Consider the following 135,743-nt stretch of genomic DNA (forward strand, 5'->3'; position numbering starts at 1 on the left):
CTCCTTCCCACTTTTTAAGACTTGCGAATAATGCCACGACCATCTGTGTACAAGCGTTTTATAGGGACATACATTCTCCTTTCTCTTGGGTATATACCTAGAGGAGGAATCGCTGGGTCCTGGGGTCAGGATCCTATGTTTAACTATTTGAGGGATGGCCAGGCTATTTTTCAAAATGGCTTCACCCTTTTATATTCCCACCAGCAATGGATGAAGGCTCCAGTTTCTCCACACCCTCGCCGACCCTCATTATTATTAGTCCTTTTTATTACAGGCATCCTAGAGGGTACAAAGTGGAGGAACATTGTGATACGTTTGTATTTCACCTGGCGACTAATGGTGTCGAGCATTTTTTTATATCTTCTTCAGAGAAACTATCTATCCAGACCCCTTGTCCATTTTTGAACTGAGCTAACTGTCTTTTCATTGTGAACCAGAGTCCATTTTCACGGATCAAGGAATGGCGGCCCACATAAGCCAGAACCGGCTCAGGGCCAAGGGCGTAGGCCAACACCACAATGCCGAGAACTTCAACAACCAGAATTATGAGGACCTGCAAGCAGCCTGTCTGAGGAGGGGAGAACTGTTCGAGGACTCCTTTTTCCCCGCCGAACCCAGTTCCCTGGGCTTCAACGATCTGGGCCCCAGCTCCAAAAGTGTGCAGAACATTTCCTGGCAGCGGCCTTGTGTGGGTACTGGGAGGAGAGGCAGGGAATGCTCGGCAGAGTGGGAAGACTGTTTGTCACGACCCCCCCATCACTTTGATATTTCCGGTCCCCCGACCTTCTATCCCGACCCTGGATCAGGCCTAGGGACGTTCTGGCTATGCTTAAGCGAAACCTCTTAGAGAACCCCTGGGAAAGTCAGTCACTAACCTTTGCTATCACGTCCTACAACTCTGCCAAGCTGGTCCTGTGGCCTTCCCCATCAGGTGCCATGTTTTCCCCTAGAACTTGGAGGTGAATGTCGTTCCCCAGGAATGGTGAGAGGGAGGTTGGGAGGGGTTGTCTTGGACCCCCTAAAATCTTTATTCCTTCACCACAGCAAATCACAAGCACCCCTCACTTCATCGTGAATGGGCTGAGTCCAACAGATATATGCCAAGGCGTACTTGGTGAGTGGGGAGCAAGAAAACCAGTGTGGAAGGAGGGGGTGAAATGAGGAAGATGGCTGAGGTAGGAGGTGTGCCAGGGTGTCTTTTGAAGAGCTGGGACCCCTAGATTCAGATGATCTCTCTTCCCCTTCCACTCTGGAGAGGATAGCAAGACTGTCAGGAATATTTTTCCTATTCCGCCTGGTGCGATTCCAGTCCCTCCTGTTGCTGTCTAGGTCTGGGAGTAAGCTGGGTGGTCTGTTAGTTACCCATTGCTAAACAATCAGTTGCCCCCAGACTTAGTGATTTAAAGCAATGACAAACATCTATCACCTCATAATTTGTGAGGAACATACCAGGTAGGGTCTGGCTCAGAGTTTCTCATGAGGCTACAGTCAAGATATCAGGCTTCCCCTAGGACCATCTGAGTGTCTGCACAACTTGTTAGCTGTTGCCCCAGACAGAGTGATCTGAGAGAGAACAGAGAGGAAACCATCATGCCTTTTGCAGCCTCCTTTCAGGAGAACACTCAGGTCACCTCCGCTATATCCCATTTGTTCGAAGCAAGCTGGAAATCTGACCCTCACTCCTCACCTGAGGGGAAGGAATTAGGCTCCACTTCCTGAGGGGAGGATTGACAAAGAGCTTGTGGACATACCTCTAAGCCACTGCAGGTGCCAGGAGTTCCTCAGTCTGATGTATCAAATAAAGGAGCACTGGCTTCCTCAGCCCACTCTCCCACGGGTTCCTATGACAGCCCCAAGGGATAGCTTCCTCCCTCAGGAAGGGTTCCTCCAAATCCTGCTTGTTTCTCCAGGGATAAGACTAGAGCCTGAGTTCTGTGGAATCTGTGGCAGAGAAAAGGGCAGGTTGTGGGCAGGGAGGAAGCCAAGGAAACCCTGGGCCCCATGTCTGCCTCTGTGGCTCACTGGGCTGTGGGAGGAGAACCGGCTTCTTCCTGGTTATGTGTCCTTTTGGCAATGGAGGATTGGAATATCCATAACTTTCCCTCCCCACCTTCTGCCTCCCCTCAGCAAGGGTACCCCAAGGCATCCAGGAGGGCATTGGTAATCACAGATGCTTTCCCAGTACCCGCGGCATCAGCCTGGCCTGGAATACTCACTCAGGGTACCACCGCACCCGCAGCCCCACCCAGCAAAGTCTGAGGTACCCAGGAGAGAGAGTTCAATAGATGACCTTGGCCTAGGGATACTGCCGTTAGCCCCCATCAACACCTAGGCCCAGGGACCCAGCTGGGGTACAGACTAAGCTGCTTGGGTCTCCAGTATTAAGTGGGTGACATCAGGGAGTGCTTTCTTGATTATTACACCAATGTAATCATAGAGTAGAAGTAGAAGGCAGGCAGTATGGGGAAGATGACTGGATTTGTTCAAGGGATGGGAGAATACTGGCTGTCTCCACAAAGCAGATATCCACAGCAGTTCTCAGGGTAAGGAGCAAGATGAAGGCCAAATATCTCCTCCTCAAATCCAAAAACCAAAGTATGTGGCTCTAATTTGTGAATCTGTTACCTAATAGGAAAGGAAAAGAGGCTCACAGCCAACACCCTCCACCCTGCCCCCAGAGCCTTTCGCTTCAGCCCAGTTTCTCCCTACAGATTCCTTCCTGAACATTCCTCAGGGGGAGGGTCAAAGGAGGCGCTTCTCTGTGGGGGAGGGGCCACAGAGGCTGTTCCTGCTCCTTTAGGGCTTGGATTCTGGGACCCACACTCACCTATGGGAGGGCTTGAGAGGCAACCCCCTTCCTGTCTTTCCAGGGGACTGCTGGCTGCTGGCTGCCATTGGCTCCCTTACCACATGCCCCAAACTGCTGTATCGTGTGGTACCCAGGGGGCAGAGCTTCAGGAAAAACTATGCTGGCATTTTCCATTTTCAGGTGAAGGATGATTTGAAAGCCAGAGTTGTTTTATGCTGTGTGTATGAGAGAGACAGACAGATAAAAAAAAGGGGAGGGAGGAAGAAGAAGAATGACATGTGCTTGGAATTTACCTTTCTTTTCTTTTTGAAAAATAACATTTATTAGGGTGGGCTTTTATCTAATTATCAGAGAAATGTCTGCTCACTAAAGAAATCAGGTAGGCTGATTTTTTAAAGCCCAGAGAGAAAATAATTGTTATCAGTTTGTGGCTCTCCTTCTGCTTCTCTCTCTCTCTCTCTTTCTCTCCCTCTCTGTCTCTCTGTCTCTTCCTCTTGGTAGAAGTGTGTGTGCATGTGCGTGTGTGTGTTTATGTGTTTTGTGTATATGACACTGGGAGTCAACAGTCAGTCAGGGTCACATTATTTTTGTAATCTGCTCCTTCAGTTTAGTGACATGTGGACAAATTCCTCACATCACAAAAATGTTTCTGAGAATCACAAGAGTTTTTTTAAAACCTCAGAAATCCTGAAGCCCAAGGTCAAAATGCGGCTGGTGTCTCTCTGGAGGCCCGGCAGAAACTGGAGCTGAGGCTGGAGGCAAGCTTCAAGCTTTTCATTGCCTTTCCCACACCCCTCAGCCATTCAGGGGAGGGGCCTGTCCGCCTCAGGCGTGTCCCTGATCCTGGCCACCAGGAGGTGCTCGAGTAACACAGTTTTTATACAAGGCTTGTGCGTGTGTGTGTGTGTGTGTGTGTGTGCGCGCGCGCACACGCGCCCAGGGGAAAAGTGGGGGATGTGGGGTGGGGGCGTGCGTGGGGGGAGTAGGAGTGGGGGTGTGGAGGTGTGTGGGAGGGGGTGCACGCCTGTGCTTGGAGGAAGGCCTGGGCAGACAGATACCCTAAGCCCCACTGAGGTCCACCTTGCTGCCCACAGATTTGGCAGTTTGGGCAGTGGGTGGATGTGGTGGTGGACGACCGGCTGCCCACAAAGAATGGCAAGTTGGTGTTCGTGCATTCCGCCGAGCGCACTGAGTTCTGGAGCGCCCTGCTGGAGAAGGCATATGCCAAGTGAGTGTCCCAAGCTGGGCATGCCTCCAAGCCTTCCCTGAGAGCTGGCAGCTAGGGGGGCAACTGGAATCAGGGGAAAAAGCAAACGGAGGTCAGGGCATCCCTTCCTTCCCTCCCCTCACCCTCCCATGCCCAAGCTGACCTCTCTATCCTGGAGCACAAAAGTGCCCTCTCTTTGCCCACAGGCTGAACGGGTCTTATGAAGCGCTGTCAGGGGGCAACACCGTGGAGGGCTTTGAGGACTTCACGGGGGGTGTGACCTATAGCCTCCAACTCCAGAAGCCCCCTCGGAACCTGCTGAGGATGCTTAGGAAGGCCATCGAGCGATCCTCCCTCATGGGCTGCTCCATCGAAGTAAGCCATTCCTGGTCCTGCCTCAGGGCCTTTGCACCTGCTGTGGCTTTCACCTAGAAGGGTCTTTCCCCCAGAGAGCTGCATGACTAGCTCCTTCTCATTTACATTTCAGTTCAAATGCCCCTACTTTGGCTTCTCTTCTCCACCTCCAAATTTAAATCAGTTGCTCCTAACCTCATATGCTCTCTACTTTGTTTTTATTTTCATCTTAACATTTATGGTGCTCTGTCATGGTCTTACTTATCAATGTCATTATTCACAGTCTATCTTCTCCTGGCTGTTTCAGTCAGTGAGGGCAGTGACTTGTCTCATTCACTGCTGTATGCCGGGACTCAGGGTGCTGCTTGGCATACTATACACACCCAGCAAATATTTATTCAAATAAATAAATGAGCCCAGACTGCAGCCATATGACTCCACAGTTGGCATTTTTGGGCTTTTATCCCAGAGAAGTGAAGACTTATGTCCACACAAAATCCCGCACACAAATGCTCACAGTGACTTTATTCATCGTGGTCAGAAACTGGGAACAGTCTAGATGTCCTTCGATGAATGAATCATTAAACTGTGGTGCACATATGCCATAGGCCATGACTCAGCAATAAAAGGAAATGAAATATTGATACACGCAACTACGTGGATGAATCCCAAGGGAAATATGCTGAATGAAAAAAGCCAAGAGAGTTCCATGCTGTATGATTCCATTTCCCTAATGGTCTTGAAATGACAAAATTTTTTAAAGATTTTATTTTATTTATTATTATTATTATTAATTATTTAGAGACACAGAGAGAGAGAGAGAGAGAATCCCAAGTGGGCTCCACACTCATCACAGAGCCCGACTTGGGCTCGATCTCACCACCCTGAGATCATGATCTGAACCTGAAGTCAAGAGTTAAACATTTAACCTTTTAACCAACTGAACCACCCAGGCACCCCTTTTAAGATTTTTTTTTAGGGTGCCTGGGTGGCTCAGTCATTAAGCCTTCAGCTTGGGTCATGATCCCAGTGTCCTGGGATCGAGCCCGATGTCAGGCTCCCTGCTCAGGGGGAAGCCTGCTTCTCCCTCTCTCACTCTCCCTGCCTGTGTTCCCTTTCTCACTGTGTCTCACTCTGTCAAATAAATAAATAAAATTTTTTTAAAAAGATATTATTTTTAAGTAATCTCTGCACCCAACATGGAGTTCAATCTCACAACCCAGAGGCCAAGAGTGGCATACTCCACCAACTGAGCCCACCAGGTGCCCCAAAATGACAAAATGTTTTTAAAATGGAGAACAGAGGCGCCTGCGTGGCTCCATCATTTAAGTGTCTGACTCTGGATTTTGGCTCAGGTCAAGATCTCAGATCCTAGGATCTGCCAGGCTCAGGTTCATGCTCAGCAGGGGTCGGGGAATCTACTTGAAGATTCTCTCCCTCTGCTCCTCTCCCCACTGCCCCCGCACTTACATGCTCTCTATCTCCTAACTGAATAAATAAATAAATATAAAATAAAATAAAAATAAATTGGAAGTGGAGAACAGATGAGCCATTGTGAGAGGGCAGGGAGGAGCGTAGCCAGAAGAGGCTGGCATGGTCATAAGAGGGCAGCACAGAGGATATGTCCGGTGCTGGGATGGTCCTGCTGTGGGACCCTGCTTGTGGGGCAGGGTACTACCCACGTGGTACAATGACACAGAACATACACAAAGGACTACTGGTGAGAGTGGGGACATTTGTAGAAGACTGACACATTACATCAACCTCAGCGTCCCGGTATTGATATTGTACTATAGGTTTGCCAGATGTTACCATGGGGGTTTGGAGAGCGCAGGCTCTCTCTGGATTGTTTCTTTTTTAAGGTAGGCTTCCTGCCCAGTGCGGGGCTTGAACTCATGACCCCAAGACCAAGAGTCGCCTGCTGTACTGGCTGAGCCAGCCAGGTCCCCTCCCTGGATTATTTCTTACAACTGCCTGGGAATCTACAATTCTTTGCAAATACCAGGTTTAATTAAAAAACAACAACAACAACAACAACAACAACTGAATCCCAGGGCACCTGGATGGCTCAGTCAGTTAAGCATCTGCCTTCGGCTCAGGTCATCATCCTGGGGTCCTAGGATCAAGTTCTGCATCAGGCTCCTTGCTCAGTGGTGAGTCTGCTTCTCCCTCTCCCTCTGCTCCTCCTTCTGCTCGTGCTCTCTCTCTCAAATAAATAAAATCTTTTAAAAAACTGAACCCCAAGAATGCTCACATCTCTTTGCGGGCCCCAGTGCCTCTGACTGGATCCTGACTTCCTCTCCTTCTCTGTTCCGCAGGTTACCAGCAATAGTGAGTTGGAGACCTTGACCCAGAAGATGCTGGTGAGAGGGCATGCTTATTCCGTGACCGGCATCCAGGATGTGAGTCTGCCAACCACACCCTCCCCGGAGACCCAGGAGAAGGCAGAGAATCTCTCCTGCCTGAGGTCCTTGACCTTGGGCCACATCCTCCCACCAGGTCTGGTACCAAGGTCGGGCAGAAACCCTGATTCGGGTCCGGAATCCCTGGGGCCGGATCGAGTGGAATGGAGCCTGGAGTGACAAGTAAGTGTCCCTGACCAGCACTGTCAGGGGTGAGGGGCAGAGCGAGACAGTGCCACTGACAAACTGGCCAAGCCCTCCCCAGGAGATTCTCCATTCAACTCAGGAGCCCCACAAGGCAGGCATTCAGGGGTGGGGGAATCCCTTGGGGAGGATCAAATGCCTCCTTAGCCCTGCCCCTGTCCCTCCATTGCCTGTCTCTGCTCCAGCGCCAGGGAGTGGGAAAGTGTGTCTCCGGACCTCCAGAACCAGCTCCTGCTCCGGAAGGAGGACGGGGAGTTCTGGTCAGTACAGCTTGGGGTGGGCTTCCTTCCTTTCCTCTGCCACCCTCCCACCTGTGCCTTTGATGGAGAGGCTCCTTAGGCGGGGGGCAGGGGGGAAGCGCTATGGGTATGGGGATGCCGCAGGCTCCAGCCGTTGCCCTCTGTCCCCCCACCCCACAGGATGTCCTACAAAGACTTCCTGGACAACTTCACGCTGCTGGAGATCTGTCACCTGACGCCCGATGCCCTCTCCGGGGACTACAAGACCTGTTGGCACACCACCTTCTATGAGGGCAGCTGGCGGCGCGGCAGCAACGCGGGAGGCTGTAGGAACCACCCAGGTGTGTGAGGGGACACAGGGGCCCCACGGATCCCACCCAGCCCTGTCGAGGAGGCAGGCCCGGGATTGGGCAGCCCGTCCACCCCAGGGAAGGGCAGAGCCATGCTGACCTGCTTCATTCACAGACACATTCTGGAGCAACCCCCAGTTTAGGATCTCTCTCCCTGAGGAGGATGATGAGGACAACCCAGAGGACAACCAAGCCGTGTGCACCTGCCTGGTGGCCCTTATGCAGAAGAACTGGCGACAGGCGCGGCCCCGGGGAGCCCAGCTGCAGACCATTGGCTTTGTCATCTACGAGGTGGGCACTCCGGCGGTTCTCCCAGCCAGTCTTGCTCCTTCTCCTGGCCTCACCCCTGCAACACCCTTCCAAAGCCCTTACGAATAGGAAAGAGGAAGGAGATGGAACGTCAGGGATGAGGCTACTTGCCCAAGTTTGCACCCCCAAGGCTGTGTTCTGACACCCCAGAGCCTGTGTCCTAATTCCCAGACCCTCTGAGCCTTTTCTGCACCATCCTCGAGTCTCCCCACAGATACCCCACACCGAGCACTGACTCCAGCAGCCAAGATAAATCCCTCACAATGTTTCCAAAATCATACTTTGCAAAATCCTATAAATGACCATTTGTTCAAAAAGTTATGGAGCTCCCGCTATGTACCAGGCCCCAGTCCAGTCTCCACTGGGGCAGTAGTGAACAAACGTAGACACAAGTCTTGCCCTCCTTCTAGTCTGTGAACCCACCAGGTTAACAGACATCAGACATTCCTCCAGATATTTCCAAGGTTAGATGTGGTCCTTCGGGAAAAGCTATATTCTCTGCTTTCCACCCAGAGATCTATAGAGCATCAGCGTGTTAAAGGCTCTGGTCATCCCTATAGGAGAACAACCCATTTATCTTCGTCTAAGCCACCTTTTCAGAAGTATGTTCAGTGCTCAATTTCAGTAATCACCTATGAACTTCCTGCAGGGTAGGAGTGTTCCGTGGAAAATGCTTGCGTTCAGGAAAATGCTCTCCTTTTTCCTTTGTATAAACTGTACCTTGCTCTTCCAAACTTAGGGACTATCAGTATTAACACTAGGACTCTGAGCTATTCAAGCCCATGCCCCACCCCATCACCAGTGTCCCAGTGCTCTTAACTTCCCCTAACACACACACACGCACACACACGCACACCTCCTGGCTTCTAACGGCCTGAGCCCCTTCACCTTCACCATCCTGGGGTTCTCACCTCTCTCTCTTTCTGACCTCTCCTAGGTCCCAAAGGAGGTACAGAAGACATGGGGCTTGATTCTGGGCAGGCGCTGCCCCACCTCTGGCAAAGGGTGGATTTCAGCAAAGGGTTCTCAGGGCCGCTGGAGGCCTCTGGGTTAGGATTCCAGTGCCCTGGGGCCCCAGGTGGGAGTTGGGGCAGGAGATCTTCCTGGGATTGCTTGCCAGTTGGGTGGTGTCCAGGACTGGTCAGTTTGTGGTGACGCCTCCCACAAACTGTGCCCAGTGTAGCTTCACTTTTGGGGTCCGCCTCTCCTTACCCTCCCATGCCAGCCCTGTACCCACCTCCAAGGCTCATATAGTTTCAGAACATCCAGGATTTTCGCTTGAAGAAGGACTTCTTCATCAAGTATCAGGACCACGGCTTCTCAGAGATCTTCACTAACTCACGGGAGGTGACCAGCCATCTCCGGCTGCCTCCAGGGGAATATGTCATCATTCCCTCCACCTTTGAGCCCCACAAGGATGCTGACTTCCTGCTTCGGGTCTTCACAGAGAAGCACAGCGAGTCCTGGTGAGGAGCCCTACCTTGGTCCTCCAAGACCACCTGCCCAAGAGCTCCAGGATGTCACCCTTAGCGAGCAACCATCAGGTCCTCCCCAACTCCACCCCCATTTTAAGTCAGGGAAACTGAGGCACAACGATGGGGGAGTCCCAGCTGGGAGCAAACCAGAATCAGGACCTGGATCCCATGCAGCCTGTTCCACATTGCTTCAGATACATGACATGACCTCTCCTCATGACCACCCCCACTAAAATCCCTGTCTCCCTGATCCCGGATAATTTCCAAGGCTTCCTTCACTTTTGCTCAGGGAACTGGATGAAACCAACTATGCTGAGGTACTCCAGGAGGTGAGGGGATGCTGTGGGGTGGAGGGAGGAGAGGAAGCACCTGGGGAGTGTGAAGGAACTTTCTGGAACGGGTTCCTTTCCCACTCCTTTCCCTGCAGGAGAAATTCTCTGAGAAGGACATAGATCCGGACTTCATACGTTTGTTTGAGATAGTGGCAGGAGGAGAGGTGAGAGGCTGAGCGCTGGGTGCCCAAAGGAGGTGGCCAGGGTGAAGGTGTCAGAGTAGAGGTTTACTGTCCCCCTCCCTAGGACAAGGAGATAGGCATGTATGAGCTACAGAAGCTCCTCAACAAGGTGGTCACCAAACGTGAGTCTTCCAACCGCCAGACCCCACTCACAACTTTTCCCTGCAGCTTCCTCCTCACCTCGACCCTCCCTCCCTGCATCCCCCTGCAATGCCCCGCTCACTCCTTCTGTCTTCCTGCCCCTTTCCTCCCTCACAGTCAAAAACTTCAGGACCCAGGGCTTCGGCCTAGACGTGTGCCGCTGTATGGTCAACCTCATGGATGTATCTTCTTATCCAGGGGTCTCCCACCGCTGACCCCCTGACCCCCCCCAAGCTTGACCCCCCAGAGGTGGCCCCTCTCTGGCCATCCATGCCCTCCTTCCTGCTGGGGATTCGGCTCTGAGGTAGCAAAAGAAGCCCATTCTGGCTAGTGCTTGCACAGGAACCCCTGGCCTCACGGCCCCCCACTCAGAGAGCCCCTCTGCTTCCCCAGCCCCAAGTTTCCCTCTTTTCTCCCTCCGCTGGCATCCTTGACCACCTCTCAGAAAGATGGCTCTGGCAAGCTGGGGCTTCCCGAATTCCAGATCCTGTGGAAAAAAATCAAGAAATGGACGGTAAAAAAAAAAAAAAAAATTACAAGGGCAGTTTATGGTGGGCAGGAAGGGAGGTCCTCAAGAGCGATGGGATTAGTAAGGATGATGCTAGAACAGGAGCCCCCAACTAGACACACGCATACACAGGACAGGACAGGATCTTTTTTCTTTTTTAAGATTTTATTTATTTATTTGAACAGTGAGGGAGAGAGCACAAGCAGGGGGAGTGGCAGGCAGGCAGGCAGAGGGAGAGGCTCCCCATCGAGCAAGGAGCTGATGTGGGGCAACAGGACAAGGTCTGTTGAAGTGTTGGTGTCCTGGCCAGTCAGAATATTTAACAACCAGTATAACCCAGGAATCAGCTAGCTCAAAGGTACATGCACAGGGCCCAGTTGGGAATGGGTCTTTCAGAACACTGACTTGGTTTCCAAGCCCCTCTCCTTGCCAGACGTCCCCTACAGTCACGAGAGTGGGCACTCAGGGAGTGGGCCCAGGCATGCAGCCTTGGGTCTTGGGCAATCCTTGTAGGTTACCTGTTCTAAAGCAATTCATTACTTCCACCGCCCCTCCATGCACACGGCCCGACCGACCTCACCTGTCCGTCCCTTCAGGACATCTTCCGAGAGTGTGACGAGGACAACTCGGGCACCTTGAACTCCTATGAGATGCGCTTGGCACTCGAGAGGGCAGGTTAGCAGGGGGTCAGGAGAGGGTTTGGGGGCAAGGAGGGAGGAAGCAGTGTCCAGAGGGCTGGACTCCCCCTCCGCACTCCCCTCCCTCCCAGGCATCAAGCTGAATAACAAGGTGACGCAGGTGCTGGTGGCCAGGTACGCAAACGACGACATGATCGTGGATTTTGACAGCTTCATCAGCTGTTTCCTGAGGCTGAAGGCCATGTTCAGTGAGTCAGTCCTCTGCCTGCTCCCCACCCTGGGCTAAGGACCAGGGGCCGCCTCCTACACACCCACACGAGTAGCAGGGCTCCCAGACCACGCCATCTTAAGAGCATGGGTGATACGGGTTCAAATCCCAGCTCTGCCTCTTGGTGGCTCTGTGCCTTGAGCAAATCATTTATGTCTCTGTGCTTCTGTCCTCTGTTCTCATCTATAAAATGTGGGCAACAATAGTATTGCCCTCCTAGGGTGGAGGTCCTGAATATAAGGGTTTGCATATGGCTCATGGCAAGGCCATGAGATGTTCTCCTTAATCCCTTTCCTGGCAAAGGGTTTCCTGGGAAGCAGCAAGGAACAACTTCTTCCTCCCTTTCATCCTTCCTCTTGGGAAATGGGTCTTACCAACCACAGACTCAGCTCCCAAACCCCTCCCCTTGCCTCCTTTCCTAAACAGCATACTTTCTATCCATGGACCCCGAGAATACTGGCTATATTCGCTTGAATCTGAACCAGGTACGTGGAAGGGATCTTCTGGCACCCACCCCCACTCACGGCTCCCCCAGCCATCCTGCCCATGCCCCCTCCCATCCTTGGATCTGTTTTTCTCCCCACAGTGGCTGCAGACCACCATGTGGGGATAGAGGATCCTCAAGGAGCCTGGCTCCCACCACCCCCAGCACCCCACCACTGTGGGGCTTCTGGCCCCAGAGCAGGGGCCTCCTTGTTGCTCTGGGCTCTGCGGTCTCTGCTGATGGAATGGGCTCCAGCTAGTGGCCCCGGATGCCGAGCTTTTCTCCAGCTCCAAGCCCTCCAGCATCCACCTTCCCAGCCCATTGTGTTTCCTTTCCTCCCCAGCCTGCTTCTGGTGGCTGGATTCCCCCATCTCCCCCTCCCCCCAGTATATTTTACCGAGATTGTCACTTCTCTAGTGGCTGTGGAGGCTCTCCACACTTTCCTGCTCACACCTACCCGCTCACTACCCCTCCTGGCACAGCTCCCCTCTTCTCTGCTTCACGTGGAAGGCGTTATTATAATAAACAGTCCATGCCACTGGCTTCCATGTCTTCGTGTATCTATGCCAAGAGAATTCCTGGCAGGGGTGGAAAACACTTACATAGCCCCAAAGAGGGGCCCCAGGAGCTCTCAGGGTGTCACCCTACTTCCAGGGAAGAAGGCAGGACTGTCACAAAACTAGAGGGCGCTGTTGACGGCTTTATGTGCGGTCCCAGGGTTGCTAAAAGCACAGCAGGCCCTCCCAGCTGACTCTATGGAGCAAGGTACCAAGGGGCAGCATCAGGGGAGATAGCACTGGGCAAAGTTAGGGACCTACAGGGCCCTAACCTCTTCTCTTCTCTTGGGGCCTGCAAAGATGTTAGTGTGGGCATCTCAAAGGTCAAAAATCCAACACCCACACCAGCTAGCTGATGGTAGAAATGAACCAACACTCCTGGGTGTGAGGCCTATAGCTTCGAGAACTATGGCAACAAGTGAGTTCGATCCTGCCTGAAAGGTGTTCTGTTTCAAATAATTTTTATGCTTAGAGACTTGCTGCCTGCCAAACTACTGCCCTCGCAGGAAGGATCAAGGACCTTGGAGTCTCTACCCCAGATCCCCCCTTCCCCAGCCTCCAGCCACTCCCTGCAGTGAGAAGCCCAGACCACCTACAACACCCCCTCAACTACACATCACCCACCTATCCTTCCAGATCTTTCCATGGTTTCCCCTCTGGTATCTCTGGCCTGGGCACCCGGTCCTGTGTTTGCAAGCTTTTTAGTCTCTTGGACAGAGACTGCCCCCAGATCCCTTAGCTTGGGGACCTGTTGACCTTAAATGCATCTAGATCCTTCCTGTGTCTGTGTGCACTTTTGTCCTGGACAGGGGGAGGGTGCGGGGCTGGCTTCAAATCCCTCCTGCAGCCCTGCACTGAAGCTTCTTACCATTTGCATGGACATCCACCCCTCTTATGCTTAGCTGGGGGCTGGGATTCCAACACCCACCCCCAACCCTTGGCCCCAGCCATCCAGTGACTGATTTCTCTGCACCAGCCCTGCCCACTGCCTCCTTTGTGGCCTCAAAGATGAAACCGAGTCAGCCACCCTCTCCCTCCCCTGCTGCTCCCACCACTTCCCAAAAATCATCTCCACAGGCCACCCCCGTCTTCCTTCCTCTGCTCCCTACAAATATTGTCTGAGAGGTCATGCTCTCTTAAGGAGCCTCTTAAAGTTGGGTTTCTGCGCCCCACCTTCTGCCACCCTTTCTCCCCAGAGTTGCTCTCTAAGGAGCCAAGAAAGGGGGCAGGGCAGGGATCATTTGGGGTGGCCTGGAAACTAGCAGGTCCTTTGAGGTTTGGAGAGGTTCTGGAGAGTCCCAGCGGGTTCTGGGAAGCCTGGCAAGATGCTGACCCCACCTCTTGTTCCTTGCCCTAGCACGAGATGCTGCCAACTTTGGGCTGGGTGATTTTCGGCAACTTATTTTATTTCTCTGACAGTTTCCTTTTCCTCAACTGTGGACTGGCGAAGTTAATAAAAATTTCACTGAGTAATTTTAAAAATCAAATTGGCTTTATGAACAGTTCATGAATCCAACAGCATCCCACCTAGCAAACAGAAAAAAGCTCTGTGCAGCTGTAGAGAAGAAAGGTTTGTTAAGGCAGAGAGGAGGGGAAGAGGAGGGGATTATACCAGCAAAGAGGGTATTGTTTTAGGTAAGGTCTCCCTTCTAAGGGGCACAGGAGGCGCCTATCTGTAAATTTCCTAGTGCTCCCCCGGGACTTCCAGGGGACTTCCAGGTTGGCTGGTTAGACGTCACTCCTGGGGGGATTGAAATGACAAAGAGTTTAGGTATTAAGTCTTGGTTTGCTGATGTGGGGACTTAACATAAGTGACTCCATGCAGGGCCTGTGATTTTCTTTTTAGCAACATCTCCTTTTGATTAGATTCTAAGCTTAACTGAGACAGGTGATCAAAATGTAAGGCATTCTATGACTACGGTTAGTCATAGGTTACAACTTCAGGTTCACAATTGTTGTTTGTTTGTTTGTTTTTTTAAAGATTTTATTTATTTATTTGACAGAGAGAGATCACAAGTAGGCAGAGAGGCAGGCAGAGAGAGAGAGGAGGAAGCAGGTTCCCTGCTGAGCAGAGAGCCCAATGCGGGACTCCATCCCAGGACCCTGAGATCATGACCTGAGCCAAAGGCAGAGGCTTTAGCCCACTGAGCCACCCAGGCTCTCTTCACAGTTGTTTTTAAGTAATCTCTACACCCAACATGGGGCTTGAACTCAGAACCCAGACATCAAGAATCTCATGCTTTTTTTTCTTTTTTTTTTGAAAGATTTTGTTTATTTATTTGACAGACAGAGATCAAGTAGGCAGAGAGGCAGGCAGAGAGAGAGAGGAGGAAGCAGGTTCCCTGCTGAGCAGAGAGCCCAATGCGGGACTCCATCCCAGGACCCTGAGATCATGACCTGAGCCAAAGGCAGAGGCTTTAGCCCACTGAGCCACCCAGGCTCTCTTCACAGTTGTTTTTAAGTAATCTCTACACCCAACATGGGGCTTGAACTCAGAACCCAGACATCAAGAATCTCATGCTTTTTTTTCTTTTTTTTTTGAAAGATTTTGTTTATTTATTTGACAGACAGAGATCAAGTAGGCAGAGAGGCAGGCAAAGAGAGAGGATGAAGAAGGCTCCCCACGGAGCAGAGAGCCCGATGTGGGGCTCGATCCCAAGACCCTGGGATCATGACCTGAGCTGAAGGCAGAGGCTTTAACCCACTGAGCCACCCAGGCGCCCCAAGAATCTCATGCTTTTAAAAAAAAAAAAAAAAAAGTTGCATACTCCACCGAGTCAACAGGTGTCCCAAAGTTCATAATTTTTAAGCTCATTGTCCTCTTCATTGTTTTTCTGACAGTCCAGTCTTCAGGAGATCACATGCTGGGTGGTCAGCAGCTGGGAACACCATTTAAAGCTTTAGAGAGAGCACAATGCACCGGGGAAGTTATTGTGATTATTATAAACAGGATAATCCCTAACGTCTGGAGTGCACTTCAGACCCAAACCAATGAAAATCAAATAAGTCAAAGGGACACCCTGCGATCTTGTGCCATTGAGTTTCAACTTCCCCAGAAGAGTTAATCCCGGTGCAGCAAGTGGGGTTGGCCACAGCTCAGACACCTCTTTGCTTGGAGGCTATCCTATTGTAAAGAATAGTTTCATCTGGAGAGCTGGAAGGATTTGTCAGGCCGCTATTGTCTTAGTGAGTAAGAGTTGAGGAGTTAAGAGTTAACTCTTTTAAGAGTTAAGGAGAGGTTTCTGATCATATTCTTTTTTCTTTCTTTTTTTTTTTTTTTTTTTTCAGATTTTGTTGATTTATTTGAAAGGGAGAGAGAGCACAATCAAGGGGAGCAGCAGAGGGAGCTGGAGAAACAGGCTCTCCACTGAGCCAGGAGCCCAATGGGGAGCTCAATCCCAAGACCCCGAGATCATGACCAAGGCGAAGACAGATGCCTGACCAACTGAGCCCCCCAAACACCCTGATCATATTCTTATTTATGTTTCCTCCTAACCAGGAAAGTATGGCTCTGTCAAAGCGAGCAAGTCCTGCCTCCTAGTAGGTCTTTTCTAACTGGAAGATGTAAATCCAGAGGAGTCAACCAATGAGATGTCTAATTCCACTTGTAAAAAGCTGGGGGCCCAGTGAGTTGAGAAACCCTGAGAGGCATTGCCTGGCTATGTCCCAGCCATCTAAACATTCATAGGCCCACGGACAGTGATAACTACCAAAGACAAAGGACAAACCCGACAGGGCCCAAACCACTTTCACCAAAGTGGCAGGGTGAATGGACAGATAGGAGTTTTGGATGTCAAATCCAGCAGTCTGAAAGGCCAAGGTTACCTCCCTCAGCAATGGTCGGAGAGACACTGATGATGTTATCTTTCCAGGCCAGTGCTGGAATGAAAAAAAAGAAAGGTTTCCTATTCAGTTAAAGCATGAGGTCTCGATCAGGCCACTTGGAGGAAGCAGTCTACCGCGATGTGGCTACTTCTCTTCCTTGTCGCGTGGATGGGCGGTCTCCTGGGCTGTGTAGGACCCAGGTCAGGTGGAGCCTTCTCCAGCTCCAAGATGCACATCCAAGATTTAAGCCCTTGAAGTTTGGCTGTCATCTGGCTAGTGAGGAGGACCTGCCCTTAGTCCCTTCCAAAGACATTCAAGGGCAGTCTTTGTTCTTACCAGTTCAGTTGTATGATTGGAACATTTTCAGAAATCTGTATTTGAGAGAGCTTGTCAGATTCCCTTCCACGAATTCCTATGAAGATAAAGCACAGTTGCAGGAAATTTTGTAGAAGTCTCTGAATACAGCAATAACTGCTGATAAATGATAAAAGACTTAAAAATGACCTGGGTTGGGGCGCCTGGGTGGCTCAGTGGGTTGGGCCGCTGCCTTCGGCTCAGGTCATGATCTCGGGATCCTGGGATCGAGTCCCGCATCGGGCTCTCTGCTCGGCAGGGAGCCTGCTTCCTCCTCTCTCTCTCTCTGCCTGCCTCCCCATCTACTTGTGATTTCTCTCTGTCAAATAAATAAATAAAATCTTAAAAAAAAAAAAAAAAAATGACCTGGGTAAAGAACTGATGAGAGTTCATTATAATGCAATTGACAAAGACATGTGGTTATTTTTGGAACATACATTTTAAGATAGTAATTAGAATTACAAACTCTGACATTATACTGGGTCACATCAGATTTCCAGGAATATTACATAATTTCTGGAACATGTATACAGACATAATATAAAGAAGGCTTAGTATTACTTATTTGACAATGCTCCCCATGTAATTTAATATATCAAATAAACCTAATTAGTTTGCTATCTCCCTTTTTAAAAGGAGAGGGAACAAATTCTTTGAGGTGTTCTGGAAAATTTCTGAAATAACCCGAAGCTAGGTCAAGGCCAAAAGAACTATTTAGGATTTGATTTGGGGAAGGTTCATCGAAAAATATCAAAAGTTTAAAGCACTTGATCAAATAGAATCATAGGTCACTTTCATAATACTTAGTTATCTAGTTATCAAAGTGACAAGACTCTGCAGGCAAATACAGAAAGTTAAAGAGTTATTTAAAAAAAAAAAAAAAACTTTGGCTCTTTAACATTAAAAAGATTCAGGTTTTTTTCTCTTTTTGTAATCAAAGATCCAATAAAGGCAAACAGAACCTTTGTGCTTCTAGACAGATTACATTAAAGGTAAAGAAAAAAACTCTATTTACAATGTCTTATCAAGAGCAGATCAGTAATCTAAAAAGAAAGAGTGAGCAGATCAATAATCTAGAAAACTATCCTTTTTTTTTTAAAGATTTTATTTATTTACTTGACAGACAGAGATCACAAGTAGGCAGAGAGGCAGGCAGAGAGAGGAAGGGAAGCAGGCTCCCTGCTGAGCAGAGAGCCCGATGCGGGGCTCAATCCCAGGACCCTGAGCCCCTATCCTTTTTTTTTTTTTTTTTTTAAGATTTTGTTTATGGGGGCACCTAGGAGCCCCTATCCTTTTTTTTAGATTTTGTTTATGTGGGCACCTGGGTGGCTCAGTGGGTTAAAGCCTCTGCCTTCAGCTCAGGTCATTGTCCCAGGGTCCTGGGATTGAGCCCCTGCATGGGACTCTCTGCTCAGCAGGGAGCCTGCTTCCTCCTCTCTCTCTGCCTGCCTCTCTGACTACTTGTGCTCTCTATCAAATAAATAAATAATCTAAAAAAAAAAAAGATTTTGTTTATGTCTTTGACAGAGAGAGACACAGCAAGAGAGGGAACACAAGCAGAGGGAGTGGGAGAGGGAGAAGCAGGCTTCCCGCTGAGCAGAGAGCCTGATGTGGGGTCTGCATCCCAGGACCCAGGGATCATGACCTGAGCTGAAGGCAGATGCTTAATGACTGAGCCAGCCAGGGGCCATGCACCCTGAAAACTATCCTTTATTTTTTTTTTTTAAGATTTTTTTTATTTATTTGACAGAGAGAAATCACAAGTAGTCGGAGAGGCAGGCAGAGAGAGAGAGGGAAGCAGGCTCCCTGCTGAGACTCGACCCCAGGACCCTGAGATCATGACCTGAGCTGAAGGCAGCGGCTTAACCCACTGAGCCACCCAGGCGCCCTGAAAACTATCCTTTTCTTTTACTTTTTTTTTGTTTTGTTTGTTTGTTTTAGTAATCTCTAAACCCAATGTGGGGCTCAAGCCCATGACCCTGTGATCTTGAACTCACAACCCTGAGATCAAGGATCACATGCTCTTTCCACTGAACCTGCCCCGTGCCCTGAGAAAACTTTCAACTGAGAGAAAAGCTAACTGCTAATTTTGCAGCAGTGTACTTTTGATATTAAAACTCATTTTAATTTTTTTACATGTGCACAGAGTATCCAAATAGAAATTCGTATAATTTTTTTAAGATTTTATTTACTTATTTGACAGAGATCACAAGTAGGCAGAGAGGGAGGAAGAGAAAGAGAGGAAGGGAAGCAGGCTCCCTGCTGAGCAGAGAGCCCGATGTGGGGCTCGATCCCATAACCCTGGGATCATGACCTGAGCCAAAGCCAGAGGCTTTAACCCACTGAGCCACCCAGGTGCCCCTATCTTTTTTTTAAGAGAAAGAGAGAGAGCGTGTGCAGGGGTGGGGTGGGGGACAGAGGGAGAGGGAGAGAGAATCTTAAGAAGGCTCCATGCTCAATGTGGAGCTAGAGGTGGGTTTTGATCTCACAACCCTGAGATCATGACCTGAGCCAAAATCAAGATTCAGACGCTCAACTGACTGAGCCACCCAGTCCTAAACTTATCTTTAAATAAGTTCATTTTCATCTTAGCCAGCTTGATCACACATTAAAATTCCTTTTCAAAAATTCCTTTTCCACAGATCTACAACTTTCTTTTTCTTTCTGTTTTACATTCAGATTTTGTCCTATATTTTCCCTCTTTAAATACCCTCATTTTGGGACAAAATTACTATAATTTCCATCTACAAAAATGCATTTCCATTCCTCATAACTTCTTTTATTGAAAGCACACATCCTGTTTCTTGCTTTTCTTGCATACAGAGATGCTCCTTATTATTTCTTGTAGCTATAATCACATGTATTGGTTAGAATTCTTAACCCTTAGGAAGCTTAACTAAGAAGTAAATGATTGTGAACTGTTGTTTACATTAACATATACTCTGAAATGTCTGGAGCTTTGGTGGCTCCATCGGTTAAGCATCTGCCTTTGGCTCAGGTCATGGTCCAGGCGATCGAGCCCCACTTTGGGCTCCTTGCCCAGCAGGAAGTCTGCTTCTCCTTCTGCCTGCTGCTCCTCCTGCTTGTGCACTCTCTCTGACAAATAAATAAATAAAATATTTTTAAAAATGCTGTGAGTGCGCCTGGGAGGCTCAGTGGGTTAAGGCCTCTGCCTTCGGCTCAGGTCATGATCCCAGAGTCCTGGGATGGAGCCCCATATCGGGCTCTCTGCTCAGCAGGGAGGCTGCTTCATCCTCTCTCTCAGCCTGCTTCTCTGCCTACCTGTGATCTCCACCTGTCAAATAGGTAAATAAAATCTTTTTTAAAAATGCTGTGAATGGGACGCCTGGGTGGCTCAGTTGGTTAAGCAGCTGCCTTCAGCTCAGGTCATGATCCCAGCATCCTGGGATCCAGTCCCATATCGGGCTCCTTGCTAGGCAGGGAGCCTGCTTCTCCCTCTGTCTCTGCCTGCCATTCTGTCTGCCTGTGCTTGCTCGCTCTCCCTCTCTCTCTCTGACAAATAAAAATAAAATCTTTAAAAAAAAATGCTGTGAATTTTCAGATTTATAAATACTTATTATGACTTCTAGAAACATGCTTTAAAAAAAATTTTTTAAGATGTATTCATTTGGGGCGCCTGGGTGGCTCAGTGGGTTGGGCCGCTGCCTTCGGCTCATGTCATGATCTCAGAGTCCTGGGATCAAGTCCTGCATCGGGCTCTCTGCTCAGCAGGGAGCCTGCTTCCTCCTCTCTCTCTCTCTGCCTGCCTCTCTGCCTGCTTGTGATTTCTCTCTGTCAAATAAATAAATAAAATCTTAAAAAAAAAAAAAAAGATGTATTCATTTATTTTAGAGAGAGATGGAGCAGGGGGAAGGGCAGAGAAAGTCCCAAGCGGACTCTGGGCTGAGCGTGGAGCCCATGGTGGGGCTTGATCCCACAGCCCCAAGATCATGACCTGAGCCAAAACCAAGGGTCAGATGCCTGACCAACTGGGCCACCTAGGCACCCCTAGAAACATGGTTTTTTAAAATAGAAAATTTCTCAACATGGCATAAAAAATGTTTACTAATAGATGCAGTTATCTTTTTTTTAAATTAACATATAATGTATTATTTGGGGTAATGTATTATCAGGGGTACAGGTACAGGTCTATACAGGTCTGTACAGGTACAGGTACAGGTCTGTGATGCATCAGTCTTACCCAATTCGCAGTGCTCACCATAGCACATACCCTCCCCAATGTCCATCACCCAGCCGCCCCATCCCTCTTAGCCTCTCCCCTCCAGCAACCCTCAGTTTGTTTCCTGAGATTAAGAGTTTTTTATGGTTTGCTTCCCTCTCTGATTTCATCTTGTTTCATTTTTCCCTCGCTTCCCCTAAGATGCTCTGTTTTGTTTCTCAAATTCCTCAAATCTAGATGCAATTATCTTTAGTTCCTCTGTAAAAGGAGCATTTTGCTCCTTTTACAGAGGATAAGCCTGCATTCAATAATTAACGTTTCAGTGTTTTGTCTTGTTTGGAAATGATCTAGATATTCTGTGAATTTAACTTAACTCATCACTTCACAGAGCAAAACTTGAAGATAGCAGGTTACCAAGAAGACCTGAGGAAGGGGCACCTGGCTGGCTCAGTCAGTGGAGCATGTGGCTCTTGTTCTCAGGGTCGTGAGTTCCAGGCCCATGTTGGGTGTGAGTCTACTTAAAAACAAGACAAAGAAGATGTTCAAAAGATTTGAGGAAACTGGGGATGCCTGGGTGGCTCAGTTGGTTAAGCAGCTGCCTTCGGCTCAGGTCATGATCCCAGCGTCCTGGGATCGAGTCCCACATCGGGCTCCTGTTTCTCCCTCTGACTCTGCCTTCCACTCTGTCTGCCTGTGCTCGCTCTCGCTTGCTCTCTCTCGCTTGCTCTCTCTCTGACAAATAAATAAAAAATCTTAAAAATAAAAAAAAAAGATTTGAGGAAACTGTTTTTTAAATTCAGTAATCTCTCCTCCCAGTGTGAGGCTTGAACTCACAACCCTGAGATCAAGGGTCACATGCTCTTCCGACCAAGCCAACCTGGCGCCCCATGAGGAAACTATTTTAAAAGTTTATCTAAAAAATTTTTATCTTATTTACATCTATCCAATTTATTTTTTCTTAACAATTATGTTTAGATTATCCGCAGAAACTTCAGGAAACATCAGATAAAATCAACCATTGTCCCAAGCTATTCTTCTTGTTGACAAATTTTGGAACAGAGATAGCATGATCTTACTTGATTAGTAAACCCGGGTAGGATAAAAGTATTATATTTAATGCTAATAACTTTAAAGATATGTCTATTTTAATTAAGCCAACTTAACTTTAATACCAAATATCTTCCCAGATTGCATGAACCTGAAAAACATTTGGAATAATTTCTATTATATTTCTGAGATTTAGAAATACTTAATTTATAAGTGTTTATTTTTAAGCCAGTTAAATAGAAGTCTTTACAAATCAATTCCAGTAATACCATCCAGAGGCAGAAAATGTCACCCATCTACAATAGACGTATAAACAGACGTTATCGTTGTTGTTTTAAATTGTTTAGCCATGATACGGGTATAAAAATGCAAAGCCTTCCTTTATGAAAGAACAGTTGGATCCAAACTGTTTTTCTGGCAGATGGACTGTTAAGGTCATCTGCTCAGATGGCTAAAGAAGCTTCTACTAACATTTGTGGAGAAAACACATGACTCTTCATTCATCAAAATTTCAAAGGGCCTTTCTCCCTTTTGTTCTACTTCTGATAAGAACTTCTGATAAGGGGAGTTAAGACTACAGACTTCCAGCTATAAATTTAAAAAGGGGGGGGCGGAGAAAAAGAATGACATCCCTGAGGTTTCTATGCTTTATATTTTTATCCCCAAGTCCCAGGGAGAGCGTTCAAATCCCTCCAAGAAGGACTTTTGGTTTTTTTTTTTTTTTTTCTTTTTTTTTTCCTTTTTTTTTTTTTTTTTCTTTTTCTTCCTTATCGGTTTTTTTCTAAATCAATAATTTACAAGACTCCAGGGCGCCTGGGTGGCTCAGTGGGTTCGGCCGCTGCCTTCGGCTCTGGTCGTGATCTCAGGGTCCTGGGATGGAGTCCCGCATCGGGCTCTCTGCTCGGCGGGGAGCCTGCTTCCTCCTCTCTCTCTCTGCCTACTTGTGATCTCTCTCTGTCAGGTAAATAAATCAAATAAATAATAAAGTAAAATCTTAAAAAAGAAAAGAAATAGATGAACTTTGAATTGTCCATAGAACTCCATGTTCAGTTTAGTAAAGATTTGTAAGATTAGGGACAGTCGTCTTTACTCCCTCTTCTAAAGAATTGGGTTGTAGGGACGCCTGGGTGGCTCAGTTGTTTAAGCAGCTGCCTTCGGCTCAGGTCATGATCCCAGCATCCTGGGATTGAGTCCCACATCGGGCTCCTTGCTCCGTAGAGAGCCTGCTTCTCCCTCTGACTCTGCCTGCCACTCTGCCTGTGCTCGCTCTTGCTCGCTCTCTCTCTCTCTCTGACAAATAAATAAATAAAATCTTTAAAAAAAAAAAAAAAAAGAATTGGGTTGTAGCTGGGTGCGAAGGACTGATACAGCCATTCACGTACACTGGAAGGTTTGTTTGTTTCTGGGTACATTTAGCTGAGAGAAAAGTCTTTAGCCACCTTCCATCAGTTCTTCCAGGATCCCACCTGAAGGTTCTAAGCAGGTTTTTTGGTTTTATTTTGTTTGTTTGTAAACAAATAGATGTTTACATTTATTTACTTATTTACTTGACAGAGATCACAAGTAGGCAGAGAGGCAGGCTGAGAGAGGGGAAAGCAGGCTCCCTGCGGAGCAGAGAACCTGATGCAGGGCTCAATCCCAGGACACTGAGATCATAACCTGAGGTGAAGGCAGAGGCCCAACCCACTGAGCCACTCAGGTGCCCCAAGTTTTATTTTGCTTTTTTAATTCAATTAATTCACATATAGTGTATTATTAGTTTCAGAGGAAGAGTTTAAGGATTCATCAGTTGCATGAGTTGGGGTTTAAAGAGGAAGGAGTGTAATTTTAATATTTACTAGAATTTGGCAAGGTTTGGTCTTGTTTTGCTTTTTGGATTTCCTTTTGCTGCCTAAGAGAATAATGTAGCAGTTTACCAGGGAATCCCTGAGTCCCATCAGTTCTGGAAGGGACTCATGGGGCAGGGTAGGGGGTTGGGAGCTCCTTGAAGGTAGATATGGGGCTCTCTGTAAGGTCATTAACTTGGTGGACTTCTGTCTACAGTCATGTAAAGACAGTTCAGACAGAGGATAACTAGAATGAGTATTCGAGTAAAGGACAGAAGAAATAAGAATTATGATAGTCTGGGGCTCCTGGGTGGCTCAGTTGGTTAAAGCCTCTGCCTTCAGCTCAGGTCATGATCTCAGGGTCCCTGCTTCCTCTTCTCTCTCTGCCTGCCTCTCTGCCTACTTGTGATCTCTGTCAAATAAATAAATAAAATCCTTAAAAAAAAAAAATAGAATTAGGACAGTCTTCCAGTTGCTTGTATGACTTCTGAGTCTTTTTAATTTTTTATCAGCTTTTTTGCAACGAAACTTTCAATTAATCTATTTTTGCAATTTTGAAGCCTTTATTTTTATGCACGGTGCTCATAGGATCTTATCTGTTTGGAACTTTCTTCATAATGGCCACTGTAATTCTCGGCCGTAATTCCCCTGAGGGCTGCTAGCAGTTTGCTAAGGTCCTAGCCACAAATGGAGGTTAGCCCACGTTTCTGTCCAGCCCTGTCCAAGCGGTAAATGAAGTGCAACTCGCATTTCCATCCAGCCTTATTTTGGGGGCCCCCTACCCGGCAGTTACAAAGCCAAGTTCTTCAGGACACAAATCATGCTTAGAAGGATTGCCATTTTTGTAGATATTTATAGCTTCCGGAACGGTAGTTCTTAGACAAAAAGTAAGCAGATTCCCTGGAAGGTGGTACACTGGACTCTCTAGAAATGAAGGATCCGGGGCGCTCAGATGGTGCAGTCGTTAAGTGTCTGCTTTGGCTCAGGTCAGGATCCCAGGGTCCTGGGATCCAGCCCTGCATTAGGCCGCCTGCTTCTCCCTCTCCCACTCCCCCTGCTTGTGTTCTCTCTGTCACTGTGTTTCTCTCTTTCAAATAAATAAATAAAATCTTTTTTAAAAAGAAAGAAAGAAGTAAAGGAGTCCACTCTCATTATTTATTTACTTCTTTCTATTATGATGTTTTGTTTTGTTTTTCAGTTTAGCCTTTGGATTTCTCGAAGCCCTGAGAAAGATGTCCCGTGGAGTTGGGGTTCTGTCGTGGTTCACACTGTATCACCTCATTGCACAGGAAGTCTCTTGAGGTTGGCAGTTAGTGCCGATCTAACCCATTCTGTGACCAACTTGTCCTGACAAAGGGATCTTTGGGTCAGGTGGCATGTGCTCTAACAACTCTGAAGCATTCACCCCATGCCCACCAATTTCTGTGGCTTATTGGCCTCCAAGACCCCCCAAAGCATGAGCCTTGACCCCAGGAGCCCATTAACAGAAACCAAGAGAAACTGAAGAAACAGATGTGGACACCAGCAATACCCAGAGAACTAGGGACTGGGCAGAGGACTGGACCTGCAGACCTTAAACAATGGGAATGCAGATGGTTTCCAAACAAATGGACAATGGCGGTCACCAGCAGCTCCCAGCATGGCATCTGAGGACAGAAGCAAGGGCTGGGGTTTAGACAACACTGCATACAGGCCCGTAGCAAGGCCCTGTGCACCACCAGCAACTCCACAGGCAGACTTGGGGATGTCAGATTAGACCTGGGGCAAGAAGTTCCAAACAACCAGGGACCTGCAAACCGAACCAAGGGCTAGGGCCTCCGGTTTCAGTTGGAACCACCTGTCAGCTCAAGCTGACCCACTAAACCCTGGACTGGAAACCAATTAGATCCAGAGCTCATCGCCAAGAGAGCCCAGCTCCCAACTGAGAGAGACTTACCCATGGCCTTCAGAAATGGTGAGAAAGACAGTGAACTCAAAAAAGGGTTCGCAGGTACCACGCCTATCAGCAGTCTGCTTCAATCTGCAATGGCCACCAAATCTGTTAAACAGCAATTGAAGTGATCACATTGGCTTTACTGAACAACTCGTGAATCGGGCAGCTTCCCACCTAACAAACAAAAAAAGGCTCCATCCAGCTATAGAAAATGAAAGGTTTGAAAAGGCAGAGAGGAAGCCGGAAAAGGAAGTAATTAGCAGAGTGTATTGTTTTAGGCAAGGGAAATGGAATGGGTCTATCTGTAAATTTCCTAGTACTGCCCAGGAAATTCTAGGTTGACTAGTTAGAGGTCACATTCCTGGGAGGGGTCAAAACTGCAGTAAGGATAGGTGTCAGGTCTGGATTTGCTGATGTGGGGCCTTAACCTAAGTGACTCCATTTTGGGCCTGTGGTTTTTCTTTTCATTTTTTTTTTTAAGATTTTATTTATTTATTTGACAGACAGAGATCACAAGTAGGCAGAGAGGCAAGCAGAGAGAGTGGGGGGAAGCAGGCTCCCCACTGAGCAGAGAGCCTGATGCACGACTCGATCCCAGGATCCTGAGATCATGACCTGAGCCGAAGGCAGAGGCTTAACCACTGAGCCATCCAGGTGCCCTGTGGTCTTTCTTTTTAACAGTGGCGACAGTGGCTCTCTCAGGGGATGTCATGCAGACAACTGAGATGAAAGAGTGCTCAGTGCTTGGCATGCAGTCAGCACTCCCCAGGCCTAAACTCACCATCACCACACGTAGATTCCAAGGAGCCCCATTGTAATTTGTGTGCTGAACAACGAAAGGGAGTGTCACTCACCTGGATTGTCATGTGAGCCCTCCCCAAACCCAGAGTTCTGCCATATGACAGCTGCCCAGTATGCAAGGAGTGAGATGGATTACAAAACATTTAATAAATATATCTAAGGAACATACACATCCAACACGTATGCAAGCCTGCATTCGTCACCATCCTCCACATCCACAATCTAAACAGAAGTGCCCCCCGCAGCCACACCTGGGGCCAGCTGCTCCCTCCTCCTGCCTGCCAAATCAGCATCAGCTCTCACCTTTTCTCCAGCCCCTTCAGACTCCATCTTCATCTGCCTTCTCCCTCCACCTAACACCCCAGAACACCGTTCCCACTTTGTCCTCGCTGTCTTTTGAGGATATGTCACCACACTTCCTGCTCTTCTCTTCTGGCCTTCAGTGTGGGTAGCTTCCTCTCTTCAGAGCACGGGGTACTAGTGTCCTGCTGGCGAAGCCCAGGCCCCTGCTGCCTGCAACCCGCACAGCTCATGCTGGGTGGTCTCAACCGAGGCTGTGCGACAATCGAGACCTCACACCTTGATGACTAACCGCCATTCTCCACAGCTGCTGCCCCCATTTCCTTCAGAACCCCCTCCCTGGCCTCCCATTTTTCTGGAAAGATTAGGCCACATCTGAGGCAAACCCTTAGCCCAACTTCTCAGGTCCCTCAGAATAGCACAATAGCTTCGTCCTCCAGTTTCTGAGAAAGTGGGGTCTCAAGTGTGCCATGTGCAACCACGTGGATGGATTCTGAGGGCATGATGCTAAGTGAGACAAATCAGACGACAACAGACAAATACTATGGGATCTCACTAATATGTAGAATCTAAAAACAAAACAAAAAGGCAAAAAAAAAAAAAAAAGAACCTCGCCTCAAAGATATAAAGAACCAATTGGTGGTTATAAGAGGTAGGGATGGGGGTTGGGCAGAATTGGTGACGGGGGTCTAAAAGGTACAAATGCCCAGTTATAAAATGAATACATCATGGGGTTGTTATGTACGACATCATGACCATAGTTAATAATAGAGTATCATAGGTTTGAAAGTTGCTAGGAGAATAGCTCTTTTTTTAAAAGATTTTATTTATTTATTTATTTTTTAAAGATTTTATTTATTTACTTGACAGAGAGAGATCACAAGTAAGCAGAGAGGCAGGCAGAGAGAGGGGAGGAAGCAGGCTCCCTGCTGAGCAGAGTGCCCGATGCGGGACTCGATCCCAGGACCCTGAGATCATGACCTGAGCCGAAGGCAGCGGCTTAACCCACTGAGCCACCCAGGCGCCCAAAGATTTTATTTATTTATTTTTTAAAATTTTTAAAATTTACTTATTTGAGAGAGAGTGAGAGCATTAGAAGAGAGAGGTCAGCGGGAGAAGCAGACTCCCTGCCGAGCAGGGAGCCCAACTCGGGACTCAATCCCAGGACTCTAGGATCATGACCCGAGCTGAAGGCAGTTGCCCAACCAACTGAGCCACCCAGGCACCCCTAAAAGATTTTAAGTAATCTCTACACCCAACGTGGGGCTCGAGCTCACAACCCCAAGATCAAGAGTCGCATGCTCCACATTCTGAGCCAGCCAGGCACCCTGCAAGGAGAACAGTTCCTAAAAGTTCTCAGCACAAGAAGGAAACTGTGTGACTATGTATGGTGATGGATGTTAAGTAGATTTACTGTGGTGATCATTTCATTATATATATATATATATATATATATATATATATATATATATACATACACACACAAACATGAAATCACTGTGTTGCACACCTAAAACTAATATAATGTATATCAAGGATTTCTCAATTAAAAAAATAAAATGTGTGGAGCACTGGGTGGCTCAGTTGGTTAAGCCTCTGCCTTCTGCTCAGGTCATGATCTCAGGATCCGTGGACATAAGCCCTGCATCAGACTCCCTGTTTGTCAGAGAGTCTGCTTCTCTCTCTACCCCTCTCCCTGCTTGTGCTTGCTCTCTCTCTCTCTGTCAAATAAATAAATAAATAAAATCTTTTAACATTTTTTTTTAAAGATTTTATTTATTTACCTGACAGAGATCACAAGTAGGCAGAGAGGCAGGCAGAAGAGAGAGGGAGAAGTAGGCTCCCCCCCCGCTGAGCACGGGGCTCAATCCCAGGACCCCGAGACCATGACCTGAGCCGAAGGCAGAGGCTTAAACCACTGAGCCACCCAGGCTCCCTCTTTTAACATTTTTTTAAAAATTAAAAGGAAATAAAATAAAATGTGCTAGAAAAACCATGGATTATATGCAGCAGTTAGAAGCAGTGGATGGGAGGCCACACAGAAACAGCTAGAAGATCCTGAAAACATTCTGAGGGGAAAATAGTAAAGCAAAATGAACATGATAGCTTTTTTGTACATTTTTAAATGATGGTTTTAATAGAATGTAAAATTTCCCATCTTAGCTATCTTTTTAAAGATTTTATTTGTTTATTATTTGAGAGGCAGGTAGGGGGCAGAGGGAAAGGGAGAGAATCCCAAGCAGGCTCCTTGCCTGGTGTGGAGCCTGATGAGGGGTTTAATCCCACAATCCTAAGGTCATGACCTCAGCTGGATGTTTAAAGGACTGCACCAGCCAGGGAAAACCATCCCCCCCCCCCGAAAATCTTAACCATTTTTAAGTTCAGTCCAGTGACATTACATACATTCACATTGTTGTGAAACCATCAAACCCACTAGTATGAACGATGCAGCTATGAACACTTGGGTGCAAGCTCCTGTGTGAATGTACATTTTCTGTTCTCTCAGTAGATTTCTATACAACCTTTTGGAGTTTCTCTATGCAAATACATTCTTATTTCTCCACCCTCTGCACAAAGGTAGCTAATTATACTCATGAGTCTGCACTGTCGTTTTTTCACTTAAAAAATCTATATCTTTGGGGTGCCTGGGTGGCTCAGTGGGTTAAAGCCTCTGCCTTCAGCTCAGGCCCTGATCCCAGGGTCCTGGGATCGAACCCCGCATCGGGCTCTCTGCTCAGCGGGGAGCCTGCTTCCTCCTCTCTCTCTCTGCCTACCTCTCTGCCTACTTGTGATCTCTGTCTGTCAAATAAATTAAATATTTTTTTTAAAATCGGTATCTTTGGGATATTACAGATAACCCAGGAGAAAAAGCTAAATATTCCTATATGGCCATAAACTAGACTTGGAGTTGGCAATATGAATTCATGTTCAGCTTAATATAGGTACAGATGATTACATACAATGTATTTATAGATATATGTACATATGAGGGTCAGTATACATAAATGCATTTCCTCACTCTGGAAACCCAAAGCAATGACTCTCTAGCAGCTCTGAACACACCAAGTACCCAACACGTGGTCTGTAATGCCAAGCTCCAATAAACAGAACTGGGGCTTGTTGGAGAAATGTCTGATTCTAGAGCTGCTGCAGGAGAGGTGTAAGATGATCCCTGAGCATCTTTTGCCAGAAAGTAAGGAAATGCTCAAAGCAAGAGCAAAAAACCCACAATGATGAAAATATGTCAAAGGTGAAAAATAATTCCCCACACCTCAAGTGGGTTGCACCTGGTGACTTCCTTCCAAAGAGGACAGTATGGGGGTGCCTGGCTGGCTCAGTCTGTAGAGCATACATGCTCAGTCTTGGGGTTGTGAGTTTGAGCCCTACATTGGATGTAGAGATTACTTAAAAATACAATTTTTAGGGACGCCTGAGTGGCTCAGTCAGTTAAGCATTTGACTCTTGATTTCGGCTCAGGTCATGATCTCAAGATCATGAGATCGAACCCCACACCAGGCTCCACGGTGGGTTGAAGCCTGCTCGGGATCCCCTCTCTAGACCCTCTCCTTCTGCCCCTCTCCCACAGCCATGCTCTGTGTCTTGCTCTCAAATAAATAAATACAATATTTACTTTAAAAAGACAGTATGGGGGGCGCCTGGGTGGCTCAGTGGGTTAAGCCGCTGCCTTTGGCTCGGGTCGTGATCTCAGGGTCCTGGGATCGAGCCCCGCGTCGGGCTCTCTGCTCAGCGGGGAGCCTGCTTTCCTTCCTCTCTCTCTGCCTGCCTCTCTGCCTACTTGTGATCTCTGTCTGTCAAAAAAAAAAAAAAAAAAAAAGACAGTATGGGGGTGCCTGGGTGGCTCAGGGGGTTAAGCCTCTGCCTTCGGCTTAGGTCATGATCTCAGGGTCCTGGGATCAAGTCCCACATGGGGCTCTCTGCTCAGCAGGGAGCCTCCTCCCTCCTCTCTTCTGCCTTTCTGCCTAGTTGTGATTTCTCTCTCTGTGTGTCAAATACATAAATAAAATCTTTAAAAAAAAGGACAGTATGAAAAGTGAGAGAAAAGAAACATGACAAACACTGCTTCAGACAGCTGATCAAGGTCAACATCAACGATAATAAGTCATGTTGATAGCATGTACCCTTGATGTGATGTGATGAGAATGGCATTTTAACTGCGTGCTTTCTTTCCCCCAAACCCAATAACTCCAGTCTAGTTATGAGAAAAACATCAGACAAATCCCACTTGAGGGACTTTTTACAAAACACCCGCCCAGTATTCCTCAGAACAATCAAGGTCATCAAAAACAAGGAAAGTCTGAGAAACAGTCACAGCCAAGGGGAGTCTAAGGAAAAAAGACAGCTAAGCGTAATGTGGTAACGTGGACAGGATCCTGGCACAGAAAAGGAACATTTGGTAAAAACTAAGGAAATCTGAACAAAGTATGGGTTTTAGTCAATACTAATGTATCAATATTGGCCCTTAGTTATAATAAACATTTGTAAGTAAAGATGTAATAAACATCTTACTCAGGTAAGATGTTACTTATAGGGGAAGCTGGATGTGGGGGATACAGAAATTCTCTGTACTATCTCCATAATTTTTCTGTAAATCTAAAATTATTCTAAAATAGTTAATTTGGGGGGTGCCTGGGTGGCTCTGCTGTTAAGCGACTTCCTTCAGCTCAGGTCATGATCCCAGAGTCCTGGGATCAAGCCCCACATCGGGCTCTCTGCTCAGCAGGGAGCCTGCTTCCCCTCTCTCTCTCTGCCTGCCTCTCTGCTTACTAGTGATCTCTGTCTGTCAAATAAATAAGTAAAATCTTTTTAAAAAAATGTTTAGGAGCTATATCTATTTTAGGGAGATTTGCCTTTGCCTGCCATAGGGGTTGCAAATATTCCCCTTTGCCTATCATTTGTCTTTCCCTGGGATTTCTTCATGCCTGCCACATGGACCCCACCTCCCCCTTCCCTCCAGTGGAACTGCTTTCCTCAGGCCACCTGCTCCCTCTCAGAGCCACATCCCAAAGCCTGTCTAGTTCCTCATTCTTTCTGGTGACATCTGACCTCTTGGTGATGTCTGGCTCTGTACAGAGGACTCCTCTTGGGTGTTAATAACTTTTATATAGTCTCACTAGAACACAGAAAATAGAGAAAAGCATACAGAAGAAAACCAACATTCACCTGTGAGTCTACCTCCCAGGATAACCACTTCCTGCTTCTCAAGGCCTCTGTATATGTATTTATTCATGATAGAAACTTCTAGAATCTACCCAGTCCTTCTGGGAACTGATTATCCCTGCACTTTCACACCTCTCGGGTTTCTTCTGCGTTTTCCATCTCCATAGGGTAAGGGCTGCCCCTCCTGCCCATGCTCACTGCAGTAAACCTCTCTCTCTTGGACCTCCCTCCCCAACATTGCCCTGCCCTGCCCAAGCTTGGCTGCTGCCGGCACACCTACCAGAGAAGTCAGACTCTCCATCTCATGGGTCTTCAGAAGCACATTCACCTTATTGGAAACTTGGGCTCATCAGCCTATCCTCCAGAAAGATCCCACTTTCCAGTAAGGAGGGCCAAGACTCGCCCAAGCACTGTTTCCAGCCCACACCTTGCAAACAGCAAACTGAAGTCACCTCATTCTTTGGCGTCTCTCTCTGCTCAAGCTCTTCCTCACCTGGACTTTGTTCCCGCTATCTCCTGCAGGCCTCCCATGACTGTGTGTCACACTCTGCCCATCCTCTGCCCAGTTTTTACCAAATGTTCCCCCCTCCTCTTCCTCTTGGCCCCTCTCTGAAGCCCCACCCCCACCTCCAACCCACACTCTACCCCAAACCTGCCACTCCTCCAGGCCTCAACTTGAAGTTCTGTGGAATGTGAAGGAGGCGCCTCTGAGCAGTTCCACACACACCCCACCCCCAGGCCCCATGCTGGCTGGGTGCCCTGGCCTCCTAAGGTGCCAGGCACTTTCCCTCGCACACAATTGTCTATCCCTATTGTGATTTCCTGTTTATCCTTTGTCTCCCCTACTGAAACCCTGGAGGTGGGGTGGGCAGGGCTATCTTTCATTGACGTATTTCAAGTGCAGGAACACTAACTATGTTTGTTGACTAAGGAAAGAATGGGTTTCCCAGCCAACATGATCACTCCCCATTTTGAGCATTCGAAGTTTTCCACCGAAGGAGCCTCCTGTAGGACCAGTGTGACCTGGTTGGAATTGGTAACCCTCCTGCGTCTGATGTGCAAATTCCTCTCCCTCTGCTGTCTTCCTGCCACCCTTTTTGGACTCTTACAGAGGTCCTCTCTGAACCTTAGCTCTTTCATCTGTCTAGAGAAGAGAACATTAAGGAGAAGATTATAAGGACCACATACATGTTGTAAATGGCAACATGATGAATGAAAATAAGATGTGGGTATGTCATAAAAAACAGTACTACCGTTCACTGAGCAGGCACCGTTCTAATATCTAATACCTAATACCTAATATCTAATATTTAATACCATTCACCGGGCAGGCACTGTTCTAATATCTCACTGGTATTAATGCCTTTTATTTTTTTTAAAGATTTTATTTATTTATTTGACAGAGAGAGAGAGATCACAAGTAAGCAGAGAGGTAGGCAGAGGGACAGGGGGAAGCAGGCTCCCTGCTGAGCAGAGAGCCCGATGCGGGGCTCCATCCCTGCACCCCAAGACCATGACCTGAGCTGAAGGCAGAGGCTTAACCCACTGAGCCACTCAGGCACCCCTAGTAACGCCTTTTCACCCCAAATAAGCTCCAATTCAAAGAAAGGTAAACTGGGCACAGAGCAATAAATGATTCATTTGCCTAAGATTCCACATTGGAAGTAGAACAGAGCTGGGATTTGAACCTGGGGCAGAGCCTATTTGCTTAACCATCACCACTGCGTCTCTGTTGAATAATATATAATACAGCTGCATTATTTGGTCAGAGTGCTGCCCTCTTGGAATAAAACCACTCTCTCTCCTGGAACGACTCTAACTCTAATGGTAATTCTGTACGTAGATTTTTGTGTTGATATCTATTTATCTATCCCAAGAATAACAACATGTTTAAAACATAGAAAAGAACCAGGCCCATATTTTCTGTCAATCAGCTTCAAATGGAATAAATACCCCTGAGTTAACTACACAGAGTTTAACGGCACCTGTTTCGCTATAACGTGGAGTTACCTTCAGTGCTACTGACGATGTTTGGTCCCGAAAGCCACCACGGCAGGTCTTCCGAGCCCCTTTTGGCTGAGTTTCCAGTCCCTTCCCCCATATTTTCAGAATTTACTCACCAAGAGAGAGATGGGGGCAAGAGAGGGGAGGGAAGAGGCCAGCCTGGGCGGGGGTTTTCCACTTGGATTCACAAGGGTCAGAAGAAGAGAGATAGAGGTTTGGTGGCCACTGATATTCCTTCTGGGTCTGTGACACCGGGCACAGGCCATGCTCCCCTGGATGGACTTGGGGGTGGCATGGCAAGGTCCCCTCACACAGGTAGGGATCTGGTTTCCCTCCTTGACCTGTCCTCTGACCACTCCCCTGAGGCCAGCCTTATCCCTGGCCCAAAACACCAATTCCGGCCTATGGGGGCCACAGAAAGGAGGGAGGGCTAAAAGGGACCATTTCTGGACAGCCAAGGACAAACTGAGTGTAGAAAAGAGGATGCGCCCCTCCCCCACCCTCTCCCCGGAAGAACAGCCGGAAGCCAGAGGCCTTCCTCCTACCATCATGTTCCCTATCTGCCAGCTTACACCGCATTTACTTCTGGGGATCCAGAAATTTGTCGGAGGCAGGGAGGGAAGAGAGAGAAAAAGATGAAGAGAGTTAGGGAGACCCAGAGGAAAAGGGTAAGAGTTGGAGAGACCAACACAGGTGTACCTTAGAGATATTGCGGGTTTAATTCAGGGTCACTGTAACAAAACACGCATTGCGGTAAAGTGAGTCCGATGAATTTTTGGCTTCCCGGTGTGTCTAAAAGTTATGTTTGCACTATACTGTAGTCTTGTGAGTGTGCAAGAGCATTTGTCTAAAAAAAAAAACCCAATGTGCATATCTTCATTAAAAACTACTTTTTTAAAAGATTTTATTTATTTATTTATTTGAGAGAGAGAGTAAGCACGAGCACGGGCAGCAGCAGCAGAAGAGGCAGAAGGAAAAGCAGACTCCTCACTGAGCACAGAGCCCTACTCAGGGCTCCATCCGAGGACCAGGGATCAGACACTTAACCCACTGAGCCACCCAGGCACGCTTGAGGCAGTTTCTTAAAAGAAGACAATGGTCAAGTTTGCCACATCAAGTGACTCTTACTTTTGCAAATGATTTCTCTGCAGCACATGATGCTGTAATAGCATTTTACCCACTGCAGGACTTCTTCCAAAATTGGAGTCAGTCCTCTCACATCCTGTTGCAGCTTTCTCAACTAGGTTTACGAAATATTCTAAATCCTTTGTTGTCATTTCCACATCTTCATAGCATCTTCACCAAGAGCAGTTTCTATCTCAAGAAACCACTTTCTGGGGCACCTGTGTGGCTCAGTCAGTTAAGCCTCTACCTTCAGCTCAGGTCATGATCCCAGGGTCCTGGGATCCCAGGGTCCTGGGAGAGCATCAGTCTCTTCACTCAGCAGGGAGCCTGCTTCCCCCTCTCTCTGCCTGCCTCTCTGCCTACTTGTGATCTCTCTCTCTGTCAAATGAATAAATAAAATCTTTTAAAAAGGAAGAAACAAACAAACCACTTTCTGTGTTCGCCCATAAAAAGCAACTCCTCATTGATTCAAGTTTTGTCATGAGATAGCAGCAAGTCCCATCTTCAGGCTCCACTTCTGATTCTAATTCTCTTGCTATTTCCACCCCATGTGCAGTTATTTCCTCCATTGAAATCTTGAAACTTTCAAAGTCATCCATGAAGGTTGGAATCAAATTCTTCCAAACTCCTATTAACGTTGATTTGTTAAAAGATTTTATTTATTTAGGGGTTCCTGGGTGGCTCAGTGGGTTAAAGCCTCTGCCTTCAGCTCAGGTCATAGTCTCAGGATCCTGGATCAAGCCCTGCATCAGGTTCTCTGCTCAGTGGGGAGTCTGCTTCCTCCTCTCTCTCTGGCTGCCTCTCTGCCTACTTGTGATCTTTTAAAAAAAGGATTTTATTTATTTGGACAGAACGCGAGAGAGAGAGAGAGAGAGAGAGAGAGGGACAGATGTGGGACAATGTGGGACTCAATTCCAGGACCCTGGGATCATTACCTGAGGCAAAGGCAGACGCCTAACAACTGAGCCTCCCAGATGCGCACCCCCCCCACCCCATGGGGTCTTAAATACTAAGTCTTTTTTTTTTTTTTTTTAAGGATTTCATTTATTTGACAGACAGAGGTTACGAGCAGGCAGAGAGAGAGAGGAAGGGAAACAGGCTTCCTGCCGAGCAGAGAGCCTGATGCGGGGCTTGATCCCAGGACCTTGAGATCATGACCTGAGCTGAAGGCAGAGGCTTAACCACTGAGATACCCAGGCGCCCCTTAAATACTAAGTCTTAAATACTAAGACTTGAAAGTGACTCTTCGATCCCGGGGCTGCAAAGTAGATGTTGTGTCAGCAATCATGAACACATTAACCTTGTCCGGTTCTATCAGAGCTCCTGGATGACCAGGTGCCTTGGCAATGAGCAGCACTATTTTGAAAGGAATCTTTTTTCCTGAGCAGTAGATCTCAACAATGGGCTTAAAATATTCACAGTATTAAACTGTTTTAAACAGATGTGTTATCATCCAGGCTTTGTTCCACTTATAAAGTGGAGCCAGCAGAATTCTGAAGGGTCCTAGAATTTTCATAATAGTAAATAAGCATTGGCTTCACCCTGAAGTCACCAGCTACATTAGCCCCTAACAAGTGAATCAGTCTGTCCTTTGGACCTTTGAAGCCAGAAACAGACTTTGCTTCTCTAGTTACGAAAGTCCTAGATGGCATCTTCCAATAAAAAGCTCTTTCTTTCACAGTGAAAATCTGTTGGGGCACCTGGGTGGCTCAGTTAGCAGGGCACCCAGCTCTTGGTTTCAACTCAGGTCTGATCTCAGGTTTGCGGGATTGAGCCCCATGCCGGGGCTCAGAGTCTGCTTAGGAGTGTCTCGCTCCCTCTCCTTCTGCCCCTTCTGCTCCTGCTCTCTCAAATAAATAAATAAATAAAACCTTAAAAATTAAAAAAAAGGTACTTTATGACTGATACCAAATCTTTTTCAGTTATGTGGGTTGCAAAAGTCTTCCCCAGTCTGTGAGGGACTGCCTTCTCACTTTCTTTATAATCTTCTAGTATCCCAAATTCCTAAAGATCAGCTCCTATATTACAGAGTGTTACTTTCAGATCTCTAATGCCACTGGAATATGTTTGTTTGTTTTCAAAGATTTTATTTTTGAGTAGTCTCCACACCCAGTGTGGGGCTTGAACTCACCACCCTGAAATCAAGAGTTGCAGGCCCAGGGCACTTGGGTAGCTCAGATGGTTGGGTGACTGCCTTTGGCTAGGGTGGTGATCTCCAGGTCCTGGGATAGAGCCCATTTCAGGCTCCCAGTTCAGTGGGGAGTGTACTTCTCCCTCTCCCTCTGCCTCTCCCCCTGCTTGTGCTCTCTCTCTCTCTCTCTCTCAGATGAATAAATACAATCTTAAAAAAAAAAAAAATAGAGTTGCATTCTCTACCACCTCAGCTAGCCAAGCACCCCAGACATTTATAGTTGGTTCATCCAGAAGATCAAAATTTACCTTCCCCCTCATGGATGGACAACTGTCCCAGACCCATTTCCAACCCTGTATTCTCTCACCCTGCCCCTCCTCTTCTGACCAGAAACTCCACCCTGAGTTTAATTATAAAAAATAAATTCTCTATTCTGTTCCTTTGTCACGGTGTCGATTTTTGTGTTTTGTCACTCTGTTGTAATTCTCGTATTATCAGATTGGTCACACTTGGTATTATCTCTTCTTTTTCTTCTCAGATTAACTTAACTATTCTAGGTCCTTTTTTCTTCCATATAAATTTTTTGATCAGCTTGCTCAATTCCAGAAAGGGAAAAGATCAACACTTTTGGGATCTTAATTGGAATCACATTGAGTTTCTGATTAATTTGGAAGAGAACTAACATTTGTCTAACATGATACTTTCCTGACCGTTATTACCTTGGCACATTAATCCATATATTTCAGTCTTCTTTTTTGGCCCCTCTGTAAAAATTGTGCTACATTCACCTCTAGGGTCTTGCTCTATCCTTGTTAGATTTACTCCTGGGGTTTGTGGGTTTTGCCACTCTCCCTTCCCACATCAAATATGCCAGGCACGTCCTTCCTCACCTCCTACTCCTGCCTCGGGGTCCACACTCCTCCTTCCCACCGTCCAGGGAGCAGCTGTCCTGCCCCAACAACTGACTTCCCCGTGAGGCCTTGTCAGCGGGGGCAGAGCTCACATTTCCCACCTCAGTTCCTATCAGTGGAGTCTGAGGAGAATGACAGTTGTTTCGGTGGGGACAATGGGCTGCATTCTGTACAGGCTCTTCTCAGGGCCCCCTTCTCCCAGGCCACAGCAACTGTTCTTGCAGATAGGGTAAGGCCCCACCTGTCAACTCTAATTACTCTTCAGGCGACACCCAACTCCCTGCCCACTTCTTCATGCTTGGTAAGCAAGTTTAGTATGTGTCCTCCTACCCAGTTGCCTGTTCAGGGGTCTATCATTGCCTGGAATTGGTGGGCAGAGGAATCATGGTCTTTGGTATGGGGCTGTCCCTCCCAAGGGCCTGACCTCTCACCTCAGAGGAACTGCAAGTTCCCAGAATGTTCTCTGAGCTGTCACCATATCCAGACCTCAGACCCTCACCACAGCTCCACTCAGATAGTTGAGGGTCTATTGTCACCAGCCAAGAGGAGCTGTGTCAGGGAGTACGGCTGAACTCCCAATTCTACAACTTTGGCCTCCACAACTGTGCCCTCAGCAGCCCCACCCTTGAGGAGGCCTCCCTGGCTTCTTTTCAGAGCTCCTTGTGCGGGGTGGGGGGTGGGGGGGGTGGGGTGGGGGGGGTGGGGGTGGGTGGCAACACTGCCCTCAACTTCCCACAAATGGGAAGGGCTCCAAGCCAAGGCTGATCCCCGAGAGGGAACAGTAGGACACTGAAACCTGACAGAGCCAGGGGCCTCAAGGGGACCCAGGCCTCCATTAATTTTTCAAGCTTTCATTGAGCCACATCCACTCTCAGGGGCTGGTCATGGGCATCAGGGCGTGTCACAGCAGGCCTTCAAGGAGCAGCCCACTGGCTGGCCTCAGACACAGGGTGTACTCAGAGGTAAAACCAAACGATGAAAGGAAGGATACTCTGTCTACTGGATCCCTTCTAGGATCCAGCCCTGGACCTAGTATTTTCCCATGTCTTGATCCTGTCAGGGGCAGGAGTTATGGTAAGTCCCACATTAGAGAAAAGGACCACCATACAGCACAGCTCCTAGAGGGTGTTATTGCTATACCCACTCATTCAGTGAACAGTCTTTTCCTGGGGCACCTGGGTGGCTCAGTGGGTGGAGCTTGTGACTCTTATTCTTGGGTTTTGAGTTCAAGCCCCACATTGGGTGTAGAGATTACTTTTTAAGGGGGGTGGGGCACCTGGATGGCTCAGTCGTTAAGCATCTGCCTTTGGCTCAGGTCATGATTCCAGGGTCCTGGGTTTGAGCCCTACATTGGGCTCCCTGCTCAGCAGGAAGCCTGCTTTCCCTCTCCCACTCCCCCTGCTCCTGTTCCTGCTCTCGCTCTCTCCTGCTGTCAAACAAAAATAAAATCTTTACACACACACACCAAAGCCCTTAGCTGTATGGCAGCTCTCACCCCTGGCCCTGCTGCCTGTCTGGCACCCTAACTGCTGACTCTCAGTGTATATGTTCCATGTCCTTCATGCCTTGCACAGGCCTGGTACACACTTGCTTGCACTCCAGTGCTTGCTGTTGACATGGATGGCCCAGTAATGGACACTTAATTGCAGAGGGCAGGGGTCTCTCCAGAATGCTCCTAGATGGCCCTGAGGGTCTTGGGAAGAGGACCAGGGAAGAGGACTGCAGAGGTCACATACTGTCCAGTCCACAAGCTTCAGGTTCACAAGTTGGCACTCAGATCCTTTTTTTTTTTTTTTTAATTGACTTTAAGGAACAGAAGGTTTGGCCAATTTCCTCAAAGTTGCTGGCTTCTCCCCAGCAGCAGAGGGTGGGGGGTAGAGGTCAGGGTGGTGCAGGCAGGATCCATTACATAGGCTAAATCAGGAACTAGAAGGAATTGCTCTGTGCCAGGTCTGTTGCCAGAGAGGATGGTTATCTTTCCAGGAAAGACTGAGGAAATCCTTAGCAGAGCCGTTGGTTTTCTACCTTGGGGAAAAGGTCTGGGGCAGGCTGAGGGGCGTGGGGAAGGATTAATCCAGGGGAGAGTGGGAAGAAGTTGGACAGGAGAGTTAATCCCAGGGGGGTAAGGGAGTTGACAGTAAACTGTGAATAGACCCACCCAGGTGGAGGCAGCTGCTTCCCCTCCCCCACCTCCCTTCCCACCCCCCTCTGGGGTTCCCCATTGTTACCAGAGACAACATCCTGTTTCCCTTACTTGCCTCACTAGCCCAGGCCCTGGATCCCCTCACTCTGCTGGTGTGGGGGAGGGGAGTTGGGGATGGAAGATGGGGGATGGGGCAAGCCTCAGGCCCCAGGTCCAGAGCTCAGGGATCTCAGTTTCCAGGGTGGAAACTGAGGTTGGAGGGATCACAGCAGTGGCTTATGTGAGCCAGTGCTTGGTTGGAACTCCATGGTGCCCTCAAAATTACACACTTCAGGGGATCGCAGAGGGAACCACTGAGGTCTGACTTCCTCTTCCTTGGGTTCCTATGTCCGGTTCCCCCTCTCCCAAAGGCTCTCTAGCTGTTATAGCAAGTACGGTTCTCACATCTTAGAAGTGTATTCAGATCAATGGAGCTCTGGGGATCTGCCACACAGGCTCTGGACAAGCAGGCCTGAGTCTGGGTCACATCACAGAACCTCTTCAGATCTATTCTTACATTGCTTATTGCTAAGCAGTGAGGACACAGCAGCAGTTAAAACAGAGATAAGTCCCTACAGTCTTGTGGGGGAGGCAGTTAAGCAACAAGACAAGGAAGTAAAATAAAATATATAGCATGTCAGATAATGACTTGCTGTGGAGATAAGTAAAACAGGTTTAGATGGGGAGGAGACAGAGGAGATAGGGTGGAGGAGTATAATTTTAAACAGGATGGATAGGTAACATATAGGCAAAGACGTAAGGAGATAAGAGGTAGAGCCAGGTGAATACCTGGAGAAAGAGCCTTGTGCAAAGGAGCAACAGTAGGTGCAAAGGCCCTGAGGCAGAAAATACATCTGACAAAGGGGCGCCTCAGTAGCTCAGTGGGTTCTGTTCTCTGCTCAGGTCATGATCTCAGGGTCCTGGGATTGAGTCCAGCATCGGGTTCTCTGCCCAGCAGAGAGCTTGCTTCCCCCAACTCTCTGCCTGCCTCTCTGCCTACTTGTGATCTCTGTCTGTCAAATAAATAAATAAATAAAATCCTTGAAAAAGAAAAAGAAAATATATCTGACACAGTTAAGGAAAAGCAAAGAATCCAGTGTGGCTGGAGCAGAATGACAGAGACAGGATAGAAGTTGAGTCAGAATGCTAAGGGAGGTCAGACCACCAAGGCCTTGTAGGTCATAATGAAAGGCTTTGGTTTTAACTCTGAGTGAGATGGGAGCCCCCTGGATAGTTTATGCAGAAGGAAGACAGGATGTGATTTATGTTTCATAAAGACCATTCTGGTCTCTATACGGAAAAGAGAAACAGGTGTGGAAAAGAGAAAGGGGAACACCAGTTAACAGGCTACTACAATAATTCAGGTGAGGAATGATGAATGCTCAGACAAGGGCAGTCATGGCGACATCAGTGAGGTAGTGAGATTCTGAATATTTTGAAAGTAGTTACCAGGATTTACTAATATGGGTAGTGAACCATGATGGGAAGAGAGAAGTCAAGAGAACATCTAAGATTTTGGCCAGAGGAACTAGAAAGTGGCAGTTGCCACTTACAGAGATCTGAAGGCCTGAAGGAGGGGCAGGTCTGGGTGGAGATCATGCTGTTCATTTATCTGCTGTGTGACTCTGGGTAACTTGGTTTACCACTCTGGACCTCGGTATCCTCATCTTTACAATGGTTATAATAATGGCAATGAATTCACAGGATCGGCATGTGTGCAGACTCAGTGTATGTCCCGCCCATGCTCCAGGGATGGCCCATGGCCAACACATCTGCTAGGGAAGCACCCGGAAGGAGAGGAACACTATGTCAATAAATCTGTGCTCTAGCTCCTCTCCCCTGCTTCCTCCAGGCAGAAGTGGGACGGGCATGTTTGATATTTATGGGTTTTTTCTTCAAGGTCTTTGACAGTTTTAGACATAGTCATGGTACTAATGGAGACTGGCGGTGGGATGTGGATAAATGGAATTCTCGAGGCTATGAAGCTTCCAAAACACTTTGATGGCCATTATCTCTTCTGAGTCCAGAAAGGCCAAAAGTAGACCCATTTTAGGAAGTAGGAGGACGAGGTATTTAAAAACAAAACCAACCCAGGCTGTCTGTGTATCAAGATATCTCTGGGAACTTCACTTAATCTTGGAGCAAAAGTGGGTAAAGAGGGTCCTAAAATGAGTCTCCCTCTTCCTGTCCTAAGTGGGAGTGTCACCCTGCTGTGTCCAACTGAGCCCAGCTACCCAATGGAGGGTGACCCCACTCCTCCACCCGCAGGAGACAGCCCACAGGTCCTGTTCTCCCTGTGCAGGCCCCTCTCAGCCAGAGTGTCTAGCCTGCAGCCTTCCTGCTTCTGCGGTTTGGGCAAGTAGATCTCTCACATTGCTCCATTCCAGTTCCCCCACCCGTTAACTCCCACTTACTGAGTTAGTAGACTGAGTTAACAGATGGGACTAGAGACCAGAAGAATCGATGTGACTAAGGTCATATCCTTAGAAAGTGCAGTCTGGGTTCTGTACCCAGCAGGAAGAATTCCTGCATCTGTTCCTTCCTCTTCTTCCAGCCCAGCTGCCTCTGCCCCTCAATATACCAGGTGCCAGAACACAGCTGTCTCTTCTTGGCTCCCCCCACCCAGGCAAGCTATCCTAGGGTGGGACTGAGCTCAGTGGGGACAGTCTTGTAGTGTCCGGTGACACAGCAGTGTCCCTGCAGGCAAATTCGGCCAGAGATTCATTCTGAACCACGGTTCTGACTGGTGAGATATACTGCTGATCGGTGGGTGGGCGGGATTATGGGGGTTGGAAGTGTCAGGTCAGGGTGGATCAGGGGGCCTCAGAAGAAAACTTAAAATTGCCTGGGGATGGAAGAAATTCTGCAGGATTGAGAAGAGTTGGGGAATACCAGGGAGCCTGAGGGTGTGAATGGGGTGGGGGATGGAGGGAGACTGGCTAAAGGAGTTGGGGGGGGGTGGAAATCTAGTGAACAGTAGGAGCCCCTGGAGGCTGGGAAGGGCAAACTCTTAAGTCCTAGTCTCAACTTTACTCTCCCCTTGGCTTGGTGTCTTCATCAGCGCTGTGGTAAGAATCCTTCTGCCCCAGCTACCTTGCCAAGAGAAAGGGCCTCTGGAAAGCCAAAATGACCCATAAATCGAGGTGGGGGGGAGCATAAGGGTAGAAACTGAAGTAGCATAGCGGGGAGCCTGCAAACCCCAAGTTTTATGCCAGGTGAGGATGGAGCAGGAAAGGGGCAAGCCTAGAGTCTGGATTGCCTTCACAGTCACTGACCCAGCCATGCCCGCTCCACTGCTCCCACTGCTGCTGCGAACGCTGCTGTCCCGCCTGCTGCTGCCTGCCGCCCGCCTGGCCCGCCGGCACTTCCTGCCCCTGCTGCGCCGACTGGCCCGCCGCCTAGGCTCGCAGGATGTTCGAGAGGCTTTGCTGGGCTGTGTGTTGCTCATCCTCAGCCAGAGACACCCACCTGACGCCGAGGAGGCCTCCAGAGTAGCTGGCCAGGAGAGGCGGGAGAGGCTAGCTCCCCTCAAATGAGGCCACGATCCCTGACATTGGCTGTATCATCGAAAGCCCTTCTTTTGGAGCATGACAGTCCCAGCGCTGTCACACAGCGCAGCTACCCAGTGTGAGGAAGACACGGTGGGGGACTGAGCATAAGAAGGGTCCGACTGGGAATGCCTCCCCACTGCCAGCAGGAATGACTGCAAAGATACCCAGCATCTAGTGGTCATAAAACTGATCATTACCCCCTCCCTGAATTCCTCCTCCAAGGACACCTTTCCTACTCACATCTGATTCTAGGGAATGGAGGAAGAGACTCTCCTCCCCTAGCCCCAAATGGTGACATGAGGTCCAGGGAGGGACAGTGCTTACACAGGCAAAAATGACAATGTATTTGAGAGGCAAGATTTTAACCCAGACCGTTTGTCTTCCAGACTCAGGATTTACCTTAAAGTAACAGGACCTTGGTTGCCTAGTGAGGCAGTCTTGCCTCAAGGCCCAGCATGCAGCAGGTGCTCAATAAACATTTGTTGATTGGAGTTCTTGGGATGCCATTGAAAGTCCTGTCACCCACGCAGTACCTAGGCTCCTACCTAGGGAGAGAGTCTAAGGTGGCCAGAGGGTGGGGGAAGAAGTGGAGAGGGGGCGGGGGGTGGGGGGTGGGGAGTGGGGAAACCACAAGAGTTCCTTTTGCTTCCTATCCCATTGTCCCGCAGTCCTCATCTCCTGGAGGTTGTTTCTCTTGTGTAACTTCAGTCAGTATGTCACACTGTGACCCAGCAGTCTTGGGTCCGATTTGGAGGTCTGGCTGGCCAGCTCAAGGTAAGGAGAAGAACGCCAAGTCCCTGAGTCAGTTTGGAGATTCTTCTCACCCAGTGGTGTGGGAAGAGGGAGATTTGTTTGCTAAGAGACCCCACCGGCAGCCACCCAGGGGAGCAGTGTAGAAATGCTTCCCCCGAGGGGCACTGTGTCCCTGAAGAGATGGGAGTGGGATGGAAGTATCCAGAGGCATTCCCCTCATTATTTCAGCCTCCCCAAAGAGCAGCTCCTAAGGGGTCAAACGAGAGTTGTCAGATTCATTTGCATCAGCCTCGGGATAATTTGCTTATTGTTCCCAAACAATAGTCCTCCCTCCCTCCAGGAGTCTTGGGCTGTAGGTTCAGAGTGGGGAAATGAGGAATGCGGGCCTCTTTCAGGACCCCCATCCGGAGCCCGCACCGTTTAGAAGCTCGGCCCCGAGGGCCAGAACCGCGCCCCCGCCCCTGTTCTCCCCCAGCCCCGAGGGGCTTTCCGCCAAACCCCGGCCCGGCCACCCTTCGGCACCATCTGCTTCCTCCAGGCGTCCACTAAAGCCAGTGCACGTGCTCACCCCTTTCGGGAAGGCCACCTGGGGGAAGGGGTGGAATGAAGGGGATTCCAGCTCGTGGTCCCCAAACGCAGTTCCCCTCCAGGGCCACGAGCACCTACTCTGCAGTCTGATCCCGGCCTTCCATGCCGCCGGCCTTCCTAAGCGCTCCTCGCTCCCGAGCGGCGCGGGGCGGGACAGAGCGGGTCACCGAGCTCGGGGCGGGTGCCAGCGTAACCGGTTGCGGCCCCTCTCCCTCCGGCAGCGACATTGGAGACCGGTTAGACCCAGTGCGGGCTGCGAGCTCCCGCCTTGGCCCCAGCCCCGAGGTGAGAAGGCCAGGACGGGGACCAGAGGGGGCGGTTTCCGTCCTCCTCCTGCATATCCGGCAGGTGCGCGGGGAGCAGAGGCGGGCCGCTGGGCGGTGGGGCGGGGGCTGCGCGGTTCCCACGCGCCCCGCGGGGACGGGCGGAGAGAGGTGGGGTTAGGTCCCTAATTGGGTTGGCGTAGGGATATACGCGGGGTCGGACTCTGCGGTTTCCCGCGGAGTGGATGCTTTTATCGGATTTTGAAGGTCACCTCCCAACTCCTCCACCCCCGCTGCGCCACCCCAACCATATACAGATGCCCCCAAGGTCAGAGACATGCCCGGAGCAAAGGGTAGAGGCAGAGTTCTGGGAAATTACGCTGGGAAGGCCAAGCCCGGACAGAGTGAACCTCAAGTCTTGGACCCTGACCCTCATTCTCACCCTCAAGTACACACTCACCAGGAAAGTGAGGGAAGTTAGAGGAGTCCGGTCCTGAGACGGCTGGATCCTGTCTTTATTTTAAATGTGGGTGTTTTGTTCATCATATCACTTTTTTGCATTTACTTTGATTTAAAAAAAAAAATCTCAGTAAAATATTATTTATCTTGATCTCTAAATTTTTTGGTGTCCCCTTAAAATTTGCAATGCAGGCAAGCGCCTCATTGGCCTCTCCCTAGTCCCAGCCCTGCCACAAGGCCATGGACACAGAGTCAGGAACAAAATGAGAATGCACAGTCATAAGGCAGGTGCTGGTGACAAACAGCCAAGCCAAGCCAAACACAGATGGACACAGGCTGGGGAGAGTCGACCCAATGTGAGGTGGTGGGGCGCCTTGTGGCCTAGAATAAGGAGGAGGGAGTCTGGGGCAAGGGACAGTCTCAAATAGAGTGGGGAATGGGGAGAGGGTAGAGGTGCAGCTGGATCAGCCCTTTTCACCCTACCTTTGTGCCAGGGACCTGAGGGAGAAAGACATAAATAAGCCAGGGCTGAGGGTTACAGGACTGGCTGGGCCGGGCCAGAAAAACTCGGGGTGCAGGCTGGTGTGAGTCAAGGCACAGTGGCTGTCCAGCAGAGGGCCCTGGCACCCAGCAACCATCTCTGGTCAGGGAAGGGCTCCGAAGGGGCGTGGATGCTGGCAGAGGGCCCAGGCAGGGTGAATGCCAGATGGGCTTCTCACCAGCCATAACAGTCCTGCCTATTGCCATCTAGTGAGCACACCAGGCCTCCACAGAGGTGGGGAGAGGAAACAACCTTCCCCTGTCTGGCCTGAGACCCTCACCACTTCCCTCCAGTTTCTTGCCCCCTCCAGCCCCCTCCGCACACAACTCCAGCCACTGGCCACCGGCCTGGCCATGCCAGGCAGATCTGTCTGACCACGAAGGCCTGCCACCCCCACGGGCCCAAAGAGGGAAATGAAGGTGGGGAGAGAGACCGGGGCCAAGGAAGAGGGAGAGACTGGACAAACACAGGATGGGAATGGGGGTGGGGAGACCCAGACATGAAGCTGCCCTCGAGTCGTGGGGCAGTGCCTAAAAAAATGCCACCCGTACCCCTCTTCCTGCCCTCTGTTTGGTTAAGGCTGGAGGGTGATAGTGTGTCATGTCTCTGTGGGAAGAGCCGGAAGGCTGAGAACACCCCTTGTGGAGTAGCTTGGGGACAGTCCACAGATCCTAAGTAGAAAAACTGCCCCTCCCTTCAGGGCCCAGTCTGTTTCCTGACTGGAGAGTAAGACCCTGCCTTATCCTTGATGGTAGTAAGGCTAATTGGTTGGGTGGGGTTTTTTTGGGGGGGGAGGTATTTATTTACTTATTTATTTGAGAGGGAGGGAGTAGGAGAAGCAGACTCCCTGCTGAGCAGCAGAGAGCCCAAGACCCTAAGATCATCCCACAACCTTAAGATCATGACCTGACAGGAAGACAGGCACTTACAAACTGAGCCACCTCACTGCCCCCTGCTAATTGCTAATTAGTGACCATGGCTTCTCCAGGGGACAGTTCTCTTGGGTAGTTGGGGCAAGGTGGGGTGTGGGCCCTGGGTTGGACTTTCTGTCTTCACACCCCACCAGCCATTGTGTTATCTCCACCTACTGAGAGCTGCTATGGGGGCCCTGCTATGGGGCACCCCCAACTTACTGGCCAACCAAAAGGAGGGGAATCATTCCCCCTCACTTGGGGGTGCAAGAAGGGCTGACCAGTCCTCAGCATGCCCACCCCCTCCCTCCTTAGCCCCGGGAGGATGTGGAACTCAGCAAGGCTTGGTCTCTTCCTCTGAGGACATAGGATTCACTCAGGATGGAAGGCGGTTGAGGCTTTTTCTCTTACCATCTCAGCTCTTTCAAAGTTCTGGGTTTAGAAAGAGTGAATCTGGAGGGGCCTAGAGACCTGTGCCTCTATCCCATCCACCACCCACCCCCAGACACGCACTCCCCTCCAAGTCCCAGTTGAGGTGTGGTGCTTGTGTGTGTGTGTTAGAGGTAGGAAAATTCATGACTCAGGTCACTGACTGTACTGATTGCGCAGAGAGGTCCCTTGGCGTGGGGGTTGGGAGAGCAGAGGGTAGGTGCCAGCGGCAGAAGGTGGCTCTAAAGGGCGTGGGCGCAGGAAAGGGAAAAGGCACCATGGAGAAAGTAGCGGGGTACCTGGGAGGGGAGTCCGCCCCGCTCTGGGCAGAGGGTTGGGTGCAAGGACAGTAGGAGTTTCTGGACCCCCAGCGCGGAGCACACTAGGGATGATACCCCTCCAGCCCCGGGTTCCCCATAACGGGGCAAGGTTTGGTGTGGTACGGCCCTGAGGTCCTGCCTTCAAAAGTAAGACGAGGTGTGGGCGCGACGGCCCCGTGAAGGGGTTGGGGGGGCTCGCATCCGGCGCCGCTGGGGGGGCGTAGCTGGGGCGGGGCCGCGGCGGGGCGGGCGGGGCCGTGGCGGCGCGGGCGGGGCATAGGGGAAGCGGCAGCGGCTGGTGGTGGGGGGAGCGGGCAGCGGGGGCGGGCCGGGGCGGGCTCAGCGGAGGGCGGGTTTGAATGTGCTCCGGCGGGCGCGGGAAGCTGCAGAGAGGGCGCGCGGATCTCGGCGCGGTAGGACTCTTTGCTAGCAGGTGCTGCCCGGGTCGGGGGTCGGGATTCGGGGGTCGAGGGTCGGGGGTAGGGGACCGGTGAGGGTCCGGGAACCGCCGGCGTAGAAGGCGCGTCTTCCCGCCGCCACGAGGGCAGGGAGGCCGGGCCTGTCTGCGCGCAGAGGGAACGCCGCATGGGGGCCCCACTTCCCCCGCGCAGAGCGTGCGGAGCCGCGCTGCACGTGGCGCGCCAGGGCCAGGGCGCGTGGGGACTCTGCGGAGATCGGGACCCGAGCGGGGCGTGGGCCACCTGGCTCCTGGGCCTGAAACCGGCTGTCGCCGAGCTGACCTCTGCAAGGGGCGGGCGAGTGAATGGGTAATCTCGATGGATCTTGCCGGTACAGGAGAGGGGCCGCGCCGGTAACGGCACTGGGTAGGGGGGAGTGGAGATGCGAGCCGGCGTCTTGGAGGTGAAGGAGCTGTCTGTTCCTGGCCTCCCCTTCCTGGGCCTGTCCTCATTTACTCCCAGAGAGGACTCTTCCTTAACTCAGAACCCCTGCTTTCCTTCTTAGGGAGAGAGTAGTGGTGGGTGAAGGCCGGCCTCAGCCCTGCCGGTCACGCTTCCCGCGGCGATCCCTTTGCCCATTCCTCTTGGTGACCTCCCACTTGCCCTGCCTGTTGAGCTCTCCCTGCTGAGATGTGTGCTTTATGGGGAGTGGGGAATGCCTTACACCCGAAGCTCTTGTCAGACTGGAGATGACCTCAGTCTCCCCACCCTGTTTCTTCGCTCATCTCCCAATATACAGGGCTAGCCGAGAAGCAGCCTTTATACCTACCTCTCCAACCCAGAAGGAGGCTAAAATAAACTGCGCATTGAGTTGGAATTCCAGCGCACCCATTCACTAGCTCTGCGACCTTACACAAGTGACTCAACCTCTCTGAACCTCAGCCTCCCCCATCTGTTCAATGGAGACAATTTAGTACTAGCTTATGTGTGGTTGTTAGGGCAAGAGGGGAGCAGGTGGTGGCTGGCCCCAGAGGCAACCCCAGGGAGTAGAGAATTTGATGCTACCGCAGAAGTGTGTCTAGAGCTGGGGTGCGTGAGAGGTGCTGGGGGCCTCAGGGTGGGGAGGTGCTCAGTTCAGTGGTTACTTTCAGGGCCCCATCCTGGCAGGCACGTTGGGGCATGGCTGGAGGGCCACCAGATGCTCTGAGCTGGTATCAAATCCCTGGTTGCTGCTGGGCAAAGGCAGGCAAGAACAAAATACCTGGGCTGGCCTGCTGAATGTCAGGATGTGGGCAGGGGGGAGAGGCTCCCCTGGAGTTGCACTGTGCCCAGGACAGAGGTGGGGATGGCTGCGAACAGAACATGGTAGGGTAGCAGGGGTAGAGGGCTGAAATGAATACTTCGTTGAGCCTAAGGCAGATTTTGCTAAGGAAGGGGAGATACTCTATTCTCTCCACCCCAGCTCCCATCTGGGTTGAAGCTATACCAGTTCTTTTACTTACTGCCGCGAATCTTGCGTGTGTGTGGTGTGTGTGTGTATGTGTGTGTGTAGAGCATGGGATGTGCTGAGGTGTAAAGCTGGGAGTTCCCTTCCCTGCTACCTAATAGAAAATCTGAGTCCTGAGCCTTCTCTGGCAGCCCTCGAGGGTAGAGCCGTCTTGCCTACATCCTTCTTAAAAACATAAAAACTGTTGTTGCCATTCTGTCTGCCCCTCCCCTCAGTGACTAGAACAGTGCCTGGCTAGCTTGCAGAGGTGCTCAGTCAATATTTGTTGAAAAGATGAATGGGGGGCACGTGGGTGGCTTAGTCATTAAGGGTCATGATCCCTGGGTCCTGGGATGGAGCCCTGCATCCGGCTCCCTGCTGAGCGGGGAGCTTGCTTCTCCCTCTCTGACTCCCCCTGCTTGTGTTCCTTCTCTCACTGTGTCTCTCTCTGTCAAATAAATAAAATCTTTAAAAAAAAGATGAATGAAGAAGCCCTCTGCCAATTCGGGAGGTGTGTAGGTGTGCTTCTCCTGTCCCCACCCTGCAACACCCTACAACCCACACATGGGCTGGGGGGCTGAGGAAGGCCTTTGGAGAGTCTGGAGTTCATTCAGGGAGGGTTTGAGAGGAATTATGGGGAGGTGAAGAAAAAAGCCCCCTGAGGATGTTGGGGAGGTCCCTGGTGGTACGTGTCCACGTCTGCCTATCTTCAGGTCTTCAGGCTGCGACCTGGAGCACGGACTGTACCTGCGATTGCCCCACCCCTTCAGCTCCCCTGCTGAGGCTGCTGGGTCTCTTATCTCCCAGGCTCGCTACAGGAGCAGTTTTTATCTCCTGGTTGTGTGTGTGTAAGAGATTTCTCAGAATGAGGCCGATCCCTCCCACAGCAAGGCCTGTGGGGTTCTCTCCGCATCCGCCCTCTGCCACTTTATTCATTCTGGACCCTTACCCAGGGGGAGCCCATGGACAAGGCCTGCCGCCAGAGCCTGAGCTAGGACTACCTCCCAAGGACTGCCCAGGCCCCCTCTGCTCTGAGCCTTCTGCTGGCAAGTCTGGGCATCTGGTGAGTGCTGGCCCAGACCCAGGCCCAGGCCCAGGTGGTTGGGGAAGCAGGCCTCACCCTGAACAGCAGACCTGGCTCCAGAGCTAGGCCCGCACGTGGGGGATGCGCCAGCACACGCCTGCCTGGCTTGCTGTGCTACCCAAAGGGAAAGCTGTCTCATCTGGTGCCAGGGTGCCTCCCCTACACGAGTGGAAAGCAGGAGGGGGGATACTGAGGGAGGAGGCTAGGAGCTTTAGGTCAAGCCTGTGCCCCTGCTCCTCCAATCTTCCCTTCAAGTTTGCTCTCAAAAAGGGGAAGAGGACAGGGGCCTGGGAGTGAGTCAGAGAGGAACCAAGGGGGGGTGGGGGATGGGATGACCCTGGGGCCAGAACTGGGGACCGGGGGAGGGGCAGACTTAGTTGTGGGAAGGGCTGTGTCCCCATATGGTAGTGAAGTGTTTTCCTAGAAACCTGGCCAGGAACTAGGAAACCCTTGGGCAGTGACAAGAAAGGAAGGTTAAAGTGCCCTCTGCAGAGAGGCTGGAGTCTGGGGTCCCTCCAGGAGGGCACAGGAACCCCAGAGCCCAGTCTTGCCATGACTGCAGCCCCCACCCCCCCAGAAGGTGTGAAGGTCAGACTTGCAGAGAAGGGCTGGGGAGAGGCATCTCTGGCTTCAGTCCTCTTTCCCTACAGGCTCACGGTTCTGCTGCTGCCGCCACTGCTGCTGCTGCTGCAGCAGCGGTGAATGTTTGTTTTGTGCCCTCCCTCCTCCCCTCGCCCTCTTTGCTCTGACTCCCGTTTCCCTCCTCCTGTCCCTCCTTCTCTTCCATTATCACTGCAGTCCCTGACCCCTCTCCTCTTCTTCCCTTCCTTCTTTGCCAGGCCTTCCCTCCCTCTCGCTCATACTTCCTCCTCCTCCTCCTCCTCCTGCTCGCCACGCTCCTGTTTCCCAGCTTACAAACTGCTTCGGCTGCTGGATAAAAATAGCGGTGGCCAGGCTGGGAGCCAGGTAGAGCCTGAGCAGGCAGGGGGCCCCACAGCGCTGGCCACAGGGGTCAGATTGAACAGTCCTGAGGGGCCGGGCAGGGAGGGGGCCCTTCTGGACTCTTCAGCTCACCTGCTCTGCGCCCTGCCTGCTGCCTACTCCACGAGAGTCTAAAGAGGTCTATGGGGAAGCAGGGCCAAGACGTGGCCTCACACTGCTTCTGCCCCCAGCAAGCACCAGAAGGAGGGAGCTCTCAGCCAGGCAAAACCAAGAACACTGTCACCATGACAACTAGTCACGAGCCTCAGGACAGGTAAGGGGACCTGGGCTGGGCATCCAGGGGAGCGGACATGGGTCTCCAAGGGGGGCTGGGTGCTGTGTCCTTTGGAATTTGGGATTTCCACTGTTGACTGGCCTTCCGGCAAAGCAATGTGAGTCAGGTCTGCCTGAGGGGCGGAGGCCATGTGTGCCTTCACTGGGGTGCCTTTGGGGAGGGCTGGGATGGGTGGGCGGCGCAGCCCCTCCCTGGCCTCTCAGTGTTTCCACTGTTGCTCTCCAGCTTGCTAGCAGCTTCCAGCTCCTCCTCCCATCACTCTGGGGAAATATTTGGCGGCTCCCCTCGTTCCAGAGCACATCTGGCAGAACTGCCCTCTTCCTCCGGCCTGGCGTTGAGCCTCTGCCTCTGATGACCCTGGCCTACCCTGGTCCTTGAGCTGACCTTGCCCTCACTCCCCACCTCTGGAACCAAAAGCTCCTTTAAATTAAACCCACCAGGGGCGCCTGGGTGGCTCAGTGGGTTGAGCCGCTGCCTTCGGCTCGGGTCATGATCTCAGGGTCCTGGGATCGAGTCCCGCGTCGGGCTCTCTGCTCAGCGGGGAGCCTGCTTCCCCCTCTCTCTCTCTCTCCCTGCCTCTCCATCTACTTGTGATCTCTCTCTGTAAAATAAATAAATAAAATCTTTAAAAAAAAAAAAAAAAAAAAAAATAAATTAAACCCACCACCATGATCATGCGTATGGTTGTGGCGGGAGGAGGCTGTAGCTTGGTTGAAGCTCTCCAAGGAATCTGGGAACCAAGATAGTTGATGAAGTTCTGCCTGCCTGCGGTCCCAAACTCCTTCAGCCCAGGCCCCCCAACCACATCCTCTCACCCCTGCCCGTCCCGTCTTCCTCCTGTGCCAAAAAGGCTGCCAAACAAGGCCACCTCTGGCTGCGGGACCTCAGGCACGTAGCTTAATCTCCTCTCGACTCTTTCCCACCTGTAAAATCGAGGTGGGGTCTATTTGGATGGGAGGGAATTTAAGGAGACCTAGTAAGGACAGGCCCCAGTTGGGAGCCTCACGATCGGTAGCAGTTCTGGAACCCCTCTCGCATCTCTGTGCACCTTGGTGCCCTCCTCCAGCCCTGCTCTAACCATCTGTTCTGGACAGCCTTGGCCAGGAGCTTCTCCCTTCATTCAAGCCCTCAGCTGTGTTCTTCAGGGTCGCGGGTAGATGAGTTGTGGGGGCCGTCGGGGGCACTGTATTGGAATGGCTCAGAAGGCCACGCTCGGGCACTCAGCTGGGCCTTTCCTATGTGAGGCCAGTCCCTGTACTCTGGCCAGATCTGTTTCTTCCCTGCCCTGGGCTTTGTCCCTGCCACTGGGGGAAGAAAGCAGGCATTCGCTGTGGGGAGGATATAGCAGACACATCTGGAGACTACGTTGGGAAGGCCTGGGGCTGCCTGGGGGAGGCTGGCCCATCCCACACAGGCCCTGAGGTGTAAGGCTTGGGGGCAACGCCCCGGCCAGAGCGGGGAGGGGGGGCACTCATTTACTCCTGGCGGCCCACATAAAGTCCAGTGGCCTCATATTGCCTCCCCTGTGTGGTGTGACCTACAAAGCTAGTTCTGTCTGGACTGGAGAAAAACAGCTCCCTCACTTCCCAGCCACCCCAAGTTACCCCGCCCTCCTGTCCTACTATGTCCGGAGTGGTCTGGGAGTTTCTTGACCTCAAACTCCTCTTTGGGGAGCCACACAGTCCCTACCCAGACGGCATAATCACTTCCAGCCTGCCTCGTGGGGGTGGAAGACACTTGGCTGTTTCCTCACTCACCCGCCCACCCCCAGCCTTCAGCAGGATTTCCAAAACCACCTCCGAATGTGTGGGTCACACTGGTTCCCAAGCCTGCAGGGTCCCCCGAGTCTTCGGGGCTGAGAACCAAGGTCCTGTTGCCCATGCCTTTCAGCCTTGTGTCCCTCCCTGGTCCTCCTCCGCCTGTGGACTTGTCTGCTCTTTTCCCTATCCCAGGACGCTTTTCCTTCCACAGAAACCCATAGGAAGGCTCGGGCACATGGACATAAACACGGTGGCCTATATCCTGGGACAGCGGAAGACCCCAAAGGTTGGGGAGGGAAGGAGTTTTTAGGTTTGACCTGGGAAGGAGGTGGGATGGTGTGTCACTTGGCCCCCTTTTCCTCTCCCATCCTCAGGTACAAAGCTGTCTGGCTTATCTTCTTCATGCTGGGTCTGGGGACGCTGCTCCCATGGAATTTTTTCATGACAGCCACTAGGGTGAGACTGGGGGGATGGGGTTCCAGAGGCCACAGTAGGGCCTGGTTGCTGTGTACTTGGGAGTGCCAGGAGAGAAGCCACAAGGTTTCTGTCTTGCAACCCCCACAGTATTTCACAAACCGCCTGGACGAGTCCCAGAATATGTCCTCAGTCACTGCCGAGCTGAGCAAGGACACCCAGCCCTCAGCCACCCCCACAGCGCTCTCCCCAGAGCGGACCTCGCTCAGTGCCATCTTCAATAATGTCATGACGTTATGCGCCATGTTGCCCCTGCTGTTCTTCACCTGCCTTAACTCTTTCCTGCATCAGAGGTGAGCTCCTGGGCCCCAGGCCTGACCCCTCGCTACCTCTCGCTCTCCCTGGGCCGAGGCCCCGGCCTCACTGCCCTGGCCTCTGGGCAGGATCCCCCAGTCTGTTCGGATCCTGGGCAGCCTTATAGCCATCCTGTTGGTGTTCCTGATCACTGCCATCCTGGTGAAGGTGCAGCTGGATGCCGTGCCCTTCTTCATCATCACCATGGTCAAGATCGTTCTCATCAACTGTAAGCAGGGCTGGGAGGGAGCAGAGATCTTCCCACATCCCCTCACCCATCCTTCAGACCCACTACTACAGTCAGCTAGGAACAGAGCCCCTTCCTCCCCCCAGAGGGGAGGATGCCATTGGGCGTTCAGAGCTCCAGAGACTCGAGCGAGTGCGGACCAGGGCTGCAGGGTGGGACAGAGAGGGCCATTTGGTGTCACAACTCCTCTGGAACCTGTGTTCCCATGGGCCCCTGCCCCCCCACAGCAGCAAATCCCAGTCTGCTCCCTCTCCCCTGCTGATGCCTGCCTTATGCCTCCAGCGTTCGGCGCCATCCTGCAAGGCAGCCTGTTTGGTCTGGCTGGCCTCCTGCCCGCCAGCTACACTGCCCCCATCATGAGTGGTCAGGGCCTGGCAGGCTTCTTCGCCTCGGTGGCCATGATCTGTGCAATCGCCAGTAAGTGTTGCCGCCTGTCTGTCTGCCTGCCTGCCTGTGGGTCTGGTCATGGGGGTGGGGTGGGGGGGGGGACCGGGGACAATCTCCGATCTCTCACATGCTCCCCACAGGTGGCTCAGAGCTGTCAGAAAGTGCCTTTGGCTACTTCATCACTGCCTGCGTGGTTATTGTTCTGGCAATCATCTGTTACCTGGCCCTTCCCCGACTGGTAAGCAGGTGAAGAAAGTCTGGGGGTGGAGGTGGGGTGGGGTCCAGGGCTCCCAGCCAGTGCTGTTCTGGAACCCAAACCTGGCATAGGGAGGCGGGATTCTGGATCTTCCATCTCTGAGTCTACTTTCCCTATGCCCCTCACTTGGCAGGAATTCTATCGGTACTACCAGCAGTTCAAGCTCGAAGGGCCTGGGGAGCAGGAGACCAAGTTGGACCTCATTAGTAAAGGTCAGAATAGCCTGCAGAAGCTGGGGTGGAGGGCTGCCTGCCCAGCACGGGGCAGCCTGGGCGCAGAGGGCAAGAAGGAGTGTGCCATGTTGGTTAGCGGTGATAAGCCAGAAGCCAAAGCGAACTGGAGTAGGGATGATGGGAGCAATAGGAAGTAAAGGCTAGGAAAGATGAAATGGGCGAAGAGGCTAGATACCCTTGAACTGTCTGAGGATAATGGGAAAGCAATTTCAGATTCTTGGAATAGGACCTGAGGCTCCTGGGAGAGGTCAGGACCCCTGGGATTTGTGCTGTGGGATTTGCAGGTCTGGGAGGTCTGGGCTAGGTATTAGGGTGTGACTCTCCCCCGGGGAAGGGGTGTCCACCCTGAGCTAACCCCAGCCCTTTGGGGGAATGTTTGTGTCTTCTCTTGTTATTTGTCCTCCCTGCAACTTGATGTTCCCACAACCTGGGACTCCCCCCACCCCCCACCCCCAGGAGAGGAACCAGTAGCAAACAAAGAAGAGTCCAGAGTTCCTGCCCCCGGCTCTCAGCCCACCAACCAAGGCCACTCTATCCGAGCCATCCTCAGAAATGTATGTGGGGCATGGGTGTTCTGCCCTCTGCCCCTTACCCTCTTTTTCTCCTACTTTTGCCTCTCCTGACCCATGCACTGTCCATCCTCTCCCTTTCCTCCCTGGGACTGGCCACTCCCCTGGATTCTCGTCTGTGTGTGTGTGTGTGTGTGTGTGTGTGTGTGTGTGTTGGGGGCTGGGGACTCTGGGTTCTTTGTTGCACAGCTGCTATGAAGACACGGACCTGGGTTCCTTCCCTCCAGATCTTAGTCCTGGCTCTCTCCGTCTGCTTCAACTTCATGGTGACCATTGGGGTATTTCCCGCCGTGACCGCTGAGGTCAAGTCCAGCATTGCAGGCACCAGTGCCTGGGGTGAGGACACCATGAGCTCCCAGGATGGGGGCAGACTGGGGCTAGAGCAGGTTTGGGAATGGGCTTCTGTCTCCCTGGCTAAACTCTCCTGGTCCATTTGCCCTTCCCTGGGCTGGAAACATGTCCTCCATTTTTACATCTGGGAAAACTGAGTCCCAGTGAGGGTCAGGGTTGCTGAATCCGTTTCTCTGGACCTCATAACCACCCCTGACTCTACTCTTCTTTTTCCAGGAGACTACTTCATTCCTGTGTCTTGTTTCTTGACTTTCAATGTCTTTGACTGGTTGGGCCGGAGCCTCACAGCTGTATTTACGTGGGTAAGTGGGAGAAAGAGATGCCCAGCCCCTGTGCAAGGCTAGAGTTCAGCCAGAGACCCAGAAAGGGAACCAAGAAAGTATGGTGGTAATGGAACCATACTTTTTTTTTTAAAAGAAAGAAAGAAAGAAACCAAACCAAGACGTAATCTATGTATAGCAAGTTCTGCTAGTCTTCAGTGTATCAGTTACTGACCACCCCCTCCAACACCCGTATGTAATCACCAGGGAGGTCCAGATACAGAACATTTCCAGCCCTCGAGACGGCTCTGCCATGCCCCCTCACAATCAGTACACCCTCAGGGTGACCAGATCCACTCAGATCCCGGGGGGCCCTGTGTGGAGCACGGGGCCAGCCCAGGCTCAGGCGCCCCCTGCTCCCCCTAGCCTGGGAAGGACAGCCACTGGCTGCCAAGCCTGGTGCTGGCCCGGATGTTGTTTGTGCCCCTGCTGCTGCTGTGCAATGTCAAACCCCGCCACCACCTGGCTGTGGTCTTCGAGCACGACGCCTGGTTCATCATCTTCATGGCCGCCTTCGCCTTCTCCAACGGCTACCTCGCCAGTCTCTGCATGTGCTTTGGGCCCAAGTGAGTGGGGACCCTGGTGGCATCAGGCAGGACCTAGAGCTCCAGGGTGGCCACTCCAAGGAAGGAGAGGGGGCACCGGGAGACTCCTGGATCCTGGATGGGCATGTAGGTGAAGGGGTCGTGGTGGAGGGCAGGGCACCCCAGGGTACCCGGGGGAGATGTGGGAAGGTGGAAGACAGCCCCCATTACACATTCCCCCAAGAGAGAGAAGCCAGATTGGAGGTGGGAAAGTAGGATAGTTGTCAGCAGAATTCTGTGCTCAGGCAAGTCTCCGCACATCACAGATGCTCTGGGGGGCAGGCGAGGCCGGGGAGCTGGGGGGTTCCTGGGGCCGTTCTAAGGAAGCCTTGCCCTCCTGCCTTCAGGAAAGTGAAGCCGGCTGAGGCAGAGACAGCTGGAGCCATCATGGCCTTCTTTCTGTCTCTGGGCCTTGCACTGGGGGCTGTCTCCTCCTTCCTGTGGCGGTCTATTGTGTGACCATGGATGGACAGAAGGACTGCACTGACCACCTGCTCCTTTGGCCTTTCTTCCCCTTGAGGGATGGGCAGGAGGTCTGGAGGTTTTCTCTTTATACCAGTTTCTGCTTTCTCACGGCCTGTTCTGGGCCTGGGTGTCCAGGCCCCGAGGAGGGAGCCTCTACGGATGGACAGTGGGGACATTGTGAGCCCGAGGGTCAGAATCAAGGGAGGGCACGCAGGCTCTGCATCTGCTCAAGTTGCCTTCAGCCACCCTCCCCCCCCCCTCCATCACCACGCTTGGCTCTGACTGATCCCTGCTTGAGCAGGGCAGCAGAGACTGCTCGGCTCAGAGAGAGAGAGTATATGTGTGTGTCTGTCTGTTCATCTGCCTATATACCAGCAGTGGTTAGGGACCAGGACTGTCTGTCCAAGGTCCCACTGGATAATCTTTCCATATTCTCCCCATGTGCCTCCTCCCCCGCCATTTCCATGGCCCTCCCCTACTCCCCCTGCCTTGTTCCTACCAGTCATGCACCCTGTACAGTTGCCATTTTACTGCCTTTTTTATATTCAACAGAAACCAGGTGCCTTCAGAGGCTCTCTGATAAAATAAACCTTTTTCTTTTTTTCCTCCTTCCTCCACGGCTCCCTGTGTCCTCCAGCCGCAGCTCCATGCCCTAGAGAGGGCAGCGGGATGGCAGTGTGAATCTGGGGGACGAGCATGACCCAGCTGAGCCCTGGCCAGCACTGGGCCTGTGTCCAATGGTGGGGGTGGGTGGCAGTTAGTCCTCTTAGCCTCAGAGGGGCTGCAGTGCCCCCTGCTGGGGCCACAGAGGAGGAACAGGCCTGGAGCCAGGACACCCAGACTGCTGATGGAGACTGAAAAAGGCCATTTTTTCTTTGCTGCTCAATTCCTTCTTTCACAGGACTGGGCTTAGAGACAGCGCCCCATCTTTCTTTGGTCTTCACTGCCACCCTCACCTGTCCTCACCCCTCCGTCACAGGAATAAACGTGCACACCTGGTCCACTCCCCACCCCCCATAAACATCCCCTCCCCTGGCTGCACTCCCACACCTCCAGGCAAGAAGAGGCTGCAGCTGCCTGCCCCCTACCACCCATCTCCAATCTGGCAGTCTGCCCTGACACCTGGGGGACACGGGCCTGTGTGTCCTTGCCTGGAAGCGGCCCCCACTGTTCTTCTCTGACTTGATGGGATGGTGTGGGACTGTAAGTGGCTCCATGGAGGGAGCCATTCCGCTGGATCTCCCTTCGTGGAAATGACTGTTCTTGACCGGAAGTGGGAACAGAGTTCTGGCCAATGTGGGGAGACACACAGACACACACTCTGACCCTGGCTACAGCCCAGGAGGCTCACTAGTCCCTGACCCGCAGATAGCTACAAATTGGCATCTCTGTCAGGTCTTTTGTTTCTCAGTTTAATTTTAGTTGAAGGCTTCAGGCCTCATCAAGGGCTCTCAGAACATTTGTAGGACTGTTTGATGAGCTCAGAAGTTCTCAGGGGGTAGGGAAGCATATCATTATAAACGGAGGACTGGAGTCCGTGAACTCCAAGGATACATGTCAAACCAAGCTATATATATCCAAGGTCGGCAGAAAATAAGGTACTCCTTTCCTAGCAGATTCACAGGGGCACCCTGAGCGTGCCCCAGTCTTTGCTATGCCCTTTGGCACTGGGGCTAAAATAAACCTGTGCTTTTTGTCTTCTCTCCCTCAGCCCCTCTTGACCTGCCCATGGTACCCCAACCTGAGAGTCCTATTGGACTCCTTCCTTGGCACCAGCAGCTCCCCGGGGCACTGTGTTTCTTCCCTGGGTTGCCTCCACCACCTTCCGCCTGCTCTTCCAGAAGGACTCCAGCCCAAGTGTCCTTCAGTCCATCCCACCCATGGCTACAGAATAATCCAGAGCCGAACTAAGTGTTCCACTGGTCTCTCTCCAGAGTATGCTGAGCATTTCCTGACATCCCAACACTGCCAGCAGGGACAGCCAATTTACGCAATTCCTTTCCCTTCTGCGCCCCAGAGCTCTTGTAACTTGGGGACCTAACTTTTATCCTGCCCTTGACCATACTCGGGCTACCAGAAAGAGCTTCTGTTTTTCGAGATAGGGTCTACATTCTAGTTGTGTTTTCACCCTTTGGGCTACAAGTGCTTTAACTGGCTCCCAGATGTACTCACAAAATTGTCCCTCCCTGCAATCTTCACAGGCCTAAAGCCAGCTGGGCGGTGGCGCTCATTTTCACTGCCTGTGCTCAAGGGATAGAGATGGGTGTTAAGTAGGTTTTTCTCGACCCCAGCAATGATTTGAAGGAGGGAAAAACAGATGATGTCACTTTCCTCCTTTCCGTACTCAAATGGATGTGGAGGAAAATTACTAGAGTATTTTTTCCAAAAACGTTTTCTAATGCAAATGCCCCAAATACGCAGTCTCACACTCAGTTTCTGTTCTGACCTCAAGTCTTCATCTGAAGCCAGGAGAGGTGGGGGTGAGGAACTCGAGCTCCTAGGTCTCCTGTCTGCCCAAGCACAGTGATGGCTCCTGACCACAGTAGGTGCTCTGAAGGTAATCCTGCACTGTAGGAGGCAGGCCTCCCCCTGCCCCTAGCACTGGCTCCAGTAAGGTGGGGAAGTACTGAGCGTGAGACAGTGGGTGTCACTGGCTCTACCAGACCGTGCTGGTCATCACCTTCCTTCCATGTGACATTTCTTTCTTTCTTTCTTTCTTTTTTAAGATTTTACTTTATTTTTTAAAGATTTTATTTATTTGACAGAGATCACAAGTAGGCAGAGAGGCAGGCAGAGAAAGAGAGAAGCAGGCTCCCCGCAGAGCAGAGTGCCCAATGTGGGGCTCCATCCCAGGACCCTGAGATCATGACCTGACCCAAAGGCAGAGGCTTAATCCACTGAGCCACCCAGGTGCCCCCCCATGTGACATTTCTGCCTGAAGCATCAGACTGTGTATTTAGCAGCTGGCCTCCCTGGGCGGGTAGCCACATCAGTGTGGACACTTTCTTGTGTTTGATATTACATGGTGACGTGTTGGGGCTCTAAGCTTTTGAAAAGCCAAGAGCCCCAGGAAAATCACCAATTGTCCTTAAAAAATAGAAGTCAAGCCTCTGGGATAGTCAAGGAGCTAGATCGGTTCTGAATCTAATCTTTGAGGTGAATATAAAAGGAGCACAGTGAGGGCAGTATAACGGGGGAGAGGGGGCCTGAGGGGAAAATTCCAGTTATGGGGAAAACAAGTACTCAGAGTGTCGAATCATGATAGTGATTCAAAATGGATATCAGCAAGAAATGCAGAATCACTTTAAAGAGCTAGCCATGCTTTCTGGCCTGCGGGCTCTGCCTGAAACCCGAGTCTTGACACGCAGGAAGAGTGGCAGACCGAGAGACGCCAGCCAGCCAGTAGATCTAGCAGTGAGGCCCATCTGGTTTCTAGAACAAGCTGGCAGTGAGTGTGGAGATGGGCACCTCCCAGGAACAGAGCCTGCGTTCCCCCTCCTGAAGCCATCAATGGCAGTGCCCTAGCGGGGCTCATAGCTCTGGCACAGTTCCTCTCCAAGAGAGGAGGTGCTCACTGAGAGCCATCTATCACCTTGGCAGGCCTGGTGCTCCCTGTCAATGAGCCAGTTGGCATTCTGGCCCCAGGCTACAGGGCAACTGCTAAATGAGTCAGCAGGACCCCACACAGTGGGGGTCTTCTCCCCGGCCTGTCTTTGGGGTTGGTTCCGATTCAGAGCCTAGGATCTCATCTTGGGCCTGCCAAATACCACGCATCCTCTGGGCCCAGATCCTTGTTCTTCAAACGGGTGACCTATATGTACAGACTTGCTAAGGTGATTTAAGGAGTCTGCAGGTGAACCTGGATGCAAGAAATTACCTTAGAGACACGTGGCACCAAGAATCAATCAGGATGAGCTGTGGCCTGGTACGCTCCCCGTCCCACACCTAAGCAGCTCGCTGCTCCTCTCCCCAGCTTCAATCCCGGAGCCTTCAAGAACCAGACCTTACCTCCCCTCACACTGGCCAATCGCCCCACCGGCCCCAGACTGGCGATTGACAGCAGAGAACCCGAGGACCCGACCGGGGCGGGGCGGGAGACGAAGGGAGCAGGAGTCCGCTCAGCCCCGCCCCTTGGCGGCGGGTGTGGTGACGTCACCCGTCCCTCGTGCTGCGCCGCCGCGCGGCCATTCGCACCTGAGCGCTGGCGAGTGGGAGACCGGTTTGGGTGTCTTGAGGCCGGCTCCGCTGCCTCTTAAGTAGGGGTCACCTTGAACAAGGCATTTTCTATCTCGGAGCCGCTCATCTGGAAAGCGAGGGTGGGCACAGCCGCGCCGCCTCTCTCGGGGTTGTGAAATTCCGGACCCGGGCAGTGGCTAGCAACTCTTGCTTGCCCCCACCACCCTGCTTCCGTCTTACGTGTCTCGTGGCCTCCCGTCTCCCGAGAACCCTATGTGGTGCTGACCGTTGCTATGCCCATTGTACTCCAGAAAACTGAAGCTGGAATGCTTAAAGGGTGGAAAAATATTTTGTAAACCGGAAAGCATTGGGTAAATACAAGTCTCTGCCTGTCTTTACCTATTAGATAAGCAGAGAGACAGATGGACTCGGAGAGATGGGGAGAACTCTCAGACAGTGGAGGGGATGGATATACAATGCCTCTCGTGATAGTACGGCCCCCTAACTCGAGCCCGGTATACCTTCCTCCCTAGCCTTCAGAACATTCCAGAACATACCGAAGGAGCCCAAGCCTCCCAGGATCTGGAGCTCCCGTGTAATCCACCCCGGGTGAAAGCAGCAAGGTCCTTCCTGATGTCTAACCCTAGTCCCTCTTGTTTTTGAGTTCCTAAGCACTCAGTAGCACTGCCACAGCCCTGCCAGTGCCTTATCTGGGCACAGGTGGGCCAAGCAGGCACCGGGCCCAGAAATCCAGTCAGGTGAGAACTGTACATTGGCCAGTGACTTGTGCCTGGGGCGGGTTAGGTGGCAGGCAGAGTAGTTAAATAGGTCAGGGTTGTTTGTGGTAGAACCCCTCCTCCCCCCACACCTTCCCCTGCCTGTAATTTACTCTGCGCTGAACTGATTTGGGGTTAAGTTTTACCTTAGTCAAAGGGACCTTGAAACACTGAACAACACCCAAGACAAAAAGGCACACCTGGTGTACATCATGGGAGAAGGACAACAGACAATTTAGACCTGACCTGACAGTGACAGGCAGGACTCATTTACACCCCTCTTTAGGTCACTGATACTATACCCTCAGAGGGTCAAGACACACTCATATGTGTATTAATAGAGTAGGTACCAAAGATACCCTAGTTACAATTTCAAAATGGCTTAGGTCATAACTGGTCTTTTCACTGCACTTGCCTGGGAAAGGCTGTTCTTGCCCATGACTTCAGCCATCAGTCTCTGTCTCCAGGACATTCTTTATCTGGTATCCCATAACATGCTTAAAATGGACTCTTGGCCCCCTCTGACACAGAGTGGTCCTCCTCCCCTGCCTTGAGCCCTCATATTCCATCATTCTACCACAGAAAAGATGAACACCATGCCTTTTCCCCACCCCGGGGTAATCTCCCCACTTTCAGCTTCTGCCTTCTCCAAGCTACATCCCCTGGAGTTTCCAAGTGTTTTTTGTTTTGAGCAACACAATTAACTGGCTTGACTTAATAGATTTAACATATTTAGACTTTTATCCAATAACTAAATAATATTTTTCTCAACCATGCATGGAAACCTTACTTACCACGCTCTAGTTCACAAAAAATCTCAAGTACAAAAGAGCCAGTATTATACACATATGTTATGTTATACACATATATGCTATATGTATAACATAATTAAAAGATAATATAAAAATAATTGGAAATAGGGACGCCTGTGTGGCTCATTTGGTTAGGCAAATGTCTTCTGCTTGGGTCATGATCCTGGAGTCTAGGGATCGAGTCCCACATCAGGCTTTCTGATCAATGAGGAGTCTGTTTCTCCCTCTGACCTACCCCCCTGTAATGCTCTCTCTCTCATTCTCTCTCTCTCTCAAAATCTTTAAAAAAAATGGAACTGTTGAACTTTTTAAAGATTTTATTTATTTGAGAGAGTGAGTGCACACTCGAAAGCACAAATGGGACTAAGGGCAGAGTGAGAAGCATACTCCCCACTGAACAGAGAGCCCCATATGGGGCTCAATCCCTGGACTCCAGAGATCATGCCCTGAGCCGAAGACAGATACTTAAACCAACCGAGCCACTCAGGCACCCCTGTCGAACACCTCTAAACTGATGAACAAAGACGCCATAAGACAAATCAGAAAACCCTTAAAACTAAATTATAATAAAAATACTATAGGGACATCTCGGTGGCTCAGTTGGTTAAGAAGCATCTGCCTTTGGCTCAGGTCATGATCCAGGGACCCTGGGATCGAGCCCTGCATTGAGCTCCCTGCTCAGTGGGGAGACTGCTCCCTTCCCCCTCTCTCTCAGCCCATTGCTCCTCCTGCTTGTGCTCTTTCTCAAATAAATAAATAAATAAATAAAATCTTTCCAAAAAATACTGTATATTGAAACATGGGATATACTAAAATCGTACTTGAAGAGAAGTCTGTAGCCTTAAATCCTTATGTCAGAAAATGGGGGGGTGCCTGGATGACTCAGTGGGTTAAAGCCTCTGCTTTCAGCTCAGGTCATGATCCCAGGGTCCTGGGATCGAGCCCCACATGGGCCTCTCTGCTCAGTGGGAGGCCTGCTTCCTCCTCTCTCTGCCTGCCTCTCTGCCTACTTGTGATCTCTGTCTGTCAAATAAATTAAAAAAAAAAAAAATGGGAAAGGTTGAAATTTAATGTGCTAGGTATTAAAGCTAAGAAAATGGAAAAAGAACAACAGAACTGACCCAAAGAAAGTAGAAATAATAAAAATTTGAGCAGAAATTTAAATACACACACACACAAGAAATTTAAATACATGAACATGAATATAAATAAAATAGACAAATCTCTAGTGAAACTGATCACAAAAAAGAGGAATAAGACATGAAAAACAATTTTAGGGATGAAATGAGATACTTTAAATGGAATAGAGTTTGAAAAGATAGTCAAAGAGAAGAATATGTCATAATAAAGCTTTCAAGAAACAGCTGGATATAATTAGTAAACAAAATTGACAAGGAGAGGTAGAAAACCTGAATATTCCTATATTATTTTTAAAAATGAGGGGCATCTGGCTGGCTCAGTCAGAGCATGCAACTCTTGATCTTGGGGTTGTGAGTTCAAGCCCCATAACGGTGTAGAGATTACTTTAAAATAAAATCTTAAGGGGCGCCTTGGTGTCTCAGTGGGTTAAAGCCTCTGCGTTTGGCTCAGGTCATGATCCCAGGGTCTCGGGATTGAGCCCCACATCAGGCTCTCTGCTCAGCGGGGAGCCTGCTCCCCCCCCCCGCCCCCGCCTGCCTCTCTGCCTGCTTGTGATCTCTATCTGTCAAATAAATAAATTTTTAAAAAAAATCTTAAAAGTAATAATAATTTAAAAAAATCTTTTTAAAAAGAATTGAGTCCTTAGTTAAAATGTTTCCATACAGAAAACATTAGACTCAGGCAATTATATAGGTTAGTTCAAAAATTTTTAAATAAATAAATCAAGAGGTGCCTGGGTTGCTCAGTTGGTTTAGCATCTGCCTTCTACTCAGGATCGGGATCCCAGGGTTCTGGGATCTAGCCCTGCATCTGTCTGTCGTCTCTCAGGCTCCCTGATCAGTGGGGAGTCTGTTTCTCCCCCTCCCACTCCTCCTGCACACACACTCCCTCTCTCAAATAAATAAATAAAATCTTTTACAAAGGGGCACCTGGGTGGCTCAGTGGATTAAGCCGCTGCCTTCGGCTCGGGTCAGGATCTCAGGGTCCTGGAATCGAGTCCCGCATCAGGCTCTCTGCTCTGCAGGGAGCCTGCTTCCTCCTTTCCCTCTCTCTGCCTGCCTCTCTGCCTGCTTGTGATCTCTGTCAAATAAATAAATAAAATCTTAAAAAAAAAATCTTTTACAAATAAATAAATACATAAATAGGTGGAATCTGTATAATATTACTAAGTCTGTTAATTAATTAAACGTATAAAGGGAATTTTTTAAAACAATAGTCTCAGTAGATGCAGAAAAGTAATTTTGATATTCAGATTAAAATTTATAACAAGGTAGGGATAAAGGAAATATTGTGCTTAATGATGAACTATTTTTAAAAGATTTTATTTGTTTATTTGACAGAGGGAGAGAGATATCACAAGTAGGCAGAGAGAGAGAAGGAAGCAGGCTCCCTGCTGAGCAGAAAGCCCAAATCGGGAGTTAATCCCAAGACCCTGGGATCATGACCTGAGCTGAAGGCAGAGGCTTAACCCACTGAGCCACCCAGGCGCCCCCAATGATGAACTATTAAAAGCATTCCTTTTCTGATCAGAAATGAGATAGGGATCCCCAGAATCACTGTTTCCACTCACCATTGTCTTGCAGGTCCTAAATAGTGCAGTATAACAAGAAATAAGATATACAAGGATTAGAAAGTGAGAAACCAAACTGTCATTGTCTTCAGATGATAGATAGGGTTGTACCTAAAAAAAACAAAAAAACAAACTAAGAACTAGTAAGGTAGTTTACCAAGCTATGGAACTAATAAATAAAATTGATTGCTTTCCAAATTCTTCAGGAAATGTAAAATGAAGGAAAATGGCTATTGCCGTTGCATCAAAAACAAAAACAAGAAGCACGGTACGGTACTAACAATGAAGTGAATGAGAGTTGTGAAAGAAACTTTTCATGTTCCAACCGAATGTGGAAACTGAGGCAGAGCTGGAGCCTAGGCTGGCCAACCAGACTGGCTCAGCTGCGCAGCATCTCTGAACATCAAGTCCATTGGCGTGTGAGGATGTCAGTGCAGCATATTCCCCATGAAGTCAGGAGATAATAAATAGGCCTCGTAGAACCCGAACAGACAGGACCCATCTGGCAGCTGCTGAGCTTGGGAAGGGTGCCTGTTCCTGGAGTTAAGGATCTGGAGCTACTCCTTGAGCTTAAATAATCCCTGAGGTCCTGATGCTTAAAGGTTGCTTTCTTCCTCCATTGCCTCTTTTCTTGGCAGCCTCCCTGATCCCTTCCAAAGGCCAGTGGTGCAGCCTCAAGAGAATTCCCAGTTGGAGCAGTAACTGAGTCTGCTCCAAGACCTCACTCTGCTTTAGTAAGTCTTCTCTGTAAAAGGTTAAGAGACAACGTATTTTAGATTTTGCAAGCCACCTGGTCTCTGCCACACTATCAACTCTGCCATTGCAGCATAAAATTAGTCAAAGACAACATGTAAACAAATGAGAAGAGTTATGTTTCAGTAAAGCTTTACAAACACAAATTCAAATTTCTACTTTTCACATGCCAAAATATTATCTTTCTCTTGATTTTTTCAACAATGTAAAAACATTCTTCCCCATAAGCCATATAAAAACAAGTGACAGGCCCACCAGCTGCAGGTGGAGGTTTGTCAGTTCTTGCCTCATCTGGCTACCCTCCAGCAACAGAAGGTTGGCCTGGGTCTTTAACGCCTGGTCAGGAACAAAGGGTATCTTGGCAGCAGTGAGCATTGCAAGTGCTGCCGGAAATAGGATTCTGGAGATCCAAGGGGGGTTAAGCTGTTTTTAATAGCCTTCAGTGGCTTCCCGAACTCAAGTTAAGGTCAGGACGTCTTCACATGGCATTTGTGGCCCTCTGTGACCTGAGCCCTGCCCACAGGGTCACTTTTCAGCAGACACTTTTCAACAGACCTCTGATCTCCTAAAGCAGAGTGAGGTCTTGGAGCAGACTTCAGCCTTCCTCGGGGGCTCCTAGGCTATGGTTCTTTTGTCAGGGCTGTGCCTTTCCATGCATTTCCGTCTTCTGGGAATAGACCTATTGCCATGGGCTGGCTAGCCTTAGCCCGAAGCCTGCCCCCTGGCTCAGGCTGAACAGGGAGTCTCTGATAGTTCTCCCACATTGCTATGATTCATGCTTGTCCTGCAGCAGCCCCTTGTGGGCTGAAACCTGCATCTTGTTTATGCACTTTTGCATCTCCAGGCACTCATTGTGGGGGCTTCAGTGAGAGTCAGTGAGTGGGAAAAGGCTTCCAGAAAAGAAGGCAGTCTTTCTAGGCTAGTGCAAGATTTGAGATTTTCCCATTAGAAGACCCCTGAATGCTCTCAGATCCTAATACTGATCAACAGGAGTAATTTTTGCTCTGCCCTGGACTTGGGTTCTGGGAGGGAGGCAGCATCTCCACTCCATTTCTGGAGCAAGGAGCAAGGGTTGGGATAACAAGGCTTTGAGCTGACTGATCTCAATGAAGCCTTGTTTTCCCAGTTCCTACAATGTGGAGACTCACTTTCATCACTTCACAGGACAGTGAAATGGTATGAATGCTCTTTGTGAACTAGGGAGACTTTTCATTTGTTAGACCCCTTCTGCCCAGAGGGAAAGAGAGTATGTTGGGGGATGACACACTTTCTTTGAGATTTTGATCAGGAACAGAGAATTCTGGGGGATTCTTGGTAACAGCACCCTTCCCAAACCCATTAACTTCCAGTCACAGGTTTTTCACACACCATAAGGAAGGGGAATAGAAGAGTAAGGAGAAATGAAATTGGGGTGGTGGCAGTGGGGTGATGAGGTCTGGAGTATAGGGCAAAGATAACGAAAGTGAGGGTCCTTTATTCTGTGTAATTTAACACATAAATAAAGAACATACAAAGGAAGGAAGACGGGGCACCAGGGCTGTTGAAGAAGGACTAGGGGTGGTGGTGGTGGGAGGGAACCCCTCTCCAGCATTCCAGTGGAGGGCACTGTGGGCCAGGAAGGTCACAGAGCAGGAAGTGGCCATTTTCTTCTGGAGGGGCTGTAGGTCCCACAGGGTTCCTAGATGATGCCTTGGATAGACAAGGACAGCCTCCCCTCAGGAGGGTATGCAAAAGGGTCAGAGCCAAGCGAGGTATGGAGACCCACAGCTCCTTTGGCAGACTAAAGGTCTGGGGGCTTGGGACCTCCACCACAGTTGACGAGGAACGACTTTTGGCAGCCTGCATCGGATTGCCCTCTGGCCAGTGTCTTCAAACGACCTCCAAGAATCCCTGCCACTCTGCAGGGGTCCCTGGAGACCCTCCTCACTTCTGGTCTGGCAGCTGCAGGAGGGGAAAACGGCGGAAAAAAAAAAAAAAAAAATGAAACCAGACTGAGAATTGGCTCGATGTGCTCACGCAGAGGAGACGCATGTCTCAGTGTTCTACACACGTGGGCGAATGCAGGAGTTGGGGAGGGTACCCCCCCCATCCCACTGTCCACCTCGGTGGCGAACGCGTCCCCAGTCTCTGCTCTCCGAAGGCGGCTCCGGCACAACCGCCCCTACAGCTCCGTGCCGTGTGATTGATCGGGGGGGGGGGGGTCGTCAATTATTCCCTTTACGCTCCGTCCCACTCCCGAGGGAGTGCCAAGCTAGCTGGGCTAGGCAAGTGGAAAGCAGGGTCCCGCCCGCGGCTTCCTAGGATAAAGAAGTTTGGGACAGCCCACCTCCTCCCCTCCCGGGACCCCGGCAGAGCCGTACGGGTAACGCAGCAACTGCACAGACTTCCCGGCCGCAAAGGGAAAGGCGGGGCCTGGAGGAAAGGGGCGGGGCCGGGGCGGGGCCGCTAAGGCGGGTCTGGAAACTGCTGGAAGTAATCGCAGTACCGCCGTCGTCGCTCCTTCCGCCGAGCGCAGGCAAAGAGTCCCCAAGCCGGCCTAGGCCAGAACCCTTCCCCCAGCCGGAGCCACGCCCCGCTGCAAAGCCCTGGCTTTTCCCTCTGGCTGGGATCCGGGGACTTCCTGAATCTAGACTTCGCATCCCGCACCGTCCCTAAAGAAAAACCCTTCTCCTATCGGGCTGTAGGAATGTGTACGGCAGATTGTAGCAAAAAAGTCGAACCTGGGAGCCGAGGTCCGAGTGGTTGGCCGCCACTTCTATTCCCGCCCTCCACCTTTTTGGACGTTCCTCCAACGCCAGGACTCGAGTTCGGAGGCGCTTGCCTCACAGGTTTATAGAAGGTCAGGGGCATCCCCGCCCCTAAGCCCCCCATTTATATCATATGGCATTACCAATCTTTAGTTCTTGGAGACTGCTAATGCCTCGGAAATGCGGAGATGGGGGCCACAAAAAGGAATTGCCTGCGCATGCTCTTAAGGCGGATACTGAGACCTGCAGCTCCCGCCCCCTCCCCTATTTTGGACCATGACGTCAAGGTGGGCGGGCAGCGGCAGGTGCGGGGCTGACAGGCATCGTCCTTTAAGGCGGAAGGATTCGGGGGCGGGCAGTTGGTCTGTGTTTCGCCGTATATAGGACGGCTGGGGGCGCACAGCCGCTCTCTTGAGTCACCCCCGCGCGGTCTTGTTGCGGAGTCGTTGCTGCACGCAGTCCCTTCCCACTGTGGCCTGTAGTGCTTGCAGCTCTTCTCTTTTAAGGTAAGGTAGGGGTTCTTTTAAGATTATTCTGCCTGGAATGCTTTTTTTGAATTGTTTTTGTTCCTAGTTTCGTTTCCAGAGGGTAGATTTTTTGGGTTTGGAGCCGTCTCTGGGATAGAACGACTCCACCTTTCGTTTGGATAGTGGCCGGGAGGGGGTTGGCGAGGTAAGCTTGTTTTTTCACCTGTGTCGGGGTGGCGGTGCTTAACCCCGGCGAAGACTAGCCGTGGGGGAGGTGAGCCGCGGAGTGGGCTTGGGGTAGTGGGCAGCTGCACGTGGTGTCCGCGCCGGCCCGGGACGCTGCCATGTTTGCCCTTCCACTTCCGGACGCGGCTACGGGGCGCCGGAGAGTCCCCAAGGGTGGTGGGTGTGCGCGCTGGACGTGACTCAGCACAGCCTGGTATTGGCCTGGCTTTGCCTTCTACCCTGTGGGAAGCGTTTTCCAAGTGTTTTTGGTTCTTTTCTGCAAGGTTCTGCGGTGAGGAACGTTTACGGACGGCCCCGGCCCAGGATGCTTCCTCCTTCCTTCCAGATTTTTCTCGCAGTCTCGGTCGTGGGGGAGGGAAGAAAAGGGGGCAGGCTCTGGAAGATTCATGGGCCCTTTCCTCCCCCGCCCCTCTCAGAGAGCTGAGATTGTTCTGGAAGCTTCTGGAGCCCGGCGCCCCGCCCTGGTGCCCGGATGCAGGGGCGAAGGGAGACTGCGCGGTGGCGCCCCCTCCTCGCGTTGCCCTGGCCGACGCATGTCCGGCAGTGACGAGGGTCTGCCCGCGGACTACGGCCACCATCTTAGTTGTGTTTGGTTTGGCCCTACATTGTAGTCCTGTGTGTTGAGGGGGTCACGACGATGGAGCTTTTGCTTTGTCGCTTCTTTGTCTAGTAGCTTTTTGGGCGGGTATCCACTGGTCTCTGGTGTAATCTTTCCTCTGTGCTCTGAGGCAGCAATCACACGCGCTTGTTGTGGAGATAACCTCTGGGAGAGCCAATGCTGAATTACTCTTTTTTCTTTTTTTTTTTAACATGAAATCAATCACCTTGGGGTGTTCTTTTTCCTGTCAAAAAACGTAATAGAACCTTAGTCTCTGGTTTTCTCCTTCAGATACCTGGGGCTCTTTTTTCCTGTTGGAGTCAGGATGTTCATTTTCAACAAGCTACCCAGTGATGCTGAGGCTCTTGGGTCCCATGGACTACTTGCAGTATTTTGGCTTCAAGATACCTTTCCAAAATCTTTGGCATTGTATATTATGTTAAAGAAGCTTTTTAAAATTTTCCTTATAAGTTCGCTTCCTGCTAAGGATATATGCTGAAATCTTTGAAGAAAAGGCTTTACAGGCTTTCAGAAATAGGTTTAGTAGCCAACCCAAAGCAGTTTGAAGTAAATTTCTTCTAGTCTTTGTTGAGACTGGGGTGTACATGAGTGTTAAATATGGGGTCGTGGTGTTCTTTTGTAATTCTTGACTGTTTTTTACCTTAGATGCCTGAGGAAGTGCACCATGGAGAGGAGGAGGTGGAGACTTTTGCCTTCCAGGCAGAAATTGCCCAACTTATGTCCCTCATCATCAATACTTTCTATTCCAACAAGGAAATTTTCCTTCGGGAGTTGATCAGTAATGCGTCTGATGTGAGTGCTTTGGGCACATTCATTTGTAGTATTCCTTTTCAGCACTCAGGAATGGGAGAAAGGTGGTTTGGCGTTTTATGGGGCTGCTGTTGGAGGGAATAAACATACTGATTTTTAAAAAGTTGTCTTTACTCTCTGGGTTTAGATGGAATATTGTAGCTAATTATTGTGCTTAAACACGAGGTTGGGGTGGTAATCAGAACTGAGGCTATTTGGAAGTGAAAAAGTTCTTTTTTGGTTGAAGGTGAGCTTCAGGAAGCAGAAACATAATATTGAAATTTTTATTTTTAGGCCTTGGACAAGATTCGCTATGAGAGTCTGACAGATCCTTCCAAGTTGGACAGCGGTAAAGAGCTGAAAATTGACATCATTCCCAACCCCCAGGAACGCACCCTGACTCTAGTGGACACAGGCATTGGCATGACCAAAGCCGATCTCATAAATAATTTGGGAACAATTGCCAAGTCCGGAACTAAAGCATTCATGGAGGCTCTTCAGGTATGTGGTATTTTAGCTAGACATGCACCCTTCATCAGTGTGGGTATTTTTTGGTTTGCTGTAGTTCTGTGTGTGTCTGTGTGTTTGACTTTAAAACTCTTTGGCAGGCTGGTGCAGACATCTCCATGATTGGACAATTTGGCGTTGGCTTTTATTCTGCCTACCTGGTGGCAGAGAAGGTGGTGGTTATCACAAAGCACAATGATGATGAACAGTATGCCTGGGAGTCTTCTGCTGGGGGCTCCTTCACTGTGCGTGCAGACCATGGTAAGTTGACTTAATTGTTTGGGTTAGAATTCTGAGGAAATCTGTAATAGAGATCTTAAGCATGTTTTCTGTAGATATCTTTTGTTACAAGTCTGCACTTAGTTTTGTGTCTTCATGCTGTATCATGATTGGTTTTTCCTAGGTGAGCCCATTGGCCGGGGTACCAAAGTGATTCTCCATCTTAAAGAAGACCAGACAGAGTATTTAGAGGAGAGACGGGTCAAAGAAGTGGTGAAGAAGCACTCGCAGTTCATAGGTTACCCCATTACCCTTTATGTGAGTGTAGACTAGTAATCCTCACATGTATGATGTCTCCTGCTAAGGAGAATGGGATAGTCTCTGGTTCTTTGGTGTATCGTGTTCTGAAACCTTTTTGTATTTCCAGTTGGAGAAGGAACGAGAGAAAGAAATCAGTGATGATGAGGCAGAGGAGGAGAAAGGGGAGAAGGAGGAAGAAGATAAAGACGATGAGGAGAAGCCCAAGATTGAAGATGTGGGATCAGATGAGGAGGATGATAGTGGGAAAGACAAGAAAAAGAAAACAAAGAAGATTAAAGAGAAATACATTGATCAGGAAGAACTGAACAAGACTAAACCCATTTGGACCAGAAACCCTGATGACATTACTCAGGAGGAATATGGAGAGTTTTACAAGAGCCTTACTAATGACTGGGAAGACCATTTGGCAGTCAAGGTGAGAACCCTTGCATGTTGACTCAGGAAGAGCAAGCAGAAGGCTGGTAGTAGATAAGTAGAACTTGCCTAGCTGGTTGGTAGATGGGAACTGAATGCCATGAGCCATGTCCATTCACTTACTGATGACCCTTCTAGGGTGAAGAAAGGACATCCTTCCCAATGACCTCACTTTATCTCCATGATGGGTTCTTAGTGGGATTGTTTTCCCCTTGATCTAAGGGTTATATAGCTGTGCCATCATAGCTTAATTCAAGGTATGAGAGCTTAATTTGTTCAACAGCTGTCCAATGGCATCTCTTGTATCCTTGGATCTTCAGGAAGTTTTTTTTTTTTAAAGGAACATTGTTAAGATTTTTGTTCTAAACAATTTAATGAAGTGGTGGGGATAAACTTTTTCTTTTTCTTTTTCTTTTTTTTTTTAAGATTTTATTTATTTAGCAGACATCACAAGTAGGCAGAGAGGCAGGTGGAGAGAGAGGGGGAGGCAGGCTGCCTGCCGAGCAGAGAGCCCAATGTGGGGCATGATCCCAGGGTCCTGGGATGGAGCCCCACATCTGCCTCTGCTCGGCAGGGAGCCTGCTTCCTCCTCTTTCTCTGCCTACTTGTGATCACTCTGTCAAATAAATAAATTCTTTAAAAAAATATACTACTGATTTATCTTGGATTTGTTTCAGCACTTCTCTGTAGAAGGTCAGCTGGAATTCAGGGCATTGCTTTTCATCCCCCGTCGGGCTCCTTTTGACCTCTTTGAGAACAAAAAGAAAAAGAACAACATCAAACTCTACGTTCGTCGTGTGTTTATCATGGACAGCTGTGATGAATTGATACCAGAGTATCTCAGTGAGTGTGGTCTTGGTCTCATGTAGTTAATAATCCTGTGAACCCTCTCAGCATTCTCAAGAAAGTGAGGTCTTGTTTTTTGGGGGAAATGAGGTCTTCATTGTAGATAACCTGGGAAGTGAGGGTGCAGTGAGAAATAAGTCCTATTGAATTTAGGTGTTTTTTTTTTTGTTTGTTTGTTTGTTTGTTTTTCTTTAAAGATTGTCAAGAGTCTGGCACTTGGGTGGCTCAGTGGGTTAAGCCACTGCCTTCGGCTCAGGTCATGATCTCAGGGTCCTGGGATCGAGTCCCACATCGGGCTCTGCTCAGCAGGGAGCCTGCTTCCCTCTATCTCCCTCTGTCAAATAAATAAAATCTTTAAAAAAAAAATTAAAGATCTTATTTAAAAAAAAAAAGATTGTCAAGAGTAGGCAGAAGGGAGAAACAGGTTCTCCTCTGAGCAAGGAGCTCAATCCCAGGACCCACAGGATCATGACTAGAGCTAAAAGACACATAGGGACTCAGCCACCCAGGTGTCCCTGCCCTGTTTTTAACTGTTCTCACTGGTTGATTGCAGACTTCATCCGCGGTGTGGTTGACTCTGAGGATTTGCCCCTCAACATCTCCCGAGAAATGCTTCAGCAGAGCAAAATCTTGAAGGTCATTCGCAAAAATATCGTGAAGAAGTGCCTTGAGCTCTTCTCTGAACTGGCAGAAGACAAGGAGAACTATAAGAAATTCTATGAGGCATTCTCTAAAAACCTAAAGGTACAGATGTCCCGTTCCCCCCCCAAAAAAAGTTTTTTTTTTTTTTAATAATCAACAGTCGGGGGTTATTTTTCATTCACACAGAAGGTAACAGATTATAAGTAAAAAAACTTTTTTTTGTACTTTTGAAGCTTGGAATCCATGAGGATTCAACTAACCGGCGCCGCCTTTCTGAGCTGCTGCGTTACCATACCTCCCAGTCTGGAGATGAGATGACTTCTCTTTCAGAGTATGTGTCCCGCATGAAGGAGACCCAGAAGTCCATCTATTACATCACTGGTGCGTCAGAGCCTGAATCTGATCAAAGCCTTTCCGGGTGTGAGGAGGGAAGGGAGGGCAGGAGGCAGCAGTCTGACCTGAGTCACTCTGAATAACCCTACAGGTGAGAGCAAAGAGCAGGTTGCCAACTCTGCTTTTGTGGAGCGAGTGCGAAAGCGGGGCTTCGAGGTAGTATATATGACAGAGCCTATTGACGAGTACTGCGTGCAGCAACTCAAGGAGTTTGATGGGAAGAGTCTAGTCTCCGTTACCAAGGAGGGCCTGGAGCTGCCTGAGGATGAAGAGGAGAAAAAGAAAATGGAGGAGAGCAAGGCCAAGTTCGAGAACCTCTGCAAACTCATGAAAGAAATCTTGGATAAGAAGGTTGAGAAGGTAAACAATTCTGGGACTAGGGTGTATTTTGCAAACAAGTGCTTTTAGGGCTGCTTCCCTCAGAACCTTAAGGAGTCTAATTGGCTAGAGCTTTATTTGTCTTTACCAGACAGGTTTAAGGTTGGTATTTCTGTAATGTTGGATAAAGATTGCAGCTTTTTGTGAGTTCTGTTCTACAGAGAATAGAACTTGTAGAATAGAAACAACATGGTTTTGGTAACTGTCCACAGGTGACCATCTCTAACAGGCTAGTGTCTTCACCCTGCTGCATTGTGACTAGCACCTATGGCTGGACAGCCAACATGGAGCGGATCATGAAAGCCCAGGCCCTTCGGGACAACTCCACAATGGGCTATATGATGGCCAAGAAGCACCTGGAGATCAATCCTGACCACCCTATTGTGGAGACGCTGCGGCAGAAGGCAGAGGCGGACAAGAACGACAAGGCTGTCAAGGACCTGGTGGTGCTGCTGTTTGAAACCGCTCTGCTCTCTTCTGGCTTCTCACTGGAGGATCCCCAGACTCACTCCAACCGCATCTACCGCATGATTAAGCTAGGCCTGGGTAAGTGAGACCTTTGTTAACCAGAGTGTGACAGGGAATTGAGGAGCTGGTCTTATAGGGACAAATTTAACTTCATGGTATTTGGATCAAAGTTCATGTGCCATTACTTTTCTACTTCTAGGCATTGATGAAGATGAAGTGACAGCAGAGGAACCCAGTGCTGCTGTTCCTGATGAGATCCCCCCTCTTGAGGGTGATGAGGATGCCTCTCGCATGGAAGAAGTAGATTAGTTCTACCTGCAGACCTTGAGCCCTCTGTATAGTGTCCCCATGGCTCCCCAGCAGCCGGGAGTGGCCCTGTTCACCTGGTTCCCTCTGCTGTCTAGTGGTTTTTTTTTTTTTTTCTTCCTCCTGTCTTTGAGGCAGGAAAGAAGGCCCTAAAGCCCTATCCCTTCTGATTATTTGACAAGGGGTTTGGATGTGTATTGTGTTTTTTTGTTTGTTTATTTTGTTCTGAGATTAAAGTATGCAAAATAAAGAAGATACAGTTTTATACAGTTATGTTGTCCCTTGTAAAGTGGATCTCATGCTGCTTTTTGGGTTTCTTTAGCTTCCCAAGTTGTACCTGCTGTCATTCCGTGGATAAGTATTCCTCGTACATTGAAAGCTAAGGTCACTTGCAGGCACTTAGCACTTTTGAAGTCCCCCCAACATTGACTCTAAAGGGGAGCTTCCAACTACCATGTAGTTTTCAGTCCCTGTCCTAAAGCATATGCTTCAGTGAGCCAAAACACAGGACTTCAGTCCATTGCAGCAATTTAATTTAATAAAATAAAATTATAAGAGCAAAATTACATTTCTTGAGTACCAAAACCTGCAATTGACTCTTGGAGCAGAGCCTAGGAATCCACTAACACAGACGGTGGTGTCACTGGGCAGGACTCTCCCATCCCCCTCCAGCATAGCACCGATCTTTCACAGACTCCTGGAAAAGCAGCACTTGGAGCCTACAACACTTGTGCTTTTCTCACCAGAGTAAACTGTAGGTCTCTGGGAGGCTATCTGCAAGGGTGGGCCACTCAGGGTAGGGGGATAAGCACAGGTGAGGTGTTGGTGGAGCCCACAGGGCAAAACTTCAGGGAATTAGAAGGGGTGGGGACTTTGGCAGGTGCCTCTGCCTTCTCCACACCCCTCCACACAGAGGACGGTCCTCAGAAGAATCCCTACAAGAGAACGGTGACTTAAGGCAAAGGGGAAGGCTGCCTCTTGGACTCAACCCCAACTTGCAGAGCTGGTTTGTGGTAACAGAAAAAACCTGCATTCTGCCCTTGAGCCAACCACCTCAGAAGTTACAGTAGGAGAGGAAAATTGGTACAGTGAGGGTCTTGTTCCACTTCATGCCTCCGGCCCCTCAAACTTTCTGCACAGGAGACTCGACAGGCACAGCCTTCTTTCCCCGTTGCTTTAGACGGCCCCGAGCATAGACTCTGAGCAGGAGGGCAGCAAAGACCACAGCCACCCCAAGACCCCCCACCACAGTGACAGTGTGGCCATAGAGGAGGCAGGAGAGGAGGATGGCAAAGGCCTGGCGGAGGGTCATGATGATGGTGAAGATGGCAGCGCCAAACTGCCCGATGGTGTAGAAGATGAAGAGCTGGCCACACGCGGAGCAAACAGAGAGCAGCAGGGCATGCGCAGCAAATTCACTGTGTCGCCCCATGAAGCGGGTTCCTTCCAAGAGGGCTCCCTGCTCCAGCAGAGAGCCCACAGTGAAGAGGCAGGAGAAGAGGTTGACCCCAAACATCATCTGCACGGAAGACATCTTATAGGCAAACAGAGCATCCTGCCAGTTCGAGGTGAAGCTGTCAAAGGCGATGTAGCCTGCCAGCAGGATGAGGCCTGACAGCGTGGTGGCTGGGGAGCTGCGGGGCTCAGGGCCACTGGAAAGCAGAAACATGCTGACCCCAATGGAGATAAGGCCAGCTGTCAGGTACTCCCAGTGTTCATAGCTGCGCCGAGACACCAACTTGCCCATCAGCATGACAGGGATCACCTTCGAGGCCTTGGCCAGCACCTGGGTGGGGAAGCTGACGAACTTGAGAGCTTCATACTGACACCAGCTGCTAAGCACATTGGACAGGCTGGCAAAGGAGTACCGGTACATGGGTGCCCCGTGGCGGGGCTGCTTGCAGAGGACGCAGTAGAGGCCGGCCACGATCAGTGCCAGCACTCGGTTCATGAGCACCAGGAACTGAGAGTCTGTGAAACGCTCACCTGGCGACGTGGCAGTAGCCCCATAGCTGCGGGTCATCACTCTTTCCTGCAGCACTCCCCAAGTCAGGTAAGACACCTGCATGGAGAAGGACCAGGACAGAGGACAAGATAAGCCAGAGAAGGAAAAGGTGGGCAAAAAAGCATCTTGACAATCTCCCTCTTTCTCACATGTCTAAAATGATTTAAAAGACAGCATACATATTTTGGTCCCTCTGCAGTAACTAGAAGTTTCCTCTCCCCTTCCAAGCCTGCATTCACCTTGGAGAGAATAAGTGTGTGCGAAAGACAACAACAAATGCTTTAAGACTGTCCAGACCCTGTCCAGACCCTGTGTCTGTGCCCCACACAAGAGTAAGTCAAAGCTGACTCCATCCCAGGTATCTTCCTATCTATGCTCAGTCAATTCAGGGAGTAAAAAGATGGGACACCTGTTAGTTCAGCATGTGTAGAACTAGCAGTGCCCACTCCAACATGCCAAGAGCTCAGCATCTTCGCTCCTTCTTACATGGAGTGGGGGAAGGCTGAATGGCTTCCCAAACTTTGATCGGCAGGTTCACAGTATATGAGACACATCACCACAAGGGGAAGTGTAGTAAGAGCACAGAAGACATCACAGAAAAGAGAGTAAGGGAAAAGAAGGAAAGAAAAGACAGCATGTCCTCCAACCACTTCTAAGAAGATGATGGCACAGTGTGCCTCTGGGAGGAGGGAGTCACGTAACACACTAGCCAGGAAAGCCTTGGGACAGGTAGGATGAAAACTCTGCTTCCGTGCAGTCCCTGTCCACAGGGACCCAACCCAGGAAGAGTCGTGGAGCCCCCCTGCCTACCTACCTGGAGCCCCGCAGCACAGAAGAGCAGCTTCAAGGCTTGCCAAGTGGGAGTGGTCTCTGCCGGCTCCGTCCGGGAAGCCAGAGGAACCTCGTCAGAGGCCTTAGGCTCATTGCCAAACACACAAGTTTTCACCAGGGGGAAGCAGAGACCCCTGCCTAAAAAAGGCACACAAGATCAAGATCTCCCCTTCTCCCCAGCACCTCATCTTCCCCAGAGCAGCCAGTTGCCCTGCTGTCAGGCCTGCAGATCTCCCTCCCTCCCTTTCCAAGCCACATCCCTATTTGGACTGCTGGTGAGCACTCATAAAACGGACCCTGCACATTAACCCACCCTTTCCTCACACACCTGTCTCCAGGTAGTTCTTCCGCCTGAAGTACTGCACCATCAGGTAGCCGGGTACCATAAAGCTGGCATAGCCAGCAGCATTCACCAAAAAACGGAAGAACCATAGCTGCGACCATGACTCTGGAGGGGCTTCGGGAGTCTCCCCACCTGCCCCCAGGGAGGGGAGCGCAGCCAGCACCACCACTGCCCACCACCTGCGGGGACAGCGGACGTAAGGATTAGGGTGCAATTCCTCATCCACTCGGCCCTCCAGAGGGGACTACACTGGAGAAGGGCCCGGAGTCTCCCCGCCCCCCTCAGCTGCAGCCCAGCCTGGACAAAGAGCCTCTCTCTCTCCGGGGGGGGGGGGGCGGGGAGGGAGGGGGCGGGAAGGGAGCGGAGGCCCGCGCGGTCCAGGCAGGGTTCTCTCCCTCCCCGGGGGCGGATCCGCCCCTCTGACCACACAGGTTCCCTCTGTTCCCTCTAGCGCTCTCCTGCCGCTCCGGCCACAGGCGGCGCCCCTCCTCCCAGCCCGCCTTCCAGGATCCGGGAGCGCCAGAGTTCCCACCTCCTCCGCCCGACACTCCCGGACCCTCGCCAGGAGCACGAGTCCACGCCGCGCCCCCTCTCCCTGCCGGCTCCGGGCCCCGCGGGCCGGTCCGCCGCCTGGCAGCTGGGACCCCACCCGGCCCCTCCGTGCCCAGCGGCGGCAGTCACATGGCCCAGGGGCTCGGTCACGTGGGCCCGCCGCTCCCCTAGCCCCCCACCTGGCGTCCATGGTCCGGGCCGCGTGGGGCGGAGGGGGGGACGGGGAATGCGGTCCCCGGGCCGCGCGTTCCCTCCGCTTCCGCGGCCGCCTCCAGCAGCGGCCAGTGAGCTAGCGGCTAGCGGAAGTACCCTGCTCTTCCCGCCTCCCTCCCGGCGGCCGCCCCTCCGCCCCCAGCCTCGACCACGCAGCGCCCCGGGCCGCCGGCAGACCACAGCGCCCCCGCGTGGCCCGGAGGGAGACGCGGCTCGGGAGCCGGACTCCTGGGGGCCCGGGGAGGCGGGGACCGCGCACCCCCACCCCGCTTCGCCATCGCCCTGAGCCCTCACAACCAACCCAGGAGGTAGTGGTGCCCCCCTTGTCATCTCGGGACGGGGACGCTGAGGTTCTGCGACCCAAGCACTCTCTCACTTTACCCCTTTCGCGTTTTCTGACCGGAAGATCTCTCCTTCCTTTCTCCGCTGGGCTGCAGTTCTGTCCCCCAACAACCCATGACCTTCGAGGCTCTGCATGACCTGTCCCTTCCGCTTTGCCCCCTCACTCACCCTCTGCGGAGTCTCACTGCCAGGTCCTCTAATTCACTGTAGGCCTTCCCTTGACCGCTCCCCCCACATCCTTACTCAGCCTTCTGTACGGCCTGGAGATGACAGGCCTCAGAGCTCTCCCCTGACTGACTACCCAAAGGCCCTCCACCAACGTGTGTTCTCCTCACTTTACTTTTCCTTCACAGAATCCACTGCAACTTGTAATTACATATTTATTTGTTTATGACTTTAATGGCTGCCTCATTCACTAGACTATAAGATCCAAGTGGCCAGAGACTGTGTTGGTTTATTCTCCCATACCCATACTGACCATATTCACCTAACAAGGGCTTCAAATGTGTGGAATGAAAGGAAAAACATACAAAGCCATGGCTCCTTTGTGTTACCCTCCATAGGCCAGCCCTTCTCTCCAGACTCCTCTAGGGCAGTGATGAGCAACCCCCTTGCTGGGGGGGTGGGGTGGGGGGGTTTCTCACCTCCTGTTTGTTTCCACACAAAGGACAAGGGTTTGTGAAGGACGGAGAGGCCTGAGGACTGTTAGCTCCTCCCCAACCACCCCACCACACACACCTATGAAGGTCCTATCCTGTTCAGGGAGCAATTTCCTTCTCTTTGTCTCTATCATAAAGTCACAAGGCAGGCCTACCTAAAAATCCCCAATGCACACAGACACGTGTGTGCGTAAAATGACTCTGGGAGGGGGGATCTTTTTAAAGGTCTCTGCTGTTTTAGTGTCATGTTATTGAAACTTCCCCTTCCCCAAAGGCTCAGTTCAGAGCCTTCTATGTGAAGTCTTTAAACAACAGTGTTCAAGAGTCCTCAACAGCAGTGAGATGGAACCCCTCAGGGTCCTGCCTGCTGATTTCAGTTTCTCTCCTCACTCTGGAGAGTCCATGTTTTCCTACTGATTGGCAGCTTCAGGCTGACCCAACGTGAGCAGAAACAAGAGCCCCTGCCATTCTCTAGAGGCAAACGGGCTTTGCCTAGGATACCGGGGCCTTCAGAGTCTTCAGGAATCTCCATCCACCTAGGAAGGTCTTCCTTCTAGACTGGCCTTCTCTCACTTGTGATCCCTCCTCTCAGCTCAGGACCGTGATGGCCCCAGGCTGTGTCCTCAGCAGTCCCCAGGACACCAGGAGGGCACGTTGTCTGGGCCCAAGCTGCAGCAGCTAAAGCTCCAGCTTCCAGATGGGAAGAGATGGAGTCTCCGGGCCCCAGACTCTGCCCTGGCTTCAGTCAGCACACAGCAGTGGCTTCCCAGAGATCTTCAAGTCATCAAAGGGCAAAAGAGCCAAGGGCTGAGAAGAGAATGGAGAGAAGCAAGATCAGGGCTCATGGGCAAAGGACAGCAGTAGAGAAAGGGAGCTAGGGAGACAGATTGGGCCTTTTCCTCTCCACCGAATGACAGCTGAAGGATATGGGGGAACAAAACCTCCTACTAATCCCCCAAATAGAGGCCCCTCTGGGCTAGACAGAGTCCTGAAGCCTTAGGCAAACCCTCACTCTCTAAGATAATGTCAGAATATCAGAGCTAGTAAGGACACCAGAGGTGATACAGCCTATGGGTCCGGGTTTTTTGTTTTTTTTTTTTTAAGTAAGCTCTAGGCCCAACATGAGACTTGAACTCATGACCCTGAGATCAAGAGTTACATGCTCTACTGACTAACGCGGGTGCCCTGGAATCCTTTTTTACACTGAACATTTTTAAATGGAAAGACTGTACAGGAAATCTAGGTTCTACCTCTCTTGAAAAATTCCAAGACCTGGAAGTAATTGGTGCACATTCCTCCTCTGCGACTATCTGCTGAAATCAAGTAGGGCAGAGCCTCTGAACCCCCCCAGGGCCCCACCACCCTGTTTTATAACCTAGCCTGCCTCACTGATCCACTGCAGGGCTTTTGTTAGAGTCCAAGTTTGAGCTCCCTGGTCTTGACCAACTAAGGGGCAGGGGCAGAGGCTCACTCCAAGTCCCACAGAGGGTGAGTGACAGAGTCACGGATGTGGATTACACCCCAGAATCCCAACTCCTTGGCCCTTTCAGCTGTCACAGCTCCTGGCTCTGCTATGGGTGTGGGAGCTCCTAGAGATGGAGCCTAGCCTCTTACATCCTCAGCCAGGTCCTGGGGAGTCTCGTCCTCCACGTTCCGCAGCAGGGAGTCAGCACCGGCCTCACACAAAGCAGATGAGATGCTGCTGAGGCCCCGACCAGCCGCGAGATGCAGAGGGGTGCAGCCATTGAGCATGCGGGCATCTACGCGGGCACCAGCCTGGAGCAGAAACTGCACCAGCCCCCGCTCCTGGGTCTCCACAGCCAGATGCAGCGCGGTCTTTCCACTCGTGCCCTCCTGCAGGGGAACAAGGCTGTCAGCCATGGGACCTCAAGAGGAATCCTGCCAGGCCCTGGGGCTCCAGATGAGAAGTGCCACCCCTCCTGATGGCTGGGCAGGGGCCCCAGGGCCTGATCAGGCGATGGGGCAGGCCCAGGGCTGGGTCATGACCGGCCCCCCTCACCTGCGTGTCGATGTCAGCTCCATTCTGAAGCAGCAGTTCCATGAGAGGCCGGTTCCTCTGCAGGGTGGCAATGTGGAGACAGGCCAGACCTGGGATGGGGTGAGGCTGGGGTTCGCTCGTCTGTATCCACCAACTCTCCCCCACCTTCCCTCACTTTCAGGGACCTCCCTACCCCTCAGCCCCAAGGGACTTACTGCCCACTCAGTGCCTCTGAGCACAGGACTGTTCAAACACAAACCTGAAAAACCCCCTCAAAAGTCTAAGGGGAAAGGAACTCAAAGTTTCCACCTTTTCAAAGTCATGTTATTGAAACTTTCATGCTTCAGGGGTTACGTGGCTGAGTAACACCCCACATACACACGCACCCTACCTCCACAAGCATACCCTGCCCCCAGTCTCTCTCTCCCCACCCCCCACCTCTCTGAAACTCTATCTGCCTTCAAGCCCTGTCCCAAAACCACCATCTTCAGAGCTCTCCAGGATCCCCAGGCCCTAGCCCCTCCCCAGATGCCACCTCCTGCCCTGTGCCCCCCTCCCAGAACTAGACTCAAAGTGTCTGTTCAAACGTCCCTGCTCCTTGAGGGTTTCCCTGGCCATCCTCTTTGAAAATCACGCCTACCCCCATCCCTCACACTCTAGTTCTCACTCTGCTCTACTTTTCCCCCAGGCCTTCCTGCTTGCTAACCTGCTAGAGAACTCCCTGCTTAGACTTACTGCCGGCCTCCATCATTCTCTGCTTTGTTCACAGATTAAGTCTCACTCCCGGAATAATGTCTGGCACACAGAAGGCCCTCAGTACATACGTGAATTAATGAGTTAATCTAATCTCTGTTAAACTAAATAGCTTGAGGGCGAGGTTTAGCTCTGTCTTTTGCACATAGTAGGCTCTCAGTAAATTCTCAATCGAATTCATTCATTCATTCATTCATTCAGCAAAGATGTATGGAGTACCTATGTGCTTGGAACTGGAGGTGCATTGATGGACAGGCCATAAGCATCCTGTCCCTGAGAATGGAGTCCCTCTCCTGCCCCCTTCTCATCCCACGGGCCCCGAGGCCACCCATACCTTGCCAGTTTTGCAGCTGGAGGTCCAGGGAGTGCAGTGGTCCTCGGCCTGGCTCAGGCTGCCCCTCCAGCAGGCAGCGGGCACAGGCCAGGTGCTGGCGCTGACAAGCCACGTGCAGAGCTGTGTCACCGTGTCGATCCTGTAGCATGCGACTAGCCCCCTTCAGGACCAGGGCCCGAACTGCACCGGGCTGGTCCAGGTGTACAGCCAGATGGAGTGCTGTCTGTAGGCACAGAGGGGCCCAGGGCTACTGGAGCGTGCTCCTCCCTCTGGCAAAATGCTAGGGTGGACCCAGGAATTACCAGCTGCCACACTTTGAGAGCCGCTTAGAAAGGCTATGGCCCTGGTTTTCCAAGGAAATGCTGCCAAACCCTTCCCTCTGTCACTGCCCAGGCAGCTCTTGGGACCACCCCTCCCAGGTCTGCAGGCAGGGTGAGGGAAGTGGCCCCCAGCTTTTCTTGCAGGTCCTCTTAGCCCCTGCAGAAAGGACAGATGGGGGCAGGGTCTACCCCCTCCACCTCTGGGGAGACCTCTGTTATCCCCAGGGGCCAAGGGAAAAGGAAAGGTCGGAGCGGGGAAAGACTAGAGAGTACCAGGCAACCTCTACCTGCCATACTCCTCTTCTAAGGCTCCACACAGATGCCACTCCCATGTTAAGCATTCCCTGGCTGCTCCCCATGGACACTGGATCCCACAGGAGCTGGTATGTGTCTCTATCACAAGTCTTGTCACATGCTCTGCAGTTAGGTGTGGACATGAGTCCCCTAGCCCATGCTCAAACACCTCATGGGCCAAGGCTGTGTCTTGCTCATGTTTGTATCATCAACTTCTATCCCAGTGTCCCGCATACGGTTTCCAGAATGTGCAGCCTGATGTGGCTGCTAGGAATGGGGCAGGGATAGGTATCCAGGGACAGCCCACCTCTCCCCTCACCTACCTGGTAAAGGTTGTTCTGAATGTCCAGGACCTCCCGGGGCAGCAAAGCCAGGCAACAGAGCAGCACAGCTGGGGCCTCGTGAATCACAGCCAGATGGACCAGCCTGGGAGGGGGAGGCAGCAAGAACAGGGTTCAGTGTCAGGGCTCGGGGGCCCTAGACAGTGAGCTAGGGGCCTGAGGTCCTGAGGTTAGAAGGAAAAACACATCAGTCTCTAAGAAGCCACTCATAGGGTAGGTAAAGGAAGTGAGAGTTTGGGCCAGGAAGTGAGGGTTGGTGTGGGAAGCCAGGATCCTGGGGCTGGGAGCTCCAAGTTCCCATCTCTGGCCTTCAGGAGGGCCTCGGCAGAGTGGGAGCATGGGCAGGGTGCTGATGGGACAAGGGCCTTCCGGTTTGGGCTGCCCACACCCCACTCCCCTCTGGTCCCAGGGCCCTGTGAGGCCAGCTGCAGCTAGAAGCCAAAAGGAAAGCCGCCGAGATAGCATAGACCTGGTTTCCGGGGCTGAGCTCCCCACCTCCACCAACCTCAACAGGGAGGATTTGAGAGGGCAGGAGCAGGGTTACCCCCACTCCCAGCAACCCAATGTTATACACTGAAAGGGAGAGAAAACAGAAGTTCTGGGAAGAGGAGTCAGGAGACAGCGAGGCAGGCTCTCCTGCTGTTGCCCTTTACAGAGGAATCAAGAGGGTCAGTTTTCAGACAGTATGGACCCGGTGGGGCCTGACCAGAGGCCATCCCCCACTCTGCGTACACTTCCAAGGGGAGGTCTGTGCGGTGCAGAACATGTGCGTCCGCTGGGGGCCAAAGAGTCTGAGCCTCTTGCTAAGGTGGGAGGGGGCAGCTGGGAGGGGAAGTTCCAGTCCTGGGGTTTCCCCACATCAGGTGGGGAAAATGAAAGCCAGAGCTGCAGGGTCTAGGCCAGGACAGATGCCTTGGGGCATTAACCGCCCTGAGGGGTAGTTTGGGTAAAGGCACATCTGGGCTGGGGAGGGGGCTGCTCAGGCGGGAGGGAGGCAAGCTTGGTGGCTGGCGGCAGGAGAGGCCCAGGAGAGAGAGTGACCGAGGGAGGGCGGGAGGAACCGCACTGGAAATCCCCTCGGCCAGGGCCTGTTCTCTAGGTCACATTCCTGCAGCCACCTCCCTCTCTCCCTGTCTCCCCTCCTCCCACTTCCTCTTCCCACTTCCATAAGTCCCACAGGCCAGACACCTCTAAGGGAAGAGAGCACCCCCTCCTCCCTAGGAACCTCCTGGGGAGTCCTGACTCCTCTTCTCTGCCCTGCCCCCCCCAATCTAGACACAACACCTGTCTCTAACTAGGTTAAGGCTGCAGCCCAGAGGCTAACAAAGGACAGCAGTGTCAGAAGTCTTCAATCCCTAGATCAAAGGTCAGTCATAGGGATTCCACACGGAGCTCCCTAAACCTTGGTTCTGGGCCTGTGGGCTGGTAATCTGGGTAGGTTACAAAAAAGGCCTGGGGTCATTCCTCTCCCACCCACTGGGTCCACAGGCTATCTTTGTCAAAGGCCACCCAAGATTTGGACCCTCCCATCTCCAAAAAGCAGGTCAAGACAGACACCTCTGGCCTCCTCTACCCTCCCGACCCCCATTCATTTCAGCATCTCCTATCTGGGACTCCGGCACACTCCGCTCTGTTTCTCACCCCCAAATCCCAGCCACCCCCTCACCTGACAGTGTTTCTTCTTCCTAAGGGGCAAATCTTCAACTGGCCAGTCCCTCCCACACAAAATGCTTCTTATTTCAACTGCCTGCCCCCTTAGCCCAGTCCCCACCAAACTTCACCTGCACCTGGGGGAAGAAAGGGTAAAGTAAAGGTATCAGACAGGACAGTGAGAAGGACTTGGGGGGCTCAGGAGGTAGAGGGTGTCAGTAAAGCTGACTCCAGCCCTCACTTCCCCTTTTGCAGCAGAGAAGGAAGTGAGCTGGGCAGCCAGCCGCCTGTCTGTCTGCTGGGGCAAGAGTGCCCCAGCCTGGCTCACCCCCTCTTTCTCAGAGCTAGCCTTAGCTCTGCTCCCTAGCTGTACCCCCATCTTTAGCTCCGTGACCCCCACTGGCAACCTGTAACTGGCACCTTTTGTTCCTTGAGACAGGGTACTATGAGGTCAGGGGCTGGGAATCCCAGATATTGAGCAAACAAGGATGTGCTCTCCCCCAGCAAGGCGGGGGGAGCACTTTGGTCAGGGGAATTTTCCCTTCCAGGGGGTGGGTTATTGGTAGCTTTCCGGGCTGCTAGCTGGGGTTCCAGGTGCCTGGCAAGGGCCCTGTCAGCTCTGCCCACCTCGCAAAGGGAAGGCAGAGAGATGATGCCAGGGCCTCTGGACCGGGTCTGGCCAGAGCTCAAAAGTGGGCTGAGTGTGAAGTCTAGAGTTTGGAAGAGAGAGTGGGGACTGCCCCTTCCAGCGCGGGTGTTTTGAGGGATCCTCACAGACTGGGTTCCCGGCCTGCTGAAGATCCTGGCAGGCCAGGAGTTAGCATCGATTGGAAGGGGTCTCTGTCTCAGCCTCGACCCCATACTCACGTGTCTCCATCTTCAGAGATGTAAGTGAGGGCTTCCAGCTGCTGAGGGCTCAGCGCCCCCGCGGCGGGAAGCGGCGAGCGTGGGGCTGGGTTCTCGGTCTCTGTGCCCCCCAACAAGGACAAGGACTCGGTGAGCGACGAGGAACCATAGGTGGAGTCAGCTCGCTCCCCATCTGTATCTTCCTTCTCCTGTGGCTCCTGGGCTGTTCCCGGAGGATGAGTCCAGGGCTGGGGGCCGTGGCCATCCGAGGGCCCAGAGGCTGGGGCCGAGGTGGGCTCGGGCAGGGAGCGCAGAGAGCGCAGAGACTCGATGCCCGAGTCATACTGGCTCTCATCTGTCTCGTCCGGCCCCTTCCGCGCCTCCGACATGCCAACGGTCCCGGCCGGCGGGGGCCAGGTCCCAGCAGGATCCGGCTCTGGGCTCCCCCGCACCGCCTTTCCGGGTTGCAGGTCCGCCTTGCAGAGCTAGCGCCCGGCCGGGAGTGGCCTCCTTCTTGAGCTGCGGGAGCCCGAGGAGTCGGCGAAAAGCGCGGGCGAGGATCGGAGCTCTGGAGGCTTCCACGGCAGCGGCTACTCGGGGTAGCTGGACTGCCCAGTCGGACTCGCTCCCTCGCCCCGCCCCTCAGGCCCCGCCCCCGACAGGCGCTTCCGGACCGAGGCCCCTCCCTCCGGAATCCCCCTAACCCCGCCCTCTGCGTTGGCTTCGAGTCAGGGGTTACCCGGTCCTGAGTCACTCGTGCGTTCATTCAGCCACTCATTCATTCACCCACTCATTCATTCATTCACCCACTCATTCATCCATCCATCCATCCATCCATATTTTCCCTTCCTTTTTTTCATTAATTCCACGCATTTTCTTTTTTTCCTTCCTTCCATTTCATTTTTTCCATTCATTCATTCGTGTTTGTTTTTTTTAAGATTTTTATTTATTTCTGTGACAGAGAGAGCATACACAAGCAGGGGGAAGGGAGAACCAGGCTCCCCAACCAGCAGGGAGCCCCCCCTGGGGGGTTGATTCCAGGACCCCAGGATCAATGCCCTGTGCAGAAGGCAGCCGCTTAACCGACTGAACCACCCAGGTGCCCCTTTTCATTTGTTTTTCTTTTCTTTCTTTCTTTTTCCTTTTTTTTTTTTTTTTTAGATTTTATTTATTTATTTGACAGACAGAACACAGTAAGCAGAGAGGCAGGCAGAGGGAGGGAGAAACAGGCTCTCCACTGAGCAGGGAGCCCAATGTGGGGCTCGATCCCAAGACCCTGGGATCATGACCTGAGCCAGAAGCAGCTGCTTAACCGACTGAGCACCCAGGAGGCCCTCTTTTCATTTACTTTTAAAGGAATATTTATTAATCATCTGCACAGGCTATGCAACTTGCAAGGAGAGCACTGCTTCCTATCTCCTACCCATTTTTCTCAATTTCTATGGCCTCCTTCTCTATCAGTGCCTAGGAGTTTGGGTAGGGAAAGAAAGGGGATACCTATTGTCTTTAAAGAAGCAGTTCTGTCTTTGGATCCTGGATAGAGGGTCTCCTGAGTCAACTTCTTAGATCACATAGAATTGGGCACAAGGACAGGTTTTTTGTTTGTTTGTTTTTGGTTTTTTGAAAGTGGGTTTTCTCAGGCAAGTTGTTGTCTTAAAAAATGCAGATATGCAGGTCATATTTTTTTGTTGTCTAAAAAAACAGAATGGTGGGATGCCTGGGTGGCTCAGTGGGTTAAGCCGCTGCCTTCGGCTCAGGTCATGATCCAAGGGTCCTGGGATGGAGTCCTGCATAGGGCTCCTTGCTCAGTGGGGAGCCTGCTTCTCTCTCTGCTTCTGCCTGCCTCTCTGCCTGCTTGTGTGTACTCACTTGGTCTCTCTCTCTCTTTGGCAATAAATAAATAAATAAAAATAAAAAAGCAGAATGGTCATTCTTCACAGGGATGAAACACTAGCTCTGGGCGGTTACGACATCTGGTTACCCCTAGTGATCAGGGAAGTTTAGTTCCTCATGGTGGGACCAGAATGGGGAGGCCCCAGACATGCTGGGCCATGTTCTCCTGAGGTCCCCACCACAGCCACAGCCCCAATGCCAGCACATCTTCCCTCCTTCCCTGTCCCTGCTTTCCCTGGGCCTAAAGGGCCTAGGGAGGTTGTCAGCAAACTCCACCCATATGGTGAGCCCCAATCCGTGCCCCATGATTCATCCCCTACCCCAAGTGCCATCAACCCAGGGGCAGCAATGCTTTTAGAATATCATCCCTAAGGGAACATCTCCTTTTTCCAACTCTGGCATTGGGGGAAGGAAGCTGGAGTGAGTGCAGACAGCTATGAACCAGCTTTCCTACTGCCTTCCACCATGTAATCTCATTTTATTCCTTCGTTTGACAAATACATATAGGGCTTTTCCTGTATGTCTGACATTGGTCTTTCTGTTGGAATCAAAACTAAGTATCATAGTAACAGTAATAACCAACAACCACTAACCCCACCTCCACTCAAAAATGTCCCATGGTCCCAGCCTTCAAAAATCTCCCAGCAATTATAATACAGAGTGCTTACACAAAGACAGGAGTGAGAAGAGGGTGCCCTGGGGGCACACAGTGGGGTCAACTGCCCAGTGGAGTGCAGGGAAGGAAGGGGACTAGGGAGAAGAGAGGTACCCTGTGTGTGTGTGCTTGGAGGGGTGAATCAAGAGAGAAGCATGGTGGGCAGCCAGGAGGAGATGCCCCACTGCTCTTCATCCCTGTGGAGAACCAGACTGGAGAAGATGGTTGAGCATGAGGCAGTGAGAAGCCATGAGGGGAAAGCCCAAGGAAACTGAAGCATCTCCTTCCCTTGAGGTCAGTGTGACTTCAGAGGTTTTCAACTTCCTCCCCTGGCATGTTCCTCTCTCCTCCTCAAAGCCTAGAGCAAAAATACAGCCAGGAACTCTAGACCCAGACTACTTGGGCTCAGATCAGGCATTATCACATCCCCATCTTAAAGTTGGGAAGCTGAAACCCAGAGGGGAGAACTGAACTGCCCAAGATACAACAGTTAGGAAGGACAGAGGCCAGGTTCTCCTGTCCCTAATCCAAAACTTTGAAAAACATTTTTTTTTTAAAGATTTTATTTATTTATTTGACAAAGAGAGAGATCACAAGCGGGCATAGAGGCAGGCAGAGAGAGAGGAGGAAGCAGGCTCCCTGCTGAGCAGAGAGCCTGATGCGGGGCTCGATCCCAGGACCTGAGATCATGACCTGAGCTGAAGGCAGAGGCTTTAACCCACTGAGCCACCCAGGCGCCCCGAAAAACATTTTCACTGAAACTTTCTTTCCTTTATAAAGGTCTAAGGAGTTGGGGCATCTGAACCCACCGCAAGGACACAAGAATGCAGGAGTATGCAATGAACCCCACTTGCCTTCAGATAGAGGCTGAATATAAGGAAAAACCTATCCCAATTCAGTCTGGAGTCTCACTTGGAACCTTAACAGGTGTGTACCAGCCCCTTTTCTGGCCACATGAGGTCAGCATTGAGTCACTGACGGCTTCCAGCACCTTGCCAGTACTCTGACAGGAAGCCCTTCAGGGGACACTTCAGAATGGGGAGAGGGATCATGCAGTGCCATTCTGAAAGATGACTTGGGGACTCTGACTCGGGCCTCAGCATGGTCAGGGCCCTGACTTCGCTTCCTCTGCCCCACCAGTCCTCTTCTCTCTCTGCTGTTTTTTTCTGGTTCCCTTTGTAGTGCCCCCACTCCCAGCTTCCATCCACCCCAGCCAGGCTCCTTCTTCTAGAAGCAGGCCCCGTTGCCATGGTGACCAGCAGGTCAGCTGGCTCCTTCCTTGCCCCCTCCCTTCACCCCTCTTTCCCCTGAGCTGCAAGGAAGAGTAATATGTGTGAATGGAGAAGCAGGGGTCAGTTGTCAGGGGTCCTTTATCTTGGGAGCTCTGGGGTTGGCCAAAAGGAGTGGGAAACAGGAGCAAGATTTCAACAACTAAATGGGGAGTGGGAGCTTCCTATCTGAGTTAGGCAAGGGTCAGGCTGGGGACTCTGCACTTTGTCTGCAGTGAGGACTGAACTAGGTGGAACAGGCTGAGACCAGAAGAGGGGTTGGAGTTAGATGTGAGGTAGGGTTTCCCACAAAATATGGGTGGGAGGCACTGGAGTGAGCCCCCAAGTGAGAGTCTTCCTCTGCCATGAGAATGAGGGAGAAGTCAGCCTCTTTAGGACCCCACCCTTCCTCTGTTTGGGTCTGGAGGATGGAATGACCCACCCATGGAGTGGAGGAACCTCAGACTGGATAGTTTGGAAGCAGTAGGCAGTCAGCCAGTGACCTTCACTTTGCCTGGAAAGAGAATAGGCAAATGGAGCCGGACCAGGATTGGGTGTGTTGGGGACGGGTGGGAGAGAGGTAGTGGCTCTTCTGCCTCAGGTAGCCATCCCAGCAGATCAGTGCGCTCACCCCCTGTCCCAAAGACTGGATTATCCAAAACTTTGCCTTAAGCTAACTTCCTACCCACAGATATCCCCACTGCCTTTGGAATGGGAAAGGTCTGGATTCTAGGACTAGCTCTGTGAGTACTAGCTTGTGACCTTGAATAAATCACTCATACTCCTTATACTTTGGTTCCTGGTGGGGATATAGGGGACCAATTACTATACGTCAAAGACTCTAATGTAGCACCGGGCACACAGGATTCCACAGGGTGCACACATGGATTGAATATGCATACCCTTTATACTATTTTATCACAATGATTGGTCCCCCTCCCTATTAGACTTTGTGCTCTTTGAAGGTAGAATATCATATGTTTCATTTCTGAACAGAGTACACAGTAGGTACCTAATGCCTGTTTATTGAATGGATCCACCCAGGAATTAATGAATGCATGTCAGTTTTTTTTCTGCCTGACCCAGACAGTACAAGGGAAAAGCAGTGTGGATGGATGGCAGGAAAGGGGTAGGCTACTTGTAGTCACTCAGCTTGGCCTGCGGTCTGTGATTTTGCCTCCTACACTCACAGAAGAAGGGCAGAGCCTTAGAGAGAGTCCAGGCAAATTCTTCAGTGCCCAGATGAGGAAACTAAGGCTTAGAGGGGAAGGCACTTGCCCAAGGTCACACAACCACTTAATGGCAGAGCCAGGATTAAGAACTGGAATTTAGGTTTCCTGTTCTCCAGCCTAGGGCAACGCACACACTTCATTGCTTCTTTGGGGCTATTCCTCTAGGGAAGGAAAATGGCTCTGTGAAGGCTGGTTCCCATGTCCTCCCCTCTGCCCTCTGTTAGTCCTTTCTCACATCTAGCTCCAGTCCTTTCTCTTTCATGCGATTCCATCTCTGCGCACTTGGATCTGGCCTCGGAAGGCTGGCTCCCGCCTTAACCCGTTACCACCCAACTGGAAATAAGGATCTTCCCTAGGGTTCCATGGCTCAATCTCCTTTCCCCCACCCTTGGCCCCAGGAAGTTGCGGGAACCAACGATGGGGAGGGATGTTAGCTGAACCACTGGTGCCCCCTCCACGGAGAAGGGACGGAAGGAGTTGCGGCACAGATCTTGCCAGGATGGGGGGTGGTGGTGGTGCGGTGAGCAAGGCTGGGAGTGGGGAAGGGGTGCGGGGAGCCCCTGTTGCTTCTTCTCCTTGGGGGGTGGCTATTAGGTAGGCTTGGGGAAGGCGGAGTTTGGGGGGCTGGGGGCGGGGCTCTTGAGCTGGGAGGAAGAGGGGGGGCGCGCTGGCTCCAGCTCGGCTCAGACAAAAGGCGGCGGCGGGAGCGGGCGGGAGGCGGAGCGGCGCCGCGAGGGCCTCAAGGTGACACCCGCCCCCGGCCCCGGCCCCCCCGGCCCGGCCCCCCAGCCCGCCTCCCCACCCCCAGCCCCTAGCCCCCTACCCCCGGTGCCCTTTCCAGGCCCCCTCCCCCCTGGCGGGGGGTGGGGAGCAGCGAGGGCCCCGCCCCTTCCCGCCCCCTCCCCAGGGCCCGCGCAGGATGCCCTCGGCCCCCGGCAGCCCCCCGGGTAGCCCTGAGCTCGACGCACCCCCTCTACGCCATGTCCCCCCCTGGCTCGGCCGCGGGAGAGAGCGCCGGCGGCGGCGGCGGAGGTGGCGGCCCCGGGGTCCCGGAGGAGCCCACGGCAGCGGCGGCGGCGGCGGCGGCGGCGGACGAGGGCCCCGCCCGAGAGGAGGTGAGCACAGTCAGCGCCCCTTCCCCAGGCGCGGCCGCAGCTTGGCCCCCCATCCCCCGCCCCGCGCGGCCCCCGCCGGTTCCGCCGCAGCGCGGCCGGCGCCCCGCACCCCGAGTCGGCCGCCGCAGCCGCAGTCCCGCGCGGATGCCCCCACCGGCAGCGGGAGCTGTCCGCGGTAGCGGGGAAGGGGCTGCGCCGGGGGCGGGGCTCGGGGGGTCCTGGGCAGGGGGAGGGGCCTAGGGGCGGAGCCTCGCGGACCCCGGGCTGATGGGGTGGGGACGGTGGCAGGAATCCTGTTTCGCCGAGGGGATGCGATCTTGAAGGCCAGGAAGGGCGACTTGTAGGGGCTGCAGAGGCAGGAGAGTACCATGGGGAAATGGTGGTGGTACCTGAGCTGTGGTCCTGAGAAAGTCAAGTGTGTAGAGAGGCGATTCCCCCTGGGGTCACTGGGAGTGTGTGCACCTCTCCCTCCCAATATCCATGCAGTTCCCCCACTCCCAGGGGGTCCCTGAGCCCAGCAATCCTTCAGAGTGTTGGAAATAAGCATTTCCCTAGTACGGGGCCCCACTCTTCAGTCCTCTGAACCTGGAAACAAAGAGACTGAGGAGGGTGTCAGTAGCACTGCGCCCCCCACCCCCGTGCACACTCTTGCACACACATACACACTGCACTAGGGCAGAAGCACGTGGGCAGGGACAGACCTGCAGGTAGAGACCCTTTCAGATGTGTTCTCCGTGGGACACGTGCATACTCAGGCGGGCACACAAAGGTGCACATCTGCACACCCCCCAAGGACAAGGCTCCCAAAAAGGTCCATCTACCCTAATCTTGTTTGTATATGCTGTGTACTACTGCCTAGCCCACCTATCTATCTGCACTTCCAGATATTTCCTCTCATTTCACAGGCCCAGGGCCCACTGCCTGTGACTGTGCCCTTCCTTTCCACCCTTTTCTCCCTTCCTGTGGCTAGCCTCCAGGTCAGGCCTGGGGAACTGGAGGGAATCAGGATCTCAGCAGGGGGGTGTCTGTGTTGAGGGGTGGGGGGGGCTCCTTAAAGCTAGACAGCAGGGAGGAGGAGTAGGAAAGCACAGCCCACCACCAGAAATCCAACTCAGTTCTCATCTACTAAGTGGCTGCTGGGTGCCAGCTCCATGGTGGGCACCCAGGAGAACTGAGACCCTGACCTCAGGAGCACCCAGTCTAGATGTGTAAACAACTCACTGGGGTGACCGTAGAACAGAATGGCCCAAGTGTTTTAATAGGCCCCCAGAGAGCTCCAGGAATCATTTTGACAAATGACTGGACTGCAGATGTCTCCCTCCCTACCCCTGTGACCCAGTGCCACATCCCTGCCCAGCCACTTGCCTCTGCCCTTCTGAATATCTCCTTCTGGACTGCCTTCTATTCAGAGATGCCTCTCATCTTAGAACAGGGAAAGATGTTAGGGTCCAGGAAGGAGACTTACAGAGAGGGCCTCCAGGTCAGAATGTGGGGAGAGTCAGAGCTTGATGTCTCCTGGGCACCCCCTCCCACCCCTCCAAAGGAGGTATGAGACTAATTGTCTGTGAGGGATGGGGAGATGGATGGGTCAAAGAGGACTGGCTACTCCAGAACCCAGGACTCAAAGAACCAGGAAGATGTGAGGGCCCCACCTGTTAAGTGGGAAGGTGTTGTCAAATGGGTCCCTCCCTGCTTTCCTGGAACACCTGGAAGGAGTCCTGGCTGGGGACCTGCCTTCACTGACGCCTGTCTGTCCTCCCTTGTCTTCCCCATCCACACCTCCTGTTTCACGGCCATCTTACATCTGTCTTTGGACTCTGTTTCTCCGGGTGCCATCCTATCCATCTGTGTCTTCTCTGCCACCGGGCCTCCTGCCTCCACCTCTGGCTCCGATCCCTCTCTGCCTTTTGGGGTGTCTGTCTCTCTCTGCACGTCCCTGTATTGGCATTCTGTTCTCTTTCCCTGCCCCCGTGTCTCACTCGGGTCATTTCCTCATTTATCTTTGGTCCTTGGCTCCCCTCTTGGTCTTACCTTTCCTCCCCACATCCCTGTCTGCCTGTCATCTCTGATGCTGGCTTCTACACCTCCATCCATCTCTGTGCCGGGTCCTGCCACTCCGTCTCACTTTCCATTCATCTTGGACCTTCCCCTGCCCATCTGAGCAGCAGCGTCCCATCCAGCCCTCTTTCACCAAGTCCCTCTGCCGTGAGTCCCACTGGAAGTGCCTGCTGCTCTCGCTGCTCATGTACGGCTGTCTGGGGGCCGTGGCCTGGTGCCACGTGACCACGGTGACCCGCCTCACCTTCAGCAGCACCTACCAGGGCAACAGCCTCATGTACCACGACAGCCCCTGCTCCAACGGCTATGTCTACATCCCCCTGGCCTTCCTGCTCATGCTGTACGCCGTCTACCTGGTGGAGTGTTGGCATTGCCAAGCCCGCCATGAGCTGCAGCACCGTGTTGATGTGAGCAGCGTGCGGGAGCGTGTGGGCCGCATGCAGCAGGCCACGCCCTGTATCTGGTGGAAGGCCATCAGCTACCACTATGTCCGCCGCACCCGCCAGGTCACGCGATACCGCAATGGAGACGCCTACACCACCACCCAGGTGAGGGGTTGGAGGGGAGCACAGGCCAGTCCAAATGGGAGGGGGGTGCTGGGACCTGATGGACTACCCCCCAGGGGGAGGAGCACAGGTAGCAGTGAGCTCTTGTGGACACTGAAACAGGAGGGCAGTAACAACAGTAATAATAATAATAATAATTATGGTAAACACCAGCAACCACGCTCTGCCCGATGTACATGATAATACTGCATCATTTCTTTAATCCTCATTACAACCCTATGAGGTAGGTAACTACTACCCACATTTTACAGATGAGGAAACTGAGGCCCGGAGAGGTTAAGTACCCTGCTCAGAGTCATACCAGCTAGTATGTGGTGGAGCTGGGATTTGAACCCAGGTAGTCTGGTTCCAGGGTCTGTAATGCTTAGTGCTTAATGGCTGGAGATGGCTTCCCATGCACTACCTCACAGCATGCTCTCACCCGTTCAGTGAGGTGGCTGCTACCAGGTCCTCTTTCACAGGTAAGGAATCCTAAGCTCAATGACTTGCCCAAGGTCTGCAGCTTCTAAGAGGTAGTGCTAGACTCAAACACAGGGCCCTGGATCCCAAGTCTGAGGCTCCCAGAGGTGGGAGTCTGCTGGCAAAGAGGCGGAGGTAGGCAATGGAGGCCCCATGGAAAGGTGGGGATGGGGGCTAATTAGCACAGCCTGGACCCGCCAGGATTAGGCATTATTAGAACCCTGCGGGAAGAGATTTTTCTCAGGGAAGGGTGACTTCCGTCTCAGTATTGGAATGGGTAAACAGAAGCCTGGGGCCTGTGAGAATCAGGAATGGTTGAGAGCTAAGGTGGGAACAGGTAGACCGGTCGACAGAGCGCTCCTCGGCCCACTGGGGAACACACTTGTAAAAGGAAAGAAGGGGCAGCGTGAGTCTTGGGAGACGAGGCAAAAAGGTTGGGCAAACCCGACGGGCAGTTCAAGGCCAGCGCCTGACCCCCTGAAGAAGCAGCGCTTAATTCAAATTAGCATGCACACCGGGAGGTGTGAGTTCCCGCCCGTCCTCCTCTCTAACCGAAGACGCTGAGGACCCGCGTGGCTTTGCAAAGCAGATGATAAGATCCCACCCGGCTCCAAGCGGGCTCGAAAGTGGGGCGGGCTCCGGGGTTTGAGCGGGCAGCAAGAGCGGCGCGATGGGGCGGACGAGGGTGAGCCGACAGAAGCGACTCCCGCCGCCCTCCCCGGCGCCGTAGGTCTACCATGAGCGCGTCAACACGCACGTGGCGGAGGCCGAGTTCGACTACGCGCGCTGCGGCGTCCGCGACGTGTCCAAGGCGCTGGTGGGGCTGGAGGGTGCGCCGGCCACGCGCCTGCGTTTCACCAAGTGCTTCAGCTTCGCCAGCGTGGAGGCCGAGAACGCCTACCTGTGCCAGCGCGCGCGCTTCTTCGCCGAGAACGAGGGCCTGGACGACTACATGGAGGCGCGCGAGGGCATGCACCTCAAGAACGTGGACTTCCGCGAGTTCATGGTGGCCTTCCCGGACCCGGCCCGGCCGCCGTGGTACGCCTGCTCCTCGGCCTTCTGGGCCGCGGCGCTGCTGACGCTGTCGTGGCCGCTGCGCGTGCTGGCCGAGTACCGCACGGCCTACGCGCACTACCACGTGGAGAAGCTCTTCGGCCTGGAGGGGCCGGGCTCGGCGAGCAGCGCGGGCGGCGGCCTGAGCCCCAGCGACGAGCTGCTGCCTCCGCTGACGCACCGCCTGCCGCGGGTCAACACGGTGGACAGCACGGAGCTCGAGTGGCACATCCGCTCCAACCAGCAGCTGGTGCCCAGCTACTCGGAGGCGGTGCTCATGGACCTGGCGGGGCTGGGGGCGCGCTGCGCGGGGGCGGCGGGCGGCGGGTACGCACCCGCGTGCCGCTATGGCGGGGTGGGCGGCCCGGGCGCGGCGGCCGTGGCCCCGTACCGGCGCAGCTGCGAGCACTGCCAGCGCGCCGTCAGCAGCTCGTCCATCTTCTCGCGCAGCGCGCTCAGCATCTGCGCCAGCCCGCGGGCCGGCCCCGGGCCCGGTGGCGGCCCGGGCTGCGGGGGCAGCCGCTTCTCGCTCGGCCGCCTCTACGGCTCCCGACGCAGCTGCCTATGGCGCAGCCGGAGCGGCAGTGTCAACGAGGCCAGCTGTCCCACCGAGCAGACGCGCCTGTCGAGCCAGGCCAGCATGGGGGACGACGAGGACGACGACGAGGAGGAGGCCGGGCCGCCGCCACCCTACCACGACGCCCTCTACTTCCCGGTCCTCATCGTGCACCGGCAGGAGGGGTGTCTGGGCCACAGCCACCGGCCGCTGCACCGCCACGGCTCCTGCGTAGAGACCTCACTGTGACCTCCGCCCCTCCTCCCCCCGCCAGGCCCTCGGTCCTCCCTCCTGTCCCCCGTCGGACTGTGTCCCTGGCTGGTAGCAGGGGGGAGTCGTGATGGTGACTGAAGCTGTGCTGGGCGCGGCGCGGGGAGCCAGGAGGCGAGGGTGCGCGGGACGGACCCCGATGGGGTCCGGACCTTCCGCCTTTCCTGTACATAAAGAGACCGATGGTGGGAGGGGATCGGCGGCTCTGGAGAACCCCCAGCCCGGGCACGGTCGGCTCCTTCCAGCCTGCCGCTCGGTTCTTAGGGGGACACCTCGCCTTTTCCCAAGCACACTCGCACACTTGCGATTTCCCGTCCAGCCTTTCAATGGATCTTCTGACTGTTAGTGGCGACTGTGCTGTGTGGCACCGCCTGGGGCCCGCCTCAAGGGCGAGGCTTTGGCTGTGCAGCTGGGGAGGTTTAGAGGCATGGGGAAGGGAAACTGGGGCTTTCCTTCCTTCGCAGCCTAGCCCCACCAGGGCCTTTCCCTGCGGAGGGAGCGGTGGTGAACAGCAGGGCTGGCTTCCAACCAGCTAATGAATTCAGCGGGTCTGAGACCGGGGCCAGATGTCAGCCCCGGTGCTCCATCTCAAAACCGTGCAAATGTTGCTATCCTCTTCTTGGCGCTGGCCCCAAACATCGGGGTTTCCTTTCTGCCACTCCCTCCACTGCTGTTTATTTAGCTGGGTCCCTGGAGTGTGGGTCCTGGAGGGACTGCGCTCACACTGCTTGCGTCACCCTCCTCCCTTGCCTCTTGCTCTCTGGCCCTGAAGAACAGTTGCCCAGGGAGGAGGGAGGCAAAATGTGGACAGTATGCACCTCAGTCCTGTCTCTAAATTCTGCAGCGTCCTGGCAGCAGCCTCCTGACCTGGGGTCTGGGAGGACTCTCCCTTCAGAGGGGTGGGATACTGCCACACACCATCATTAAAGCTGGTCAAGATGAATGCCTGGGTGGGAAGAGTGGGAGACAGACCCCGGTGGCAAAGGGGGAACTCTCGCAGCAGGTGGGAGTGGGCAGTGGAGGGAGATGGAAAGGACCGCCAACAGTAGGGGTTTCTGGGGTGAAACCTTTCCTTGCCTTCCCCAGACTTGTGGGGGATGGTGGTGTGAATAGCGGTTTGTGCCCCCACACATTACCTCTTCAGGGCTGAGGTTGTCTTCATGAGTCCTGGCTGGAGAAATACTCAATTCTAGGGGCAGGGTCAGAGGCAGAAATTCTCTAAATCTTGCCCAACCCCTCTGTCATCTATCCCATGTGCTGAAGCCCTGCAGCGTGTCCCAGGGTCTTCCAAAGGACACCCTGCTACCACCGAAGATTGCGGGTCCCACCTGCTGTTCTCCTAAAGCTCTGAGGCAGCCTTTTCTCCCCCAGCACTCCCACCCTGATGTGCTTCAGTGTGCATGTCTATGTGCCCCCTGCCCTCCCAACCCCCCTGCCTAATGCATTCCCAGTGGACTCAGTGCCCAGGGACTGAGCTCACATTTCAAGTTGGAGAGAATAACCCTGGGGCCCGCCATCATCGCTCACGCCTGATGCTCCTCCACTTCACCGGAGCCGCCAGAGCTCCTTCTTCCCCTTCTTGAGCCTCCTCTCCCATCTTCCTCCAGCCTAGCCAGGACTACACCTGCCAAGGGCATGACTGCCACCTATGCAACATCTCTGGCTCCCCGTCCCCTTTTCCCCAGGGGATTTGGGAGGTTTGGATTGTGGGGACACCATGGCCCATGGCCCATCGGGATTGAGCTTTACTTTCCTGTGGAGATGGCTAAGTGGGAAGGCAGAGGTGGCCGGAGAACAGGAGGCTTGGGCAGGAGGGAACAGCTGCCCACTGAGTTTCCCTGGGTCTGGGCACCCGTGGCCACCTGAGTGCCGTCACTGAACCTGCCTGAACCCTGAGTCTGTGCTCCTTGGAGCCCTGGCGGTTGGAGCACCCCTCTTTCCTCTGAAGGGACATCTGTGAGGTCCAGGTGGTGAGCTGTGGCCGCAGGTCCCAGTTCTTGGCCAGCTGGCCCCGGATGTCATGCCCTTTTGTGGAGGCAGCCTGGCCACTTCCCGGCTCCAAAGAGGGAGGGACTCAGCTCCTTCTCCCTCAGGCCCATTGCTGAGATGGAGCCTGAGCTAGGAGGAGGGGATGGGGGGAACCCTGTTATTATTTTTGCCTGTATTGACCATTTCTGCCTAGGTCTTCTTACACAGACAGCCTCACCTTCCACACACGCACAGACTTAGAGAGAAACTGATTCTTTGGTCTATTTTCTTGGTAGCTTTATTGATTGCCAGGGAAAACGAAAACCAGAAAATTAATTAATCTCTAAAATTAAACTTTACACTGAATGTTCTTGTTTCTCTAATTAGAACTTCTGCTAGCAGCTGTGGCTATGTACACACACACACACACACACACACACAGTCGCTGACACACACCCTCACATCTACACGTTTGCACTCCAGAACTGTCGGAGGGTTATCAGGCACAGACAGACTCTAGGTTGCCCAGACAGGCACACAAGTGCAGTCGCTCCCAAGCCCCCTTTGGTGCTCTGCATAGCGCCTGCTTGTTGGAAGGAGTCCTGAGGAGCAGGCACCCCTGGGCTGTGGCTGCAGCCCGTGACCCATCCTGTGGAAAAACCACAGGTCTGGAGGCTCTGGACCTCTCAGCGGGAGGAGGAGGGGAGATGGGGCTCAGCCTGAATCTGTCAGGTCCTCCTGTGGCCCTGGGGGCTGATGTGACTTCTGTGGCAGCCACAGAACCATGGGGACTCTTGGAGGGCCACTAGAAGGCTCCATATGTGCTGAGGACAAGGGCTTGTGGGGTGGGCTGGGCCTGGCTGGGGAGAAGACAGGTCTCTGTCATTTGGGTGCATCACACTGTGGCCTTTCTGTCGTGGATTTCCAAGCGCAAAGATTGTACAAATCAAACTGGTGGATAATAAAGTTGTAGATGACTCACTGACTTTCCTCCCCAGTGTGGCACCTCCCCCACGCTCTACTCCCAGCAGAAGCTCCCTGGTGGGGGCAGTGGTCTGAGTCCCTCCTGTCACCTCTGTTTCCCCCTTGCTGGGTTGTGGGGGGTGGGGTGGGGTGAGAATTAGGGGATGGAGTGGCCTGTAGAACACATCACTTTAGCAGAGTCAGTGAGTCAAGGAACAGCAAGGTAGCATTGACAGGGGTGAGGGTAGAAGAGCCAGGCAAAGCCCTGCAGTAGCCCAGGGAGAGAGAGAGACTGAGGCTGTGCGTGTGCCCACGTGTGCAGGCACGCACATGTTTAAAGATAAAGAAGTCCAGCACCTATTTAGCAGAGAGGAAAATGGTCAGGGGAAAGGGGGTAGAGTAGGTAAGGGAAATGGACAATTTCCATGGGAGAGTCTGGGCTGGCACAGGCTTTCAGAATCTTCTCTGCCTCCCCTAACCCTGGAAGTCAGTCAGTCATTTCAGGGGTTCTGGTAATATCCTCTTCCAGGGTACAGAGGATGGGTCCCACTTCATACCCTTCTCTCCTTCTATCCCAGTCCCCTCCCCACTTCAGGACTTTTCCCACATCACCCTTGATCACTCTTCCCAAGGATATCCGTGGTCTCTCCCTTCTAATATGTCACTCTACAGCAGGCATGACCGAGCATGAAATGAGGAGGGGGCTAGGGCAGTGGTCCAGGTCCCATCACTGCCCCAGCCCTGTCCCCCACCTTATCCCGCAAGGTTCTCAGGGCCCTTGGCAATGATTGGGGACATGAAGTGGCCAGGATTCAAGGTCCGCTGGCGGGCAGCTTCCCGGTTGGCACAGAGAGCCTGGCCAATGAGGTACTCGCTCTCCTGGGCTACATCTGACAGGCGTAGGTCAAATTCCAGGAGGGTCTTGTTTTCTAACATGCCTTCCAGGAGCTGCTTCCCGCCATCCTGGGAGAGGAGTACAAGGGAGAGGGCCATTTCATATCATTACCCAGGATCACCCTCGCACATGTGTGTACACACACATACATACCTTTATACAAGGATGTGACTAGAATGAGTTTCACAAAACAATGGTTAACCTTTTGTGCAGCACACTAATGTATTCTATGCTATCCTATCCCATCCCGTTTTATTCTATAAGAAAAACGGTAATCAAGACTTACTAAATTGATTTTTCAACCCTCATGGATTGAAAAACATGGCTCTGTGACAATGATGGTAATGGCCCTCCTCCGATTCAGCCATGGGTGTGTGAGACAAATCTGGCTAATGACATTTGAGGAGGACCTATAGAGGGAGTGGCTTCTGGGAAGGCTCTTCTCCCTCTGAAAAGAGAACAAGAGAGAGGGGTGCACGGCCCAATGTGAGGAGCAGCAGCCATCTTGGGACCATGAGAGAAGCACCCAAGAGGATGTGGCCATGTGGCTGGATGGGCAGAGCAGATGGTGGCAGTGAGCCAGCGAATTTATCAACTCCAGACGCCCCCTACCCTGGGGCTTCTGATTATGGAACATAATGAATATTGTTTAAGCCATTTCCTGGTTCAGGTTTCTGTTAACTTGTAGCCAAAAGCACCCCTAGTGGAGATGTGTGTGTGTGTGTGTGTGTGTGTGTGTGTGAGAGAGAGAGAGAGAGAGAGAGAGAGAGCGCAAGACTGTTCTCTTGATGGAGGGTCTTCCTCACTAGTCCTCACAGCTCCAGCCGCTTTTGGGCTGGGTGGGCCATGCTCTATGTAAGACTTATGTGAGAGGCAGAATGGTTGTGTTCCATGGTTGTGACCCAAGAGCAAAGACAGTTTAATGGGTTGCAGATGCATTTTTTAAAAAATGAAGTAGAATAGAAAATAAAGGAAAATATCAGCATCTATCACAAGCACTAAAAGTACATTTCAATGATACCATATTGATGTATATGTTCACTAGGTGTTCGATAATTGCATTTCTTATTCTGAGACTTGGTCAAGAAAATGAGAGACATCATCTATCAGAAAGGACCCAGGTGGGGCGCATGGGTGGCTCAGTGGGTTAAGTGTCTGACTGCTGTTTTCTGCTCAGGTCATGATCTCAGGGTCCAGAGATCCAGCCCAGCATCAAGCTCTGTGCTCAGCTGGGAGTCTGCTTGAGATTCTCCATCTTCCTCTGCCTCTGCCCCTTAAGCACACACTCTCTTTTTCTCTCAAATAAATAAATAATATCTTTTTAAGAAATATTTTATTTATTTGAGAGAGAGTTAGAGAGCATGCACGAGTGGGGGAGGGGAAGGGGGAAAGGCAGAGGGAGAGGGAGAAGTAGACTCCCTGCTTAGCAGGGAGCCTGATATGGAGCTTGATCCCAGGACCCTGAGATCATGACCTGAGCTGAAGGCAGACATTTAAGTGACTGAGACACTCAGGTGCCCCAAATAAATAAATCTGGTATTCAGCCAGTCCTGAGTTTTAATCACAGCCCTGCCACTCTCTACTGACTGGGTGCTCTTGGGCAATTCACTAGCCTCTCTGAGACTCAATTTTCCATCTGTAAAGTGGGGTTAAGAATACACATTCTGGGGCACCTGCATGGCTCAGTGGGTTAAAGCCTCTGCCTTCACCTCAGGTCATGATCCCAGGGTCCTAGGATCAAGCCCCACATTGGGCTCTCTCCTCAGCAGGGAACCTGCTTCCCCCTCTCTGCCTGCCTCTCTGCCTACTTGTGATCTCTGTCTGTCAAATAAATAAACAAATAAATCTTTAAAAAAAAAAGAGTACACATTCTAGGGGTGCCTGGGTGATTTAGTCAGTTGTGTCCAACTCTTTTTTTTTTTTTTTTTTTTTTTTTTAAAGATTTTATTTATTTGTCAGAGAGAGCGAGCGAGAGCGAGCACAGGCAGACAGAGTGGAAGGCAGAGTCAGACTGAGAAGCAGGCTCCCTGCGGAGCAAGGAGCCCGATGTGGGACTCGATCCCAGGACGCTGGGATCATGACCTGAGCCGAAGGCAGCTGCTTAACCAACTGAGCCACCCAGGCGTCCCTGTGTCCAACTCTTGATTTCAGCTCAGGTTGTGATCTCAGAGTCATGAGATCAAGCCCTGTGTCAGGCTCCTGGCTCAGCCAGGAGTCTGCTAAAGATTCTCTCCCTCTCCCTCTCCTTCTGCCCCTGCCCCATCTCTCTCTCTCTCTCTCTCTCTCTCTCTCTCTCTGTCTCGCAAATAAATAAAAAAATCTTACAGGAAAGAAAGAAAGAATTAATTCATATTCTATTTGGGGCGCCTGGCTGGCTCAGTTGGTAGAGCATGCAACATTTTCTCTTAGGGTTGTGAGTTCGAGCCCCATGTTGTATGTAGAGATTACTTAAAAACAAAACCTTCAAAAAAAAAGGGGGGGGAAGGAATACACATTCTACTAGATAACCAGGAGGAATAAAGGAACACTGAGGGATATCAGTGCCTAGCATAGGCTATAACCCTGAATAACAGTAACAGCTAGCAAGATTGATATCCTAGCCAGCACCTGCAATGTTAACTGCTTTACAAGTATAACTCATCCTCCGAGAAACAACTAGTATCCCACTTAGAAATAGATACTATTATTATCCCCATTTTATAGATAAGGACATGGAGGCCCAAAAAGGGTAAGTAATTTCACCAAGTGCAAAATGGCAGAGCTGGGATTAGAACCAGGTGAAGTTTGTGTTGTTAAGAATTACCCTGGAAGCACCCCAAGGCAGTTGGGTCCCACACCCACCTCTCAAAGGCCTTAGAAGGGTACGGCTTACCAGCCCGATGTGGTTGCAGGAGAGGTTGATGCTGGTGAGCGTGGTGTTGACGGCAAGCACCTGGGACAGCAGCGTGGCAGTGGGCTCAGACAGTTCATTGCCCCCAAGGTGCAGGGTGGTGAGGCACCTGTTGGTCTGCAAGGCGTGGGCAAGTGCCTGGCCGCCCTCATCCTCAATGCAGTTGAGGCGCAGGTTGAGGGAAATGAGGCTGGTGTTGTGTGCTAGGGCATGAGCCAGAGACTGTGCACCAGGTGCCCGCACCTGGTTGTTGGCCAGGTTGAGCACGCGTAAGTGGCTGTGGCTCAGCAGCTTGGCTGCAGCACGTGCGCCCCGGTCCCCAATGAGGTTGTGCGACAGGTCCAGCTCCTCAAGGGCAGGGTGATCCAGTAGGCTACGAATTAGGATGCGGGCCTTGTCATCATCCACCTTGCTTCGGGTCAGCCTGAAGATCTGTGGGCAGGTAGAGGGTATGTGGCAGCTGGCAGCCAGGGAGAATCTGCCTGCCTGCCTGCCTGCCTTCTGCAGGTAGAGGAGGGGGGCCCCAGGGAGGCCTGAGGTCCTGCTCACCTGCTGTTGGCCCCCTGAGTGGCCTTTGGGCACAGCAGAAATCCCCCACATGGCAGATTCAGTGCAGACCTGACAGAGGGCGGTAGAAGGAAACCCTAGCATTTATCAAGAAATTACATGTTGGACATGCTGCTTGAAGGTATCATAACCATTATGTTGAACCCTCAGCAACCTAGGTACTTTACAGATAGAAAATGAAGGCTTAGGGTAGATGGATCATTTGTTCAAGGTCACATGGTGATCAAGCCCCAGAGGCAGGTTTGAATACAGGTCTGTCTGATGCCCCAGCCCCTCGTTCTGCCCTCTTCAGCTGGCTAAGATCCACCATGGCAAGGAGAGGAACTCTTGGAAGGAGATGCCAGGGTAAGAACCAGGGTGAGAGACAGGAAATGGAAGGATGGAGAGAAAAGATGAAATAATGCGGTAGGACTAGCATGGGGAATACTAGAGATGGGAGCCCTAACCCTCCCCCTTCTCACCAGCTCCCTCTACTCCTCCCTCTTCCTTGAGGCCTCTCCACCCTCTTCCTGTCCTTCAGTCCCCTTTCTTTACGTCCCTTTTGTCCCTTTCGGCCAACTTAGAGCTTCTTGTCCCTCTTGTCATTTCATTGCACCTATCTGGCCGAGCTCCAACTCTGGATCAACCCCACTCTCTGTTTGCTGCATATCTGTGCCCAAGCAACCGACATGACGAAAAATGTCACATGACAGGACTGGTTGTTATTGCCGGAACCACCAAGAAACCCGCAATGCTGTGTTCCAACTCAGCCCTCTTTCTCTGGACAACGTACTCTCTCCTCCTCTGAAACAATAATTTCTTTTTTTTTTTTTTTAAAGATTTTATTTATTTATTTGACAGAGGGAGATCACAAGTAGACAGAGAGGCAGGCAGAGAGAGAGAGAGAGAGGGAAGCAGGCCCTCTGCCGAGCAGAGAGCCCGATGCGGGACTCGATCCCAAGACCCCGAGATCACGACCTGAGCCGAAGGCAGTGGCTTAACCCACTGAGCCACCCAGGCACCCTGAAACAATAATTTCAACCTTCTCCAGCTTCCCCAAACTTCAGGGGATAGTGATTCAAAACCCTACAGCCTCCTTTCAGCAATCAAGTCTCCTCCGACCACCCTGGCCATTCAATGAGAACCCCTCATTTTCCTAATACCAAACAGTAGTCCACTGCTACCAACCACATCCACTCTCTCCTCTGCCCAGAACCAACTGTCCCACCACCATCCTCAACCCCACCCCTCCTGCAATCTCAGGAAATTTCCTTGTTCAGTGAACCTGTGCCTTTCTCCTGGACTCAGCTGCGTTCTTGCTATTGGAAGGAGCTTTACACTGGTTTTAAACACATGCCAATATCTTTTAAAGAAAACCCCAACCCTTCATGTGTTACTGATTTCCCCTTCGCTCCCTTCACAGCCAAGTTCTTGAAAAAGCTGATCACAGCCATCCTGTTTCCTCACTTCCCACTCTTTCCATAAACCACTAGGATCTGGTCCCTGTTTCTGGTACTCCACTGACAGTTCCATCTCTGTGACCTCCGGGTTTGCTAAATTTGGTCCTTAGCATCACCCTCCCCCTTCGATGCCTTCCCCTTTTCTTGAAACGCACCCCTCCCTTGGCTCTGTGACTCAGGGCCGCATCCCCCTTTTCCTCTTTCTCTGATTTTTGGGCAGGCTTTCCCCCTTCCAACCAGAATATTTGGAGCATACTTTACTAAAAAAAATTATTCATTGTGTATTTGAGTTTCAGATTTAACTGGATGTCTTGTATTTTTTATTTGCTAAATCTAGCAAGCCCATCCTAGTTGTAATTTCACATTTACATGATTGCTGATGAGTGCCTTTTATCCCACCAGACTGTTAGCTCCAGAGGGCACAAATAGTATAATTTTGCTCCCTGTTGAATCTTCAGCACCTAGGATAGGGCCTGGAGAGCAAGTGTTCCTTGGATGAATAAATGGCTCCTGAATTGTGAGGGCAGCGCCCTGTTCATCTCAGCATCCCCAGAATCCAGCTTGGTGCCCAGTGCATTCAAAGACACTTGGTCAGTGAATAAGAAGGAAATGGGGGGAAGAAGATGGGGATGGAGGAGTAGGAAGAGGAGGGGAGAGGGAATCAGACAGGCGCTGAGAGTGGGAGGTGGGGGAAGGCAGGGCCGGCTGGTACCTTGAGGGTGTGGCATGCTTTGATGGTGGCCGCCAGCGAGTGGCAGTCCCGGTAGGTGAAGAGGAAGAGGTTCCACTCAAAGTTCATGCCACAGTCCTTGACCCCGTACACCAGGTCCAGCTCCTCCAGGTGGCTCAGGCCAGCCACCAAGTCACACAACTGGTAGTGGTCCGTGGTGGGCTCCTCCATCTCCACCTCGCTGCCTGAGTCGGACAGCTCCCCGCTCCGGGGTTGGGGCGGGAGCCGCACGGGCGGAAGGAACTGGTCCACGCGCAGCCCGCGCACGTAGTTCCCACAGAGCGGCAGCAGGTCGAGGATCACCGCAGGGTCCGTGGTGCTCGGGATGAACTGTTTGATCAGGTTCTCCAGGTGCTGCTCGAAGAACAGGCGCTTCCAGCTGCCGCCGTGCCTGGCCACGTGGCACACGGGCCAGCGCTGTTCGCAGCAGCGGCGCCAGTAGTTCTCGTCGTCGATCAGGTTGGCGGTCACTGCCAGAGGCAGGGCGGGTGACAAGTGGTTCAGCACCTTCTGCTGGTGCTCTGGAAGCAGCTGCTTCAGGATAGGGTTGTCTTTGGGAACAGGAAGGAAAGCAGGAGTCACAGTGTTGGGGAGCCTTCTACCTGATGCCGGTGGCCGGGCCTGCCTAGGGGCACCAAGGGAATGCAAGACCCTCTCTGGCACTCAGGGAGCCTCAGTCAGAGAGGGGAGACAGCCTTTACTCCTAGGGAGGCTCAGTTTAAGGGGGGAGGGGAGATGCAGCCCCAGGCTTTGGGTGTTCCCTGCCTGAAGGTGGACAGCTTAGTATCTGGTTTCCCAGAGCTCCCAGTGTGAGCAAGGATCTCTGGTCTAGCCCTCAGTGATCACTTGGTCTGATGCAGGAGATAATCCTGAGTTCTGAGATTCCCAAATGATTTGATTCATTCATCTTAAAGCAAGATGTTTGAGCACCTACTGTGCACTAGACACTGTTCTAAGGGGTGTGGATATAAGAGTGAACAAGACAGAGGGAACCACTCCCTCTTGGGAGAGGAGGCAGACAGTAAGTCAGTCGGGCGAATAAATTGTAGGTCAGGGGGTGGTAGGTGCTGTAGATAATATGAGATCCTGTTCTCAGAGCACCCCGTCTGCTAGGAGAGGCTGGCTGCTCCTCTTTGCAAAGGATGGCCATTTGCAGAGCACAGAGTACAGAACAAACCAAGAACATACACACACTGGGGAAGGCCAAGGGAGTGGAGGATGGTCCACCAGGAAGGGCTTACTGGAGTTGGTGTTCGGTAAATATGGTTTGGGCTGGGTTTTGCCAGAGAGAATGGGAAAGGTGTCTCCCACCCCCCGCCCCGCCCTGCCCCAAGCGGGACAGCCATGTTGAGAAAGGCTGGGGCTGCCCCAGGACCCAGCCTCTGAAGCCGTGCCTCTGGGCAGTCCCCACCCATCCTGTCCTACCCCTGGCCTTTCTCTTCTGCCCAGGGTGGGGACAAACTCACTGTGGAAGTTCTTGACGATGTGCTGAATGCAGAGCTCTGTGAGGAGGGGAACGGTGGACAGGGACCACTCGGGATCCTCGGCTATAATCCGGCGCATCTGATGTACTTTGGTCCCAGAATTCCAGCCCTTGGACTTGTTATGGGGTGGGATGATTGAGGGCCTTGAGGGCTGGGGGCCTGCACTCGAAGTCTGGCCTGCAGTGGAGAACTTGTCCTGCATGGAGATTGAGGATCGGCTGGGGACCGACAACAAGGTCCATGTTGCTAGGGTTTCCTGCATATTGTGGACTGGCAGCTTCCGGACACGTAGCCCCTTGGCAATGGCCTCGTGATGAGGAGTGCCTCACACTGGCAGGTCCTTAATGCCCTTGGGAACCTGGAGGGAGAACAGGGGTGCAGGGCTTAACTTTGGAGGGCCTCAGTGGGCGTTTAGCAAGAGAAGTAGCACAGAGTGGTTCTCAAGGGTCCATCTCTGGAGTAGACAAGATCCAGGCACAAATCCCACTGGCTAGCTGTGTGGCCCTGGGCAAGTTACTGAGTCTCTTATAGTTTCATGTGCCTCCTCTGTGAAATGAGGATGGCAGTTATCTCTAAGAGAAGCAGGACAAGTGAACAACGTAAAATAACGCATCCAAAGAAGCATAGCATACTGTGACCCGTACAACTATAGCAAGGGGCAGGCCCACATTTTGGATAATAATACGCACACAGCAATGATAAGTAATTGATACATGTTGGACACTTTCTTAGGCACTTAGTTTAAAAAAAAATTTATTGTATTTATTTTACAATACAGCAACTGCCTAACCAGGAGGTTGGAGTTGAGGACAGCATGCCAAATAGAAATGCAACACATATCAAAATGCAAGCCACATATATTATTTATTTAAAAATTTCTAGCATCCACATTAAAAAAAGAGGGAAATGGGTGGAATTAATTTTATGTTTACCCAGTATGTCCACAGTATTATCCTTGGAATATGTAATCAATATAAAAATTAATGAGATATTTTATATATTTTTTTATACTATGCCTTCACAATCAGATGGCTCGATAGTCACGTGTGGCTAGTGGCTACCGTTTTGCATAGTGTAGGCAGAGAGGAAGATGGGGGGTGGAGATGGGCTGGGGGACCAGACCCATGCTCCGTCCAGGGCACCTTCCCTCTTCCCCTCTGAGCGCTTTGTTCCCGCCCCCCACCACCAATATCCCCATCCAATCTTCCTAGTTCTCCCAGCCTCCCGACATTCCAGACGGCAGCGGGAAGGCGTGGGAGGCGAAAAGGCAGCTAAATCTGGGGCTGAAGACAGAAGAGAGGATGTATCTGGGGCTGGGGACCCTCCTCCGCGATTGTCCATTCGTGACTCCTTGCTGCATTGGAGCTGCCCCGCGGCTGCAGGCTGAAATGGGGCCGCTCCGCACCGAGCTCCTCCTCCCGGCAATCTCCCCTCCGATTTGCTCCCTGACTCGGTGCACTGTGTAATGCCCGGTGGGAAGGAACACTCTGAACTAGCAAAGGTGTCCTTGGCAGATGGAGGGGACCAGATGGTACTCCCCAGTCCACAAGGCATTGCAAGGAGGAAGAGCCTGGCTGTGTGCGGGGCCGGGGTGGGGGTGGGGTGTGGGGGTGGGGAGACAGAGAGAGAGAGAGAGAGAGAGAGACAGAGGGTGGAGGGGTATGGGGCAGTGTAGGGAAGGTATCTATGTATTTGTGATAGCCTTATGCAAATCCAATGCAAACTCACAAACTGATTGTGTCCGGATTTGTGGAATAACCAGCTGGTGCATTTGACTAATAGCCCCTCAGAGGGTGTGGCTGGGAGGGGATGCTGCTTGGAGGTGCCAGATGACTTGGCATTTCTGGCTCTGCCGGTGACCTTGGCCAATTAACATATCTGAGCTTTAGTTTCCTTATCTGTACCACCGGATAATATCTTCCTTCTGCAGGCGGGAGTGGAAATTCCTCTGAGATAATGTCTTAGGCCGGTACTGGGTGTGGCGGGGTGGGGGGAGGGGAAGTGCGTTTAGGCTGAGGGTGGGGGACAGAAGTCTTGGGTTGGGGAGAGAGTACCTTGGAGCTCCACCTCTGAATGCTATCCTTGAGTGAGGCCCTTCCCTATCTCCAGAGGGAAGGCAGCGGACAAAGGGGCCGTGGTGGTGTTTGGGCTGGATTAGGATGGATGGGCCTGGCAGTCCATCTTTCCTCCACACAAGGAGGAAAGAGACAACAGGCCAGCCCTGTTCCTGCCAGCTTTGCCTCTGGGCTCCTGGGGCTCCCGCCAAAAGTTCCCTCCAGAGTTCTGGCTGAAAACATTTCTGGCATTCTCTCTGGACCAGGATGTATCCCAAGACACACTGTGGGCCACGCCCAAGGGACCAGAGCCCAGCCTGGCGCGGGGAGCCCTAGGTCTCTGGCTGGAGTTGCCCTAGAGCCCACTCTCTAGGTATTTCTCACAAGGGTACCTAGTCGCACCATCCATCCAGGGAGGCCCTTCCCTCTCCTAACTCCTGGGAGGCCACCTTGTTGGGACACACCCCACCTGGGGTCAGGTGAGCTGCCCTCTGGACCTGGTAGGTGCACTTTCTAGGGCTTCATTGTCTTAGGACCCAACATCTCTTCCTGAGGTCTGGTCTTCATCTTTCTTGCTACTCTTTGGAGCCTGTGGCCTCCTCTGGGCCTAACACCGCAGGACCCACCCCAAGGTAGGCTCCAGAGTCCTGAGCCCTCTCCTCAGAAGGAAGAGGCAGAGTGTCCCTCCATGTGCTCCAGGTACATGATACTTGTAGAAAGAGCCCCCACCGTCCTGCAGCGTTTACACAAACTCCGTACTACCATGTCTGATGTCATTTGTAGGGCAAAGGTCAAAACCACTAACCTCCTAATAAGGTCAGAATTGACAGTTTTCGCTTTCCCCATCACCTATATAACTCATCCCCCATCCACCTCCGCTCAGATTAACTATTGTTTGTTAACTAACTGGAATTTAAAGAAAAACTTAAAGAGAGTAGAAAGCATGGTCCCTCCCTGGCTCTTATCAGACCTCTGTACCTTCAGTGTTGGAGCTGCCCCGCCCCCTTCTGAGAACACACTCTGGCCAATAGGAGTGTCCCATATTTGTCCGGGTGATTGGCTCAGGGATGCCTGATGCCAGCCAATCAGGGCCCTTCTTGGGATTTGTTAGAGCAGCTGAAAAGATGGAGGTAGACACCAGGGCGGATGTCCTTCAAGAGTATTCTCCTGCTTTTGGAGGCGGTTTTCCTTCCCTGCAGCAGGAGGGAATGAAGTGTGGGGGAGATAAGCAGAAAAGAGGGGCGGCCAGAGAGCACCCGGTACTTTTGGTCCCCAAGTCTGACGTCCCTGGGCGTTCCAGAACTGCCTGGCTCCTCAGCAATGCCTCTGATTTTGAGACTTACTTGGCAGCCTTCTAATAGGTCCCTTTTGCTGAAGCTGAGTTGGGTTTCTAACCCATTTGTGACCAAAGGGTCCTGACCGTTTGGATAGGCTCACAGTTTGGTGAATGGAATTATGGAAAAAATCCTATGTCAGTAGATGCGGTTCAATGCAGTGGCTTAAGACCAGAGGCCCCCAGGTTTATTACACACAGGGCCTGGCCTCTAACTCGGGGGACTCTATCTCTCCTGATCACTCGGGATCACTCTAGCCTCCCCTCTCACCTCTCCAGCCATAGGACATATCAGCAACCTGAGCTACATGGCAAGTAGCAGTTACAAGCTCCTTTCAGAGCTTTGCTGTCATATGGGGCTTAACAGCCACTCTGCAGTGGACAGGGGGCGGGCTTCTCAGCCCCATTGCAGGGATGGAGAAGTGACTGGTGCTTGGACATCTAGGAGGGCTGGGCCCAGGGTCTGAGGGCAGTAACCTCCTTCTCACCACAGTACTCTGCTCTTTGTGAAGTCACTCCCCACACTTTTCCACCCTCCGCCAGGAAAGAAGGCATGTCCCTGCTCCCTGGGAAGCTGGGGTCCTATCTTTATGCAAAGAGAACCTGTCAGGGAAGGCTTCCCCAGGCCAAGAGAACAACCAGAACTTGGCACCCCGCTATGGAAATTTCCGGCCCCTAACTATATACATATATCTAAATAAATAAAATACATATCTATCTCCCTTACCAGTCATCCACACCTCAGTGTGAATGAATTTCAGATCCAAAAAAGGCAAGTTAGGAAGGGGGCAAGGAGAACACACCACTGAATGTGGAGAGCGCACGAGTCAGAGGGGGCCTGTGATGACTCCCCCTACTCATGGGGCAGCCTCAGTCTGGCCTAGGCATCAGCAGTCTGCAGCTGAGGGTGGCAGCAGGTGGCTGCTACCCTCCCTGGAAGCTTGAGGGATGGATAGATACCCATTAGCCAGGGGCCCAGGGGCACCTTGACAGCTCCCAAGGGCTCAAGGAGGACAGCTCCTGAAATGGCAACCACCTTCCTTCTTGGAGCTTCGAATCTGTAGGGAAACTGTGGGGCAGACAGAGAATTCTGTCTGGTGGAATAACCAGCTGGTGCATTTGACTAATAGTCCCAGAGTTTGAAGACTGGAAGTGTGTTGAACACTCTGATCCTTCTCTGGGGCAGCAATCTTTTCAGACATTCCAGAGAGAAGGTTGGGGCCCTGATGAGTGATTGCCTCTTGTGTCACCACCTGGTGTCCCTAAGGGCACAACATACCCGAGGATGGGGAAAGTGGGGGTATAACCTGTGACCTTTCCTCTCCCTGCATCAACCTAACTCAACACAGGACCACAGTCCATGTAGAAAGGCCAGTCCTCCCTTCAACCAGGTCCCCACGCTGTGTCCTTGGGACCATGGTCCAGAGGCCTGAAATCACATTCAGGCCCTAACTCCCAAGTGTTAGGTGTTAAAGTCCACTCTCTATGTGCCCAAACACAGGTAATATAAAGGGACAACATGCCCCTGTTCAGCTAGCTTGTCCTCATTTTTGATGGTTTGCATCAGCTGGATGAGTGTTCCGGGAACCATATCCTTGCTTATACACAGCTGTGATTTATGGACTGCGAGGCTGTCAAAGCGTTTGCACACTAGGAGGCAGCTGGCTAAGGACTCAGGATTGCCTTAGGGCCAATCTCCACACGGTCTTGAGCCCCCAGCATCTGTGAGACCTTGGGTAAGTCATTTCACCCCACTAAACCTCCATTTCTTTATCTGTAAAATGGGGATGGAAATGAATAGTACTGACTTCCTAAGATTATCCAGAAGATTAAAGGAGTTGACGTGAGTGAGACATTTCATGCAGTGCTGGGCCCAGAGCCAGCATTCAAAATATGTAATAGATATTGGGATGAAGATGTTACAGGCCTCACCTACATATGTTTATTGAGAACTATTATTGGGGACTATTATTGCTATTATGACACTATTATCCCCATCGCACAAATGAGGAAACAGGCTTAAAGCATAAGTAATTTGCTAAGCTGCACATAGCTTGGGAAAGCTAAGTTTTGAGTTGATACCTGTCTAAAGCTGTTACTTCCATGTACAAAAGCATAGACAAATAATGAGCTGTTGGGGTTGCTTCCTAAATTGGTGAGATCGGGTGTTCACATCACTTTTCCAGTGGGCCTCCCACTTCCCCAGCTCATGAGCTCTTGGCATCTCTGTTTAACCCTTTTGATGCTGGCCTAAATAGCTCAGGCTCCCTCAACCCCCTAATTCACTGCCAGGCACCAGGCTCTTCCACAGAACTGAGCCATCGCCTGTATCCTTCAGCCTTCTGGGGACCCAAGAACACCCTGCAGAGCTGTGCTCTCCTGCCCCATGGCTCACATTGGGCGCTTGATGTTCCTCACAGACCTGGGATCAGTGCCTGAATGTCTAGCGCACTCTTTCCTCTTGGATGTCTCAGACTTCTCTACTCTTCTTAAATCCCCAGTTAAATCTAACTACCGTGGGCAGAAGCTTCTCCCCCTGCCCAAAGGGGAAAGTTGAAGAGGCTGGAGGAGCACCCTCTCCCCTTTCTGCTCATCACATCTCTGGCCCTCATTCTCCCCTGCCTTCCTCTTAGCTGAGGAGCTGAAGCACCTCTGTGCCCCTGGCACCACCCCCAGGGGTGGCTCAGCTAGATGGGTTCTGCTCTGCACCCACTTCTCCCACTGTGCTTCATCTACTTTCTCAGCTTCCCCTTCCCTTAGGACGCCAAGGAGAACCCTCCCTGGGCATGTCCTCCGGAAACCTGGGCATTTGTCTGACTTCCCCTGATGTCTTTCGTGCCCCTATCAGACCCTACCGCAGGCCATATCACTCCCATTCGGGAACACACAGTTTGTGAAATCACAAAAGAGGGACACCAAAGTTTTCTGACAGAGCCTGGCCCAGCATGCTGGGTGACTGGCCCCCGTGAGACAGCACATTTAATCACACCCCTGGGCCTGGCCCTCCTCCCAACTCCTGACCACTTGGTCTGTTGTCTTAGAAAAGACTCCAGAGTATTCGCTTCCCACCCCTGGATCCTGCCTTGTGCTCAGACACCCAACAGGGAAGCTCAGCTCCAAAGGCCATTGAGTCCCTCCCCCAACCTGCCTGGGGTGAAGAGGCCCTTGCTGATCCTTGGTAACCAAGGGAAACCAGTCATGCTTTGAGAGGGAGGGAGGAAGGGAGGTGCGGAAGCTAATGGACCTGCAGGAAGGACTGCAGCCCGAAGGAGCTGGGGGTGGGAGTCAGCCCTGAGAAGGCTGTGGCACAGGGCTCAGGACTGCTTTCCTCCACGAACTTACCGGATGCTCCTTTCCCCTTCCTTCTTCTCATGGTGCCCCCACCCCGCACCCCTTTACTCGAAGACCCTTAACCTCTGGGCCTGTAAGCAGATGTGACCGTAAAGGGGGAGAGGCAAGAGTTCCGCCTCGAATGGGTGGGGGTGGGGGGCCTTCTGAGGGGACAGACAGGCCCGGAGCCAAGCCAACCTCAGGCAGGCGGGAGTGGAGGGCAGGGGGAGTTAAGGAGACCCCGGGGGGAGCGTCCTCTCTTCCGGGGTTCACCTCACCCACTCTCGGTGCCTGGGCACTCACCTTCCTGCCGGCCCCCGGGCTGCCGCGCCGGTCGTTAGGGACGCCCCGCGTCGCCAGGGGGCGGGGCTGGGGGCCAGTGCGCATGTGCGCAATATACCCGCGTGTGCACAGGGCGCGTGCCGCTGTGTGGATACCGCGAACTCTGTTGGCAGGGGTGCGCTTTCTGGTTCTGGGGGACATGTTTAGGAATAGATGGGCTTTTCTGGGGGAAGGTGAGGAGTGGGAGCCAGGACAGGGCTCTTGGACTGGAGTGCTGTTCCTTCTTGGTACGTTTGTGTGGAAACGAGGTCCGGAAGTACAGTTTTGCAAGCCCACAGGGCTGAGCAAGCAGTCGGAGCCCCAGCAGAATCCTCGGCATCCCATCCTGGCAGGGACTGGTCCCCCTTGCAAGCCCTTTCAACTGGTGCAATTAGAATGAGAAACCGTGCCAGAAGCCATGCTTTGCGCTTATAGTTTTAACTAAACGGCCCCAGAACTTGGTCACCAGGGAGCCTTTGGCTTGCAGATGGATCCCTTGAGGTCCTTTCCCTCCTCTAGCAACAGAGATCTGGGAACAGAGTTGGAGCTCCGAGTCTGGCTGGGTGCTGAGCACATTCATTCTGTCTGCTTCAGCTTGGGGTTGGGGCAGGTGCTGTGCAACTTGTCTTTAAGAGTCACATGCCTCTGACCCCTCTGCTCTCCAGACCCCCCACCACCTGCCACCACTCCCTGTGCCTGCTCACCTCCCCCCCGCAGGGCCTCTGCACTGTGCCCTCAGCCTGGGGCACTCCTCCCTCAGATACCCTTGTGGCTCACACCCTCCCCTCAGATGGCACCTCCCGGTGAAACAACAAAGTCACCCACCCTCACCCACCCTCCTGATCCCTGTCCCACTTTCTCTGCAGACCTCATCGCTGCCTTACACCCGCTTCCTTCTCTTCATTGTGTATTTCCCCACTAGCAGCAAGCTTCTACAAGTGCAGCAAGTTTTAGGCCTTTGGTTCTCACCACATTCTCAGCAACTGACCAATATCTGTTGCTCATTTTATCGGCAGGCCCTTCATGAAAATGGGAAGTCGCTGTTAATGAAACAAGTAGCACCAGAGAGGATTTGCCCTGCTGTTGTGACTTTCATAGGGCAGGCCTGGGTCTCCATGGCCAGGGAGACCCTCGTGGGTGCCCAGAACAGGCTGGCATGGAAAGCCCTTTGAGCAGCAGGGGCGACGAGGATGGCTCCGTTGTGGATGCTGGGTGGGGAAAACTGCTCTTGTTTATAAGCAAAAGACCTTCTGGGGCTCCTTAGCTTCGGTGAATTAAACAAACAAATAAGTAGATAAAAAGATTTTATTTATTTATTTGACACAGAGAGAAAGAGCACAAGGGAGAAAGGCAGAGGGAGAGGGAGAAGCAGATTCCTGACTGAGCAGGGAGCCTAATGCGGGGTTGGATCCCAGGACCCTAGGATCATGATGTGAGCTGAAGGGAGATGCTTAACTGGCCGAGCCACCCAGGTGCCCCTTGGTGAAAATACTTCCTAATAGCAACTACAGCCAAGACAGTCGTGGCTCCACATTCAACCAATGAGAGAGGGGTGTATCTTTGGGTCCACTCTGCCTTCCACAGCCCCATCTCCTTGTGTCCGCCCAGGGCCTGGCCCCAGGTGGCCCTCCTGGGCTTAGCTGCTTGGCCTCCAGCCTTTAGTCCTTTGCTTCAGTCTCCAGGGAGGTCCTGCCAACTCCTTCAGAGCTCCTGGCCTGGGCCTGTCTGCTGTCTGTGTAGTCTATGTAAGTCTGTGGGTGAGCTGGGCTGGAGCCGGTCCAGGGCATAGGCTCGTGCGGTACTGAGGACAGCTTCCAGGTCAGTGGTGGTTCCAGCACCCCGGGCCGCCACCTGAGAGCCCCAGGCCTTGCCCCCCATGTGGCTGCATACTGCCAGGGCCCAGGCCTCTGCTGTGAAGGCTGGCGTGGCACTCTGGGGACAGATGCAGAAGGGACAGTGATGCAGGGCACCCCTACCTGCCACAATCCACTCCATCTCCCTCAAGACTGGCATCATGGTGATTAGCTGGGCGCATGGCAGGGGAATCAGGTAAGGAGATGGTGGGGTTTGGGGACGTGGGTGGAGGTTAATGAATGTCTGCTAATTTGTTTGCAAGGGATGTGTGGCCTGGAGCAGGGCGGTAATTAGGGGAGCTCATGGTGCCTTCTCTGGTCAGGAGGTGTGGTTAGGGCTAAGAGATGGCCCTATGCCCGTCCTGGGGTGTCCCCATACATCCCTTCTACCCTGCCTCGGAGGAATCAAAGGTGGGGAACCATAGGGCTGGACCAGGAAGGGTTGGGGGTGGGGGAGGTTCCTCTCCTCCATCTCTCACCTGGGCCACCTGACAGGCACATAGCACATGCCCCAGCTGTTGGGGGCTGAGGAGGAACACAGAGGTGCCGGGCACCCGCTCACACAGCTGCCGCACCACCTTTACCAGCACCTGGACAAGGGAGGGAGATGGTGAGCCCACTGCTCTCTGGATTCCCAGCTACCTCCCACCAGGGACTCTCCTCCCTCTTCTGAACCCTGGGGCCACCCCCACCCCCAGCACTCACTGAGAGGGACTCGGCGGCAACTGTGTCCACAATCAGGGGCCCCTGTGAGTGCCGCTGCAGCAGCTCCTGGGTTTTCTGTGCAGCCTGGGGGAGGGGGCAGGAAGGATGGCATTAGGCGGGAAAGTAACAGGCCCCATCTTCCACAGTGAGCCCCAGTCCAGAAATTCCCGCCCCCAGCAATGGTCTTCGGCTTTGAACAGAGGTGCCAGGGGCTCTGTGTCCTTCCCTCCCCCCATCTCTGTCCTTTCACCAGAGCTCCAGACCCTCACAAGTATGCTACTGAAGGTCAAGGGCTAAGGCTGGAGCCCAGATGGATGAAAGGGGTCGGGAAGAAGGCAGATCTATAGTCAAGGAGCAATGAGGGCTGAATGGCTTAATCAAGTCAGTCTGCTTCCTAGAGGGAGAGTCTGAGCCAGACTCGGGAGTTGAAGGAGAGGCACAGTTTGGCAGAGAGATGTGGCAGGATGGCTTGGTGATGGTGCCCAGTGGGCGGGAGAGGGAGGAGCTGCCCATTCTGCCCCCCATGTCAGGCCAAGAGGCTTCTCGGTGTGCCACTCCAGCAGCTCTGACCATTGCAGAGTGTGTCAGCTGAACCTCTTCTTACCTGCCCCAGCTCCAGCTTCCGAACAGCCGTGTTGGCGCGCCGCTGCAGCCCCTTCAGCGTGGCCTGAAGCTCCCGACGCTGCCACTGGGGCATCATGGCCAGGTCCACGGCCTACAACCAGAAGCCCATCAGCAGGGCCCTTCCCTGAGCCACAGACTTGGAGTTGGGGCAGGGGGAGAATGGGGCGGGGGGGAACCATGGAGAAGGGAAGAGGGCCAGGAGAGGGTGGGGAGCAGGTCTATGGTGGGGGTGACCCTCACATCGGTAAGTCGTCCCATGTCCTTGGAGAGTCTCTGAGCCGCCACCACATCCTTGCTGCCCTGACTCAGCCGCTCTGTGGCCGCTTCAACCTCCTGGGCCAGATTCTGGCCCACCTCTCGGGCCTATAGGGATGGAACAGAATGTTCAGGGCTGCTTGGCTTACTCTTGCCTCACCAGGATAGGGGCTCAACCCACTGCCAGTGGGCCAAATTAGAAATATGTAACCATCAGGAGCACTCAAAGCACTGGCCAATCACAGCAGCTGCCAGCAGCTGGCCCTGCCCTATCCGCATACAGGTCCAAACCCTGCTTCTGCATCGGCATCCCCCAGCCTGAGAGTGTCAGCTGCATGGGCCCCCTCTGCCCCCCATCCGCCATCCAGCAGCCTCCCGGGCCCTGCTGGCATGCTAACCTGCTGGGCCTGCTCCCCGGTGACGGCCAGCAGGCGGGTGGTGCCCCTGGTGAGCTGACGCTCCCCAACGATGACCAGGTCCCCGATAGCCCCCGTGCGCAACAGGTGCCTGCGGCCAGGGGGACAGAGAAGGAAGTCGGTGGGGACGGTGGCACAGGAAAGAGCAGCCTCAGCTCCAAACCAGTGGCTTGTGGCTCCAGAGACCAGAGAAGGGTGAGGACCTGGGGCCTCAGGTTAGGGCAAGCAGGCAGGCAGGCAGCAGTGACTCACGTCCCACAGCACAGCTCCACAGAGGTCTGCAGTGCAGCTCGGGAGCCCGGGTCCAGTGCATGGGCTACAGGCACCCCCACTGACACCACCCGCACAGGATCTGGGTACACCTGAGGGTGGGAGGGAACAAGTCTGTTACCCGGCCTGTGTGTGGGGATGTAGGGGGCAGGTGATCTTCAGTGGTGGGGGGCGGGCAGCTCACCTCATCCAGACACCGTAGGCCAGGGACATGGGCAGTGCGTGCCAGGGCCACGTCCTCCACGTACACTGGCTTGTCCTGTGCCACAGCGTCTCGCACAGTGCCCTCCACTGCCCGGAGCTGCTGTGAGGTCAGTGGAGCCTGGTGGGGTGGAAGGAAAATGGACAGACTGAGAGGAAGTCAGCTCCACGCCAGTAACTGACACGGCAAGAAGCAGTCAGCTGGCTGACTACCCTCTGCTGCTGAAACAGTGGCTAGCCCAGAGCGGAGCTCACTCAGCCTTCAAGGAGCAGGCAGTTCTTTTCCTCAGAAAACTACCTGGGAGTAGGGCCTGCTGGGAACTAAAGGCCTTTCACTAGGCACTAAAAGTTAATGAAGAATCGAACATGCTCTTCTCTACCGAGGGAGCACCCAACAAGGGGCAGCCCAACAGAAGAGAAACCCAGGAATGTGGGGAGAGGGGGTGCGGGGGCAAGGACGGAGCCTGATGTGCAAGGAGGGAGGGGGACAGGGGAGGGAGGGCAGCTCGGTTGGAGCAAGAAGGTCTTGGGTGACAGCAGGAACAAGGAAGCTGGGTGGCTGGAGGTGAAAGGAAGGTTCTGGACACCGTCTGGCCGGCCCCCTCCCTGGTGCACCAGGACTAAGGGCAAGATGCTCCCCCACGGCCTCACGGTGACTGAGCCATGGGAGGCCCAGGTCCTTGGACTGGCTGAACCCCCAACACCCCCACCCCCCACCTGACTACCTCCCTGTAAGCCTGCTGCATCACCTGAAGCCCTTCTGCACCCGCTCACCTGTGTGGCCACGTCAAAGCGCAGGCGCTCGGGATTGAGATGGGAACCTCGCTGCTCCGTGCCAGGGCCCAGGGCCTGCCGCAGCGCCCAGCTGAGCAGGTGGGTGGCCGTGTGCTTCTTCATGCAGCCTAGACGCCAGGCCTGAAACACTTTGGTCACCCAGGATGCTGGGGCGTGGGGAGAGTTGAGAGGCAGCAGGATATCCCAAGTATCAGTGGTGGGGTTCTTACCTCATCCACGTGGAGCTGCACCTGGTCCCCCACCTTCAGGTCCTCAGGGGCCACAGCCTCATGTAGGATGAAGCCTCCACAGACCTGGGCCCGGGCCACTGGGAACAGCACATCCTGAGGAAGGGCAGGGGCCATGGCTCTAGAGTGGCAGCTTGTAGCTTTTCCCTCCCCTTGGTTCCCTTCCCAGCTTGGGCCTGCCGGGGGCAGAAATTCACTCGTGTGTGTGTGTGTGTGTGTGTGTGTGTATGTGTGTGTCTCTCACCTCCTGGTCCACCCGCGTTAGGTAGCCTCGGTCTGAAGCCTGACCCCCCTGTTCGGCGTAGAAGTTGGTTTTGTCCAAGAGGAGGCCAAAGCGCTGGCCCTTCCCCACGGAGGCCACGGCAGTCCCATCCTCTGTATACAGCTGGAGCACCTGGGCCTCACAGGTGCTGAACTCTGCCACGGAGAAGAACCATTATTGGTGCTAGGCCATGGTATGGGACCTGGGATGTGGGTCTGTGCCTTACTTGAAGCCAACAGGCACGTGGCTGGAGAGGACTGGGCCCCTTTCGTGTGTGACAGCGACCCCTGGGGGCTATCCCAGGAATGTGCAGGGCCAGGAGCAACCATGGCCACCCTCCTTCCCTGTCACAGCCCTCCTTCCCCAGTCACCTCCAGGTACACCTGTGGCCACCAGGATCCGTCCAGACTCTCACCATAACCCCCGCTGGGTCGCAGGGAGTAGTTGTACTTGGGACTGTCATCCGTTGGAGGCACCCCTCGGCGCTGCAGCTCCCCCAGTGCATGGACACTCAGCTGCAGTCCCTGCTCCTGAACGGGTTCGGCCTGCTGTGACCGGTGCTGCGGGATGGGCAGATGCGTTTGGAAGGGGCACGTGGATGGTGCCATGGGAAGCCTCCCTGAAGCCCTGTCCCTGCCACACACGGCTGTGTGGACCCTGCAGCCCCTTGCAGTAAGCCGCTAGGGCTTGGCTGACTGCTAGACCCTGGGCTGGTCAGTGAACAGGCCTTCACGCAGGGTCCCAGGATCAGGCCTCCCTCCCACCCCTCACCCACTGCTGCCCTTGGAGGTCCCCTCTCTAGGCCACTATGCTGGTCTCTCCCCTTCTGCTCCTGGTCAGCCCATTGCACTTGGATTCTCGCCAGGCTATGGGTCATTCAGAGGTGAGGGGTCAGACCCCATCTCAGCCTCCTGTTGTCCTTAAGAGTTCCTCCCCCAGGAACTCAGGGCCGGGGATCAGGTTGTCGCCAAAGAACCCTGGGACGGTGTTCCCCAGCCTGTACCTGGGCATCCTCCTGGGCCAGTCGGGCTAGCCCAGCCGAGTCCAGCTGGACACCTTTCTCCTCCAGCATCAACTCTAACAGGTCCAGGGGGAGCCCCAGGTTCCCAGACAGCGATAAGGACCAGGCCACTTCAGCTTTGAGGAAGGAAGACAAAGGGTGTTGGGGTGGGGGGGCAAGGGTCAGGATAGCCCAAAGGGAAAGGAATGAGGGAGCAGTAAGGGCCAGGGCTTTCTAAGCACACAGAAGCTACCAGGTGCCAAGCACAAGTGTCTCCTGCCTACCCCACTAGGTCCAGGACAAGGGTTAGGCCAGAGCTGAGGGTAACCCAGGGTACTCCTTTGTCATCTGTCATTTCAGAGGACATGGGAAGCTCATTCCAGGCAAGAAGCCAGGCTTGGGAAGCAGGGACTGGAGGCAGGGCCAGCTGGGCAGTGGAGAAGTGGAGAGAATCAGGGTGGTGTCTGGCAACAGAGAGGTCTGGGTGTTGGGAGACAGTGTAGGGAAAGGGGCATGGGGCAATGTGGGTGTGGATGCTAGGCACAGGCCTGCCCGAGCTCCCTTTTCTGCCTGCCCTGGCTCGCCTGCGTGAGGCTGTCACACCTTGGCCAGGCACCTCACTCACCAGGGAACAGTTTAGCAGGCCCCAGGCGCCTCAGGGTCCGGTCAATGATCCGTCGACCCCGCTGCAGGGAGGCCAGGAAGGCGGCCTCGTCCTCTGATATCAGGCTGGCTATCTGAACCAGGGCAGGGAGGGACTAGAGTTAGACCTCCTCTGAAGAAGAGCCGCTCTCCACCCCGTCTTGCTGGCCCCTGCCTCCCCATCTGAAGCCAGTACCTGGGCTGAGTTCTTCTGTAATTCTGGATAAGCGTCCCCCTGAGGGAGGTGGAGGGTTGAGAAGGTGTGAAAGGCAACTGACCCACTCTGTACCTCCCCACCCTGGGCCTCCCTGAGGATACCTGCCTGGGGAGCTCAGCTCAGATCGAAGGATGGGGAATGGAGCCAAATAGGGAATACAGGAGGAAGGGGATCCCAAACTCAAAGGCTCAGCTGCCCGGGCAAGGAGACCTCCTGAGGGCTCCCTACTTCTCATATGCAATCCCAGTTTTCTCAGCCCCATAGGACCTGGGCTGGACACTTAGGGTAGGGAGCCTAGGCTGGGGGCACTGTCTGGGCTCAGCTGCAAGCTTCCTGAGTGAGTATCCAGGGAGGCTCAGAAGGGTAAGCTCTGCCCTCACCAGTGTCTCCACCACGATGGGCACTAGGCTGCTAAGGAGGCCAGGCGGTGCTCGCAACACCTCTGTAGAGAAGCGCACAGCTCGACGGAGGATCCGACGGAGAACCAGCCTAGAGGGGTTCAGAGGCCAGCTATGAAGCCCCAGCCTCCCTTGGTCAGCATTATGGAGAGTGGGGAGGGCAAGGTCCAGAGTGTGTGCTCTCCATTTGGAGCCCTCACCCTTCCCCCACTCCTCCTGCCATCTCCTTCCTTCCTCTCCCCTGCAATCCCCCAGCAGTACATGCCTCTCCCTGCAGCCCTTCCAGACTCACGGGGCGCCTGACATTCCAGGGTAGACGCCATCAGCGATGCAGATACTGAGCGTGCGGATGTGGTCGGCCACCACACGGTATGCCATGTCTGTGCGCCCCTCGTCAGCTGCTCCTACCCGGCCCAAGTAAGGGGGTGCTCCGCAACCCTGGCAAGTGGGAGACAAGGAGATGTGGCTGCTGGCCCTGCCTAACGTGGCCCAGGTGGGGTTCTCTTCATCAGCACCAGAGCATCTGCCCTACCCTGTAAAGCCAATCACATCTGGAACACAGAGAAGCTTCCAACATGAAAGGGAGCTGCTCCCTGTCCCGCCGGGGCCACATTGAGCACTAACAATGATCATGGCTGTGATCACGTACTGAATTTCTGCTATCAGAATGGGTGGGTGCTTGAATGACGCGTTGTCTAATATCCAAAACATGCTGCTCTGGTATTACTGGCCTCTTTTTAAAAAGAGGAAACAGAGGCTTAGAGAAGCTAGCTGAATGCCACAAGGCCATGCATCATATCGCATTGCACTGGAGCAGATCTGAGATCTGAATCTGGCCTGCCTGAGCTCAGGCGCTCTCCATGGCCTACACCCACTCCTCCAACCTCTGTGGGGAGCAGGGAGGGAGGGTGTCAGTTGTAAGCTGTGCCTACATGGAAGTGCTCGGAATTAGATGCCTGGTCCATCCAGCTCCACACCTAGAGCTCCAGATCTGTGTCTTGGTGGCACTTCCCTCCTGCCCCCCACCCCCACCCCCACGAACAGTCCTGCCACTTACCACGCTTACTCCACTCAAAAACTCAGGAGCAGGCCTTGACTTTTATTTCCCCATCCCATCCCATCCCACCCATCACTGGGGCCTTTTGCTCCTACATCTGTGAGATCTTTCAAATCAATTACTCTTCTCCACTTCCACAGCTACCAGCCTAACCCCTGCCTTAATGTCTCTTCTCTGGATGATGAACTAGCCTCCCAGTTGGCTTCTTAGTGTCATCTCAGGTCTCCCTCCAGCCCACCCTCCCCAGGGCAACAAGAGTGGCCTGCCCCACCTCAGAACACTTCTCACCACACTTAGAATAAAAGCCCCACTTTGGACTTCAAGGCCCCACAAGGTTTGACTCCAGCCTTTCTTTGTACGGTAGATTGTCTGCAAAAAGGGCCACAATCCTTTCCTTTTCCATGTGTGTGCCACTTTACAGTGTGACCACAGCTGCTTCCCATCCAGGGACAGAATCTATTTCTCTATTCCTTGAACCTGGGCTAGCCTGGTGACTTGCTTCGGCCAACAGAATGAGGTGCAGTTCACACTGCTCTGAGCCTAAGCCTCAAGAGTCCTCGTGTGCGCCTGCTTTTCTTAAAACCTTGCTGAGCTGTGATGTGACGTGAACAAGCCCCAGCTAGCCTGCTGCTTGACACAGTCTGGTCCCCCGTGTTACCCCAAACAGCCAGCCAGCCAGCCAGCCAGCCAACCGATCCTCAGAAGTAGAACTGCCTCGCAGCTGACTACAGATGTATGAATGAACTCAAGAAAACCAAATGACCTGACAAAGGCCAGCCAATCTTGCTAGCCCACAGGCTTATTATACACCAAATAACTGGTTGTTACTTTAAACTACAAAGTGGTAGGTGGTTTGTTAGACAGTGAAATCTCACGGACACATTCTCCAGCTATATCCCATGTGATTCTTCTTTAGTTAGCTGGCCACTTTTGTGTTCCTTTCTTGCCTCAGGGCCTTGGTACCTGCTGTCCCCTCTACCTGAAATGAGCTTCCTGTGGCTGGCTCTTCCTCTTTCAGGTTCCAGCTCAGAGATCATGTCCTTGGTGAGCCTTCCCCAAACACTTGGTGTAAGAGCCCTCTGGACCCAACCCCCTCCTACTTACTATCACCCATGTTTACTGCCAGGTTACAATCTGCATTCTTGTTTAAATCTGCCATCTTGTTCTTAAATACATTTACTTATTATTTATCTCTTAGGCTACAATGTAATCTCCGTGATCTCTTTTCTGTTCACTGCTGTTCTGCCATACTAAACACAAAGGACTTCACCCACAGGAGGCACTCAACACATATTTTTTGAATAAATGAAGGAAGGAGTTAAGGGTAATATTAGGTAATAAACATGAACCCCAACCTCATTTTTGACTCTGGTATCCTTGATCGGTCATTGTTTATGAAGAGTTCTTAATAAAGATGGAAAGCCAAAGCTGGAAGGGAAGAGGCAGGCTCACCTGGTGTATGGCCTTGAGCAGTGGGGAAAAGAGGTCAGTGTCGTAGGTGGAGCGTGTGCCTTGCAGCACGGCCACCAGCCTTTCCAGGCCCATTCCTGTGTCCACGTGCCGCTGGGGCAGGGGCTGCAGGCTTCCATCTGCCTCTCTGGCCAGGGAAGGGTATGCAAGGTGAGGCCCCACACAGGGTTACAGGGGTGAGGCAGATGCCCGTGCAGGGGAGGAATGAGAGGGGGCTGAGAGTGGGAGGAACTAGAAGGCAGTTTCTACCCCTCTCCACCAAAGGCAGACAGTGATGGCCTTAGTTCCTATATGTACTTTCTTGTAAAGGGTGATCTCCACTCACACCCCTGCTCGGGCCCTTGCCTGAATCCACATGTCCCCTTTCTGGGATAGAATTCTTTGCCTTGAGAAGGAGACAGGTCAAAGCTAAAAGAAAATCTTAATAGATCATGAAGCTCAGCTTCAGCATGTGATAAAAAAGCTGAGGACTGAAAGCAGCAGTGACTAGTATAACCATTATGAGCATAGTTGGTTGGGCATCTGACTCTTGACTTTGGCATGGGTCATGATCTCGGGGTCATGGGATCAGGCCCTGCATTGGGTTCTGCGCTGAGGAGGCTGCTTGGGATTCTCTCTCTCTTTCTGCACTGCCCCCTGCTCCTTTGTGCTCCCCCACTAAGTAAATAAATAAACTGTTAGGAGCACAGACTAGGGTTAAATCAGTTTTTATCTGAAAAGTACTTAGAAATGTGCCTGGCACACAGTAAGCACCATTTAAATGTTTGGGTTTTCTTGTAAGAAATGGATCAAAGTCTCCTGACTGCTACCTTTTCCACTTCTGGCCAGGGATTTCCCTCCCGCTTCAGCCCCTATTACCTGTTGTGTTGAATGAAGACCAGATTCCAAAGCTCCACCAGCTGGGGGGCTCCCACTCTACCTGTGAGGTCATAGTGGATCTCGGTACACGGTCCACAAGGGCCAGTGTCCCCCATCTCCCAGAAGTTCTCTTGGGGTCCAAAGGAAAGCACATGGCTGGCAGGCACCCTGAGAAGAAAGCCAAGTGAGTGGTAGGGAGACAGACAAACCTGAGAGCCAGAACCCTCTCGGCCATGAAAGCCTCTCCATTAAGCTCAGCGAGAGGACAAATAGGGCTGACTCCAGTCTCCTAGGATTCGCTGAGATTCTGAGGACTGATGCTGATACTATTTGCCAGTCCCCTCGCCCTCCAGAAGTGGACATAATGGGCAGAGGCAAACTTACCCTAAGCTGAGCCAGATGTCCCTGCTCTCCAGGTCTGGGTCCAACCCTGCGTTGGGGTCACCACCAAAGTAGGAGACCCAGAGCCTGTCCTCAGGGATCCCATAGACCTGAGTCAGCAGCTCCCAGGCCATGCTGCAAGCCTCCTCCTGCAGGGGAAACCCACATGGGGTGGGAGGAGGAACATGGTGAGAAGAGGGCCCCAGTTAAGTGCCAATCAAGCCACATGAGTTTCAGCCCTCAGCTTAAGACAAAATTCCACTGCCCACGTTGTTTCCAGAACAAACCTGGACCATTTCTGTTTGAATTTCTTTTTTTCCCCCTGCCCAGGAAGCTCATTTCCTCCTCTAAATCCTTTCTTTCAAATCCCATCCTTTTCATGAAATTGTCTTTCTACCCTAAGCTGGGCTGATTTCTAACTCCTGCATTTTAGTATTTATGCCTGACCATTTATTCATACAATTACTGATTAGCCATTAGGCAAGAAGCACAGTCCTGGCCCTCAAAGAGCTTACAATCCAATACAGAAGTGAAACACATTCCTACCATACATGTTCACCTAGCACTTCGCCTCTGCGTCCAGTATGAGTCCTGTCTAAGCAGACACTAAGAATGGAGACAGGACTAATCTCCAGCCTCTTCTTGGTTGACTACTGACCCTTTCTTAAATCCAGGGCTTCCTGGAGACTCACTTTAAAATATTCACCCCCAAAAGCCCAATTGCCGAGCATCTCGAAGAAGGTATGATGGGAAAGGTCTCGGCCCACATCCTCCAAGTCGCTGTGGCGTCCTCCGGCCCTCACACACTTCTGGCTGTTTGCCACACGTCGGAAACCTGCCATCTCGCTTCGTGGATTCACAGTGCCCAGGAAGATTGGCTTGAACTGGAAACACATGAAGATCTCAGTTCTCATTCCGTAGCAGAAAGGAGAGGTGGGGAGTGGGGTATTCAGACTCTTACTGTACCCCTCAGAGTGCAGTGTGGTCTTGGCCAACGGGGCAATCTGGGAGCCTGGAGGCACCCATCTCCAGTGTGTATGGAACAGACAAAGGGTAGATAAATCAGGAAACAGAGACCCTCTGCTAGTAAACTAGGCAAGGCAAAAGAGGGCTGGTAACAGGGCACTGAATGGCTTCATCCTCCATTTCAGCTTTTCCAAACCACACCCAATAACCTCAGGGTATGAAACCAAGACCACAGGGCAGGTCTCACAAGCCAGCATTTAACAGCCGTCCTCGCCCATTTTACAGATGAAGACAAATTCAGAGGGTAAATGGTGCTCAAAGTCAAAAGCTTAGAGAACACAGTCTAGCAATACTAATTATTAGTTATCTTTATTTAAAGCATGAATAAATGAAGCCAGACTTCCCCCACCAGTCTGCCCCCATAAAAGTCCACACCCACCATTTTTTTTTTTTTTTTTCCTAACTGAGAGAGAGATCACAAGCAGGCAGAGAGGCAGGCAGAGAGAGAGGGAGCAAGCTCCCCGCTGAGCAGAGAGTCCGATGCGGGGCTCGATCCCCAGATCCCGAGATCATGACCCGAGCTGAAGGCAGAGGCTTAACCCACTGAGCGACCCAGGCGTCCCACACATCCTGCATTCTTGGACCTAAAACTCAACCCAAACCCTGAGGTTTCCAAGTGGAGCCTTCCCCAAACCCAAACTCGTGTCCCCAACCACTTAGCCCAATCACGAACTGCCCCCCTTCCCCAGAAGACATGAGCTCCGCCCCTCTCTTCTTTCGCCCAATCCCGCGGCGCCTTTCTCCCGGGGAGGGTTGGGTAGGGTGGGAAATTACAAACTCCGCCCCCGATAAGGGTGGCTCAGCCCCCACCTGGTTCATGCCGGCATTGACGAAAAGCAAACTGGGGTCGCCACGGGGCCGTACGGAAGCGGACGGCACCAGGCGGTGGCCATGGCGGTCCCGAAAGAAGTTCAGGAAGGCGTCCCGTACGGCCGTGGCCTGGGCTGGAGGGGGCTCGGATGAGAGCGGCTGACGGCTGGGGCTCACCCATAGGGGCGACCTTCGAATGGCCCGCCTCAGTCGCCCGGCGGCGGCTGCCATCGATACCGCCATCTTAACTTGGGGCAGTGACTTCACGGGGTCAAAGGGCACCGTCTCTCTCTCTCTATATATATAGACGGTGACTTGGAAAGGAAGCCGCGCGGTTTTTACAGCGGTCCCTGGCGGTAGGAGGACTCAAGGCAGCCTCTATTGCCCAGGTAGAGTGATTGGGAAGGGGACTTAAGCGGGATTAGGTTTAGCTAGCACAGCTGCCTGACACCTGGTAGGCCCTTAATTCATTCGTCATTAAACAAATATTCGCTTAGAGCCTACTAGTGCTAGGCATTGTTTTAGGCCCTTAAGGTATATTAGTAACAACTTTAACAAAAATTCTTGCTCTCCAGAAATCTATATTGTAGTAGTAATTGTTATGTTTATTAATTTTGCAAGGTTACAGTTGGAGTTGAAGTGAACAGACATGGATTCAACTTCATGTGTCTGCGTGTGTGTATGTTTGTGTTTCCGGGCCGAGGGAAGAAGGCAGAGTGTCGAGAGGTAATACCAGCATTCATTCAAGAAAGCATTCAGTAGGGGCGCCTGGGTGGCTCAGTGGGTTAAGCCTCTGCCTTCTGCTCAGGTCATGATCTGGGGGTCCTAGGATCGAGACCGAATCCGGCTCTCTGCTCAGCAGGGAGCCAGCATTCAGTAGGGGCACCTGGGTGGCTCAGTGGGTTAAAGCCTCTGCTTTCGGCTCAGGTCATGATCCCAGGGTCTTGGGATCGAGCCCCACATTGGGCTCTCTGCTCTGCGGAGAGCCTGCTTCCTCCTCTCTCCCTGCCTGCCTCTCTTGCCTATTTGTGACCTCGTCTGTCAAATAAATAAATAAAATCTTAAAGGAAAAAAAAATTAAAAAAGAAAAAAAAAAAGAAGCATTCAGTAAGGTACCTGGATGGCTCAGTGAGTCAAGTGTCTGCCTTCCGCTCAGGTGATGATCTGGAGATCCTGGGATTGAGTCCCGTGTAGGGCTTTGTGCTTGGCGGGAGTGTGTTTTTCCCTCTCCCTCCCCCTGCTCTCTCTCTCTCTCTCTCTCTCACTCACTTGATCACTCTCTCTCTCTTAAGTAAATAAATATATATATATACTTAAAAATATATATATATATATCGATTGCAAACTATGTGCCAGGCACTGTTCTAGACACTTGCCGATGCCCTTTGTTCTTGGCATTGGAAATGACCATTTTGTTCTAAGGGACAGAAGCAGACCCTTTGGAACAGGAGTCTAGGGGGGACTGAAGCCAAACAGCATCTGCTCCATTATTAATTGCATAATGTTTGGTCTTTTAATTTGCCTGGGGATTAGAGAGAATCCAGGTTGTCAGAGCAAGATGAAGCTGTTGACCAACAGCTTCAGGGATTTCTCTCTGTCTCAGCTTCCCAAAGCCCTAGGGTTTTGTGTGCTTTGCATTAGGGTAAGAGAGATCCACCTCCTGCTTCTGTCTTTATCTCTATGGTAACAGACCTGACCATGATGCCAACACAGGCCCTTGTGGGTACAGCCGGAGTCCTCATGGGGCATCTCATGATAACCTCTGCTCTGGGTTTAGGAAATTAAGCAGGTTAAGAAGAGACATTGCCAAGATTGAAGCTCAAGAGGGACAGCAGAGCTGAAATCAGTGTGTTCACCTACAAGGTTTCAGTCATCCCCGTGGGCTCTTTTGGTCATTCTTTATGAGTTATGTTGTTTAGGGACTTTTGAAACATGGTTTCCTTGGGAAATGTTTAGTCTTTTTTGGACTTGAGTTTCTATAGCAATAGTGAATTGTCAGCTTTGTATTCTGACAGAGCACATAGCATCGATCCCGTGATCCTCTGTTTCTTCCCTTGCCCACGTAAATTAAAAGAGTTGTTTTGAAAGTGCGTTTCGCCTGTTTTGGCTTTTCCAATGTTTTTGGAACAGGAACCCAAAGCCAGATGGGGATTTCTGTGAGATTGATGATCTTGAGACAAGACTGTGAAATTCTTCCCCAAACTGAGATGGGAGTGTTTTGCTCGAGAAATTTAGCTGGGGCCTCTGATGTCAACTTTCTTTCTTTTTCAGATTTTTTTCCTAGAAACTTTTTTTTTTTTTTTTTTTTTTTGACAGAGAGAAATCACAAGTAGATGGAGAGGCAGGCAGAGAGAGAGAGAGGGAAGCAGGCTCCCTGCTGAGCAGAGAGCCCGATGCGGGACTCGATCCCAGGACCCTGAGATCATGACCTGAGCCGAAGGCAGCGGCTTAACCCACTGAGCCACCCAGGCGCCCCGAAACTTTTTGTATTATAGTAGGAACTCCGTGGTTCTTTTTGTTTTTATTTATTTATTTATTTGACAGACAGAGATCACAAGTAGGCAGAGAGGCAGGCAGAGAGAGAGAGAGAGGAGGAAGCAGGCTCTCCACAGCAGAGAGCCTGATGCGGGGCTGGATCCAAGGACCCTGAGATCATGACCTGAGCTGAAGGCAGGGGCTTTAACCCACTGAGCCACCCAGGTGCCCCAGGAACTCCGTGTTTTTAAAGATTTTATTTATTTATTTTAAAGAGAGAGCATAAGCAAGGTGAGGGGAGAAGCAGAGGGAGAGTGGGAGGGAGGGGGAAAGAATCTTTAGCTGACTCCATGCTGACCGCAGAGCCTGACTGGGGGCTTATTCTCATGACCCTGAGATCATGACCCTAGCCCAAACCAAGTGTTGGACACTTAACCAACGGCCACCTACGTGCTCCAGAAACTCTGTGTTTTTAGACTAACATGGACCTAGTATGGAGCCATGGATTTTTTTCCCAAACAGCTTTATTGAAATATAATTCACGGGGCGCCTGGGTGGCTCAGTGGTTTGGGCTGCTGCCTTCGGCTCGGGTCATGATCTCAGGGTCCTGGGATCGAGCCCCGCATCAGGCTCCCTACTCCACAGGAAGCCTGCTTCCCTCTCTCTCTCTCTCTCTGCCTGCCTCTCTGCCTACTTGTGATCTCTGTCTGTCAAATAAATAAATAAAATCTTTAAAAAATATATATATAATTCACATACCCTCCAAGTCACCCATTTAATGTGTACAATTCAGTGACTTTCAATAGGTTCATAGAGTCCTTATCTGTTACCATAATCACTTTCATCACCCCAAAAGAGACCTCATACCCTTTAGCAGTAGACCAATCCCCCCAGCCCTCTCAGCCCTAGGCAATTCTAATCTACTTTTTGTCTCTGTTGATTTGCCTATTCTGAACATGTCATATAAATGGAATAACACAATATATGGCCCTTTGTACCTGGTTTACTTAGCATAATGTTTCCAAGTTTCGTCCAAGTTAAAGCATGTATTGTGGATTTTTAGAAATGCATTTGTTTGAGTTGTTCTCTGTTTAAAGAAGAGTTTTCCCTCCATCTTATTATTTTGTCCCTGCCATTAAAAAATGATTATTTTCTTTTCTTTAAATGTGGTATTCTCTGCTAAGTCAGTTCCTTTTTTCCCCAGGGAAGCCAAGTGGTTCTTTTAGGATTGTGATGTATCTGTTCTGATTTGCCACTGTCCTCGGATGAGGAAGTGAAATTTAAGGCCTGCAGTTTCTCAGGATAGATACCCATGGAGAGAACTCACCAGACTGGGAAGTTACTGACCTGGGAACTTCTCTCAGTAGTACGTGTCATCTTTCTTAGTATTTGTAAAACTTTCATTTTTGGGGGCGGGGGAGTGCCTGGGTGGCTCAGTTATTAAGCGTCTGCCTTCGATTCACGCCATGATCTTGAGCCCCAAGTCAGGCTCTCTGCTCAGAGGGGAGTCTGCTCTATCCCTCCCTTTGTCCCTCCCCCTGCTTTTATGCGCGCGCTCTCTCTCTCAAATAAATAAATAAATAAATAAATAAATAAATAAATATCTTAAAAGAATTTCATTTTGGGGTTTAAAATGCAAACTGAATCTGTTTCCTGGAAGCTAGCTGTTCAGCTGGGTTTGGGTGCTGCTCTCCCTGGGTCTGAGATTGCCCCTGTGTTGTTTGACTTAACTTATCTTGGCAGGTTTAAGATGCCCATTCTTTGAGCCTTCTCTTTTCACCTTATTCATGAGAAGCGACACCCTTAATCTGGGAATGGAAATGGTCCTTCCTGATTTCCTTATTGGCTTTGAGAGCAGGAACCCGAGGTCAGTGATGCATTCTGTCCTGGACTGATGGTCAGAGGAGACACAAGGGAATTTTTACCCTTACTGAGCATAGGGAACTCAGCTTTGGGAACTTCCTCATCATAAAAGCTGTCTTTCAGTGTCGAGGTTAAAAGTTCAATCTATAAGAGGTATTCCTAGTTTTATTTACTTATTATGGCTTTGCCTTATTTGGATTGTGAAAGCAATGCTTGTCAAACTTTAGTATGCATAGGGATTTTCTGGGATCTTGTTTAAAATGCGGACACTGATTCAGTAGGTCTGGGTAAGCTCGAAATTCTATATATCTAGGAGGCTCCTAGGTGATGCTGTTGCTGTTCCTAGCCTACTAGACCACACCTTGAGTGACTGTGACAGAAAACTCGTGGGAAGAATCGGGACACAAACTTTTGCTTGGCGCGGGGTCTTAGGGCTTGGGTGTTCCTGGGCTCTCCCCTTTCTCCCTGAGCGAGTGGGTGGAGCTAGGAGCTCCTCTTGCGCATGCGTACTTC

At 52.1% G+C, this 135,743-nt stretch overlaps 8 protein-coding genes and 5 long non-coding RNA genes across 28 annotated transcripts in view; 6 read left to right on the top strand and 7 right to left on the bottom strand.

Moving 5' to 3' along the window:
• Positions 1–1,666: 1,666 nt before the first annotated feature.
• On the bottom strand, positions 1,667–32,588 carry LOC131834027 (uncharacterized). 6 transcript variants are annotated; one of them, XR_009354724.1, is made up of 6 exons: positions 32,184–32,588; positions 25,628–25,729; positions 16,621–16,696; positions 6,625–15,357; positions 2,828–5,052; positions 1,667–1,941 (listed from the first exon to the last, which is right to left on the bottom strand). It is a non-coding gene; the product is annotated as an uncharacterized LOC131834027 (long non-coding RNA). The 6 variants fall into 6 exon arrangements; XR_009354727.1 differs by lacking the exons at positions 1,667–1,941; positions 2,828–5,052 and adding an exon at positions 16,285–16,338 and having other exon boundaries at positions 13,930–14,200; positions 15,228–15,357; positions 32,184–32,515; XR_009354725.1 differs by lacking the exons at positions 1,667–1,941; positions 2,828–5,052 and having other exon boundaries at positions 7,808–7,932; positions 8,786–15,357; positions 32,184–32,574.
• Positions 19,782–27,334, top strand: LOC131834028 (uncharacterized). The gene is made up of 2 exons (XR_009354728.1): positions 19,782–19,944; positions 24,890–27,334. It is a non-coding gene; the product is annotated as an uncharacterized LOC131834028 (long non-coding RNA).
• Positions 32,589–38,811: 6,223 nt separating the features above from the next.
• Positions 38,812–44,298, top strand: MYMX (myomixer, myoblast fusion factor). The gene is made up of 2 exons (XM_059178118.1): positions 38,812–43,002; positions 43,524–44,298. The coding sequence occupies exon 2, from the start codon at positions 43,538–43,540 to the stop codon at positions 43,790–43,792; it is 255 nt and encodes an 84-aa protein (XP_059034101.1). The 5' UTR covers positions 38,812–43,002; positions 43,524–43,537; the 3' UTR covers positions 43,793–44,298.
• On the bottom strand, positions 44,128–45,365 carry LOC131834035 (uncharacterized). Its single transcript, XR_009354729.1, has 2 exons — positions 45,227–45,365; positions 44,128–44,807 (listed from the first exon to the last, which is right to left on the bottom strand). It is a non-coding gene; the product is annotated as an uncharacterized LOC131834035 (long non-coding RNA).
• On the top strand, positions 45,305–58,867 carry SLC29A1 (solute carrier family 29 member 1 (Augustine blood group)). Of its 8 annotated transcripts, none has more exons than XM_059178107.1 (14): positions 45,305–45,433; positions 50,909–51,018; positions 52,149–52,294; positions 54,450–54,531; positions 54,640–54,842; positions 54,933–55,072; positions 55,373–55,507; positions 55,618–55,715; positions 55,867–55,945; positions 56,423–56,520; positions 56,763–56,871; positions 57,103–57,188; positions 57,573–57,772; positions 58,138–58,867. In XM_059178107.1, the coding sequence occupies exons 3-14, from the start codon at positions 52,164–52,166 to the stop codon at positions 58,247–58,249; spliced, it is 1,473 nt and encodes a 490-aa protein (XP_059034090.1). In that variant the 5' UTR covers positions 45,305–45,433; positions 50,909–51,018; positions 52,149–52,163; the 3' UTR covers positions 58,250–58,867. The 8 variants fall into 8 exon arrangements, with proteins under 8 accessions (XP_059034090.1, XP_059034091.1, XP_059034089.1 ...); XM_059178108.1 differs by having other exon boundaries at positions 52,212–52,294; XM_059178106.1 differs by lacking the exon at positions 45,305–45,433 and adding an exon at positions 45,478–45,496 and having other exon boundaries at positions 52,212–52,294.
• A 10,069-nt stretch (positions 58,868–68,936) lies between these two features.
• On the bottom strand, positions 68,937–70,164 carry LOC131834036 (uncharacterized). Its single transcript, XR_009354730.1, has 2 exons — positions 69,809–70,164; positions 68,937–69,423 (listed from the first exon to the last, which is right to left on the bottom strand). It is a non-coding gene; the product is annotated as an uncharacterized LOC131834036 (long non-coding RNA).
• Positions 70,165–70,577: 413 nt separating this feature from the next.
• On the top strand, positions 70,578–77,113 carry HSP90AB1 (heat shock protein 90 alpha family class B member 1). The gene is made up of 12 exons (XM_059178104.1): positions 70,578–70,735; positions 72,207–72,353; positions 72,645–72,851; positions 72,959–73,118; positions 73,261–73,394; positions 73,504–73,812; positions 74,489–74,654; positions 75,211–75,401; positions 75,533–75,680; positions 75,784–76,052; positions 76,283–76,616; positions 76,738–77,113. The coding sequence occupies exons 2-12, from the start codon at positions 72,207–72,209 to the stop codon at positions 76,845–76,847; spliced, it is 2,175 nt and encodes a 724-aa protein (XP_059034087.1). The 5' UTR covers positions 70,578–70,735; the 3' UTR covers positions 76,848–77,113.
• Positions 77,114–77,355: 242 nt separating this feature from the next.
• On the bottom strand, positions 77,356–80,919 carry SLC35B2 (solute carrier family 35 member B2). Of its 3 annotated transcripts, none has more exons than XM_059178114.1 (4): positions 80,755–80,889; positions 80,009–80,202; positions 79,664–79,818; positions 77,356–78,906 (listed from the first exon to the last, which is right to left on the bottom strand). In XM_059178114.1, the coding sequence occupies exons 1-4, from the start codon at positions 80,763–80,765 to the stop codon at positions 77,968–77,970; spliced, it is 1,299 nt and encodes a 432-aa protein (XP_059034097.1). In that variant the 5' UTR covers positions 80,766–80,889; the 3' UTR covers positions 77,356–77,967. The 3 variants fall into 3 exon arrangements, with proteins under 3 accessions (XP_059034097.1, XP_059034098.1, XP_059034096.1); XM_059178115.1 differs by lacking the exon at positions 80,755–80,889 and adding an exon at positions 80,556–80,687; XM_059178113.1 differs by lacking the exon at positions 80,009–80,202 and having other exon boundaries at positions 80,755–80,919.
• A 577-nt stretch (positions 80,920–81,496) lies between these two features.
• NFKBIE (NFKB inhibitor epsilon) lies at positions 81,497–88,968 on the bottom strand. Its single transcript, XM_059178116.1, has 6 exons — positions 88,348–88,968; positions 85,813–85,915; positions 84,876–85,098; positions 83,810–83,898; positions 83,404–83,643; positions 81,497–82,596 (listed from the first exon to the last, which is right to left on the bottom strand). Exons 1-6 carry the CDS (start codon positions 88,713–88,715, stop codon positions 82,531–82,533), a joined length of 1,089 nt encoding a protein of 362 aa, XP_059034099.1. The 5' UTR covers positions 88,716–88,968; the 3' UTR covers positions 81,497–82,530.
• Positions 88,969–93,963: 4,995 nt separating this feature from the next.
• On the top strand, positions 93,964–102,404 carry TMEM151B (transmembrane protein 151B). The gene is made up of 3 exons (XM_059178121.1): positions 93,964–94,489; positions 96,655–97,095; positions 98,303–102,404. The coding sequence occupies exons 1-3, from the start codon at positions 94,355–94,357 to the stop codon at positions 99,428–99,430; spliced, it is 1,704 nt and encodes a 567-aa protein (XP_059034104.1). The 5' UTR covers positions 93,964–94,354; the 3' UTR covers positions 99,431–102,404.
• Positions 101,692–117,512, bottom strand: TCTE1 (t-complex-associated-testis-expressed 1). Its single transcript, XM_059178122.1, has 5 exons — positions 117,408–117,512; positions 110,370–110,745; positions 108,886–109,454; positions 106,150–106,599; positions 101,692–103,345 (listed from the first exon to the last, which is right to left on the bottom strand). The coding sequence occupies exons 2-5, from the start codon at positions 110,647–110,649 to the stop codon at positions 103,136–103,138; spliced, it is 1,509 nt and encodes a 502-aa protein (XP_059034105.1). The 5' UTR covers positions 110,650–110,745; positions 117,408–117,512; the 3' UTR covers positions 101,692–103,135.
• A 1,204-nt stretch (positions 117,513–118,716) lies between these two features.
• On the bottom strand, positions 118,717–131,168 carry AARS2 (alanyl-tRNA synthetase 2, mitochondrial). Of its 2 annotated transcripts, XM_059178119.1 has the most exons (22): positions 130,893–131,168; positions 129,749–129,940; positions 129,060–129,205; positions 128,676–128,843; positions 127,800–127,944; positions 125,583–125,728; positions 125,273–125,381; positions 124,872–124,910; positions 124,659–124,770; positions 124,037–124,170; positions 123,449–123,593; positions 123,016–123,188; positions 122,754–122,867; positions 122,524–122,664; positions 121,733–121,870; positions 121,531–121,640; positions 121,261–121,369; positions 120,848–120,970; positions 120,588–120,698; positions 119,984–120,067; positions 119,758–119,868; positions 118,717–119,357 (listed from the first exon to the last, which is right to left on the bottom strand). In XM_059178119.1, the coding sequence occupies exons 1-22, from the start codon at positions 131,133–131,135 to the stop codon at positions 119,127–119,129; spliced, it is 3,024 nt and encodes a 1,007-aa protein (XP_059034102.1). In that variant the 5' UTR covers positions 131,136–131,168; the 3' UTR covers positions 118,717–119,126. The 2 variants fall into 2 exon arrangements, with proteins under 2 accessions (XP_059034102.1, XP_059034103.1); XM_059178120.1 differs by lacking the exon at positions 124,872–124,910.
• Positions 131,150–135,743, top strand: part of LOC131834040 (uncharacterized) — a 15,841-nt gene continuing 11,247 nt past the window's right edge. The window contains exons 1-2 of the long non-coding RNA XR_009354731.1: positions 131,150–131,281; positions 131,514–131,618. This is a non-coding gene — a long non-coding RNA (uncharacterized LOC131834040). The remainder of the gene's footprint in view (positions 131,282–131,513; positions 131,619–135,743) is intronic.

This window comes from Mustela lutreola, chromosome 6, assembly GCF_030435805.1.
Source record: "Mustela lutreola isolate mMusLut2 chromosome 6, mMusLut2.pri, whole genome shotgun sequence".
Taxonomy (NCBI): Eukaryota; Metazoa; Chordata; class Mammalia; order Carnivora; family Mustelidae; genus Mustela; species Mustela lutreola.

Bases quoted from the DNA above. Each gene is read 5' to 3' on its own strand.
- MYMX (XM_059178118.1), top strand. From the start codon at position 43,538: ATGCCCGCTCCACTGCTCCCACTGCTGCTGCGAACGCTGCTGTCCCGC.
- SLC29A1 (XM_059178107.1), top strand. From the start codon at position 52,164: ATGGGGAAGCAGGGCCAAGACGTGGCCTCACACTGCTTCTGCCCCCAG. The intron at 54,843-54,932 runs GTGAGCTCCTGG...GCCTCTGGGCAG, and splicing joins AACTCTTTCCTGCATCAGAG to GATCCCCCAGTCTGTTCGGA. The intron at 55,508-55,617 runs GTAAGTGTTGCC...TGCTCCCCACAG, and splicing joins CATGATCTGTGCAATCGCCA to GTGGCTCAGAGCTGTCAGAA.
- HSP90AB1 (XM_059178104.1), top strand. From the start codon at position 72,207: ATGCCTGAGGAAGTGCACCATGGAGAGGAGGAGGTGGAGACTTTTGCC. The intron at 73,395-73,503 runs GTGAGTGTAGAC...TTGTATTTCCAG, and splicing joins GTTACCCCATTACCCTTTAT to TTGGAGAAGGAACGAGAGAA. The intron at 76,053-76,282 runs GTAAACAATTCT...AACTGTCCACAG, and splicing joins TGGATAAGAAGGTTGAGAAG to GTGACCATCTCTAACAGGCT.
- SLC35B2 (XM_059178114.1), bottom strand. The intron at 79,819-80,008 runs GTGTGTGAGGAA...TGCCTTTTTTAG, and splicing joins GAAGAACTACCTGGAGACAG to GCAGGGGTCTCTGCTTCCCC. The intron at 78,907-79,663 runs GTAGGTAGGCAG...TTCTCCATGCAG, and splicing joins TCTGTGCTGCGGGGCTCCAG to GTGTCTTACCTGACTTGGGG.
- NFKBIE (XM_059178116.1), bottom strand. From the start codon at position 88,715: ATGTCGGAGGCGCGGAAGGGGCCGGACGAGACAGATGAGAGCCAGTAT. The intron at 85,099-85,812 runs GTAGGTGAGGGG...CTGTGCCTACAG, and splicing joins TTCAGAACAACCTTTACCAG to ACAGCACTCCATCTGGCTGT. The intron at 82,597-83,403 runs GTAAGAGGCTAG...TTCTCTTCTCAG, and splicing joins CCCAGGACCTGGCTGAGGAT to CCCTTGGCTCTTTTGCCCTT.
- TMEM151B (XM_059178121.1), top strand. From the start codon at position 94,355: ATGTCCCCCCCTGGCTCGGCCGCGGGAGAGAGCGCCGGCGGCGGCGGC. The intron at 94,490-96,654 runs GTGAGCACAGTC...CCATCTGAGCAG, and splicing joins AGGGCCCCGCCCGAGAGGAG to CAGCGTCCCATCCAGCCCTC. The intron at 97,096-98,302 runs GTGAGGGGTTGG...CCGGCGCCGTAG, and splicing joins ACGCCTACACCACCACCCAG to GTCTACCATGAGCGCGTCAA.
- TCTE1 (XM_059178122.1), bottom strand. From the start codon at position 110,649: ATGCAGGAAACCCTAGCAACATGGACCTTGTTGTCGGTCCCCAGCCGA. The intron at 106,600-108,885 runs GTACCAGCCGGC...ACCTGCCCACAG, and splicing joins AAGCATGCCACACCCTCAAG to ATCTTCAGGCTGACCCGAAG. The intron at 103,346-106,149 runs GTAAGCCGTACC...CTCCTCTCCCAG, and splicing joins CCTGCAACCACATCGGGCTG to GATGGCGGGAAGCAGCTCCT.
- AARS2 (XM_059178119.1), bottom strand. From the start codon at position 131,135: ATGGCGGTATCGATGGCAGCCGCCGCCGGGCGACTGAGGCGGGCCATT. The intron at 129,941-130,892 runs GTGGGGGCTGAG...ATGTGTTTCCAG, and splicing joins TCAATGCCGGCATGAACCAG to TTCAAGCCAATCTTCCTGGG. The intron at 120,971-121,260 runs GTTAGCATGCCA...CCATCCCTATAG, and splicing joins CCGGGGAGCAGGCCCAGCAG to GCCCGAGAGGTGGGCCAGAA.